Raw genomic sequence first — 115885 nt, 5'->3', positions numbered from 1 at the left:
TTTGATTCTCTCTTGCCACTAAAAATGGCAGCTGCACATTCTTTTCTTTATTTAGAATCAATCAAAGTCGATCAATCGATTTCCACTCAAGGCACCACTCCTGGAATGGGCTTCCATGTTTGAGGAGGATTACATTTCTGAAATAACTCCTGCCAGTGGAAGCCCACCTTCTTGACAATAACCAGTAGTCCAGGAGTTAATTCTGCCTCTGCTCCATCCGGAGTTGTGACAAAACACACAGATTCAATTTCAATTCAATTTTCTAACTTTAAAATATTTTCATAACAGAAAACACCACAATATTAGGAGTCAGAGACACAGATTCACTTTTTTGTTTCATTCAGTCGAGTCATTCACTCAGAAGAGAATATTGACTCGATGATGAGACTCTACCGATGAGTTTCTCACATATTTATTAAACAAGAATCCAGACACCAAACTATTCTCTCAGTATCTTCTAGGGCACTGATTCTGTGAGCACCTCCGAAAGGGCTGCAAAAAGTTTCTTGTTTCACACCTCTGGGCCTGAGGGCCGAGTGACGCTCAGTTTTAATACATTTGACACCTACAGTGGCCGTAGTGTCATTGAATTGACAGCAAATTTGTGATGGTTACCAACTATGGGGAAGTTCTTGAAAATGGAAAATGATGAAGAAAGTAATGCCGCCACCCCCAGCAGTAACAATTGACACTTGTTTTCTTCAAAGTTTATTTTGAAAATTATCTGATGATATTTAGACATAGTTATATTACATTTATTTTATACAGATTTTTTTTTATGACAATTTTCTCAACAGTTTGCATCAAGTGTATTTTTCCTTAATTGAAAAAGTTAAGAACCCTTGTTCTAGAGAACAGGATGCAAGAGACACTGTGGCCACATACATCGTGTGGTCGCTCATGCTGCATGTCGCAGCAGAGCAGAGCTATATATGGCTGCAAAAACTCAATTCGAATCAGAAATCATAAAACACATATAAAAGCCACGCGTAGAGGCAGAGACATCAGAATTGACAAACAGGAGAAGCTCTTTCTGTGGTTTCAAGGAAGAATGAGTTAGAAACGGTGCTCTGTGGTAACCTGACGGTCTTCTTCCAGTCCAGGACTTTCAGCCACTTTGGTCATTTCACCTGCAGCATCTGGAGGGTAAAATTACAATTATCAAAGTTTTTATCAAGTATCAATGGTTGGCATGTCAACCATTTTGGTTTCCTGTTAAACTGCAAAACAAAAAGTGTTTCAGGGGCCAAAAACCACAGGGCCAAAAAAGGCAGTTTCGGTTTATTCTGTATTGTGCAATTCAATTTTACTTTATTCCCAGGTAATTTTACATTCATTTTCACAGTCCATGTTTACATCTCATTCTTGACAACTATTGTCCAGACTGTCAAAAGTGAAGCTCAGTTACTGTGGGTACAATTCTTTTCCCAGACCAGCTGAGGGAACTGCAAGATGCTCCCAGGCCAGAGTACATATGTTGACTGTCTGATGTCCAAATCTTAAATGTGTCCAAACAGCCATGCCCAGGTTCAGTATGTTAAAGTATATATCGGCAGTGTGTTGAACTGTACATCAGCACTTCAGCTCAATTTGGCAGAACATGCAGCTTATCAGGGAGGCTGGCGTATTGATCAAACTTACCTTTAAGACTTTTTTGACATAACATCCCCATGAGGACAGTCGATAAGATGAAGGGGCAGATCACCACCAGGTGGCACAATAACCTTAACACTGTTGGCTGTGGAGTGGAGGGGGTCGAGGATGGTACAGGAGAGGAAGGAGGGGTCGGCGTCGGGGTTGGGGGTGCGACTTTACCTAGAAACAGAACCTGATCAGGACCACGGCGCCGTTGATATTGACAATAACAAGAGCAGAATACCTTCGACAGTCAGCCATCTGGGAGCAGACTCCCGTTCTTGAACGCTGCACCAGTACATGCCTTCATCAGACTTGGATACGTTATAGATCTGAAACTCACCATCCTCCTCTGTCCCAATGCAGCTACCGTTTTTAAAGAAGCTCATTGGAACCATTAAGCCATTCAAAGCAGCTCGACAGCGCAGAGTAGCCGTGTCTCCCTCCATCACTGGATGAATTGGACTCTGCAGAACCACAAACCCTGAAAGAATCAAACACAAAATATAGGGCTTAACTGACAACGGCTATGAGTTCAACCAGTTTGACATTTTTCATGCGTAATAAAACCACAGGAATCTCATTGCAAGTGTGATCTTTCTTACTGGAGACGGTGATGCTGACGGTTTCGCTGGTGGCCCCATCACTGGACTCGCACCAGTAAACGCCGCTGTCAGAGGGCAGCGCAAGACTGACCAAACATGAGGAGCCACTTATCCTGCCCCACTCCACTCCGCAGGTACTTTGGATTCCACCGGTCGTGTTTCTCATGACCTTCCATCCATCTAGTGCCGAACCGTGGCTATACACCCAGAGTACACAATAAAACAAACACATTTAAGACTATTATAAATCTAATCACTTAAAATTGTTCATACATTTGTAATTACAAAGTTATCTGACAGTTTTTTGAAGGATTTTTTTGTCATGTTAGGTTCAAAGGTGGGACTTTCTTTCCCAGTGTAGTCCCCTCGTCATCCAGTTAGTCAATCAGCATCACTGGCCTTTCCAGTATTTATTGTAGCTATTTTGCGTGACAAGAAGAGTTGTGTAACAGACTGAGGAGTTTTTAAGACTGGCTTTTATCAAATGTGCAGAAATAACATAATATCGCTGCGCCAACCGAAACACCAAGCTGGGGCAACTGTTGAGCTGAGGTTAGGGAGAAGTGAATACTGCACCTGGTGGGTGACAAGAGACTTCCGTTCTCACCACACGTCACCGTGAAGAAGTCTTCTATCAGCATATGGGAGCTGTCAGGATGAACAACTGGAAATAATGCTGAAAAAAGTTGACAGAAGACTGACTCTGTGTCCATATTCATGATGAAGACCCGATCAGCATCGGTTTTGCGACTCACCTTGAACAGCAGAGAGGCACAACAGGGATGAAAGCACTGAACAAAGATGACACTGAGGTTAGTCAGAAAATTCACACTCATTCACTCAATTCACATATTCAAAAAAGTGCCTCTAGATTGGGTCTAGTTCCAGTGAACATCTCCTGTATTGCCTCTTTTTTCCACCTCCTGTTACGTTTAAACTATTTTCTGTCACCCACTTCTACTGCCCTTCTCACACAGCTCCCTAATCTGTGTGAAAACTAGTCCCATTACACCTGACTGACAACAACAAAATCACATAAGTCTCAAGAGTGAGTAGCTCCAACAGAGTGGACTTACACAGAAGCAACTGAGAATGAACCTCCATCCTTGTTTGGTGGAGCTCAAGCTGTTGACTGTGTGAACATCACACTTACGCTTCCTGTTGGGCGGAAGTTCCGCTCTCATGAATTAATTTTCGTTTCCGAAAAAGGTGGTAATATGTATTTTTCCGGTAGTACAGATTGAGGGTATGTGTACTATTTTGATATAAAAGAGAAATATACTGCTAGCATGGTGGTGTAAATAAAACATATACAAAGAATGCAAATGACATGTTTGTTAACACATTTTTATATGTTTTAAGATATATGACCTGGGTTTTGATGCTGATCTGAAAAGTTTATTTTGAAACATACTTTCAGTGTGGTTATGTTTCAGTGTATTTGTTTTCAATGTGTATTTTAGTTACTTTAACCACAGCCGAGTTCTGATGCCTTATGTTGCCCTTTTTTGTTGGCATGTGAAAAGTCATCGAAGAAATATACGTTTTTGTTTTTTAACTGTAAATGACAGTTACTCAAGTTTCCATACCATTTGTGTTCCACAGTAAACCGATCAAACATACCTTTTATTTAATCCTGATTTGACCCTTAAAAAAACTGGCAACAGTTTCAGTGTGTAGTTACATAAATGAAATTGCTCTAATTTAAAATGATACCCAAATCTATTGGTACTAATTGACCAGTTTCTCTTCCTTTTTTCTCCATTGATAATAGATAACAGAATCGGAAAGGAACCGCATTATTAAGCATCATCAATAACGGAATCTGAATCATTGGAATCTTATCAAGTCCCATCCCTACTGACTAAGCGCGTTGGTGGTACATGAGCAAAAGTGTCATCTACAATGATGCATTTCCTTTGTTGGGTTTTATTACAATTTTTGTGACCTATTTCAATCTTTATTCTGGTTTCAATGCCCCATATTGAATGGAAAAAAAATTACTAAACTGAAACTAAGCACTTTTCAAAAAGTGAAACTAAAACTAACAAACCCACGCTATAAACTTTAATTAAAACTAATAGAATGTGAAAGACAACTCAAAACAATCCAAAACTATTATCACCCTGGCACATAAAACAAGAGTTGGGGGCATTGTTTGATGACACAATAACAAGTCAACAGTTTTCCTGTTCTTGGTCTTTATTGGAAAGTGAAAAATCAGATTCTTGCTAATAACTGATACATTGGTCCTTCCTGCTGAGACACAAACACACAGATACCTGCACACGCTCGCACACAAGCAGACAAGGGTGTTCTTTCCTGTCAAAAAGTAGAAACTAATCACAGAGAGATGAAACACATCATGACAGCAGAGGAGTTAAAATAGGTTTTTAAAATGTGTTTTTTTTTTACTAAGTTTAAAAGAAGTCAAGGTCGTCCGGTGCGTCCAGGTCTCTGTACTCGATGATGGAGCGAGGGTCGCCTCTCATGCCCCTGGAGGAGAACACACACATGAACACCACAAACTTTTAGACCTGTGACATAGTCACAAAAAAGGATCTTCTCAAAAGCAGGCTGACACAAAGAGCCAGCATCAGAGCTTCGGGAAAACATGTTCCTACGTCATGTAGTAGTTTAATTTTTATTAATGGCTTTCTGTTGGGACAGATCAGGCCATGTGACCTGTACAACAGTGATCCCGTACCAACAGGACATTACTCATGGTACACAGCCCACGGTCTGACATTTGTACCTGCTGTTGCGCTGCTTCCCGTGAAAACCTCCTTCATGAGGACCCCTGAAATTGTCGTAGTTTCCCCGACCAGCACCAAACTGGTTGGGAGGGAAGTGTGGTCCACCGCCTGAGGATAAATATGATTTGGGGTAAGTTTAACAAAATGTGTTGACCCATTAATGTGAGTGGGCTTGAGCTAATGCCGCACCAGGATAGCCAGGCATGGGTGGCCTGACGCCAGGTGGATATCCCAGAAGGCTTTGCTGTTGTGGAGATTGACCAGGAAATCCTGGAACAGCAGAGGACGCCGGGGGAGCTACAAAATAGGCACCATTAGCCACGGCACAGCCCATCTTAATACAATACTTTGTGTAGGGTTCAGTGAAGCAGACCAAGTTGGACTCTCATTCAAAGATTAGAAACAACAACCAGGTTGACAACAAAAAAAAAACTTCTAACCTGGTGCAGGTGGGGGTGGGGGCTTGTTCTCGGGCAGGGAGGGTCTCTTGGCATCCAGTAAGAAATTATTAAAGAACTCCACTTCCTGTTTGACAGCAGACACCTTCTCGCCATGTTTGTTCAGAATGTGTTTGCGTACAAATTCTGGTGCCTGCATGAGAGACAATAGGCGTTGCATGTTAACTCCAGCCGCATGCGCACACCATAAAAACCAAACTCACCTTGAATTTCTTCCCACTTAAGGGGCACAGCCACTTGTCTTTGCTGAGCTCCTGAGTGTTGGCTGCCAGAAACTTCTCCACCTGGACCAGTGAAAAGGCGCAGAGGTGCACAGACGTTTAACTGACGGACAGTTAAAAGAGTCATGGTATTTATCAACAGATGGAGTTGGGGTCTCACTTCTTGGTCCGGCTCTTTCTTGCCAAGTCTGCTGGCTTCTTCCTCATTCAGCGTTTCTGCAGGACACATCAGCGGTGCCAAGCGTTCCTCACACATCCTCTGGTGTTCGCTCACTGCACAACAATCATTTAAGAGTTCAGATAACAATCGTTTCACAAATAACCAACAGTAATGGAAGGCATGATTGATCCTGCATCTTTATACCTTCAGTGGCAGTGATCTTTCCCACAGGCAGAGGCCCTCGTACATGAAGCAAGCCACAGCGATGAGGCATCTCATCCTCAGCAGGATACTCACAAAAATTATAATAGTCAACGGAGTGCACCAGACGCAGGTAGAGCAAGAGTCTATCCAGGACCTACACACACACACACACCACTAAAGTCAACGATTCATTTAAACACCTAGGAAGTGCTTCTTACCTTCAGGAGGTTCTCATCCGTTTCCACTGTAACCTCTGAGGAGGCGGAGTCTTTAGCATCCCCTATGTCCACAGCGTTGCCTCCAGATGCCCCCATTAGCTCCTCCTCCTCAGCGCTTACTTCTTCAATCAGGTAATCTGTGATGTTCTTCAGGACAGGGTTGGTGTCCATCTGGAACACAGTTGACCTTTCAAAATTCAAGAACTTTGAATTTTTCCATACCAAACTGTCCAGTTGAAAACCATTGAAAACCATGAACCAGCACACTGGCTCATTAATGCATCTTACCTGGCCAAGCCACAGTTCTCCCTTCTGGTCCAGACTGTGAACGAGGCGGGCAGACAGCCGGATGTCATTCCGCACGACGGGTTTGTGATGAGTCAGTCCGTTGACACTGCGAACGCGTCGACACAAATCTCTGTTGACCACTGGAGCCAGTTCACAGTCTCTAAGCTGCACATAGGGGGGAATTGGTCGATATCCATGTTAGTGCAAAATATAAAGGTTTAGCACCTACAAAACGACTGTGAGAAGCTGTATATTTACCCGGATGTTTTGCAGGTTCCAGCAAGTCTCCTTGATGTTCACACTGCGGTCAAACGTTACCCAGCATCTTCTGAAAAATCTGAGCGAACACTTTCTTGAGCCAGGAGGATTTATCATCAGACTATCATTGCTAGCTGATGGCGCTCACCTTCTCTCTGGCTGAGGGTCAGACAGCGCCACCCGCAGGAATCCAGGGTACCTGCGACACAACTGCAAAGCACTGGTGTTAGTGTCAGCACGAGGAGTATATGAGTATGTGTGCAGATCTTACTGCGGTGATTTCATCCTTGGACACCTCTGGTGGGATGCTCCTGATGAACAGAGAAGTGGTGAGGTGAAGGGGCCGAGGCTTTGCAGGCTGCTGCTTCTCTCGTTTCTTCCCTCTGTCTTTGCGACGTTCTAGTGCAAAAAATTAAAAACTGATTTATACGTTTTCCTTTATGCACATAACCGCAGAATGTGATCATTAATACAATGTTAGCTAATTCTGGAATGCTTCGATTAGAAAAGCATTACCATTATCCCTGTCCTCCTCCTCTTCCTCCTTCTCTTCATCGTCATCCTTGTCACCTTCAGAACGGGAGGAGTCTGAATCCGAGGCGCTACCCTCGCCACTGTCAGCTGAAAGGCTGCGCTTCCTTTTCCGACTCTAAGAGAAAGAAGATGGGGTTAGCCACCGGAGCAGCTTCGATTCAGAACAAAACGCTCACTTTTTCAGCCCGTTCTTCCTCTTCATCATCATTTTTCTCTTCATCGTTGTCATCTTCATCGTCGTCATCTTTTTTGTTCTTGCCATTCTGCTTGGATTCGTCAGAGGTCTGAACATGGAAATTGAGGTTTTAAAAAAAGAGCAAAAAAACAGCCAATAGCACTGACATGGAAAGTTTCAAGGCGCATGTGTAATAAGATGGATATCTCGCAGGTCACAAACCTTCTTTGAGTCTTGGTCTGGCTGAACTGGCTCTTCTCGACTCGGATTCTGGTCAGCTTGACTCCCTGAACTCTGTGCACTTGTCTGACCACTTGTGTTTCCTTCACCAGAATCTGCTTGACTGTTGTCAGAGGCCGCTTTGTCACCTGCCTCTCCGGAGACTGAAGGCCGAGCCTCCAAAACCTGCAGATCCAAGTCTGTGCCTCCCTCCATCTTTATAACAGCTAATTAAATAAACAAAAGAGACGGTGAGGACAGATACTCACAATACCGGCTGTGCTGGACTATCATCACCCGCTCCATACCTGCATCCAACAGTTTGATAATGGCAGGAGAGTGATCCATGTCCAGTGACACATTATCCAGCCAGTTGTTATCCAGGAGAAAGAGGAACACGCTCAATCGTGTCTTGAGGGCAGCCAGTGACTTTTCCTTATTGGCAGTGATGTCATCAGGGTGGTACTTTGACCGGAACCACTCTTGTTCTTTGTGTTGAAGGAAGAAGTCCTGCAACTGCTGGCGCCTAAAGTCCAGTTTATACTGATTATAGCGCTTGACTGCTTCTGTCTCATCTACACTGTCCTCCATGCTTAATAGGAACTCCTGCAAATTTAACAAAATTAATGTTAACATTCACACGACACCAACCAAACTGATAGGGGCATTATTCAAAGTATGAAAAATTATCTTACTTTGAAACTCCTCATGGTGGGTGGACCTGAGGGAGGGAGGTCTGGATCCACCATCCCTAACCTGCGAGTGTTAAAGTCAAATGAAACGGGTTTCAAGGAAAATCCAGTGGAATATAAACATAAAACAAGAAAACATAAGAGTAAAATAGGCTTTTACAATGAACTCTATTGAGCAGCAGGCTGACATAAATGCAGTGTTTTCCTTGATAATGGATACATCTGGTGTTAAACAATGTGACAATCTTTTTAGGGAGTGTTTAATTATTTCATATTTCCCATATAACTCACCGTCCCTGCAGGGGGTGGCCAACGTGATGAGGGTGCATATGTGGGAGGTCTGGATGCCATCCCTGGGGGCCAACACCTGGAAATGGAGCCCCACCGCCACCATAGGGCAAATCATACCGATATGGCTCCCCTCGGTGGTCGTCCCTGAAAAAGCCTGATATTAACTCGAGTACGAGGGCAAGATGTGTGAGAAAGGAATAAAAGCACCCACCAGTCCCGCCTCATGCGTTTGTGCTGAGGGCTCATGTGTCTTGGAGGAGAAAATCTCTCTCTGCGGCCACGATCATAGTCCCGCCTCCTCTCTCTGCCCCTTTCCCACTCCCTGAACATGGATAATAAAAAGCTAAAGTAAACACAACCATGCTCATGTGCACTGTTGTTTTTTTCTAGTACCTGTCAGGCCAATCATCACGTCTGCGCTCTTCTCTTTCTCTGGACCGCTCCATGTCACTCCTCTCTCTTCTGAACTTGTCTCGCCTCCTCCTGTCAAATTCATCATCGCTGTCTCCCATGGTCTGCTTAGGGCATAAAAGCAATGGACTTCATTTCTTTATAGAGAGTAGTCCCAGACGAAACATTGACTTTCAAGATTATGTTGTGGCAAGAGCAGCATAAGCGGCCTGGAGCAGGTCAGTCTTCACGCCGCATGAGTGCAATGACGCCTTGGCCAACAGCTACCTGGTTAAGGGTTAGCCTAATTTCCTTGGCCCCTTGCGTTAACTAAAATACAATATTGACCCATGAGACCATGATATATTAAGAGATGCTACAATAATTTCAAAAGTTCAATGAAAACCGTTGAGACGGAAGACGAGTGACATAACATAAATTCCAAACCGAGTGCCAGATAAATGTAAAACAAAAGGTCGAGGCAGGCAGACCTGATGAACAATTGACAATTTCACTTGCATCAATTCTAACAACATGTAACACACGCGTTTTATTGAAGCACAGTGAAACATATCGTTAAATAAAACCCTTTAGTGGTAACAATGAAGTTAAAAGAGCCATGCTAACAACTAGCTCCGTGCGGCTATGTGGTAGGAGAATGGCAAAGCACGCGAAAACAAACGTCCTCCCGTTGACTGACTGTGAGCTTTGACTGACGAAATAACCGTCGAAGGTGAATGGGCGAGTCATTGTTCATTTTACCTGAAAATCGAGCAGAAAACCAAAAAATGAAGCCGCACAAAACAGCACAACCGTCCCGCCGTACGTGCGAGATCTCGAACAATCAACGAGATTTCCGACCAACGACACGTCAATGGAGATTCGACCTACTGCCTCTTGTGGTCAGGAGGGGAATGATGGCGAATAATCGATGTTTTCGTTTTAACTACTTGTAGACCGCGAATGTGTCGTAAAATCTCACTCCAGGCGGCGGACATCCACTAAAAACTACGCAGGAAAGCTATTAGATGAGTATATCTCCCGTGAAAGAATAAAATTAATCATTAAAATAAAAACATACAATTCGACACTAGATGGCGATGCGCAATTTAGAGTCGTTGCTGTTATCTTGTAGAAGAAGACGTTGCCAAGCTACAAGGCGGTCGCTTTCCTCGATGGAAACGCTTGAGAGATTGGACTGCGTCTGAATTGAATTCAAATTTCGAACACGGTATTTCCCAATGGATCGAGTTAGCCGTGCCAAAGGCACCAGAATCCTCAGGAACCAACCGTACGACGAGAGTCTGGAGGTCGTCGACTCCGAGGAAGTCGCGAGTGTGTACAGCCCGACTCCCCACAGCCAGCGCCAGGTAGTCACCAGCATAGTAACTGTCATGTGTATTTACTACGGTTTCGGTTTGAAAATGCATCCACGACTCCATAAGTGCCGGGTCACTTGAACAAAAACAGAGGTTTACGTAGTACGTAACATCACATAAGGATTATGGATGCGCATAGATGTCAAGAGCTATTGAACTGTGGTCCAAACAAGAGGTGAGAATATATATTTGTGGTCTGATATGGATGTGTGTCAGTCTGATTCCAGGAGGACCAGAAATGGGCGCGGGCTGATGTCGGCCAACAGCAGCAGTGATGAAGCTGAAGACAACCAGCATCAAAGGAACAAAGAGCCAGGAAACCTGCAGCGTGGGGTGACCCCCGACGAGGATGAAGACGAAGAGGAGGATTCCGATGATGATGACACTGATGACGATGATGACGACGACGATGATGCCGATGGCTGTGATCCTCCTGAAGGGGCATACGATCCTGCTGACTATGCAAATTTGCCTGTCAGCACTGAGATTAAAGAACTGTTCCAGTACATCACTAGGTCTGAACAAATTCTGTCCAACTCTTGTTATCTAATCTTTTGTTTCATAAGTAAGATTTCTTGGCAATTGTATTCAGAAAAGTCACTGTTGATATTAAACAGCACCGATCTGCTCTTCCCCCAGATATACTCCTCAGTCAGTCGAATTGGAACACAGTTTAAAACCGTTCATTCCAGACTTCATTCCAGCAGTGGGAGACATAGACGCCTTCCTGAAGGTTTTTGTTTCTTTGTTAACTCAGACTCAGATGATGAAACATCTAACTCTTTTTCCTGCCAAAACAGGTGCCAAGACCTGATGGTAAATCAGATGGTTTGGGTCTGCTGGTTCTTGATGAACCCAGTGTGAAACAGTCTGACCCCACGGTGATGTCACTTTGGCTGTCAGAGGAAACCAAACAACATGGTGCCGCTGAGGTACACAGAGCACAACATCACAACAAAATCATGTATATTTCACACTTCTCAGTAAGCATACCCTAATTTCTGTTTGTCTACTGTCCTTTAGATGAAAAAGGTGACGAGTGTCTCCGCACCTCTGTCCAACCCTCGTCAAATTGACAACTGGGTTGACAGCATTGCTGCGCTCCATCGTTCTAAGCCCCCAGCAAGTGTCCAGTACGTGCGCCCAATGCCTGACATTGACAGCCTGATGCAGGAGTGGCCTGCCGAGCTGGAGGAGCTTTTAGGACAGGTGGCGCTCCCACCAGCCCGTCTCAATTGCAGCTTGACTGAGTACTCTGACATTGTGTGTGGCCTCCTGGACATCCCAGTACACGGCAGCAGGATCCAAGCACTGCACTTACTCTTCAGCCTCTACCTGGAGTTCAGGGACTCGCAGCACTTCACACGGAGGGCACAGTGACATCTAATCTAATTTTTCCATTATTAATCGACCAGCATTTATTAAATATGTTTAACCAATAATGTACCCTTTGTGTATTTTCTAAAAGGGCTGCTAATGTTTTCTCTAGTGTAGTTGCAAAATGATTATTGGTAGCATCTTTACATTTTCAAATAAAAAAGCTACTCAGTTTATTTTGTATTCTAATATCCACAGTCAATGCAGCATTGAATCTACCTGGATATTTTAGAGCACTTGCTTGGTTTGGTTGACTTCATGGAGATGCTGATTCTAGTTTAGTGTTCATGCTGTTGTTTCTGTACCCACTCTCCTGCAAACTTGCCAGGCCCGAGCCCCATCGAGAATCTTTAGAATAGTCTAGAGACAGACGACCTTAAAGCCGCATTCAAAGCAACCTGGGCTTTGATTCCACCTGAGCAGTGCCATTGATTAAATTAGATTGCCTTTATTCTGAAATAATTCATGCAAAAGAAGGCCCAACTGAATACATGGAGCATAGAAATGATTATAAGTTCCAGAAGCCTTTCATTTCTGGTTTAAAAAAAAAAAAAAAAAAAAAAAAAAAACTTAAATGGTTTTTATGTGACAAAAGAGATTTTTGCTGTTAGTCATAATCACCGTTTCTTGAAAAAAAGTCTTTCAATGTTTCACTCTGTGTTGGACAGATTTTTGTAAAACAAGGGTCTCACATTCTGAAACGAAAATATAGATTTCTAATATTCCGTTTCTTTAAAGTGTACCTCTGTATAATTTAACTGCGCGATTACAGAATCGCAGAAGAAGAATACATTTCCCATAATGCCGCGTAATGTTGTTGCGTTTTCCAACATGGCGGCTTCAGGATGCGTCTTCCGGAGAACCTTCGGTCGATCGAGACCCGGTTCGGTCCAGGTCATCGCCTTGATTTCTATCTATTAGTGGTCGTTTGTGTTTATCAGGAATTTAATACAAAGACAGTGTTTGAGATCAGTCTGCTGAGTTAATTCGTCCACAATAATTAAGTCAGCACTCGCAGATCATATGAATAAGATCAGATAAATAATTCCACTGTTGCTTTAAAAGTGAATGATCCCGCTGTTGTTCATATAATTTGAATCGACAGCATGACTGGGATCTGTCTGTGTCAGTGAGTTTTCATTTATCATTTTACCGTGTGGCGCTATGCTACTAAGTCATCTCTGCTCGCTATTTTGTTCCTCATGATATAAAATAACCTGATTTGATATGAAATTTGTTATTACAAGTTATTCATATAAAGACTTAACAGAAAGTGCTTTGCACAGGGAGTTGACACAACACCTTGTTGGTTTGTGTTTCAGGCTTCCTCTCCTGCGGTTTGTCGAGAGACTCTTTATGTGTTGGAGCTGCAGCGCTACAGTCGAGACCAGTGCTCAGCTATCTACTTCCCTCAAACAGTCTTTTGTAGTGAGTCCGAAAACATGTCACCATCACACATGAATCACATTGCAAGAAGGAGGCTCTCAAATTTGCAAGCAACTCAAGAATAATGTTTAAGAAATAAATAAATAATCTTAAATGAGCTTACAGCATGCGCAGATCCAGGTCTCATATTGATGCCTCGCTGTTTTACAGATGACTACCTGTATGACATCACATTGTCAGATGGGGACTGTCGGCTCCGTGTGACTCTGGATCCGTCTATAAACCAGCTGGTGGAGCAAAACGTCATTCACGCTGGTTCTGCTCTGAAACGTACCTCCTTCTGTCCCGCCATAACTGCACCCGTCCCAGCATGCCCTGGTGCATCCGCAGACAGGTGAGGAACGAGAGTCGTATGGTGTCACATTGAGCATTTACATGAGATGTTCGTGCAGGTACAGGCTAGTGAGTGTGGAGGTCAGAAGTCAAGTTATTCACGAAGACGAGGGGTTGGTTAATGTGGAATGGCACAACCTGCCCTGGTATGGGTCCTCAGAGGAAGCAGGTAGGTTATAAAATCACATCCAAGATGCACCCAAATAGATACAGCGATGCACATGCTGTGTGACCCCCACAGGACCTTTGACTCCTTTGAGAGCCAAGCGGAACCTTTTCCTGCCCATGTGGAACAACGTGGACTACTATGGTGATTCATGGTTGGACTCTCCACTTGCAGAGGGAGATTCAGATGAAGACGAAGTTGAAGGTTGCATTCCTAATATCTCTGCCACCATGCAATGTAATGCAATACAGTATACCACCGTGCCGTAACTCGGTCCACTCTGTGCTGACCAGCTTGAATCCACTCTTGTGCCCAGTAATGATAATAGTAGGAATAACAACAACAACAGCAATAATACATATCTATTTATATAGCGATTTTAGAATGCTGTTGACAAAGTGCTTCAGTATTAAGGCCTACTTTATGCAGTAAAACTACGTGCTACAAATAGACTTCAATGTAATGATTTTGATCTTTTTTTTAATGAATAAATGTAGTGTGTTGTTTGCATATCAACAGAGCAACTACCTGCTGTCACTGTGACTCAGCTGCGTGAGAGATTCTTCTCCAGAGGTCGAGGCTTGAGTAACGGGAGGACTCTGATCGTACGCATCACCAACAAATCCCACCTGTTGTATTACGGCCGGACGGAGCAAAATTGCGAGTGTCCATACAAGGTAAATACATTCTTCTGCCGTAGTGTGTAAGTGCGGTGAAAAACATGTTGTGCTGGGTAAATTTTGCAGTCTACAACACTGTGCCCCTCTATAACTGTTGAAAGTAACCTTTGTTTTGCTCTAACAGGCCATTTTAGATGTGTGTGACCCGACTGGAAGTGTCAGTGTAGTCATGTGGAACAGTTTGTGTGTCAGATGGTATCGCTGTTTGAGGCCTGGTGATGTCATCAGTCTGAAAAACTACAAAGTGAAAAAGAGTTTTGAGGCAGACGGTGACGACATTGGTAAGCATCATGGTATCTTTTATTAAAACGCTTGCTTATTATTATTATTGTATTAAACGTGACCAAGTGTGATTCTTGATATCGACTCTCCATTTGGTCCCAGAAATCAGTTTGAACAGCCGAAATCCTACCGCACACATCAGGATCCTTCCAGACTCCCTTGTATCACCAGAGTTTCTGCCGCCGCTGCCAACATACAACTTCTCCAACAGGTATAAATGAAATCACTTTGTCAAACTTAACTAATTTCAATTTTAATTATTTATTTTTAATTATTGGCGCTGTCTTTAGCTGAAAGTTGTAAGGTTAAGACTTCAAAACCACAGAGGCAAAAACTTCCAAAGCATTTTTCTCACTGTGGAAATATTGCGTTATATTGTGTTAGTCAGCAAATCCTGAATCGTCCAGCCGGAACCATCTGTGATGTCATCGGTCTGCTGATGTTCTCAGGTCGTCCAGAGCGAATGCGAAATTCAGGTGACAAAAAAAAATCTACTGATGTCATTGTCCCCTACCAAAGTAACGAGTCCCCTCACTGGTAGATGGCCGAAGGACAGAGTTGTTGGAGTACCGCTGGTTACAACTAGAGGACGGAAGCAGTGATAAGCCAATAATGGTCAAGCTCTTCTCCACATCTCAGCCTGACATCCATTGCAAGCTGTTTCCATGTGAGATATAGATTTGATCATTTACGTCTTGTGCGGTTAAAAAAAACCAAAAAACATAATTTAAAAATGTCTTTTCCTGCTGATTCATCTTGAAATTTCAGGACACAAAGTGAATGAAAGTGAAACCTGTCTTCTCCCCTCACAGTGTCTGTCATTGTTTGTACTCGGGTGAAGGTGATCAAACCTCCTGCCTTTGGTAGTGGCTGCTGCTACTTGACGAACACCACATACACACAGGTGTACTGCACAGGTAAGAAAGTAAGGATCATTTTGAAGTTCAGCGGCAGCAAACTACCATCAACATGTGTATACGTTGGACAGTTGTTTCCCACTTGTTTCCTGCACCAGGCCTGCAGTGATGCTCATCTTCGCTGGCCTTCTTTGACACATTACTTCATTGATGCTATCTGATGTAGCAGATTACACTGCACCAAAATTACATCAGACCAACATTCAGACATGAGCATATGAGCCAGTCTGTTAGACGTCCAACTTTTATTATGTAGGTTCATGTTCATTATGCCCATCATGGATTATAATATGGCAAATCATTCATTCAACAGTCCATTAAATCCTGTTGCTCCCCGGAGGCACCGGTGCCTGCGATGCTAAGCTTAAATGAAAACATATTTGTTGTTATTTTAGCGTCTGCTCTGTGCTGTACTTAAAGAGAAACATGACTTGACATGACTTTAATGGCTGCATGCTGATTCCTCATTGTCTGTTTTGCGAGCAGGTCAGGGTCATCACTCTAAAATGAGTTATCGCACGCTACAGCCGGTGAAACAGTTCATCCATTGGCTAAACACCCTGGATGAGGTACAGGTGAAAAGCCGGGCACTGTTTGGCGGATACTTCATTTACCCACCTCCCTCCACCTCCTTGGATGCCTTCGTCAAGGCGACTCAAGGTCAGCTGTTTTGTCAGTATAGTTCATGTTTACATGATGAAATATGTCAGAATTTGTATGTGTGTGTCTCAGGGAACCTCGATTTCCTTCAAGGGGCGGAGCTTCATCGGGAGATGGGTAGACTTCACTATCGAGAACGCCGCAGGTTTTGCTTTCAGGCCGTCGTCGTGATGGTTGCTTACTGTAACCGAGGGCAGGTGATTTGTCCACGACTTACACAAACTAAATAGTTGAGTGTAAACGTTAACACCATTTTGTGTTTCAGGAACACCATAGTCTGTTTTGGATGGACAGATCATTCCAGTTGTCCCCTGCCGCCACTCAGCTCTCTTCACTCTTCTCTCCTCATTCATCTCGACCTCCTCCGTCCTCCCCCTCTTCCTCCTCAGTCGCTCTGTCTTCAGTTGTCGGTCAGGTGACGCCACGACTTCAACGGCAGCTAGCAAGGCGAGAATCAAACTCATACACACTCCTTTATGTGATCTCATTTGAAATGAAGTGAGCTGTGTTAATGAGGTGTTGTGTATGAACAGAAAGAGACGTTTGTCCCTGCAAACTCCAACACCAAGTAAGAGGTGAATATCCTCCCACACATACAAACACAATCCAGTGAGGGTTTAAAAATGACTGAAGATCAGCTCAAGTCCACACTTCTCTGATTGTTTCTGTTCACTAGATGTCCTCAGGTGGCGTTACAACCAGAGCCTCACAACAAAACAGGCAAGTGTTGTGTCTACATGCGTTTGAGTGTGCAACACATTGACCCATCTCTCTTGTGTAGACCTTCTTTTTGGAGCATCCATTGAATTTCTGGACAATATCCAGTCGGATGAAGAAGCCAATGATGTTGATGAGGCGCCATCTTCTATGAACACACTTCAAACTCCTCCGTCGTTTTCTCATGTTGCCATCGAGACGCTAACAATGCGCTTTGACCATGAGCTCAGGGAAGAGCAGATGCACTCCATAGCGATGGGAGGTAGACCAAGAGATGGTTGGGTCTTTGACTCAGAGGACTACTACGCACTGAGGCTGAGAGGTAAACAACTTTGAAACAACAACAAACGTTGATTTAACTGTCCATGGATGTGAAGACCTGGCATGTGACTGAATGTTTGCGATGTGAAAGAAGTGGTGAGAGGATGAAATGTCATGATGGGTTCATGGTTTACAAGTACATATAAGAAGAACAAACCCGTCAGGGATAAATGAAAATCCATTATTGGATGTGCTGATGTTTAAAGAAGCCAACAGGTGTCACTAGCGTGTTGCAGATCGCTGTTATCGTCATACGAGTTGTTAAAGCCAGTCGAACCTTGTGGGAGACGTTTTATAAAATCTGTATAGTTGACCTGGAGACTGTAAACAATAACATAAGTAAAGGCTGGTTGTGCATCTCTGGCAGTATGGAGATGGCATCCGAGTGTTTCGATCTGGGAAAAATAAGTGCGTTTTCTTCTGAGATTGTGAGATAGATTTCCTTATTCTGAATGAAAACAAACTTGTTGCTGCGTATATAAAAACTGTGAACTTTTTAGTATTGATTATATACTGGACTTTGGAATTTGGATAAGTGACCCTGGCTACCTGGGAAATGAGTCTTACTATTATTCTTGTTGTTGAAGCTTTTATCTCCTCTCTTCTTCCCGTAGCTTTATCGGATGGTGCATTGATTGACGCTATCTTCCGTCCATCTTCTGAAACTCCAACTATCCATCAAGCACATTCTAACACCTGGGTGTCCATCTTGTCTCACGGAGCCTTCTCCTCACACACACCCCCACCGTCACCAAGTAGGTCTTCCAAACAGGAAGTCGTAATGATTGCGATGCGGCTGTTGAAGCTCATCTCCTCTGTCACTAGGTGACCTCATCGGAATGGCTGGTCAGCTGACCAATCAGAGGTTGGTCTGTGTGCTAGAAGTGTGCCACCTGGGCGGAACCAGCACAGAAGCGATCCTGAGCCGAGCCTTCCAGCTGACAGACTGACGCTTATTTACAAAATCCAGTGCAGAGGCGCATGTCCAGACATTTGCTGTGTTCCAGAACTGTAACGTTGTTGGAGAATACTAGGGGTGGGATTCGATAAAAAAAAAAATAAATCTAAAAATTAATCTCAATTAATCGCAGTTTAATGGTATAAGAATATTTGTCACAAGAAGCCACATTTTTGAATTTGAATGAATTTGGGATATTACTGAATCAAATGATGGACCCGTACATACATTTAAACGACAAAATATTGTTTATTTTGCATCAGTTTGACAATAGCACACTAAATCACGATGGTGGCTATATTCAAGTTTTTATATCACCTTATTTAAACTAAAGCTCTTTTAATGTCTTTCAATTTCAATTTTATAAGAATTTCAAATATATCGACTTCTAACTTTTTTTCCTCTAAAGCTTGTGAATGCATAGCATTGTTTGATGCTTATATAGAAGTGTTTCTCTATTGTAATTTTATGTCATACTGTGTATAGCTAATAGTGGCTATTGCTAGCCAGATGGATGCCTGCCACGCCATTTATGCTTCGGTTACTGAAACGCACTGTACCCGGCTGTGATGCCATTCACAGCTCTGACTTTCTATTTATAAGATAACTGGAAGGCAGCAATAGTGTCAGGAGGGATAAAATGCTTTTTCATGAAGGTTTTTCGTGCCCCATATTTCAGGAAAAAAGAAAGATGTTTTTAAAGAGATGTTTTCAAAAACCTGGTGTTTCCCGCCAACTTTCAGGTCTTAATCATTGTGTTCAAATGGACAGCTTGGGTTTCTGTGATACTATAAGAAGCTTGTTGTGCAGATATGCCATGCATATTGAGTGTGCATTGTTCATTTAAATTGAGTCTATTCTGCTTGTTCCCAACTGGAGTATCGCGGGTCTGAAGCCTCTCCCTGAACAGCTCACCAGCCTGACAAAGGGCACATATAAACAAACATTCACACCTATGGACAATTATGTTTTGGAACTGTGGGAGGAAACTGGAGTGCCAGCAGGAAACCCACACATTGTCAAGCCCTCTACAAAGGAGCACACAAATGGACTCACAAAAATGTTCCCCCTAAAATTGTTTTTGAATATTTTATTCCAGCACATATAACTGCCATTATAGATGGTAACTGTATATGTTGTGTGTACAAAGTGTATTTTGTCTTTTTATTAATAAAGTCATAGCCTTTTTAAAGAAAATATACTGGCTTGGATGATTTATGTTTGTCTGAACATGTCCACAGTTGTGTAAAACAAGGTTTTAGTCAAAGATTGATGCAGCGATGAAGCCTCTCCCTGGGAAAGGGCAGTCACCCACACGTCACATGTCCACAAACAGGCCATAATATCTCACTGTCCTTCCTTACCAATACACATCCAAGTGCCATGTATTAATCACATAAGGGCAAAGGTTCCCATGACAACTAGATTCTGGGTGCAATTGACTTAACTCGTACAATATTTTGCCTGAGTGTGTGGCCATGTCCTTTGGTCATTGTAAAGGAAAAAAGGTGGTTGGATCGAGGCTTAACTTCGTATGCCGTGTTTCTGACAAATATAACGCAGCTTTTGGGAACAGTGGAGGTCATTGAGACGTCCATCATAATGGATATGAGCGCAGTCTTCATCTCCAGGACCAAGTCCATGATTGGTCCAGGCATCTGGCTGACCAGGCATCCAGCGACTGTGGACCACAAACACTGTTAGAGCACAGCTGAAGTGTCTATGTTGGAAGAATAACATTCTATTGCCGCATCCCTAACCATGCCATTATCTTTAAAAACCATCTTTGACATGAACAGTAAAGTAAACGGTACCTTCGGTTCATGATGTAAGGCGTCAGGTTAACCCACTCCCATTTTCCCGTCCTCTCATCGGTGAGGCCGATCCAGTGGAAGAGTCCAGCGGCTCGAGATATTACAAACCTCTGGACCATGAGGACACAGATGGGGACAGAAATCATCTCCTATTAATAATCAATTTTGCACTAGGAATGATATAAACAAATGATAGAGTGCTGTGCGTGGTGCCTCACCCATTCCTTCTCAGTCTGGAGTATGACCAGGTGAGAGTCATGTCCATTGCACCAGTCCCGGGCCTTGTCCCACGACAAAGAGTTGCTTGCAAAGTAATAGCAACTTGTTTCAAAATTTTCCCAGCCGGCTGGGCAGCAGGTGTTTCCTGCCGTACCTGACATTGACGGAAGAAGAAAGGAAGAGTAGCTTGACCTATTTTGGAGGCATGTAAAACAATAGATCGGGCAATGGCTGCGCTGACTATATTAACGGCTGCAACTCTTTTACAATCAACGCATTTTAAGTCGAAACATTCAGCTGGAAGATGTCGCCTTAATAAAACGTTGTGGAAGTTGTGGAATTTCCCCACTGTGGGACAAATAAAGGATATCTAATCTAAAAGCTAGACTTACCATTGTTTGTGAGGCGCTCAAGGGAGCACTTGAGCTTGTTGACGCTGCGACTGATGGAGTCCAGTGTTGAAAGCTGCTTCAGTGCCTCTGATACTAAAACACAGCATGTGTTATCAGTGCTAGTGTCTCAAACCGGACACCTGTCTGGGGTCTCACCTGAGCCCAGCTGATCCTTGTTGTTCTCCACAGAGAACTTCAGCCTCTGAACATCTTTGGATGCGTCTGTGGAGAGAAACCAGCTTTAAATACACATCAGGACTGAACAGTTTGTCAGTGGCGTCATAGTACCCTGAGCCAGTTTCTGAGCCGTGATCAGAGCTTCAGTCAGGTTGGAAACTTTATTCTCCACTGTCCACAGGCGATTCGTTGTGCTTCCACCTGCAATTGAAAACAGCAACAAACGTTCACTGTCGTTACATGTGTTGAGTCAAACTGTGGCTTCATTCACTCATTCAAAACATTACATTAACCCTATTGTACACTTGGTTAGCAGGACACTACTGCAACTTTTTAATGGCTTCTGGTTATTTATGACAAAATGGGCGGACACTCACAAATTCCATCACCCAACTACAAAGACAATAAACTTTGTAAGCGATACAAAAAATGTGGTGTAAATGCGGCCAATATTGTTGTATAATTGTCTAATACGCTTTTTATATTCTGCCCAGAAAAAGAGATCTGATTGTTTTCTCATGTTTTGAGTATATGAATCATTTCCTCACCGATGGCTCCGATTATTATGAGCAGAAGGAGGGTGAAGGCCGCGGCGAGTCCGGGAAACAACCAACGTCTGGACACAGAGGCACCAGAGATAGAGACTGGTCGCTGATCTATGGGACAGAGGAACACTACATGACATCTCATCTGATACAGAATAAATGAAAAGGTTCAGGCACCTTTGGTCCAGAAGGAGTTGCTGTCATCTTCTGCATCATCGTGGTATTCTGTTGTCATTTTGACTAGTTTTTTTCCCCGTACATACAGATGAATGTTTCTGAGAGAGAGTGTCTGGCCTACACCGAGGGGTCGATGACCCACATTCGGACTTTGAGCAGGACATCAGAGCCAGTTTGTTTGCTTATGTAGGATACAAAGTATTTTACAATAAATCAGTTGTGCACTGCAAGGACAAATAATGTCACCAATATTTTGCTAGACCACCTTTAGCTCTGATTATGACCGGCGTTGGTTGTGGAATCTATTTGCGTGGATGATGGGAGAGTGAGATGTAAGGGTATGGCAAATTTCACATATTGTTCGCGTAGCTACTACTCAGGTTACACATTGTTTAGGTACATTGCAGCGTTTATGGGAAGCCCACCCTGAGGTTCCACACCAGAAACAGACAACCAGACTTCCTCTTCAAGATAACATCCCGAGGAAGAGGTGTAAGAAGTCCCACCCTTGAGAAGAGGTGTCCCACACTGGAGGAGTCCTACTCAGGAGAACGGAAGTCCCACCGGGAGATGAGGAATCCTGACCTAGAGAACGGAAGTACCACCTCTGAGTGGAAGAGGAACAAGAACTCATCATTGAGGTTCTGTCCTGGATAGGAGTCCATCCCAAAAGAACCAACGGAAGAGAGCTATGTGTAAACTAAATAAAATAAAATAAAATCTGACGGCCGAGGGGAAGAAGCTGTTCCTGTGATGGGAGGTTCTGGTCTAGATCGACCGTCGCCTCCTGCCAGAGGGAAATGGAACAAACAGTCCATGACCAAGGTGAGAATGGTCGGCTCTGATCTGACCTGCACGTCTGTGGGTCCTGGAGACATACAGGTCATGAAGAGGTGGCAGTCTGCAACCCATCACGTTCTTAGCAGAACGCACGATGCTTTGCAGTCTGCCCTTGTCCCTGGTGGTGGTGCTGCTGTACCAGACGGTCATAGAGGAGGTGAGGATGGACTCGATGATGCTTTGCTTGGTTCAAGTAGTGGTGTCTCTTTCTTCGGTAAGGCACTGTAAGTCAACTTTTCATTTGAGTTTTACTCATTTTAGCACATTTCTGGAATCGTCCTCAACATATGCAAAGCAGGAGGTGAATTTCTCAAACTAATTTTACCAACAGCAAAATCCCATGGGTGACTTGCAAAAGCCAGTTTCTTGAGCACATTCATTAGTTCGTCTCTCAGAAGTAAATATCTGTCGATGATTCTGTCATCAGAATGACAAGTGAACAAGACAAGTCAGGATAACAGGAAACTGCAGGATGTTCAGATGTGACCTTTGGTTTTGATGATAGTTATTGTAGGTTGTGTGTCACACTTAGGTGTATGTGGAACATTACATGTCACAGAACAAGAGTCGCAATTGACGCTTTTACAGTTTGTACAGTAATGTTGGAAATACTTCACCAGTTCAGGTGTGACGAGGGGCTGCCTCACCTCTGTGCATTCGCCTTAAATGTGAAGAATGTGGTCATGCAAAGCATGAAAGTAGACAACACAGTGTATCATTGTATAAAATGTACTTCCTGTATGTAAACACCAATGGAACACTGTTACATGTATGAAGCATCCACTGTCTTTATGAAGCCATGATCGAGAACATGGTGTGGTTCTTACCTCAACAAGAATGTATTTTTGTCCTAGTTTTCCTCCCACGTCATCCACAAATCAATTTCAACGCCTCTTCCTATTGTTCCCTCAATATAAAGAGAGAAGAGGAGGGAAAGTCTTGATGACGGATTTTGAGGAACTCCTGATTTTCTATTGAGTCAAAGTGGACTAAAAACATCCCAAAATAACAGTGCAAACATAATTTTTATTTTGCTTTTCTGTTTACATTGCAAGAGGATGTGAATAGAAGTCAAATCTTGATTTCAATGAACACTTAAATACTTCCAGCAAAGATCGACAATGCAGGCCATAGAGGTCCATAGAGAATTTCAACTTTTCACACAGACAATTGACGAGATCTTACTCAGGTGTTTTCCTTTGTACTTAGTGGTAAAAATGGTTTTATCATCTTGCACATCTACAATAATAAAGAAAGCTGAGAAGGAAACCTAGAAAATAAAATCAATGGTTCTTAATTCACTTCTGTGACTCGTGGACAGCATGGAGACTGAAAATGTTTGAACTCACAATGTCACAATGACCTCACACAAGATAGACATGAAAGGTCTGTTCTGAATCCAATGTATACACACAATCCTGATGTACAGCATGTTGTTCACAATTTACGGCTTTTCCTCTCACACACAAATTTCATCATGATGTAGCAGTGCATGTCGTTGAGGCGCCCGGTGTTGTGCAGGTGAGCACAGTCCTCTGTGCCCTTGTTAGGGTGGCCACCGTCCCAGTTGTCAGGCTGTCCAGGAACCCACCGTCTGTAGACAACCATCAGATACGTCCCTTGTGAATAACAAACTCCCAGTGACGTCTTTAAGTGTAGGCGAACTTTTCTAGTACCGTCTCTGTACGGTGTATGGAGTCTGGTCCACCCACTCCCACTGTCCAGTCCTGCCATCACTGAGTCCAATCCAGTAGAACTGAGGAACAGTGTTGCTTGTCACAAAGTCCTAGAAACACGAACAACAACCGACAACAGTAAGAAGAATGACACAACAAGGTCTGTCGATAGACAGACAGACAGACAGACAGACAGACAGACAGATAGATAGATAGATAGATAGATAGATAGATAGATAGATAGATAGATAGATAGATAGATAGATAGATAGATGGACAGACAGATAGATGCCTCTCACCCACTCCTGATCGGTTTGGATGATCACCAGGTGACTCGCTTGTTGTTGACACCAGTCTCTCGATTGGTTCCAGGTCAGGGGAAGTCTACTAAAGAAGTAACAACTGGAACCAAACAATTCCCAACGTGGTGGGCAGGCATCATCTATCATGGAGTCTGAGGCAGAAAAACGGTGGCCCTCATCACTGCATACTTGGATTTACTCCATCAACTTCTCAAATATGTATGTTTTCCATACTATTCATGATGCCTTCTACGGTCCATTTGAGTGCAGTCACACTCTTGCTGAGAGCCTCGAGGCCAGCCAGCTGCTTCAAGGCCTCAGATGCTACAGTCAGAAACAGAGACATCATGAGCGGCAGATGGTCATCACACACAAGTATTATGAATGAAGGGAGTCAACAATGACAGAGTTGAAATAGCATAAATGAATGAACAAAGACAGGACATCAGTTGATAACTGACAACTAGCTCATGACTAGCTCATTGACCTGAGCTGAGCTGGGTCTTGTGCTCTTGAACTTCAGCCTGCAGTTGCTTCACCTGCTGGTTCATTCCTGACGATAATAATGGCACATCATGGACAACTTTAGTGAGGAGTGTGTGCAGACGTGGGAGACATGGCCTTTCTCACCTTGCAGCATTGATGAGTTCAGGGACTGGACGCCACTGGCCAGCTTTGCAACACTGTTCTCCACAGAAGACATGCGCTTGGATGACTGTGCATCTGACCAGACAAGTTCCCATCAGATATGCCTGTCTTCCGTCCTCCACGTGTCTCTGCATGTTAGGACTTACTGATGACTCCCAGTGAAACGATGAGAAGCAGAAGGACCAAAGCTATGAGAAGAGGAAACCACCAGTGTCTGATCCGGGAGCGAAATGATGATGACGCTGGATGACGATCTAACGGACAGTGAGAGAAACAGAGGGACTGAGAGGCAACAGCTAGGGATGATCAAAGTAGATTCTGTCCACATGTATCAAAAAACAAAACAACAAAACTAAAACTAAGGTCTCAGTGGGCTTCAAACTCCTGGCAATTCAGCGGCCAGCCACTATTGTTACAAATTTAAAGGAGACCTTCAATCCTGCAATGCATGCTGGAGCTTCTCATGACAAGAACATTGAACACAACACAACTTGGAATTCAAATCTGGAAACATGAGTGTGATGCACATTTTCTGGGGGGCGGCATGTTATCATGAAAAACATGGTATTTAAGGTCAGCTTCGAGTCACATATCTGGTCCAGGTCATCTTTTTGATGTGGTCCTGTTTATTGATCTTCCCCTGTTCATGGCTTTAACATGCTTAAGAACAAAGGAGCAAAATGGCCAAAGATGGGTGGTGAAAACCACAGGATCCCTCACTCCCTTGGTCTGCGGTTCAGCGGTTGAGTTTGAGATCCTTGATTTAACAACAGCAACCTCTCTTTATGACAAACAGGCTTGAAAGGACAAGGAAAATGGAAAGGAGAAGTGTGCGAAAAACCTGGTCTTACCTGGAATCCAGAGCCTGTTGACATCTGTTTCTTTGTCCTCAATAAAATCCCCTGTCATGGCGGTCATTCAAGAGGGAGATCTGACAGAAAAAAAAGATTCCAATTGCAGGTTGTTTAGATTTCAAGCACTACTATTGTATTCTTGGCTTAACATGTTTCAACCCTGCCAATGAATTAAATGGAATCTGGTCAAAAGCCCCCTTTGGTGGTGACCTGAAGAATGTGCAGATATTTGTGACAATAATAAAATATTCACCCAGCAGCATGGATACTACTCATTTCCTTTGTTTTGAAATATTTTCCCCTTTTTTATTGTTGGGAAACAGATTGCGTGCGGTTTCTGACAAATAGGTGCAAAAAAAGGAAGTTAAAATTAAAAAAAAAAAAAAAAAGCTGACTATAATAATTTCGCAACTGAATCAGCAAAATGTGTCATAATGCTTCATGTTACAAGTGACTCTGGTGATTATGTAAGAGATAAAAATGACTTGAAACAGTGGTCTTGCATTTCTTGGTGCATTTCCAATATGACCACAATTTATGCAAACCTTTGCACATGATACTAAAGATACAATTAGATAAGAAAATATGTTATTATTATTATTATTCATACAAAATGAAAAGTTTACTTTGCACAAACATCATACAAAAAGGCAGGTGACGGCATAAGAACAATATGCCTCGCTAAGTAATATGTTAGGCCAGGTTGTAATGGCTGAATGGAAAACTTAGATTTTAAAAATCGGAAAAAATGTTGTTCCATGCACTTAATGCATCACTGAGGCACCGCCACCTGATGTTAAACCTAATTTGAGTATTATGGTATCAATAATTATAATGTAATATGAGGTTTAACTATTTTTTTCAATGGAGTTCAGTCAATTTACTGATTTACTGATCTGATATTACTCTATTGCTGCAGGTACTAATGGGTCTTATATAATAAGAGATTTGATAGATAGACACGACACAAAAATTAGGGTTTAACTGTGAAAAGCTGTGAACCTGGGAACAACAGAGAAGAACATCAAATACAGAAATGTAAAAGACTAAATATCTCTGTACATGGACCAAACAGAATAAACAACAAACAGTCAAACACATTTTAGAAAAAGAAACATTTCCATCATGACCACAGCAATGAAGTCCAGGCGCGGAGGAGAGGTTCCTCAACATGGGCCAAATCTGCCCAAACAGTATAGAAGCAAAGCCTGGCTCAAAAAGATCAGGATTCATTCGAGCTTTTCAACACGTGGGCTCCACCTCTCATCCAGCCTCATGCTTTTAACCGGGTCACCTCCGTTTTTGCAGGTGATGTGGAGATGTAGTCCTACAGGTTATGCACAGCATCAATTGATGCTCGCCTCCTATGATTCAGCAGGAAAAGCACCACGACCTTGGCGCCTTTCAGTACTTTTCAGTACATTTATACGTATTCATTTGCACCCCCAGCCCCAATATTTGTACAGTTAATGTATAGAAGACTCTGTTTATTAGCAGTGAAGCACCAATAGTAACGCAAGGAATTTTATTTACATTTTTACTCTACTGTTTTTCAAATGTAAATGTTTCCTTCAGAAATAGTTAAGAAGACATGTAGAGATGCTCTCACCTTCCAGCCACAAGGAGATAGACTCGGTTGATGTCTGTCCAGCGGGACGTACCAAATTCTGGACCGGATTAAATCTTTCATAGGATGGCACCAGCCTTAAATGACCCTGACAACTTCCCTTTAATTTAGGGAAAGGCAGTGAAACTGATGCTTAGTCACCACAAAATTATGGGCGTTGGAAAACAACCTCAGCGTTAACTTTAGTTTAATGAATGCGCTGGGGACATTAAAAAACATTTTGGCAAGCAGTTTTCTCTGAGGCCCAGAGTTCAGTTTGTGCAACTGTTTTGGGGTTATTTGTGTTTAAATCTGTTTATCGTTTATTGGGGTTTCCCCACTATAAGAGGAAGAAAGAGTCATCCGAGGAACATGCCGACTCCACACAAAATCATCCAGAGAAGGAACTTATTATGATTGCTGATATTAAAAGTGAAGGTGGAAAAAAAGAATTGAAAGTCTGCTCTCCAACTTTCTTCTCTTAAATCGGGTTTATAAAATGTCATTTTTGCTTACAGCATACCACGCTCAATATGGAAGCCGATAATGCGACCCCAGAAGGCATTTAATGGTATAAAGGCACTGATGTGGATGTATTCTTTTTAGCAGACAATATCCTTTGTAACATTTCTACCTGACTAGATGTCCTGTCTTTAAATAAAATAACATACATGTTTCACCAAACCCAGGCTTTAAGTAGCCTGCAATATTTCTAATAATTTATAATTTTCATCTCATCATTTCTTTTCAGATAATATTTTACAATGTATTTTCACACAATACATTAAATAGTACAATTGATTTTCTTTTCATAAGACTTTACAATAACAATATTTTTTGCACGCACAACAAATATTTCATATATTGTATTGCAATATTATACCCAAAAATGCATTCCATTACAAGATGCACCTCCTGGCAATATCTTAGATCAAAGAACAAAATATGACCCACGACATCCTCGCCAGTCCTCTGTAGTAGATTCACTGACAGTTGCACAAGTTAAGCTCTTCACTGTTTTTCGCGCTTTGCTTGCTCAAGCATTCATCATGGGATATTATCTCCATTATTGTGCATTACAACTTTGTCTTTGCTGTTTTTTTCCTCCTGTCATTTCAACTAAAACTGTAGTCCTGACTCGAGTTTCTCTCCTTGTGACATGCTGGTTTCTCAGGATGCTTTTATTTCTGTGCCTTAACATCAGCAAATTTCAATGTGTTTCTAACGGATGCTGTGATGAAGAGTTCATTTAATATTTATTATCTCATTAATTTTGGTTGTGCACCCAGCGAAAACATGTGAATCCATTCATTGGCTGGAGCTGCATCGTAACTAAGAACATGGTAGCATTGGTCAGACAGGTGGGCTGTTGGTTTTATGATCTGTGATGTGTGATGCCATATTAACTACAGGAGTTACAGTGGGTATAGAGGCTTACAATTATGTAACCTCTGCAAGGCTGTGCATTGAATTTGAGCATGTGAATTCATATTAGCAGCTATGTCTACAATAGATGAATAAAAAAGTGAATAGGTGTAAACAGTTCATAAAAACATCAACAGGAACTACAACAAAAAAAATGAGTCATGAGGTCCTGTGCAGCAACTATTTCTCATCAAAGAAACTGTTTAGCAGTAGGGTTAACGTGTGCTTCCACTGAATTTTCAACAGCAGGTCATAGTTCATCCCTCCGTCAGATCGTCATTGAAGTACAGCAGAATGGCAGGGGTGAAGAGGTCCCGGTCCAAGCGCAGCTGCTCCAGCTCCATGTCTTGGTCTGGGATATTGTTTTCACAGAGCGTCCTGCTCATGTCCAGACACGTGCCCTCAAACTTCCATGTGTAGCTGCTGGCATGTGAGTTGTAGAGTAGGTAACGCTTCAAAATCTCCTCCATTGTTTCCTCAGTGCACACCTGTGAGAGTCAGAGAGAGGAAGCCATGAAGCTGGTGGTGAGGCATAGTATTCAATAAGGAATGCTGTTAACCTCAAGCCGCTGTTCCTGGGATGTCAGGGTGTTTATGACCCGGATCCACCTCGTCTTCACCGTCAGCCGCCCGACCACATATCGCTCATCTTTCCACCACGGCGGGCTGACATCCGTGGCCCAGTCAGAGCGAGGGCCAGCTGGAGGGACGTGCAGAAAGCGCCCTCTGGGTGTGTAGTAACTCACACAATTTGTCAGAGGGTGAATATAAGTCTGCAACTGCTCAGCAAAAGTCAGGAGGTAAATCAACCTGGAGCTCACATGGTGGTCAGACAGGTCACCAATACTCACATCTTTGGTCTCCACATCAAACCAGCTGCTGATATCTTTGCCTGCAAACTCCAAAATGGGCACCAACAATGGGTCATCTATGAATAAGTGATACTTATAAGTGATGGTGCCTTTTTTCAGTCTTTTATTATTATTATTAACAATTGGAAGGCATGTGTTTCCCCCATGGCGAGGGAGGTATACCTTCATGTTGCATTGCCAAAGGCGTGAGATCGCACACTTTGCCCAGGTAGGACACCCACAGGTCAGTTGTGGTGTTATGAGCCGCTACCTGAGTGGGCGTGAAGAAGTTTGGCCTCTTCTCTTTCTCACCATCCTTGACAGCACCCTAAACACAAGGTTGCACACTTAGATGGAGGTGGAGAGCAGGAACACTGGTCTGTATACTATTTTGTATTCTGTAGTGATGAAGGCAACACAGTGACGTTTTAAATAAAAGTCACCGTCAGGGAATAATCATGGATTTGCTTGAGAATGCTTTCCTCACCACACTTTTATCTACTGATCTAATATCCAAAGTGATAAACGTTAAATGATTTTCTTACCTTCAAAACTCACCATTTCATTAAGCCGTTATCCTCCCCCAGTGGTGCTAAAATGGAAGAGTCAGTCGCGACACATGCGAATATAGTTCACGTATTAGACGGCGCACTGATTCGTGTAACTATCATTTATTGGTTTCAAACTTTATTCTTGGCGGTTGCCTTTAGTCTTTAGATGTTGTCACTCTTTGAAGAGAAAAAATTACCGACGAAGACTTATAAACCCACCAGAACCTTAAATGCCTGCGGACACCTAGTAACATGAAATGACCATTGATCTCAGTTGGGAGACGTCGTGTGATCTCGGACTTTTATTACCAGCTTCAAATTCCCTGTTTAATTGGATGGCGGCTGGTTGTCATGGCATCGCAAAACACAACAGAACGCATCCATTCTTGAATTGAATTGAGATGTTTGATAACAGACGGTCGGGAATGAAAACAAGAAAATATCCCATTAACATTTCCATGAACTAATAAGCCGAGACATTGGCTGCAGGAGTGTGGCTTCGCCAATACATCAAGAGGTGAAATGAGGATTTTGAAATGTCCGCCCTACCCTCACTTCCTGCCCTGTGGAATGCATCAGACGTGGCAAACTTTCGTCTTTTCAAGAACTTTCTATAGCTCGGGGCCACTAATATTCAGCAGCAACTCTGCGGCGTTATATCCAAATGTCGTCTTGTGATTGGCTGTTTGGTGAACCTTATGCCTCGCCGATTTGTTCCTGTGTCTGTCAATCAAGACAAAGTGAGCGTTTATTGGTTGCTATGATGTCGGCGATTGAGCCTGTCTTACTTGTGTTGATATCCTTCTTTCCATGCCAGGACGCGTTGTCTCGCGATACTTCCCAACGTTCTCACCGTGAGGAAATCGGATGGAGAGAAGGGTCAGTCGAGTGCAAGCCAAACTTTAGAGTTTTAACGGGAGGTCTGTCGCGAAGTGAACTCGAGCATGTCTCCGTGCGGTCTTCTCTGCCCGCTGACCCTCGCCATTCTTCTGAGCTGTGCTTCGGCAGAGCAGCGGAAGCTCTCTCCAGGTAAGGCCGCTTCAGAGGGTCTCCCTCCCGGCCCGGCGGACCACCCTGTCCCGCTGGAGCTTCCGGGCTCCGATTCTCTTTTCTCCTTTCTGAAGTCCTAGTTCATTTCACAGGCTCCAACCCCTGAGACCGAGCTTTATATTGTGGCTTGGGTGGTTCTGAAGTTGTGTCGTCTATTCTGTACGTTGTGTTGTGCGTTACATCCTGGATAATCTTATTAAAAATGCCAAACGAGGTTAGTGAAATCTTTCACTGGATTCATGTTCAGCGTGCTCCTGGCTACCATCCCTCTGAATTTGGAGAGTTTTCACTGAGGAATTTAGAGAGTAAAAATGAAAATGACTCATTCCAGCGAATAGCAAGTTGTGTTTTTGTGTTTATAGCTCATTTTAATTGTAAGCAAGAAAAAAGTCGAGCAGTCCAAAAACATGCATTGGATTCAATAACTGAAGACATAGAAAATAACTAACTAACCAACCAAATAAATAAAGTTACCAATTAAGTAATTCATCTTCAGAATTCCAAAGTGAAAACAAATTCACAGGGATTATAGCCATGATCACCCTGAACAAGATTCCAATGAAAGATTTCACTAACCTCTTTTGGTATTTTTAAGAAACATGTTATTACAAAACATACTGGCTGTTTACTTCAAAATTCATCAGTGAAAACGCACAGGAATGGTAGTCAAGAGCACTTTGAACATGAATCCAGTGAAAGATTTCACTAACCTCGTTTGGTATTTTTAAAACGATTTTTTAAATAAACATGTATGAATGTATTTCAAAGTTCATCCGTGAAAACTTTCCAAATTCACAGGGATGGTAGCCAAGAGCAGTCCGAGCATGAATCCAGTGACAGATTTCACTAACTGCTTTTGGCATTTTTATTACGATTTTTCTAAATATCCATGACATAAGGTGTATTTATTTGTAAAAACACATACATGCTTACAGTACATAACTTCTATTTATGAACACAATACATTGTTATCAGTCATCTCAGTAACATACAACGACCGTAGCAACACTTCACTGTAGCTTTTGGTGCCGCTTCGATAACTGCCCAAATGCATTTTTTTTTTTTTGTGGGATGGCGAGATGAGTATATGTAGATTGTGGGCTAGCGTGATGCCAGTCCATGAATCTTACTATAAGGATGTCAGCATATGTGTGTATTCATTTAAAAACAAATACCTTTGTTTAGGCATTTCAAACTACATTACATGGATGATAGTAAACCAAATTAATTTGATTATGGTACATTACTGTGAGAAGAGATTACCTTTTATTCCATGCCTCAATCTGACGGTTAAACAAGTAAACCAAAGGGAAAACAGAATATAATTTATATTTAAATTTACCGTTGCGGAATATATTAAATGTGCAAGATGATACTAATACAACAGTTGTAGAGGATAAGACGATGAAACAAGGTTTATAAAGATCAGTGGATTGTGAAAGTCTTCAGGCAAACACTGTGGTAGACAAGCAGAAAATGTACACAATCCTTTTGTAAACGTAATCTGAGATTTGTCTCCTGTCTGTGACAAATTTGCGACCTTCAGTTTGATTTAAAATGTATGTAAACAAGTTTGTTTCTCCACTTGGTTTCAAGATAAGGGGCACAGCAATTCATTCTCACTAATTGTGAAAAGAATAAAGGCAGTCACATCTAATCCAATTAATGACCTCCCATTATTTCTTACATGTTGAGTGGGTGTGTGTTTAGACAGCTGTGTTTGACTGTGTGCAAGCCTATGCTTCACACCAAGGGTGCACAGGGGGGTTTTAATGTATGTGTGTTTGTGTCCTTTTTTGGTTGTCACTTGATGGTGCTATAGTATGAGTCAAGTCTTAGTTAGTGGAGCGATTTTAAGACACAGCAGTTTTAACTTAACCTGTATTACTTTTCAGTTTTATACAGTGAGACTGGACATGTCTTCTAAAAACCTAAGAATTCAGCAGATCAAACCATAACAAGGGGAGACTCTATCAAATTACCATGCTGGACTGCAAAAGTACTGAAAAACAACAGCCAACCATTACAGGGATGACTGAATGAACTGACTAGACTTGTGTACAGCCAAAATAAAGGGTATTGCGCAATCACATATCCACCAGTGATAGAAATTATTTACCAGATGTGCGTTGTTGAGTCACTTCTTCAAAGACAGAGATGATGGGGACCGCCAGCATTGAAGAGCCTTTTCCTGTTGCTATGCCTCTGGTAAAAAAAAGGTGATACTTGAAGTAAATAAGTCAGTTAAATACTTCCCACTAGAAGCTTCTCAGGCCTTAACAGTGAGTAAAAGAAGGCACGTCAAGTTTTACACATCTGCTGGCCAGGGGGAAACAAATGAGTCCCACTGAGCTTGTTTGAGCTTGTAGGCTTTTATCTGTCCAGTCTAAAAAATCCTCCCACACCAGTTGTCCATCGTCACTCCATCGAGTCAGATGAAGTAAGGCGTAAGACCTTATGGATTTCCTTGTTAGGTGGGGTTGGCTGCTCTTTGTTGGTGTTTCCTTAAGACGGGCATTTAATTCTGGCTAAAAATCAAAACATATATATATATATATAGACAAATACAATGCTTACAGTTTCTGATGTGTACCTGAGTAGGCTGCAATAAATGTGACTTGCTTTTTCCACATTCCCTCCCCCCTTCAACCCCAGTGACCCCTCTTTGGAATTCTCCAGGAATTCTACTCACCAAATTTCCTTGACATCCTCCTGGCAGACTGCTGTGTACTGCTGAGTTGGCGTTTCGCCATGTCATTGATATCAAATCTCAACGGACGGAACCCCGATTAAATATTTTCAACATTTCTGGGTATATTTAAAATTCTTCGGCCCAGCTGTGAGTCAGAGTCAGTGCTGCCAGTTTGGTCTCCTATTGTTTTTCCTCATGGCCTCGGTGCAGATCAAGGTTTTCATGGGTGGTATTTAGCTCATAGCCTCTGGTGGGTGGCCCCTATCTGAATGTCCCAGGTCGTGATGTGTCACAATGCGCCGTGTGTCACATTTGTCTTGATGATCAGTTCGATCTGTTTTAAATGTTAATGTCATTTAGTAGTGCTAAGAGTCATGCTTCAATTAACTGCCCCAAAAATAAACACCCAGTTTGGAATTAAACTGCAACTATGCAATCTATACTGTCTCCTGAAAGTACTAGATTATCTGTATCACGTATAAACTATTTAAAATTCATAATAGGACAACACTGTCTTTTGTTTGCAGAAAACCTGTTGGTGATCACCGCGGCCACAGAGGAGACGGATGGTTTCAAGCGGTTCATGAGGACAGCCAAGGAGTTCAATTACACTGTGAAGGTGACTGTTCTCTCACCAAACACGCAGGTCACCTCTGGCTTCAATGTGGGTTTGAGATGATAACGGTGGTGTGTGCAGGTCCTGGGTCTGGGTGAGGACTGGAAAGGAGGTGATATCGCTCGGACGGTGGGGGGAGGTCAGAAAGTCAGGTGGCTGAAGAAGGAGCTGCTGAAACATGCTGACAAAGAGGACCTGCTCATTCTGTTCGTGGACAGGTAAAATCTGGCAAGTCCTCTTCTGCTTTGTGATCACATTGCTTATCACAATGCCTCACCCCAGTCTTTCAATGCTTCCTTGTTGTCTGTCCCTGAAAAGAAGTGCAAGTTTCTCGTCCTACATAGGTCCTATTTCAAAGCTCAAACCACAAAACTAAGACGCTGTGAAAGAGGTTATTGTGCTCTATAATCGCACATACACACATGTGCGGGTGCACACGCTCACACGTTTGTATTTCTATCCTTGTGGGGACATGGTGAGGTTTTTCAGTGACTTTCATGCTTTCCCCAGCCTCTCACCCTAAACCTAACCATCCAAAACAAATGGCTAACCGTAACCAGGACTCTGAATCAAACTTACACCCGATTACAATGACACAGTTATTAAGTCTTCATCCTGAAATTGAGGCTTACCCTCGTGGGGTCCGGCCAATTGTCCCCACACAGTCATGCAGTCCTCACAAGGATAGTGTTTTGTCAAGAATTGGTCTCTACAAAGTAGGATGAACAAGCGCGCACACACACACACACACACACACACACACACACACACACACACACACACACACAAATACTACCTACTACTTGACTCACTCTTCAGAAACTCCCTGATGAATTTCAACTTGTAAGTCGTCCAGTTTGGATGAGAAAGAATGGCTGAGCGTACCACTTCAATCGGGAACACACTTGGCTCTCTGTCTTTCAGCTACGATGTGATTTTTGCGTCGGGTCCTGGGGAGCTGCTGCACAAGTTCTCTCGTCTGGGTCACAGAGTGGTCTTCTCAGCAGAAGGTTTTTGCTGGCCTGACCAGAGACTAGCCTCCAAATACCCCCAAGTGAATTCAGGGAAACGCTACCTCAACTCTGGAGGTTAGAGGCCGGTGGCACAATCGTTTACAAATGTGTTCTAAGTGCATGCTGGGACAGTGTTTTCATGTTGAATACTGAGATAGCCTCAGTTCACCAATCATAACACTTTTCCAGGGTTCATTGGCTATGCTCCTGAACTCAGCAACATGGTCCAACAGTGGAAGTTCAAGGACAACGATGACGACCAGCTCTTTTACACCAAAATCTACCTGGACAAGGCGCAGCGGGTAAACACACCTGAGGGTTCATGATTCAATTATGTACCAGAACAGTGGGAGCTTTACACCCTCTGCAGACTTCGTCCAACACCCACGCAGGTCTGTGCAGCTGCTCACAGTCAAGTTCGGGAACAAGTCCCAGCATTCCTGATGTTCATCCAACTCATGTGAAAAAAAATCTGTCTTTAACCTAATGGTTCAGTGTTGTGGCACTGAACGTTGCTGCTTAAATATTTAGGGCTTTTATTTGTTGTTTTGCAGCTCAGGTTTAGTGGCACTTCACTCCGTCCAATTCATTCCTGGGGTCGTGGGGTGAAAGGCACTCACCCGAAACACTCTAAATATTGTTTCTGATGAAACAAAGCCTGTCATACCCAATGATATCTGCCAGGAAGCTGAACATTTAGTTTTAGTATGGGTGAACCAGGCAAACAACCAGGCAGTTGACTTGATGGACAGGTATGAGCTAGGTTCATGTGCTAGTTTGTCTGGATGGGTGTGTGTAGTGTGTGATATGAGGTCATTTACAATTCCCAAAGGGTTGTGTGCTGCTCGGCCTGCCTCTGACAAATATTAGCATATGAATCATGAGGTCTCACCAAGTCAGGGACACTTGTTCTGGGTTACCTGAGAGCCCCTTGCTCATGAACTGATCGATGTAGATGAGAACAGATAGGTGGAACACGTTTAATGCTGATGGGAGTCGTGGTCCTAAGACTTGCACGCTCAACACGATTTACATGGCTTAGTTCCACGTTTCACTTTGCCATTCCCTAAACTAAATGGCATGGCATGTGTTTCACCTATTATTCATTGTTGATCGTCATGAAATCTGTTTGTGTCGCTCACACACAGACCAGGGCCATGTTATTGGTGGCATGAGCCACATAAAAGAATATAGAAGTAAAAACTAAATGTCGCACACATGATCACGGTAAAATGCACAAATTTAAAAGATGCATGCACAAAGACATACACCGGACGCGAACCAGTAACCTTGTGACACACAGGGATGTGCTTTAACCACTATACTGCCGCTAAGTCACATGACCAGCTGTTCAGATGAGCCTTACAGCCTTACATATTTGTAGAATGTGGCTCTTTTCAGCAACACTGTAAAACAATGTGGCTCTTAGCCTCTGACTGGTTGGCCACTCCTGCTATATATCCTTAAAGAGCATAATGCAACGCACATAACATTGTGGTCATACGAGGGCGAGCATAAGCTACAAACTGACACCGACTGACGCCGACCAGAAGACACCTGGTCGTTGTTCAAGTAGCGCGGAGGATGATTGCATGATCTCAGGTGTGTGTGTATGTGACACCTGTATGGCGGAAGAAGACCCTCAATCCTGGTAGAGAGTAGGAGAGAAAGGCGGGAGCAGGAAGCAGTCCAAAACAATATGACTAGATGGAGGGGGTTTGTGACAAAATCGTTCTTTGTACTGCTGAAGTCATCTTCAACTGTGAAAGTGAACGGCCTGTGAGCTCCATTAACAATTCTTGATCCGTCTCATCAGACCAAGTTCAACATGACCTTGGATCATCGCTCCAGAATCTTCCAGAACCTTAATGGAGCAGTTGGTGAGACTCATTCTTTATGTTTACAGCATCATCACATATGTGGGTGCAGGTTGAAGGTCACTTGATGGTGAACTGAGTACAACTTTATGTCTCTCTTTAGATGAAGTGGTGCTGAAGTTTGAGAGGGCGAGAGTCAGGACCAGGAATGTGGCGTATGACACGCTGCCTGTCATCATCCATGGCAATGGGCCGACCAAGGTGCCACACCCGCGACATCTTCACTGTCTATTGAAAGCCAAAGTCAGATGCAAAATGAATTGTGTGTTTGCGTGTGTGTTTCCAGCTGCAGCTCAACTACCTGAGTAACTACGTCCCGACGGCGTGGACCTATGAGAACGGTTGTGGGAACTGTGATGAAGACCTGCTGCTCTTGACCGACACGCCCGTTCGTTGGTTTCCGCGTGTTGGTTTGTGCTGCCCGGTCAAGGTTGTTGACGTGTTTTTGTTTAGGATGAAGAAATGCCTCTGGTTCACGTGGCCGTGTTCATTGAGCATCCCACGCCCTTCATGGAGGACTTCCTGGAGCGACTGTCCACGCTCAACTACCCTGTAGACAGGATTCATCTCTTCATCCACAATAATGTAGGGACAACTTCCTGTCCCAGTTTTACTGCGACCTCTTCCTCTCTGATGTGGCCTCTGTTTTTCAGGTTGTGTATCATGAGCAGCACATTCAGAGGTTCTGGGAGAAGTACCGGGCTTTGTTCCCTGATGCAGTGCTGGTTGGACCGGAGGAGAATCTGAGCGAGGACAAAGCCAGGAATATGGCAGTGTGAGTGGAGCCTCTCTGGCCAGCGACGCCACATGTTGCTGCGCTGCGAGGCATATTTTACAGTCTCTAATGAGAGACTTGTGTTGTGGCTGCATGGACCTGGTGGAAAACATGTCTGTTTACTCCAGGCACGACTCGAGTTTGAAAGCAAGTCTATAGTTTTCCTGTGTGTCATGTTTGCAGGGAGGCGTGTAAGAAAGACCCACAGTGTGATTACTACTTCAGCATGGACTCTGATGTCGCCCTGACAAACCCTGACACTCTCAGGATTCTTATTGAGGAGAACAAGTAAGGGTTTGGTGCTGCATTTGCTTCTAAGTGACATGTCCTGGCTCATGGTAATGTGAACTGCTGTGCTCCGTCTCAGGTCCGTCATCGCTCCAATGCTGTCCAAACATGGGAAGCTGTGGAGTAACTTTTGGGGCGCTCTGAGCCCTGAAGGCTACTACTCCCGCTCGGAAGACTACATCGAGATCGTCCAGGGCAAGAGGGTGTAAGTGTTCACGCCGTCCGATGGTGTTGGTCATGTGACCGCAGGCCAACGGGTGAATGTCTGTTGGCAGAGGCCTGTGGAATGTCCCCTACATCAGCCAGGCCTACCTGGTGAAGGGCAGCGTGCTGCGGTCCAAACTGGCGGCGGTCAGCATGTACGTGAGCGACGGGATGGACGCCGATATGGTGTTCTGCCGGCAAGTCAGAGACCAGGTGAGCTCCGCCATCACAGCCACATGTCGGCACCAACACTAATCCCCGCTATGTCTGTTCTCAGGGGATCTTCATGTTTGTCTCCAACCGCGACGAGTTTGGTCGCCTGGTGTCTTCAGCTAACTTCAACACATCTCGACTGCACCCCGACATGTGGCAGATATTCGACAACCCAGTGGTAGGCCTTTGTTCAGATCTCGCCAATAGCTGATGAGTCTGGCGTCTGAACCACGTACTGTGTGCTTTTGTGCAGGACTGGAGGGAGAAGTACATCCATGAAAACTACTCCAAGATCTTTGAAGATGAGAAGAACTTTGTGGAGCAGGTAATAGATGAGTGGAGATTGGTGTTTAATGCCTGGTATTTCATTTATTTTTTTTGTGCATTTGTTCTAAAGCCCTGTCCAGACGTCTACTGGTTCCCAGCCTTTTCAGAGAAGATGTGCGACCACCTGGTGGAGACCATGGAGGACTATGGTACCTGGTCGGGGGGCAACCACAAGGTAGTGTTAGTCCCTCTTTTGCTGTGTTTGTGAGCCATTCAGGGGCCGTAAACATGTTTTGTCTTCAGGACGAGCGACTGGCTGGCGGCTACGAGAACGTTCCGACCGTGGACATCCACATGAATCAGATCAGCTTTGAAAAAGAGTGGCTCAAGTTCCTCAAGGATTACATCACCCCAGTCACTGAGAAACTCTATCCCGGCTACTACCCCAAGGTACTGCTGACAAGTACTGAACATCAACCAGGGAACTGATGGAGTTACTGAATTAGGTGACATGACAGTGATAAGTTTAACAGTGATAAGTGCTGCTGCTCTGTCAAGTTACAACTGTGATCCTCCCGAATCTCCTGCCTCCACTGGGTCGGTGTTTGTCTCGCAGTAAAGGTGGCGTGTGTATCAGCAGATCAGATGACTGCGTCTGTATTTCTGAAGTACTGATGTTATCTGACCAATAATGACATACATTTTCAGGTTTATCTCCTGCATCAATTGTGTTGATCAGATGTGTTCAATATTTTGTCTTTTCTGTATTCTCCTCATTCAGGCTCAAGCCATCATGAACTTCGTGGTGCGTTATCGTCCAGATGAGCAGCCATCTTTACGGCCTCATCACGACTCCTCCACCTTCACCATCAACATCGCCCTCAACAGCAAACATGTGGACTATGAGGTAACACCATGACTTTATCGTGACATAAACGGTGTTGGTCCCACAACAGTGTTTGGTTTGGTTCTCACCTCGTTGCGTTTGTCTGTGTATGAAACAGGGTGGAGGCTGCAGGTTTCTTCGCTACGACTGTAAAGTTGAGTCTCCCAGGAAGGGCTGGTCCTTCATGCATCCGGGCCGCCTGACCCACTACCACGAGGGCCTTCCAACAACGAGAGGGACCAGGTACATCATGGTGTCCTTTGTAGACCCGTAGGATCATCTGGGAGCTGAGAGACTGAGAGGGAGGACATGAGAGGACGCTTCTTACACAGACCGGATGCATAGGGATGGACTGCGTTGCTCTGAACTGCTCCGTGGCCATATGTTCTATGGCCACCTGGTGGCAGCACTCGCCTTTCAATGAGCGAGTCTAGATCGCAGGTCTCAAACTGAATCCCAAAAGGTCTGTTTGGGTGAAGATTTTCAGACCAACCGATCCAGAACAGACAGTTAAACAAATCTGATCTTTGAGTGTCCGTCTGCACCCATACGGCCCTTTTGGGATTGAGCCTGGCACCCCCTTGTTTTAGACACAATTTGGCCATTCTTTTCAACCAAGTTTCTTTGAATGTCTTTGGGCAGAATTTATGTGAGACTATGAAAAAAAATAGAGGTTTGATGGGTGGAAAGCCTTTTAAAATGCAGTAATCATTGTAATCACACGGTTGCCTTTTACTATTTGGATTTCTCGATCTATGCAGCAGAACAATGTTGGACATGCATGTTTGTCTGTGTCTATGGACGTCTTAAATGTGTGATTCACTTCTTCCTACACTCCAGATCTAAGGATGTTGCCATAGATATGAAGAGTGGAAGTAAACCAGGTATTCTGTCTCGCTGAAATGTTCCGAGACAGATCAAATAAAATAGTTTTGTATGAAAATGTAGCTTGTATTTTGACATGGACACATCTAACTGATGGAAGTGTGTCACTTGAGGCTTCACACATTTCTGACAGACTGTTTTCTATTTTCCTAGTGTTTTATTCTTTTAAAAAAATGTTTTACTATTTATATTTAAATGGAAATATGTTGTGCGGAAACTGTAAATGTTCGGTTTCCAACTTTTATGTGCCTGTTTGACGACTCTTTGGAAATGTTTAACTGCATTAAATTATTTGTTCAAGATGGAGTGAATAATAAAGTTTTTTGATCTGTACTCGTATTTTTGTTTGTTTTAATATACTTACTAATATACTTTTTTTGACAGTTGCTGTGAATAATGATGGCAGTGGAGAGTTCAGTGAGTGGATGCCATTCAGTGAGGATAGTGAAGATGTAAACAAATCAAAAATTACACTTTAGCATGTTTATTTCGAAATCCACATCGCTGTTCGAGTGATTATATCGCAGTGAAGATATATAAAACAGAACAAAGTTTATTTATTATGTTTAATTTGTACATTTTATGTTCTGTTTAGTGTTGAATATCATTTGGGGACTGCATTTGTACATTGGTTTTTGATATATTGTATTAATTTCTTCAATATGAATTCTATCGACTTCAGTATTTGAGGCATTAATATACGTAAAGTATGTGTGTTTTGCATTAAGATGTGATAAAATACAGGAACTTGGTAGAGGCTAACCCAAACAACAGAACTCATACATGAGGAAGTTGAAGTCAAATTTATTTGGGTTCTGACACATGAGAGAATTAAAGGAAATGAGAGATCAGATAAACGGGTTTAAGTTGCTCTAAATAAAGACATGGTTGATATGATACTGCCGGAAGGGAAACTGCAAGCAAAATGTATAATTTGGTAAAAAAAAAAAAAAAGTTGAAATGTGGCAAAAAAGCAGTGAAAAGACAGGAATACACTTGTGCAGAAAGTATAAAAGTCGCTACAAGGGGAAGTACTTGACAAAAAGAGGAAATTGTGCTCACAAGAATGAGATTAGTCACCATAGCACTGAACAAAACACTGAGAATAAATGAATTTAAGGAATAGGAATCATGAGGACAGCGATATAAAACACGGAGGGTTGTAATACAAAAGAGAATTAGGGGAATACAAATAATGTTAAATATAATACACATGAAGTAAAGGAAAATACCAAGCAAAAATTTCAATATTGGGATTTTTAAGGATTGCGGGATGGTTATATCGAATATAATGCCAGTGGATGAACCAGAAATTTGTGTTTATTAGGAATATCTAGGGCAAGTCATTTTTTAAAGAGATGCTGCGAAACAGTAGGGGGCGATAATGCATGAAATGCCAACCGCCGTTAAGCAAGCAGAAGAAGAAGAGCCGGTTATGTCCACACGTCGGCTTCCGTACACGATAGTGACGTCACATACAAAAACCCAAGATGGTGTTGGAGAAGAAGATCGCCGGTGAGTCAAAAACAAAAACCTAAACACGTAGCGTTCTATGTCAGCATGCTGTTATAACGTGGGTGCCTTTTGGTTAGTTCGGGGGGACACGGCCCAGCGGCGGGTTCTGGACGAGGCCACCCGACTGCGGCGGCTGAGTCGCCAGCTGGAGGCGCTGGAGAAGGATAACTTCCAGGTGGGTAAGAACGGGCCGCTTGGCGCCGTCCATCCCTCGGTCTGACCCGAAGCCTCCGGTCCTCATTGCTCACTGACCGGTCAAAGAATTTTGACTCAAAATCACCATGTTTGATTCGAGCATCTCACGTGTGCTCATCCAACTGACAGGAATGGATGAGACACACAAGCGTATTCTTGTCTTTAGTTTCTATTGTTCCATTGATCTGATGAATATGTCCAGCATCCACCACTGATCCTTTGATCTTCTGCAGGACGACCCCTTGTCCTCCCTGCCTCCACCTGGACCTACCGCCCGCCTCCCAGCCTTCAGCGAGACGGAAGAACCAGGTAGACTGATGTACTTGAACTGGTGTCTGACTGTAACATGGTGTGAGTGAAGCGCCTGTTTCCATCCAGAGAAGAAGAAGAGAAAGACGAGAGGCGACCACTTTAAGCAGCGTTTCAGGAAGAACTTCACCACTCTGCTGGAGGAAGAGGTGAGCCTTCTCCTTTTAAGGTATTGAAGACCAAGATGCAGACTTGTATTCTGCTCTATGTATCTCTTTATTTCTCAACTGATCAGTTATTCCTCTCTATAGAACCTGTCTGAGCGAGCGGAGCCAAACTACCTGACGGCCGTGGCTCCGCCCTCTTCGCTGCCGCCCCGTCACTTCTGCTGCGTCTGCGGCTTTCCCTCACACTACACGTGCACCACCTGTGGAGGGCGCTACTGCAGCAGCAAGTGTCTGTGCACACACAGAGAGACCAGGTGAGCCACATCCATTTGTTCAGTCCGGAGACGAGCACAGATTTCCTCACACCCTTCCTATTTGCAGGTGTCTGAAGTGGACACTGTGACAGATGGTTCCTGATGAGCTGAGATGACAGAGTGCCACCTGCTGGTGCAAGTTCACCGGACGATGATCTGTTGACCATAGACATGGTCTCAAAGTCTGGTGTCTGGATGTCCTCATTATGGCGCCAGCAGTCCCTGCCCTGGACTCTGAGGACTTGGTGTAACATGATGTTTATTTTAATAAAAACATTTTTTATAAATATGTACAACTAAAATGTGTTGTCTTGTGTTGGACTGAATTCCAGCAATGAGTGTCAATAGACAGCTGATCTTCTACTCAGTCTCTCAGGCCCTGACCAGCTGTCAAGAAGAATGGCAGTCTTTGGTTGGTTGGTTGGTTGGATAGGGAGGAGCTTAACTATCCATCCGAGACTCAGCATGAAGCTTCTGGGACGAGTTGGCGGAACCCTCTTAGCCACACCGGGATCATGTCCCCGTGGTCTCAGAACTCACGATCAGCTGTGCTCCATGGCATCCAAACAAGCATCAGCGCTCTGGGATGAAGGTCCAGTAGGTCACCATGACGACTGCACCATAAATAGTTGTTGATTAACGCGGACTTTAGAGTCGTGTATTCAGCAGGAATCAATCGTTTGTTTGTGGGACACAGACTCGTCTGGTTCTCCCTCTGAAGGAGCCCTGACGCCGCCGACCACAGGTGGGTTGCTCCCATTGTTTTTGCTTCTGACTTAGTCCTATTGTTGTGGAGGTTTGGGTGGGAGTCTCATCTCCGGGTCCACAGCAAAGAGGTCCAGGCCCAGTCCAGATCAAGGCTGCAGCTTTAATGTGGTTATGTCACACTGATGTTGTTTATGACTGGCTGATTTGCAGCTGTCCTGCAAAGAAATGGACAAAAATATTCATGGGTTTGAACTTTTCGTACCTGAATTCTGTAGAGAATCATTAAACTGGTGTAGGAGTTGAAATTCCCTTTCCTCTTTGCATTACATACTGAGTGACCTTCTGGCTGGTGGGTTGTGAGTTTGTCGTCAAATTAGTTTTTAAGGTTTTGTTCTGGCAAAATATGTCACAGTGACCGTGAGTGATCAGAACCACCACGGCTGTTATGCTGGGGTGGAACACGCCGCTTGTTGGCCCACATCTCTGGAAAAGAGGCACCAGCCACCCTCTCCTCTCTCACTACTGAGCCCTGTCAAATGTATGAAATCAAATCCTCTCATTCTTGGTCACTCTGCCTTTCCTGTCGCCACAGCTAACAGTCTCCTCCACCGTAACCTGCCACGCACATGTTGCCCTAGTTACACCTGTCATCTTCATGGCCTCCTTTATCTCAGCCATGAACCTGTGTGGTAGCCAGCTGGCTGTAGATGACCGTCTGCCACTTCTAGCAGTCTTTGTCCAACATGTTACAGTGTCTCTCCTCTCCCTGTATCCAAACTCCTCTGGAGAAAGAACAAAAGAAATAACCAGCTGTGATGTGGCTTCCAGAAACAGGACTTGTGAACAAAACAACAGCTCACTTTTGACCACAGCGAATGAAGCGAATGATACCTACTGTTTGATGGGGCAGACCTTTGTCCAGACCTCCAACACTCGATTCTCGGACTCCTATTTGTGCATCAGTTTGCAATGGTTTCTTTAAAGACTAAATGTGTCAAATGACAAAGCTCATCTTCTCTTTCCTTCTGCAGAGCTTCATCATGGAGTCCTCCTCATCCTCCTCCTCCTCTGTGACAGAGCTCCACATGTCCTCCCCATCCCTGTCTCCTCGTCTGTCTCTGCAGAGTCCACAGCTGCAGGCCGAGTTCCTGAGAGGTAACAGTTCAGGCCAACATCCCTGAAGAACCTCCCTCACTGTTGCACCTGTGTCTCAGAGTGTCAGAACAAGTTGCGGCTTCACAGTGACGAAAGCGACGGCGGCATCCTCTCCCCAGTGACAGCGCCCTCCACTCCAACCACCCCAAAGCCCTGTTTCCGGGACAGTAGACTCGGTGAGATCAGACAGCACCAGCATTCTCCTCCTCCACCTCGCTGTAAAAATGTCTGTTGTAGCTCGTCTGTCGCTCACCAGTCCTGAGCTGCTGTTGGAGCTCAGAGAGTCGCGGAGCCGCTCACTTCGCCACGTGGCCCCCCGTACAGGAATGACCACCGTCTTCTCTGGGCGAGGACGACATGTGAGCCCGAATTGACAGGTGGTCATGTGACCCGTAAATGACCCTCCCACTCACGCAGAATTTGCACTCGACCTCTCCACATCAGCCAATCAGATGACAGCAGGACGACGATGTCTCTAGATCAAAGTCACTCCCAGAAACACCCAACGTAGGAAAACAACTTACACTATGAACAATAAACCAAATATCAACACATTTCTCATTACTGTTAATAGTCATGTTCAGTCTGGCTCATGGGCCATTTGTTCTCTCATTTGATGTGTTATTTGCGGCTAAGCTGTATAATATTAAAACATTTGAGTGTGAGGTCAAAACCACTTTCAGACAAATCTGCCTGTTTTGAGCTTCATACATGTCTTATTGTGAAGAAAAGGATGAATGATTTCTAAAACCTATGGAAGAAAATGTAAGAGCAGCTGAGTGAACGATGGCGCTCGGGACGTCAAAATGAACAGCAGACAGACGAGAAACCAACAGCTTTATTTGTCCAACTGGCAGAAGTTTTGGGTGTTTGATAGAATCTCAACAATGAAGCACAAACTCATGCAAACTTCACAGCAAAAGCGGAACTAACGGTCGATTGATCGGCTGGGACTGAAACAGAAGAAAACTGGTAGAAAGTCATGCTGATACTTGACAGCAGTGGTGGCCACCCACGGAACTACACGGCAGCCAACAAGTGATAGAGAAACGGAGGGGAAGGTTTTGTCATTCACTGAATTGGTCACAGTTAAATCATCAAGTAGTAAATCTCTCTCCAATCGGCAGCGGCCTGTCTCTTCATACGTCTGGCCAGAATGCGCGACTTGAGCCATTTTGAGATTTTTATGTGAATAATACGCCATGTTTTATTTGTTACCAGTGTGCTTTGATGTGTCCACTTCATTTTAATACGTTCGATCGCGTGAGTTCATCTTCAAAAAGAGATCATTTTACCGATGTTGTGGATAACTCTCAGTAGTCATAGTATGTATAGTGATTATCTGATATGGGACCGAAACTGCCACAGAAAGAGGATTCCATAATTACTAAAGTACGATAATTTTAGACGTGAGATCATCAAACAAACTGTATTCAACTGTGAATGGAGGGCGCGCACATCAGCTGTGCGGAGTCATGGACGTCAGTCATGTCTGAATGTCACACGAGGAGCAGAGAAGCAGACAAAAACAAGAGCTACAGACACAAAAGTGCTCATCAGCCTTCTGGAGCAATATTAAGAAACAGGAGTGTTTTCAGCATATAAGCTACTCAGAGGCCTGAAACCTCCCCAGAGGTCAGACTGTCATTCGCCATTGAAACCACAGCAGCATCCAACAGCTTCACACTGCTTCAGTCGTCTTTCTGCTTGTACTAACACTAACCAGTAAACGTCTCGCGGACCATTAAGATTGTGTTGTCTGAGCACTGGGGTTCAGGGGTCAGAGGACACCAGTGACCCACCAGAGGCTGGACTTCATTAAGACTTGGCCTTACAGTCTGGCGGCACACGTACATGCACACACACACACACACACACACTCGTACACACACGCTCACGCACAACGGCTCATGCGTTAATAAATAAAAAACATCGAAAGCATCTATAAAGTTTCACTTTAGAATATATATATGTATATATATATTTATATATAGATTTATGTAAATGAGTGATTGTGTTTAAATATAGTTTAAGTAGATTTGTCACCATCCTGTACATCATTAAAGTAGACGGTGTAGACAACCGCATTGCCTCTAAAAGAGAAGGATTGGGAGCAACTCGCAATCCTTCTCAGAAAATAAGAAAAGCAGTTTGGACTTTGCTGCCGGCAAGAGTCCACTGAGTGGAAAACCCGGTGTGATGTGTTTCAATGGAGCTCTGAAAGCTGCAGTCAAGCAGCTACATTCAACCAGAAGGGGGAGTCGCAGACAAGATAAGGTACAAGAGGAGGTCTGTCCTTAGAAAATATGAGGAAAGAAAGAGGAGCGCTGCGGAGTAAGGCAAGACTCCTTCCTCCACCTCATCAGTCAGTGCATTTCTGGCTTGTCAGAGTAAACCTTCACATTCCTGAACCTGAAGAGGTTTAGGTGGTCAGTCCTCGCCTCTCCAGCTCTTTCATCTGCTTCAGCTCCTTGATCCTGCAAACATGAGTTTGGGTCAGCCCTCAGGAGCGCGCCAGTAAAGATCTCATATCCACAAAAGAAAGTTAAAGAATTTTTAAAAAAATAAAAAAAATAGGGTGGTACATTAGCAAGTTGTCTCAATATTATTGCCGCTGCTGTGAGGGGATATATGTAGTAATGTATTTCAGAATGAAAAAGTTAAGAATACAAATGTTTGTTTTGTAAAATGGAGATACATCCACAGTAGATATGAAATATTAAAGTAAATAGACATCTATAGACAAGACATCTATTTAAGCTTTTATGCTAGTACTCGATTTAAAATGTACAAAGCAGGAAAGAGAAGACATGGGGTCTGTCGAGCAGAACACGTTCTGCATGCTGAAACGGAAAAAGCTTCAAGTCAAGTGAATCTCAAGTGTGTACCTGTGTCTGCAGCGTCTTAAGAACCTCATGATTTTTCGCGCGGCTTGGTCCTGTTTCTTCGTCAAGAACGACCCCCTGATGGTGACATATTTTACTTGTTATTTACTTGGACAAACCTACATTAAGACATAAAGAACAGAGCACAAGTGATTTTCACACACATGCTGGCAGCTTTTTGTTTGGACAACATGCAGCGCATGTCCCCTCCAGAAGGGACACTTTTCATTTTTCCTTTTGTACTGTCACTATTGTTATTCATTCAATGAATCATTACAGCCTTCTACACCTTTGTAAGCCCAGACATCAGTCAGCAATGAACCCTGGATCAAGGTGGGACATTGAAAACAAGTGTGTAGCAAATGCAGCTCCAGATGGAAGTAAAATATTTTACTTGATTTTGGGATTGTGGGTGGCAGCAGCTCGCGGCGTCTGCTTCAGCCTCTCGTACTCCTTGTAGCTGCGATAGTACTGTTGGATGAGTACTGCGGCCCGTCGGCTCTGCTGGAAGCGTTTCTGCTCGTAGTATGAGCGGAACTTGGACTGGATCAGGATGGCTGCTTGGGTCATCTTCTTGTAGAGGGCGTACTGAGGGAGAGCAGAGGTGACCAGTCACATGACCGGAAGGGTCGAACGGTACAAGAACAGAGAAGAAAGATGGCTGAGAATCACTAAGACGATTCAATGGTCGAAATTACCTGGATCAGCAGTGACTTAAATAACACCTGAACGGACAAAGCACCTCTATCTGGCTTTCAAACTTATTTCTGGTGTTACAAGTTAAGTACACTTTTTTTACAGCCACAAGTAATACGCATGTATCTTTACATTTTATAACATTAGTGCTTTATTTTTTTACATTTCTCTTAAACTATTCAGTCAGTTTAGATTTTTTTTCTTCAGTACTCAAATCTCACATAGTAATAGAGCATCTCTGCATCACGATAAAATGTTTTCAATTTCACAGTTTTATCAAGTTAAAGTTTGCAAAATGGCTACCTCCCTCAGAACCCTGTTTACATTGAATGACAAGGACCACACAGGACTACAAACGTGGGTGATGCGGCATGCTCTCGAGTCTGTTCCAAATTCAACTGAACAAAGCTTTTCAGAACCACTTAAATGGACCAGAACAAATAGACTCACATCGTCTTGGCAAGCTGCATTTCAACACGTCAGTGAAACAGCAAAACCACGTGACGTCATACTCCCAACAGACACTGGCATGAGGAGCTACGTCCATATGATGCTTTCTTCCCTTATTTTAATACCTTTGTCCTCAGTTTTATCTATTTCAAAGCTGTATCAGAATGTGGCTAAAACACGTATCGAGTTCCCCAACAGCCGCTACGGAAAAGATCAATGTCTTAGGAAAAAAAGACGTCCGTGATTAAGCATGAGTGGTTTTCTACAAAACCTGTCTCCCTCAAGATCTGCCAAAGTGAGGAGACCACATGGATCATCTCTGTGTCATTCTATAAACTATAGATCTATACTGACACGCCGCCTTGTTGGTTAAGGACGCTCTTCATCCCAATGTTGGAGTGTGAAATTTAACTGAAAGTCTGACGTCATAGCAATGAACTTGTTTTCATGCACATAAATATTGTACTGTATTATCTGATTTTCTGACCATTAAAATGATGGTTCTTATTACAATATATTTTTTCATTTTCAATCTCATTGTTTCAAATTCAAGCTGCTGTAGAAGCTGACCATAAAAGACTGCAGTAAACATGAAAACAGCACTTGATTGCACATATAAATATTCACAACCATTACGGTGGCTCGCACAAAGCGAAGGCCAGTTGCTGGTCTCAAGAGCTAAAATCCAGTTTTTTGATGGTCACTTGGGGATGCAAGATCAAGTGAGCACTAAAATCCATGTTTAGTGAGCCAGAAATAAACATTATACACATACAACATACAACCAAGTTTTCCGCCTGCTGGAATGACTAAGATGGACCACAAACAATACACAATGGATCGTCTCCTATATGGAACAACACCAGACAGCAACATGATCTCTACTTCACAAACAAAGACACACACAAACATCTACAACTACTGGTCACCAGATTACCTTCAGAGCTATCCATGTTAGCTAGTTAAAAAGAGAGAGGTGAAGACACACAGCAGGTTAATTCAGTGTTAGTACAGCTGGATCACAGATAGAACACAATCTCACAAACACACCTGCTTGTATTTGCGGTAGCATCTCTGTATGACGGCTGCGGCCATGTCCTGCTGCTCCTTTAACCTCCGACCCTGTCGACAAACAGCAACGTAAGTCTGAATGTGACTTCATGGCAACAGTGTCTATGAAGAAAGTGACCTTGTATCTTCTGAAGGCATTTTGGATTATTCTGGCCGCTTCGTAAAGTTCCCTCTGCTCGCCATCAGTCAGGGTCAGTAGGGCAAAGTCTCGCTCCATCTTTCCATTGGCTGATGCATTGAGGAACTCTGCCCAGGCTGCAGAGGACGGAGGACGCAGCCTTTGTAGGGCCAATGCACTGAGAGGAGAGGGAGGGCACAACCGCCTGAAAAGACACCAGGTTAACACCAGATAACAAACCTTTGTCAACAGCAAGAGTGACATACCTGGGAGGGGACTGTGTGTGAGTGTCCACTGTGTCCAAATAAGTGGCCAACCACGGGTCATGTATGGCCGGATTGTCCCGTCTCTCTCGCAGTGGTGACTCTGCACCTCTGGAAAAGTTCTCCTGCTTGATCCGGTCAGGAGTCGCCTCTATGATTTGCTCCGCTAGTGTGGCCATATCCACCTGGCACCAGAGGGAGGACGTAACCATGGAGATATGGAGAAATATTAATGCCAGTGAGAACAAAAAGTTAAATGACTTGAAGCTCATCAGCTTGTCAAAATCATGAAACAAAGCACATTTAAAGATGCAAATAAGGCCAACAAACAATCACTCATAGAAGTAAACAGGAAGTGAGAGCAGATGTTAGATAGAGAAGCTCATTTTTAGCATTAGATGTTATTGATTATGGAGTGAGACAAATTCAATAGATTTTTTGTTATTTAAGCGAAAGTTCTGCCCAATCCTCTACTATTAACAGCTCCGACTCGTGAGGGGGCACACACCTGCAGCACCTCCTCCTCCAAGTACTCATCCTCATTCTCTGCATTCTCACTGTAACTGAGCAGCTGCTCCTCCAGTGTTGCAGCCACATGAGAGCGTCGACCTCCAGACAAGTGACTTGAGGAGGAGGGACATGTGTTCTCATAGTCCATGAGGTAAAGGTGAGAGTCTCTGGATGCCCCAGGATTCAAACCTGCGAACAAAGTAGGTATAATAAAACCCCCTTGTGGCATTAAAGTGCACGGCGAATGAAGTTACCTGCACTGAGCCCAGAGTTTGACTCCTCGCCCCACATGGATGACATGGGGAGGGATGAGGGGGATGGAGGAGAGACAGGTAAAGAAGAAGAAGAAGAGGAAGGAGAAGAGGGTGAGGAAGGGGAGGTGTCCATAGGGGCAGGGCCACTGGAGTAGGCGGAGCTTGGAGAGGGAGAGGAAGGATCACTGGGAGAAAGCAAGCTGCTGGAGGAGCTTAAACCTGGAGGAGTGAATGACAGTCAAAGTCAGCCACAGAACAGACGTGAAGATCTTTATAAAAGCATAGACGTTACCTGTGTCTGGACTGGTGGACAGAGGGGACAGTGGGAGTTGAGGCTGAGGGGTCACTGGTGTAGTCGTGTCAGATGGCGGTGAGCCTGTGTCTCTTGACATCATATGTGTTTGTGTGTGTAGCTCCTCCAGAGCTGTGGCCAGACGTGTGTGTCCTCTGGAACGAGCCACAGCCAGTGGCAGACGACCCAACGAATCGGGGATGCCGAGCGCCAAACTGTTCCAGCTGTACAGGAGCTCTGCTGCGCTTTGGTGACCAAGGGCACACGCCCACATCTGGAAATAAGAAAACACATTTGATGTTGTGACTCGTAATGTAATTATTTGTACTATAATTGTTATGGATATATCATAAATATTCAGCAGGGTACTAGTACTGAATAAACATTGTTGCTCCATTAAGAGAAGGCAGAGATTTCATATCTTTGAGTCAGGACATTTCACCTTCAACTGGCTGCTGGAAAACTGAAAAAAAATGACTTCCACAGTTCTCAAAAGGTATGATGCGGAAGCAGCTGTCTGAAGAGGGATGGTAAATTTCAAACAGACTGCAGACTGTCTTTAGTGGTTTAAAGCTTCTTCTCAACATAATGGCACAAAAAATAAACAGCAGCGTGATTATATACAGCTGCTACGATACCAAACAATTATTATTACTTGTTATTATTCTCTTCCATCTGGACAGAAGTCACTCACACAAGAGGTAAAGGTTTAAGGGTTTACCAGCGGTGTGCAGGAGAAGTGGTCAACGTTGAGAGGATCGACTTCCTGCTCCAGGTCCAAACTGTCACTGCTCAATCGCCTTAAACACAAACAAACAGCTGGTGAAATGTGTGTCTTGTAATAGTGTCTGAAGGACTAAATCACATTAGTGTATTGTGTCTATGTGTGTGAGGGATGTATATCTACACCAGTGTGCGCCGTTCAATATGAATCCTGTTACACTGCCCCCAGCCAATTGGACAACTGGTCCTGGTGGTGCAGAACCAATGGGTGGGGCTGCACCAGGTCCAATCCCAAACCCAGGTTCAATCCCAATCAACAGCTACACTTAAAATTTGAACCGGGAACATAACTGCAACCGCCGCAACGCTTTCAATTTCTGCCAAACACTAAGCCAAGCGAGCATGGCTGGATCACAAGATACTTGGTGCATAACCCCATCATCGGATGAGCTTACTCCAGTAAATCAGAGATCCATTTGTCCACATATCTTTGGGGCTACAGTTGGCTCACCATACAATGGTTGTTCACTATTTATCACAAACTGGAATGAACGAATGTCAGCAGCAACAGCGTCATGTAAATGTGATGAGGCAAGTACTTCATTGACTTTACAGAGATCTATTTTGAACGATAAAATATGTGACACAATTTAGTTGTGTGAAACGCAGAACTAACAAACTTGTGTTGATGAAATCAAGTTTCTATCGGGAGGAAAATCTGTAAAAAAAATCAACAAATCATCTACTATTGGCACATGTTCTATGCTGCATTAGCCATTTCTTGCCAAAACGTCACTGAATGTTGTGTCTGAAATGGCTGAGGTTTCTGAGATTTCTCTGGGGATATCAACCAGTGTATGTGTCCGAGAAGTAGGCTGCGCTCCAGCACTTGTTCAGAGGGAGCATGTGTTGCAGAGTGTCTGGTGCTCTAGTTGAATCAGAAGGAAAGAAGACAGAGCAGCTGCAGAATAATCCACTTCTTTTTAAGTTCATCTCTGTCTTAAATTGTCATAGACTAATTTATCATTTAGATACTTCTTGGTTCATTGAACAGTTCCCCAGTAAAATTGATCTAAATGAGGTCCATGATTGACCATTTACAGCTTGCTCTGGTGAACGAATGTGACACTCAGAAAAATGGCAGAGCAAGAAAAATCAGCGTAGCAATGAATTATACCGATAGAAACGAGAACCCTAATTGTATTCGGTTCACAGTCTCTGTGGGTTTGTGTGCGATAAAAAGAGAAATCACCTCCAGTGAATCAGTGTGTGTATCAGGTGTGTGTATCCTTGTGCTGCAGCCAGGTGAAGCAGCGTCATCCCACGGTGACGGACGGAGTGATGAAGTCTTTCTTCGCCACCCCCACTCCATCTCCCGCCTCTCATCATCCGCTCACACACTCCAACTATTCTTCTCTCGAACCACTGTGATGACTGAAACACACAAATGCAAACTTGAACTTGGTGTCGAAAGGCTTCAAAGACAGGTGGAGTGTTTTTATCGCAAATGTGTTTTCCAAGGGACTGTGGTTATAAGGACTGCAATGTCAATGTGAAACAAGCTGATAGGCAGCAAGAAAACAAGGAAATTGAAAGGTATTTTATCATCACATCAGTCAACATCAACGTCGTGAAAAACAGAATGTATAATCCCCCACCAAAGACACAGAGCTGTGTTTAGGGACGGAGGAATTTTGACTGATGGAGGTGAAAAAAGGAACCAAAGAAGGTTCCGCAGATTTTTAAACACAAATAAATAAACAAGATGTGCAGAGTAACCATGTTTCCATCAGGAGAGGAAGATGTATGCGTGCATGTAGGAGTGCTGATTGTTTAGGTGAGGTCAAGTCTCTCTCACATCCAGGCTATTTTAACTCCTCTACTCAGTCTGCCAAATTCCCCATGACATCAGAGGGAGAGCAGCACCAGGGTTCAGTAGAGGTCAGTCCTCTTGTTAAACAGGATTTTCCATAACCCACTTCCATGCCGTTTCAATTCATGACAAAATTGACTCTTAGTTAAGGAGTCAAATGTTAATGTTATCCTACAGAGATTAACTTTTGAAGTCCTTGATCATTATTCAGAAGTTGAAATGAAAAACAAGGCGTTAAAAATGAAACATTTGTAATAATGACCTGAAAGAGATTTGTACTAGCGCATTCGTGTTTCAGTTTCCCTAAAAAGGTATAAGAGAGGGCGAGTCTGTTATCATGAATGCCAATGTGCGTGTGGATGCTGTAAAAATAGGGTTATGTAATGCAATTTCTTATCCTCTGTGGTTGTTTTATGATCTCACCTGTGCCTGGTCGTCAGGTAAGGGTGGAGGAGGAGGCGTGGCAAGCTGGTTGCCATGATGCGGATAAGAATGCTGCTGTTGATGATTGTCGCCGCGTGCAGCCATCTCTGCCATTCTGCGCTCCATCTGCTCCAATCGCTCCAGGATGGACATCCTGAACTGATTGTCTGTAGAGTCACAGAGTGAGACATCTTCAGTTGCGTCAGCATTATTGGACTGTGTGTGCCAAAGAGGGTTTAGGTTCAGCCCCTTGAGATGAAAGACGCGCGTCACGTTTGCATTGATTCTATGGAATAAACAGAAGAAGTTGCATGGTAAAATAAAGAAAGAAAAAAAGAAAACATTTGTTTAGTACGGCTCTACTGATCACAACTGCAGATCAAACACGACTAAAAGAGTCAGAATCCTCAAGCCTAGTGAACCGTCTTGAAATCTCCTGCACTGGAAACACGTCATTGATCTGCCTTGAAACTGAATTGACTGTATCACAGCTGCTTCACTAAATCAGTGAAATCACTTCTCCTACCCCTTTTTCTCCTTTGGAAATGATCGATTTGCTTGACTTTACCCTTCACACGATGGGAACTCATTTAGAAGCCCTATTCTGAATATTTGGATAAGACGGGATAAAAACATATATAAGTAAACAAATAAAACATGCCATGCAGAAGCTATTTGAAGTGCATTATTTCAGTCTGTTAAAATTTCAGCACATCATGATCACCACGTCATTTCTCTTTAAACCAAGTTAACAAGAAACTTAAATTAATGAGAACAAGTATTTTAAAAAAATCCAGCGCACATGACCAATGTTTCACGGTTACTGAGTTCACTGTCTGCTGTTTCCTCCATTTTTATCTGTACATGACTTGCTTTTTAATAATAGAGTCAACATCAAGGAGGTGAATGAGTCATGAGCAACGTGTTTATGGGAGATCAAGTTCGACAAAACATCTCTCTTGTTGACAATTTAGGGTAATCCCTGATCTCCGTTATTTCCATTCATCTCAAAGGAGAGAAGAGTCCAAAAGTATAATGTTAACTATAATTACATCTAGAACAGTGTGAATGTACATGAACCAGTTCCATCATTAAGGAAGCTGACGACAGACAGACACGCAGACCCAACCATCACATAACCTTTCATCCGTTCTGTCCAAATTGGGTTAATTCAAATTAGACTTAATGTCCGATACGTCTGTGATGTACTGACAACAAATGCCAATATGCACACAAGGTTTCCCCCAATGTCAACTGCAACAAGCTCCGGTCCACATCAGGTGCAGGGAAAAGCCTGAGTTTTTGGACATTAGTGTCATCTAACTGTGAATAACCCAACTGAGCAAAGAAGATGGACAGTTTGCGGGAAAGCCTCTGGCCGCACCCACAGTTTGATCCCGAACACTGAGACCATGAAGCGTCTGGATATGTGAGACAAGACAAGCTGGCGGCAGACACACAGATGTCTGATTTGAGGCCAACTACAATTCAGCTTTCTGTCACAATGCCTTGTGAATCCTGATGACATCACCGTGACTGCCAGCAGCTGCCAATCAATCCTGGCACTGACCTAAACCTCAGAACGTTCTGCAAGGTCGGTGTGTTGACAGCTCGAAGCAGGAGTCAATGGAAACTATCTGCAGACTTCAATCATCCTGCCGCCACACATGACGCTGCCAGGCAGTGAGTGAGGACTCCCGAATATAGCCCCCACACAAACCCACACCGGCTCCCACACACACACGCACGCACGCACACACACCTCTGTATAAGCTCCTACAACCTTAATTTACAGCCACACTACTTAATAAGATAAGAATGATAGAGCAGAACACAATAAGTAGATTAGAAATGAGGTCGCGGGCACTTTTAAACTTTGACATCATAATCTTTTCTCTCTAAGAAATCGCCACTAATCACTTCATGGAAGTAAAAATTTCATTATCTATTTGGTAGAATTGAATCTAAAACACCAAATTTGAGCATTTACGATGATGATGAATAATGAATACCAATTTGTACAGAAAAAAATAGTCATACAATACAGGAAATACATTTTAAATAAACAAATAAGTAGTAACAGAACTATCAGCCAAGGAGGATCGGTTTTAAAGGGAAACAAATCTATTTTAAAATGTTGATTCCTTTTACGTACTAAAGTTCAAGATTCCAGGAATAAAATGAACAGGGCATCAAGATTACATGAGCTGGGTTTATAACAACATTAACATTAACATATGTTTAACTGCTTTTTTATTGTTGACTTACACTAAAGAAATCAATGACAATTCAAACGCAATATCTTGGAATTGCAGGAACATTAAAAACAACTATGCTTAAGTGAAAATGAAAATGAACATGTTCAACCCCTTCTCACGTATTTCTTTAACCGACATCCTGAACTAAGAGTTGTTTTAAAATCCAGACTGCATTGCCTAATGTCGCCACAGAGACCACTGAAATGTAACAATATGCGTGTAAACACATTCAGCCCTACCCGTAATGTTGTTCTGTCTTTTATCCATCTTATAAATCTTGGTGCAAAAGACCTTCCTCCAGTGAATTCAGGCATGTCCAGGTCAGGTACGAACTGCAAGCAGTACAGGTAAGGAGCATTCTAGGTCGTTGTATGATGTCACAGGGTGAGAAAGTGTCCAGTCTAGAAACGTGCTCAGCTGACCCGAATGTCACACAGCAAGGGATCCAACTCAGTGGCAGAGGAAGAATCAACAAGCTAAAAGACTGAAAGAGGCATGCTGGGACGCAGAGAGGGAGGAGGTAGGAGACGGGGAGGGGTTTGTATCTCATCTGACATTTTTGGCTGGTAGCCTAAGTCCCCCAACAGATAAGCTTCCTCATTCAGACTGGATTCATTTGAGCAAAATCCAATCTCATTACTCACTTCCAGTTAAAGTAAACCACTGTCACACCAATTAATGATTTAAGGACAGGGTTTTATGAAATGTGCTGCACGAATAAAAAAGACAACTTTGGAGCTGTTCACATCAGGATCCACAAAACCAACTCTAATGACAATGCAGTGTGCATTTCTAAGTTAAAATGAGTCCTTGTCACAGAGAAGCAGATTGACAACAGCAGATAACATTTATCTGCACTTTTTAAGTGACTTGACAGACCCGCATCAGAGACTCTACAACTAGCCGCAGCTTTATTTTGAAGGAACATGTCAGTTGAGCAGGTTCGGGAAATTTAGAGGCTGTTCACCTGCAAATGGTGATCTTCCAATGAGGACAGGTGGGTATGAGTATGATGGTATACAGTAAAAGCAACCATGGGTTTGAGGAATCCAAAAACTCCTGATTCGCATCTTTGGCTCTCTTTCAATTTAACAGGAACCTATGAAACTATAGTGTTCTTTAGAGAGTAGAAACTGCCTAAAACTGACAGAATTTTAGAGCATTATCTTCCTTTACCCATTTCAATCCACATTATTTCAGTTTGAAAAGGAGTAGTAGCTTTACAGATAGTCATGGAGTTTCTGCATAATACCAATATATTAATATTATAATATTAACATTAATATTATCCATTAATATAATGTATTATATTATAATATATTAATATTAATATTAAACTATTGGTGCTGCTAGAGATTTTCTATTTTACTCTTAAGCGAAAGCAGTGTTCAATTTGTTGTTTCCATGTTAGTGTCAGTGTCTACGCTTGTGTTTTCATAAGCGCATGTCTGATAAAAATATACACATGCAAGAGGTCCAAATAAAATCCCATCTAGTCACGGAAAAAGTTCTCACCTCGTACAGATCCCAGTTTATTCACCCTACTATTAATTCACTGTAGAGTCAGTCAGCAGAGTAAAAACCTGTATGCGCATGTGTGGCTTTTCAACTGTTAACAATTGTTAGTTTTGTTACTGGCTACAAAAATATACAGTAGCTGTAGTGATTTTTAAGATACAGTACTTCAGGCGTTGTCTCTATTTAATCAGTTCAATCTATCATAGTTTCGCATGAATCATTTAGTACTGTTAAGTATGATCTATATAACCACCAACAAGCAAGAAAGTATTCTTGTCCAAACTTGTTCTCTTTCCTCTCATGAGATGAAATAGTTTAAGAGCTCCAAAATTTTAAACTGACAATTCATAGATGATATAGCTGATCCAAGTACTAAATATCAACTGCTCACACCGCCCTCGTTGTTAACAGGGAATAAAGAATAATAATAAAAAAATATTTAAAAGTTGATTAAACATGGTTCATGGTAAGAAATATTTTAAAAGAGAAATATTTCAAGCATTCCTTAGAGTATGCTGGGACCTCTGTACTAAAACAGGGCAGTCATTACAACAAGCTTTTATGTTAGATGGTCTGAGTAGGATTAAAGAATCAAGACAAGTGTTACCGTCCAGTGACAGCCAATCCAGTTGAGAACTGGGCAGTGAGCTGGCATTCCTTGCTCTGTACTCAAACAAAACGGAGGAAGAGATGGACGTCCCAGACTCCAGAACCTGGAGACACACAAGGCCGGCTTCATGGGCTGCAAAGAAAAGGAAAGAATTAAAGCAGATGTTCAAACACACAACTGTAAGACTGCACGTGTGAGTGTGTTCATACCAGGGCAGTAGCAACGGAGGACACCAGGCTGGATAAGTGATGCTGGGACTGTGCTCTGATCAAACACACATGAATACCGACCAAACAGCTCGCTCCAAGGTCCTGTTATCAAAACTTTCACTCCACCCTGTACACAAACACAAGGCAGGAAAAACGGCACACAACGAGGCATCAGAGATTATTTCATTTAAATTACAGTTACAACAGTATTTAGTAATGCTTCACAAACATATTTCAATAGTAAACGTCATGTACAGAACATTTAAGATGCCGTGCATAAGTGATTGAGCAGATGGAGGGAAAAGGACAAAACAACAGTTAAGTTTGAATGAAGAACATAGTGACCATTGTCAACTGCATCTAATTTTCAAGAATCAAACCTAAGTGCATCAGGAAGCAGAAGTGCGGAAGAATGTAAACCAAAGGCAAACTGAAAGACCAAACATTCTTTTCAAACCTGCTTTCATTCATGCTGGACTGAAACAAAATATGGCACAACTCACTGTGAGCTTACAAGCAGTTGCGAGACACTGACTGTATTGATCACAGACATCATGTGGAGTCTACATGGAACAAGTCTACAACAAGCATATTATACGTGAATGATTACCTCTGGATAGGACCACTCAGGAGAGAAGTCTGTGATGGTGGCGAGGCGAGAAGAAGATGATGAAGCCGTTGTTGGGTGAGGAAAGGGAAGGAAAGAAGAGGAGGGTAAGGGCTGCGGGGGCACCATGTAGCGAATCCCTGCTGGAAACACAGTGGGGTTCGGGGCAGGCGGAGGAGCCACCACAGTGTTGACATCCTCTGTCATGAGGTCAGATATGAGGTCAGGAAACTGGCTATCAAAGGAGATCTCTAGTTCATCTCCTCCACGATCACAGGGCTCTGCCTCCAGGTGGGTATCCATGGCTGTGTCATCATTGTCAAAGCTCCGCCCTCCCTCCTCCTTCACCTGGATCAGGGGTACTGCAGGGTCTGTGGTTGCAATGGGGACAGCAAAATGTCCAGGGTTGGTGTCTGGATTCTCCAGGCTCAAGGATGTCATGTTTGATTTAGAAAACGACTGATTTGGGGACATAATGAGTGGTGAGTGGGATAGTGCAGAAGAGGCTGGGGCTTCAGGTGCAGACATGAGAGAGTAGCTAGGTCCAAGAAGGATTGGTAAGTCCTCATCAGAATGGTGCTGCTGAGTCTCAGTGATTTGTTGAGAAGGCTGGTTCGAGTCTTGACAGGTCAGCAGCAGTGGATTGGGGTGACTTCCTGTCTGTTGTCGTGATGATGGCTGGGAGGCGTTATCATTTGACTGAGAGAGAAGCAGGATGAATATGTGTAAGCTACATCAAGGAAACGCAGACAATTCACTGGTAACAGCTGAATAAACACATTTATGTAACCACAACATGATGTATTCAGCAGGCAAAAGATATGAAAAGTAATGAATGACACCCGATCATATACTGTAACACAGAGTGCGACATGTATCTCACTCAAGAAACCTTATAAACCAATTCACATTTTCAGATCAAGATGACTCCTGTTTGCCTCCACTAACCAGAGCATGTCAACATTAAACTGTGACAATAACCCTTTACAAATTGGCTTTATTTTTAAAAATTTGAATATACAAGTAATACTAACCTGCAGCAGAGCCAGCTTGGTGGGCGGAGCACTTCCTTCATCATCGTCATCTTCATTATCAGGCCTGTCTTTTAATTCCTCTCCATCACCCGGGGTATCGCTTGCGCCATCTAGTTCTCCCAGAGCTTCTAGCTCCAGACAGAGAGGAACTAAATGTGGAGTCACGGAGGATGTAGGTGAAAGGGGGAGGCCATGGGTGGGAGGTAGCGAAGGTAAAGGAGGAGAGGAAGAGGAACTGGAGGACGAGGAGTTTCTCCTCTCAGCTTCACAGGAAGATGAAGACAGAGAGGAGAGCGAGGATGGAGGTGACACAGAAGATGTGGCAACTGAAGTGTCGGAGAGGGAAAGTGGTAGGGAAGGTGAACAGTGAGTTGAGGGGGAGCAGAGGGTGGGAGAAGGAGATGAGGATGATGTAAGGATTGGACCACCATATGTCTGACCTTGCTTTGGAGAGTTCAGAAAAGAGTCAGGATCAAAAGGAGGAGTGACAGATGAGGATGACAAAGGTGGAGAAGGTGAGGAAGAAGGAGATGGTGGGGAAACTGCCGTTGGTGGAGGTGGGTGAGAGCAGAGTGGTGTAGAGGGGGTAGGGGTGAGAAGTAGGCTTCCAATTACAGGGGATGACAGGAGTGTGAGGGAGACAGTGGTGACCCCTGGTGTTGGAGCAGTAGGTGGAAAAGACTGGGGAGAAGAAGAGGGAGGAGGTGGAGAAGAAGCTGGCTTTACAGCGGTTGTAGGTTCAGCTGTAGGGAGAGCAGGAGAAAGCAACATCTGACGGGAGTGACCAAGTGACAAGCTCCTTCTTGGACCTGCGTGCTCATGATTGGCGACGCCCACTCCACCCTGCCTACCACCTCCCTGTGGCAGAGTGGAAGTAGTTGCCATAACAATGACAGCATTCTGGGGTAGGGCCACTGTCGCTAGGTTGCCACTGTGTTTGCTGTAGAAGCCATTGCCATGGTTAGCTAAAGTGATTGCTGCTCTGTGAGGCTGCGGGGGCGATGACGCGGCGCTGAAAAGCAAGATAAATGTGATAAGCAGAAACCTTTTAAAACATCTGTGAACAAGCTGCTGAAATCAGTTTCCTCGTGTATTTTATAGAGCCAATAATATATGAAACTAAGTAGGAATAACTTACGTGGAAGAGGGGCAGGGAGAGGAGCTGGGGCTGCATTGTGCCTTAAAGTGAGGCAGTTTAGCCTCCACTCCACCTCCACCTGCGTCGCCAACTTCAGAACATCGCGGGGTCGTGGGGGGAATACAAGGTGAAATGGGCAGTTTTGGAGAGATTATTCGGTGCTTGGTGCTGTTGCAGCGGTGAGGAATGTTCATTCCTGATGTCACTGTAGACCCAAATTACAGTAGAAGTAATTTAGTAGAACAAGAAGATAATGAGATGAGAGATGAGAGACACAGTCAAGCGTTACCCTGGGCGGTGTTACAGAGGCAGGTGTGTGTGCGGGGCTGTGGTTTGGTTCTCTGCCGGTCCAGGATATTCTGTACTAACTCCTCTATGCTGAAATCTCCTGAGTCAAGCGAACACTTCATACTATGAACTAAGCAAACACAAAAGGCACATTAATATTGGGACAACTGAAAAGGAAAAGAGCTAGCCGGACGCGTGTGATTGTTACACATCGGCTTGAGCTGGTTCAGAAGGTCATCTCGGCTCCAACGCACACCGTCATGGCGACTGGCACACAGAAGTGGACTGCTCTTCCCAGAATCCTCAAGGGATGGCACATTCAGATAGTGGACCAAGACGATGTCAGGGTTCTGTTTCAGGGCAAACAAAATGTACTTTCTTAATCATCAGAAATAAAATATGCAAGGCCTCAGGCATGCCAGAATGAGGTTGCAAATGCATGAACAGTACGTGCGATAAAAAATGTACGTATTTAAAAGAGATGAATGCTACACATTGGTCTAATGCATTACACCGTTATTGACACCCTCAAAAGTTACCTGTAGAAGCCAGTAGCAGCGTCTGTGGAATGTTGGCACAATGGAGGAATGGACATAGTTTCCATACAGGCACTGTTAACAAACAAAATCATTACAAATTCATGACTAAAACATCAGTCACTTATTATGGAATAGTTCAAGAAGAAAATCCTTCACACCTCCATGCCCTGGACCTTAAGCTTCATGTGGTCTTCTCTCGTATCTTTCCCATCCTTCCGTTTCTTCCAACAATAACCATCCTTCCTATACTTGACCTTTTTCCTGTTGTAAAGAATGATGCTTCCATTCTTTGGCCTGCAGAGGCAAAGAAGTTATTTAACAACGCTAAACGACGAGTCCTCAGCCAGCCGAGAACAAATACCTTGTCTTTAGTGTACAGGAGAGCCACTCGTCATGTCTGTCAAATGATACTAGATAAGAGGCAATCTCCTGCAGACAGAAGCGGATTCACGATTCAAATCCTCAAAACAAGAAACCAAACAAACTGAGATAAAAAAAAAAAAACAGCTCTGACTTGGGATGTTTGCACAACGCTGTAGTAACATTTGGAGACAGGATATTAACGCTTTCATCCAAGTGGAAGAACCAGTCTGAAACTGCTTCGATATCTATACACTTGATTGTGCTAACACACTGAAACTAGTCATTGCAAAGAACTGTAAACTGAATGTCAGTTTATGTGTGGTTATATGACAGAAAAGAAGACCTAAACATACACAAACACTCAAAATTAAAATGCATGTTCTATTCATGTTACAGATTGTCGACTGATATGACACCAGTCCCAGGGAAACACCAACCTCATTAGTGTTCCATCTAAGTCGCTCATTAGGCAGACTGGATGAGCGAGGAAGACACTCCAGCAACTTGTTGGGGAGGAACACTTTTCTCTGAGCTTTATTCTCTGCAGAGAAAAACCGTGTCACTGTTCCCTTCAACACCGATTTAGGCAAGCTGGACGACATGACACCTGCACATTGTGATCAGCAGCTCTGAACACGAAAGAAAGTTAATTCTTCAACCAAGGGCAGGATTAGTTCGACAACATAATTGTAGTTTGTTGTGTATAATAAATGCCACAATCACATCGCTCTCTATTAGGAACTACCTTTTTTGTAAACATGAAAATTGGGTTATTTTGTGGAGACAGAAGCTTAACGTAAAGAATAGATAAATATCTGAAGTCCAAACCACAAACAACACTTAAACATGAGAACTTAAAAGAATGACAATATAATCCCTACAAACTACCAGAACAATGAAAACTTTGCATCAAACAACCTCCTAGGTGGCATCTTCACACCAGCTTGGGGTAACCATAGCAACACAGTTGAAGGTGTTGATTGTTACTGTAGAGGAGGGATCCAGCTCACCTGTCTCCGTGGAAACCATCGCCTTGTTGCTCATGGTGATGGATCCATGCAAGATGGGTTTTTACACAACACAAGGCAGCCCACACTGTCTGCAGCACCCTGAAACATATGGAGAATTACTGGACTGACTGAAAACAAAGCTGAAACAAAACACCAACAACTAACAACACAAGCCACACAAGCACGTACACACGCATAAAGCTGAAAGGAGCATACTAGCTGCCCACACATGCACGCTCATGAAGAGACGGAACCTTGTTGCCTAGCAACATCTCAATAGGAACTTATCAGTGGTGACATATCTCATACTTCTTGTTATCAATGTGAGATGTGTGTGTCTTCGTTTGCCGTAGACGGTGATTTTATTATCTGTTTTACGACGAACGAGTTTGTTTTGGAATCGCACATCATACATGCATAAGGCATTACGTAACAATGCATGTTAATCAGTTTCCAAGCCCCTTTCTAACTCTGAGCTGCTTCCAACTAAACTGACAACACATTATTGAACGGCCGGGGAGCGACAGGCCAACGCTATCGTGCACTTCCAGGAGGCCTCTAAACAGCTCCCGAGACCTCGCCTTGTTGTCTTTCGGGACGGCAACACGTCTATTCCGGTCAGTGGCGTTCGGCTTCCCCGGCCTGCTCATAAGGCTAACTTCCAGGCTAGGCTCTTTTACGTTAACAGCCCCGCAACAACCATTTTCAGCATTCACAACTCTACTTACAAACCCACGTATTCGACCTAAATACTGTCGTAAATGAATTACAACAGTAGATTAACATGTGGAGACGATTGTTCGAGCAAAATGAAGTTGTTAATCTACTCTGATTTACGTCTCCAAGCAGTGACGCTCCGTCAAGAATTGACTCGTGTACATGTTGTCTTTAGACCAAGACCAAAGTTCAGCACTGTCAAACAATGTACAACAAGCTGGAGCGTTCACGCCAGACGGCATGAATAATATAGAGAAACAGTCTTAAAGCCACTTTACCTTCCGCCTTCAACACAACCGCCATCTTCTTTCCCTCTGACGTCACTGCGCTGGGACGGAGGAGGTGGGCGGACCTTGAAAATTATTCATCTAGAGCTACTGATCAGTTTAATTCTACAGTATGCTCATACATCACGATCGTGTTTGCACCTTAAATGAGGGGGTGCTAACACTTCATAAATGTGTAGAACGCAAGATTTAAAAAAAACCAAACTCAAATTGCATAACAATAATATACTACGCCTACATTGACATAAAAACACGCAAGGTAAGAGGTGTTTGCAAGTCTGAATGTCAGCTTCAACATGGATTATTAGAATGAGAATTTCACAAGTGAAATTGCATTACGAGGACCATGTAGCCCGTGTGCCACCTTACATGAGGAATGTACGCCATACATATTGTTGGACACTTAAAAAAAACATGGATGAGTAAATAGAGAAAATATCTGAGTTTATTGTATTTAGAAAAGCGAGAGGCTGCAAGTTCTTCACATTTTAACAAACACCCAGAGAAGATGCACTTGAACATCAATGTTTCATCACAGCTCAGATAAATTCCATCAGACAGAGCATAAATACAGAAACCTAAGCATCGTGAGATGACACAGGAAGCCAGCTGGGCCGTTTTGATAAGAAACAGGGTTGATCACTATCAGCAGGAAGTAAACTTGAGTTCCTGTTAATTGGAGCATCACAGAACCACAAATATTTCAAGTTATCGTCGCAGGGTACCCACAGTTTCTGTTCCACATTTTTGACCTGAAATTCACAGAATGTTAAAATCACACTTGCTTTTTAGCCCTAACATTTATTAGTCTCAGCTCTTCTTTGAGGCTTGACGTCAAAAAATAATGTGGGTTTAAAAAAGTGAGCCACAGAATCGAGGCACCATCCACTTGAACCACCAACAGTTATTATTGCATCTATGGGTAAATATAATTGACAATGTGTTTCGCTACAGATGATTTAAGACTGTTTCAGACAGAAGACCTAACACCAGCACAGAATACTGTTGGTAAAAATGATCTTGTCCACGTAGTATAGTTCTTGAAAACAGATTAAAAAAAACTTGTGCATCAATTTGCCCTATTGTTCAGTTAGTGATTCTTTAAATTCACACAAAACATTTTTTGTTGTTATCACTTCATAATTAAAAAAAGGAGCTCTAATTGCTTAAAGTGTGTCAAAACATTCAACTACAAATTCAACCAAAATTGACAGCACTTCACTATACAAATCAAACATTTAATAACCTGAAAATTGCGAATCAATATTTATACGAATTAAAATCACAGAAGTGACAAGCGTTATATTATAAATAATAACTCCATTATCATCTGCAGCATATTCAAGTTCATTTGATGGAGCTTAACTTATATTTTTTAACCTAAATCACAGCTTTTGTTTCAACCTTCAAACATTAAGAAATAAGTGGTAACATTTAGCTTGTGAGTTACTTCAGCTGGTTCTTGACGTCTGTGCCTCTTCAATCCAAGCTTAAATTAAATGTGAATGATATTCACCATTTGTCTGTTGGTGGCGTGAGTGACAACATTTTACTGTTAAAAGCAGTGGCCTGTTCCTATGAGGACAAAAGGAACTTGAACAAAGCCACTTTCAACAGCAACAAAAATAAAGACAAATCGACTGATTCAACAATCAATAGCAGATATCTGACTGGAATCAACAGTAAAGAAAGTCCAAAATAACAATAATGACAAATGATTTACTGCAGACAGTGGGAGTATGTTTGTGTGTGCGTGAGTATTTGTGTGCATGTCTCCTGGGCACAATGGTCAGGTGACCACCCAATATGTATTCCATGGGAGGGTCTTGGCTGCAGGTTCATCACATGCCCTGTCTGATGCTTTGGATGATTTGGAAGATGGCTGCAAGACAGAAACCAATTAGATTTACAAAAACAAAAACTATGACACAGTATTTCAGGGGAGACTACGACACGACAGACTCTGTCTTGGGTCAAAGTCCGTTTAGCCCCAAAGTCCTGCATGTGAACACAAGAGAACCTGGATAATGCAGTTAATAGCTGGATTAAGACGACACAAGCACTTGCCTTTGTATGGCTACTCTGCATGAAACATGGTCAACATCAAAGCCCCCAAGGGCCCAAAAAATTAGAACATGTGGAATGCTTTTTTCCCCACATTGTCTCCTCTTTATACACATTACCAATGTATAGTTTTGTGTTGAACGAACAACAAATTTGTTTATTTTTTTTAAACAAAGCTGCTGCCAATAGCTTTCGGCTGTGTGTCTGTTTGCAAGGTCCACTCCTTATGTGCGTACGTATACCCGTCACTCAAATCCAAACAAATAGAAACATGGCAGACATGAAAGATGACAAGGAGCTCATTTCAAAGGAAAAAAAAAGAACAAACAGATCTATGATGAGGTGATATTTGGATTCAAATTTACAGATGAAGGGCAGAAATTGAATTAGTATTCTCTTCACTTAGAAATGTATTTGAAATATTCCCAATTCAAATTTTTAGATCTTTTCTATTCTGTACGAACAAAACAACAATTGGAACGAGGTCTAGAATATTTGAGATATATACACACACACCTATTTTAACTCTTCATGTTGTCTTTTTTGTTTGAAGCCCTCAGTGAACACCACATCGAGCGCAAACCACAAATGTTATGAAATCCAAAAGAAAACGCTGTTAATAAATCGGTGAACTCACCAGATCCACAAACGACAAAGACAAAAAGAGCCAGCAGCCATGGGCCCACTGGAGACTTGTCCTCATTGACAGGTCGCTGAAACATACAAATGGGATTAATCCAGATTTGTAACGTGACATGCGACAAATGATGTGCAAAAAAGTAATGAAAGGAAGCTATTCGGTGCTCTGATTTTTACTAACCAAAATGTCCGTGTTACTAAACTTCCCATCAAAACGTTTGCTTACATTTAGAAAAATATGTTAATTGGAAAAGGCAGAGGTTGGCTCAACCCTACGTTTGCTGAGTCAAATGAGCGGCAAATAAATCTAACTGCACAAAGCATGCACATTTAAACTACATTGTGTGTTTTTTAATGGAGAAATGTTCTATTTATAGTTCTGTTACCCAAATATGTTCAGAACTTTTTGAGTCGTTTCACACTGACCAGACAAGCTTCACCTCTTTGCCAAGGCAGAGGTAATTACTGGTTTTCACTATTAAAACCTGACATGTAATCATTAGGGTCTAATGGTCAAATTAGCATAGTCCTTGTGCAGAAATTAAACCTGAAACAGTATTTCTAAGGGCTAACACATCATTCTGAATTTTTGTCCGAGAAGACTTGTGATCATTTTACACTACAGCAAGAAGGACCAGAGCGATCACACTGATCAGATCACTGGTATTGAACCTGGCCTCCAGCAACACACTCAAAAATTATTTGCATAAAGTGACTTGCAATGTGAATTTATTTTATTATAAGAAAAACAAATACATGTGATTTATTTAAATTCTGCTAACATAAAAATAAGAAGATTGCAGTTTCCACATTTTATACCAAAACTAATAATCTGCAACACAATATGTCAATATAAATGACTTTTTTCTCCTGATTTGCAATGTCGTATGAAATTTACTTAACTCTTACCCAACCATAATCCTACTCAACACCTCATAGAAACAGGTGCAATGACTTTTAACTGATAATTGGAATGATTATTTAGTATTATAACCGGAAAGGACTCCAATCAAATGTGTGCGAACGCTTAACTCCCATTTCGGTCAATAATAATTCCAATAATATCCAATTTTTTTCAAGGCAGAGAAAGAAAGAGAGAAAGAGAGAGGTTTTATCTTTTATGTGCTTAAGCTTCGTTCTCAAAAACAAACGTCACACGCCTGAATATTTGAAATAAAAACTGCTTGGTAGCGAGATTGGGACAAGCCGCTAGCGTTAGCACTGTTAGCATTGGGCTGACACCGACACGTACTAGACTCAAGAACCGGTAAATAGTCACAGTTATTTTCTTCATTCTACAATAAAACCATCAGCGTGTACAACCTATATGGCGTAAGAAAACCAAGCCTTTAGCCTGACGACGTTTACCGATGTCTTCTGGACGTGCCCCCGTTGTGTGATGGTCTTGCTGTGTCGCTCGTTTGCCACTTTCATGCGTTGCACCGCCGACATGGCTCGGTTATGGCCGGTCCAACCCGGGAGGACGGAGAGGAAACCAGTAGGTGAAGCAGGAACGGAGAGCGTGCTGGCCGGCCGGCGACTCTCGGTCGTTCTCGTCTCTGCCCGGTGTACGACGTGTATCAACTAGGCACTAGCCCGGGGAGCTAACGTATTTGTCACGTGACGAAGGGACGTTCCAAACCACTGTAGACAGGCTCGCGATCGCTCTCTAGTGGAGATAGTTGGGGACTGCGCTGTCATGTGACCAACATTTTAAAGCGCCACTTCAGCATTATGATGACAATTTCAGGGAGAAGTGTCCACCCTGCATGTCATCGTGAATATATTGACAGCGTGCATATTATTTTGAGCCCAAATGCATAATTAATGACATGTTTTTTCATAATTAAAATAGCTTCGAAACCGTCCTTTATAATTCAGTTTTACCATTGAGTAAAGACATTCTTAATGGGCCTAGAAATGCTGTTACCAGACACATCATCCTCACACTGCAGTTGTGTTAGAATTACTTAACGGTTTTAGTTAAATTAATGAATGTGCATTTTGAGTCGGAGTAAAGTGTACACTGTCTGTTTTCAGGCAACCCACTGTTAAATCTCTGTCTGCCAGTTATGTGACACCAATGTCTTGCAGCCAGTCAAATGTATTTGCATGACAATGACAAAGAAGGCCGAGATTTACCTGTTAAATAAAAAATGGAGAACACATTAATGGTTTCTTTTATTTTCATTGGCATTCAAACTGCTGCCTGCACTCAATACATGTTATGAACATGTTGTTACACTCAGGCCCCCACAAACGCGCGTACACTCTTACATGTTTTAAAAACACGTTTGTTGCAAATTGTTTAAAACTTATTCTCACCACATACTCGCACCAGCTTCATCGGTTTCTCCTGCATGTTATAAAAACATGGTCGTCCACAAAAAAAGAGAAGCACATTGCACGTACATTGTCTTGCACACAAACTTCTGACTGTGAGGTAGCCAGGCGTCAAAGGTCATTCATTAGCTTTTACAAGCCATGATCATTAGTTAAATTCCTACATGAAAAGTCTGGCAGGGAGACAGGATTCCCCGAGTCAGAGGTCATGTGGGTCACGTTCTGAACAGTCTAGGCCAGTGACATGACATTGTTAGGGAAAAGGAAGCAAAAAATCATCTTCTTCATGGTGATCTCAGGAACGTGCTTTCAGCAGGACAGCAGTTATCCTGAGAACCTATGATCTAGTTCCAGTTTCTCATGGATACCCTCTTTAACAACCAAGACCACTGACTGAACCGATCCGGTCCATCTTCATCCCGAAGCATCCTCTGCCACCAACCATTGACTTTCGATTCCTTCTCCCCATCTTAGACTGTTGCTTCAGTAAGTCGAAAAAAAACTTTGGAACCTTCTCATGTCTACCATTCCGACCCAGTCCAGCTTCTTGGACTGGGACCAGTGCTTCAAAGACTGGAGCCCGTTGAGCAGAACCCTCTGTGATGTCATCCGATGGGGGCAGGGCCTCAATTAGAGAAGCGAGGTGACTGCCGAACATGGAGTTGAGGATCTTAAGAGAGAGTGTTAGAATATTAAACTTTGTTTCCATTTGTTTTTACCATGATTTCTCACGTAAAGTGGCTTACAGACCTTCATATCTTCTCTTTTGGGTGGTGGTCTTGACTCAACAGTAACAAGCAATACGAAGAGTAGAAAGGCAGCAAGAAGGGATGAGGCAGCCATCTCAAGAGGGAGAAAATATCTTATTAACTGTATTATAATGGACACTAGTAAATGCTGAGGTGAGCTACATATGAGCATGAAATATCTTTCTGTGATTCTTTGATTAAACCCTAACAGATTGTAAATGACAGCAACTCTGGAAAACATTTTTGACTGGAAGAGTTCAGTCATTTTCTTTCAATCTGATAGGAGTAGGAAATGCACAAAAAGTACAAAAAAATTACCAAGTCTGATAAAGTTTCTGCAGAATCTTAGATTAATTAAAATCAAATTAAATTAGTTTATTTTATTTATTTACTAAATAACTGTTGATCGTAATTTTATATCTTTATCTTTTTGAGAAAGAGGCATATAGATAGATAGATAGATATACGTGATCATGTAGTAAATATTAATATATTAACGTATTATACTGTGACACAAATCAGTTGAAGCGATTCAAAAAAGATAAACTTGTAAAATGTAAAACTTACTGTTGAAAACTTTCCAAATAACAAATCACAAATGTTCCCAGCCGCTTTCCAGATATCCTGGTCGTTTGTCTTGGACAATAATCCGATTGTATCTATCAATAATTTGTCTTTATAATTATTGGAGTCAGGAATTGTTGAAGTCCTCAGAGTTGGGACGCGTCTGTGGCCTGAAGACAAGACAAGACTTTTATATGTCTCATCACTGTGATGTCACACATTCTTACTTCTGTTACCCCCAACAACGGTCACACACACACGGGCACACACTCACACATGCACGTAGACAATAACACTGACGGATCTGATTTTAGCATCAGCATCGGCTCAGTATGTACGTACTACATGTTTGTGTTCATTTTAGGATCATTGAAAGTACTTCACTGTAAGTGAAGCTCAACAAGAGGCGGGAGCAAGCAAGGTTATTGACAATTTCTTAATACTTTTAGTTTGTGTTTCGTTATTATTACTTGAAGTTTAAAATGCTCATCATCTTCAGCTTGGGAACCATTAACTGTCTAACTCAGGCCAATATTTGCATTTGAAATTTTGAAATTATTATTTATTTTCCTAGTTATTTTCTAGTTTCACTGGCACAAATGACTGGTGCTATGGTTTTCTATAATATTTCAACACTACTTGTTTTGATTTTGTGTTCATGTGATTCTTTCTTCTTCATACCTTTTTCTAAAAAAAACTTCAATATATTCAATATGGTTTCTTCTGTATAATGCCATGAGGAGTGATATTGTTTTGTTTTCATGCTATTGCTAGCTTGTTTTTGCATTACAACTATTACCTTTATACTTTAATCTCAACAGAATTTTACGATTCTAATCCTGGAAGAACCACATCAGTCAAAGCCCTTGCTGCGAAACTTTTAGATAAACAAAAAGCCAATTTACTTCAGCCATGATTTCACTTGTCCTGAAAAGTTGCAGCACTGTAAATCAGGTATTAAAATGTTAATTTGCTGTACCATTGTTGACAATTTCCTGTGCTTTTGCCTCTTGGTAAAATAACATATCTGTCACCCAGATATGATGATAGCATGGCTTTCTCCCTCTGATGATCGGCGCTCATGACCCCTGACCGTTTTCATCCCACCCCCTCATAAAGTGTCTCCACCGCTACGGCATGGTTGTTAGCAACTATTTCCTGTGAAAGGAGGCGGGACAACTGATTCACATAGTGCTGTGGAAAGGTGAGTGTGTGTGGGTCAGTTTAATGACCCCCCCACTGCCTTTGTCCCACACAGACAAAACCCCGCCTCCCATTGAGAGGGCCATCGCTGACGTCATTAGACACATATAAAACACACACACACACGCTCACGTTGGGATTGGGACTTTCTTTCCCTGTTATAAGTTGATTGATGAGCCATTCTTACTGGGCGTCTCTGCTGGTGTGTGTCATGACGCACACACACCCTGCGTTGCTGCCCTCCTGTCGCAAGATGTCGACCCTCTTAATTTGATCTGCCAAAATTGCTCGTGAATGATGGTGTATTTTGGATTCTGCCAGTATGAACAAGCTCGCCAACACTAAGGAAAGCCTGAAGATAAAATCCTCACTCTCTTGTTCTCTTGTTTTGACATGTGTCTGAAGCGACTATCAAAACTCAACAGCCACAAAGGTTCCTCAGCCAGCGTGTCGATGTGACATCTCCTTGAGCGTTGCGGTCTCCTCCCACATGGCCAAGTTACAATCTCTACACCAACCTGGCTACACTTGTTGGAAACAATTGATTGGTCCTTGAATAAGAATACAGAGCTCCCTTTCTCACAAGCGTTGTGTTTGACATGCTCGAATGCTAGAGGAAAGCTAGCCTTTACTTTTCTTTTGGTCTGCAGTAGAAGCATCACCATAACACCAGGCTGACTATGAACTAAAAAAAACGTTTCATCATGCATTCATCTTTATAGTGTCCCTTCTTGCCGTGTCAGCCATCACTCTGACAGCATAAAATTAAACAGGTCTTTTGCAAAATGATTTGGTGCTTCCTGCAGGCAGTTGAGCACAAACCCCACTTTCCTCAATGTCATCTGGATTTATACGATTTCCCTTTGCCGTCAATAAATCTCTGACCTAATCCGTGTCTCCTTTTGTGTTCAGGGTCAGATTCCAAAAGAGCTTTTTGTCCCAACATAGTAAAACAACTTGTCATCCTCATTTGTTAAAAAGAAATCCTAAATTATTTGGGGGCATTAAATCAAATGCTGCCCGACCTGCATCTGTTCACTCTGTTGGATCAGATCAGAACTGTGAACAATATGGAACACAAGTGATTAAACGTATCTCAAGTGAATTGTCGCAAAGTGATGTCACTAAAATAGAACACAGCTGAATAATAACATTGTATCTGTTAATGTTTTCGCACAATATAGTAATTTAGTGTCTGTGGACTCTATGTCCAGATATCATGTAACAACGATCATCTCAATACCTAAACTAGTGGCAAGTATTTAAGCCATAGATTTCTTTTGGGTAATTGAACTGCTGCAATGTCGAGGAGGGTGTTGCAGTGCCTTCAGCTGGACAGTGAGGTTTCACACGGCTGCTGGTCATCGCCAGGCAACAAGCTTCCTTCATCCCAAGCTCCCTCAACCAGTCAGCATTGACGTCACAGCAGCAAGTGTGTGTGCCGGCATGAGAAACAGCCTCCAGTCATGGTGCGTGGCAAATCCAGTCTCACGTTCATCGTAGTTTTGAGTCCAACATAAATGCAACTTTAAACACTTTGCATTGTATTAGACGTGCCTTTCAAACATTTTTGTAACTTTTTAATCACATGTTATCTGTACAGTGCAGTAGTTGAATTGCATGCTGGACCGTGCGACGACTGCAGAGATTATTGAACAAGTTTGTGCATGCATACACATACACACACACACACACACACACACACACACACACACACACACATATATATATATACATTTTATATATATATATATATATATATATACACACACATTTTGTATAAAATGATACGCATCCATTGCAGCACTGAGTTGTGCACCACAAAATGGCTTTCATCAGTCTTAAAGAAGTCAAGAGATCAGATTCTTGTTTTAGTTTAGAACCTTTATTGCATCTTTGTGTTTGCATAGAAAACAATGGAATTACATCTAGGAAGAGGCAGCGTCAAACCACCCTGACCCAGACCTCTCATCCAAGGTGTTCAGGATTAGCAGTTGTCAGTCGGTCGGGTTCAGGTACCAGATGGGCTCGAGGATGTTTTAGTTGACCTTGGGGTGGCGGTAGTCCTTGCCGGCAAACTTGGCATTGTCTCCCAGCTCCTCTTCAATCCTACAGGTCACAGTTCAGCAAGTTAACTAACAACAGTCTCCATAAAAAACTCAAGACAGAACGTCTTACCTCATAAGCTGGTTGTATTTGGCCAAACGTTCAGATCTGCAGGGGGCGCCAGTTTTAATCTGTGCGTGACAAAGACAAAAACAAGCGGCTATTAAAAGAGGGGTGGAGCGCTTGAGGTGTGGGCGAGTAGAGGAGTGAGTCAGGTGGTAACAGAGAAGTCCGAGCCTTTGTACCTGTCCGGTGCAGAGTCCAACAACCAAGTCAGAGATGAAGGTGTCTTCAGTCTCTCCAGAACGATGGCTAACCATCACACCCCAGCCGCTGCTCTGAGCCAGCTTGCACCTGAGAGGCAGAGGGGTAAGTACAAAGAGAGAGACAGGAAGACAGATGGATGTCTTACGCCTTGATGGACTCGGTCACTGAGCCGATCTGATTGACCTTGAGCAGCAGGCAGTTGCAGGCCTTCTTGTCAACCGCCTGCTGGATCCTCTTGGGGTTGGTGACGGTCAGATCGTCGCCCACAATCTGATATCAAACACATAGCTTCAACTCACATGTGCTTCTTTAATAAAACAAATTAAAATAATCCCCAAACTGACCTGGATGTGCCCCTCAACTGAGGCAGTGAACTTAGACCACTGCTCCCAGTCATCCTGGTCAAATGGATCCTCAATAGACTGGACTTGAGAAGGGAGAAAAAGAGGACTTAAACAAAAGCACTTTGAAGCAGCCCATGGACCTGATTCTGTTCTGGGGCAACAAAAATAGTGCCATTACCTGGGTAGTTCTTGATGAAGGTGCGGTACAAGTCTCCCAGCTGTTCACCACTGATGTGTCTGGATGGGTCATCGGGAGACTTAAAGTCCAGATCGTACTTTCCACTGCGGAAGAACTCGGATGCAGCCACATCCATCCCAATGATTATCTTGTCAGGGTATCCGGCCTTCTCGATGGCAGTCTTCAACAACTCGAGAGCTGCACAGATTGGAGAATGGACTTAGGAACTGTAAAGATACTCTTTTATCGTAAGTGAAAAACTGCAACTGAATTACCTTCATTGTTCTCCAGGATGTTGGGTGCAAATCCACCCTCATCGCCCACATTGGTGGCATCCTTGCCGTACTTGGCCTTGATCACGTTCTTCAGGTTGTGGTAAATCTGTAATCACACCGTCATTTGTCAAAAATGTTTGTCCACAAATTTGACACTCAAATACACAAGACATGACTTATTTTTAACAGAAGCAGAAAAATAACTCTTAAAACAATAGAAGATAAAGGTGAAAATGCAGCCCCATTTTTAAAATGAGGCTCCATTTACTCAGTGAGGAAACGCATCATACAACCTAAGATCAGGATGACCCACTTAGAAACACACTAAACCGGCTGGTCTTGGCTGCACTCCTGACACTCTTCTGTGACTGTGTAAATATGTTGTGATGACTACCTGTATGATGACTACCTGTTTGCACTGACAACCAAAGAGCTCCTGTAAGGGTGAATTTGTCCTTTGTGAGATCAATAAAGTCTTATCTTAATTTGGCTTAACCATACAACAAGGAAGTTTGATCATCACATGTCCTAGTTGTGACATGCACAGCAAGTCAAATGCTCTGAATTAGAATTGTTTAATAGGCAAGTTGAACTTGTGTAGCGCACCCAGCAGCAGATGTTAAATATAGAAACACAAAATCTCCGACACCTCAGCTCCGATCCTCATGGCTTCGTGGAAGTTGGCAGCTCCGACAGGGAGGATCATGAACTCCTGCATGGCCAGTTTATTTCCAGCATGGCTTCCTCCATTGATCACATTGAAGGCCTGCAGAATAGACCAAAAATATTTATTAAAACAGTCCCATCACACACAAGTGTCAAATTTGGTCATGAATACTTTTCAAAGCGCTTATTCACTGATATAAACTGTTGAGTCCAAGATGGCCAATACTTTGCTTTCCTACTGCTATCCTATCTTATGTTATGTACTGACCACCGCAAATTCAGACTGACCTTTTTCTAATACTGGCATCACTATCATGCTTTTAAAAAAATGTTGATCATAGATAATAGAATAAAGGTTATGTTATCATTAATAAATATGACACTGATTTATACAGCGATTGGGCAGAAATGCTTAAAGGTAATCTGGTTTATATGTTCACTAACAAGTACATGTTGACCTGCTAGAGGAGGTTGCCTCAGTAACTCCAGCCATGGCGGCATCTAAGAAAACCTCCTTCGATCACTTACAGGAACAGGAAGGATGACATTCTTGTTTCCAGCCAGATCTGCAATATGGCGGTAGAGAGGCACCCCTTTCTCAGCTGCTCCAGCCTTGCAGACGGCCATCGACACACCCAGGATGGCATTGGCACCAAACTGAGCTGAAAGCACAAGAGCCGGCATCATATTCCTGGACTCAATGAAGATGTTGATGGGAAAGACACGCAATTATCAAAGCATGCTCACATTTGTTTTCAGTGCCATCCAACTCCAGCATGAAGTTGTCGATCTTCTCTTGTTCAACAACGCTGAAGTTCTAGATGGATGGATGGATGGTCAGAGTTTTACATTTGTTTGGATGATTACAGGACAGTGCTTCATAACGCACTGCAAATTAATTTTCCAAATGACACTTGTGCAACACGATTTTATATATTGATGTAATTTGTAATAGCTGGTATTCAACAATCGGTACCTTCTCAATCAGCTTAGGAGCGATGTCCTTGTTCACATGATCCACAGCCTTGGTCGTACCTGAAGGACAAAATCAAGTGTGAAGCAGAGGAAGGAACTTTCCAGGTAGCAGTTTTATTTGAACTCTTTGAAGCACATACCTTTGCCCAGGTAGCGGCTTTTATCTCCATCACGGAGCTCCAGAGCCTCATGGATACCTGTTGATGCGCCGCTAGGAACTGCTGCCCTAAAGAGGCCTGGACCAGAGAAGTGACCACAGGTAAGGAAACTAAAATGCTCTCTCATTTTAAAAAAGTAACTCAATTTCTAAACGTGACGTCCAATACGAACCCTTAGCGGTCCACAGGTCCACCTCAACTGTGGGGTTTCCTCGGGAGTCCAAGATCTCCCGAGCGTGAATCCTTGTGATCGACATCCTGACTGAAAAGACAGTTAGAGTTTGTGTTTACTGTAAATACAGGCTCTGTAGGAAATATCTGTGAGGACATAGTGACAAAGTCAACCAGCAGATAAAGACTTCAGTTATAGGTGGTGACCTCAGGTTTGGCCTGATCTAAGAAACTCTCAAATGTATATAATACACAGCTTAAACATACTGTACATACAAGTGTTGAAATTCATCAGGACAAAGTCATTAGTAACTTACCAAAAGGTGCCTCAGAAAGTTAAGGACTTGTGGCTGATGCTCTTTAATGTCTGTGCATGAGTGTGTGCGTGTGTGTGTGAGTGTGAGTGTGTCCCGGACCTGCTGCTGCAGTAATCCTATGCATCGACATGGTGCTTCCTCCATGACAGAAGGCGGCAGGATCTGAGCCTTGCCGGACAATACCAGCCCATGACACTCACAGCCAATCAGTAAACTTCTCTTCAAAAGGGCACTTCAAGTAGCCAATGGGAGCAACAGAGGAAGGGTCAGAATGAGGAAGAGAGTTTTGTCCTCTAGGGCTATTAATACTCTAGTCTGTGTGAGTATGTGAGGCTTCTTATAACCTTTAGTGTGACTTTTTTTCGACGAGGTCATGGCATTGGGCTTGCAGTTATAAAATTACACAAGTCAGACACGTGCAGACTTGACATTTGTGGTGGTATTTGGTACTGTGAAGTGATATCAGCCACCTCAGACAGTGATAACTGAAGCGCAAACTAAAGCATGTTCCTCACATGACTTGCGCCTGAAACTGTATGAGCTGATAAAACAAGCCGTTTAAGTCCTTTATTGCTCTGTCTTCAATAAGTGCCCAGTTAAACGATGACATTATTCAGGTGAGTAAAGTTCTGACTTGAAAATAACAACTTTCCCTCCATGTGAGAGGAGATTTTGTGCAAACTGAGGAACTTTGACCACCGGAGATAAGACATTAACCAATAGATTGGCAGCTACAGTGCTGACCTCCAAGTCCATATAGGACGGCAGTTCTTCTATAGATCCTCCCTCAACAAATCTCTCTTTCAGAATAGGTGTCAGCTGGTGGGCGAACCACTGCGTAGATCAATGTAAGCTGCCAGCTAAAACTCAAATTTTCTTGAAATTGAAAACAATATTAGAACTTCAAACTGACACAGTGACTGTGAAACACGACAGATTGTCCACTTTGTCTATTTTCATTTGTTCAGTCACGTCTCGTGATATTAATATGACTCCACAATAGGTTGTGCCATCACAAACAGTGGAGACAATTTAAATGCTCCACAAAAATCTATGTTCTATTCTATATGTAAAAACAAACTCTTGAGTAACAACAAAATCAGAAGTCAGATTTATCAGTCTTTATATATTCATCTGGGGCTATATCATGACTCTTGATAATGACAGGACGAGAAGAACAGCTGAGCATTCTAAAACACATCCAACACCGCACTTGGCCTTTACAAAGACTCACATACACGCATGCGTACACACACTATTCGACCAGTAGTATGGTTCGAAGCTCCTGTTCAGACATGAGGTCCTTGGTTGATATGTCAGGATAGAGGACACATTCCAAACCTAAGGGGTTGTTCCACACCCACTCTGAGCATTGTAACACGGAGGAGAGCTGCAACACCTTCCAATTTTGGAACGTCACTTGTGCACTTTTTTCCTCAACGCAACTGATGTCATGTTTGGCATCGACATATATGAGACAACTGAACAATGACAGGAAAACACTTTGATGTTTAATAAGTATTTTGCATTTCTGGGTCCTGATTTTGACCAAATGAACGTTCTCACCAGTCGCACATCTCCTCTTCCAGATGTGCACAGGCTGGACACCCGTTTCAAAACCCATTCATAAGGTGGATGGGCCTTTATACACTGTAGAAAATACATGCATGTTCTGTTTCACATTCTTCAAATTCATATAGAGTTACTTTAGCCGTATAATAAACATTAGTAATAGTGATCCGTCAAACAGTCATTTTTACTTTGCTAAATATTATCACAAGATATTGTGTTTTGACTATGATTCCACCTGCATGGAACAGGGAGACATATTTCAATATTGTATTCTGGCTTCACCGCACATATCACCTTGGGGGCTCTTCAGTGAAACCTACTTCAGGCCGATGAAGTGTCTATAGTCCACTCATGATCTCTTCTGGTGTCTTGTCGTTCCTGCACACAACCTGTCCGATTCACCTTCTCTGACCTTGTGAAGGTCAAACAACGTTTGAGCACGTTGAGTCAGATGGAAGCACATAGGCTGAGGTTTCAAGCAGAACTATTTCGGTCGAGTGTTTTTAAAAACCCTCGGGTCATGAACGCAACCCGCGCGGTCTTGGTGAAATGAAGTCTTCAAAGTAAAAGCCGGAAGTTGAGCACCCAGTTCGAACCGGTTTGAAGCGAAGACAAAACTTTTCGCACCGAGTCAGGCCTACCTTTAACTGAGCGAAGTGAAGTGGGCGTAGTCTCTGGCCTACTGTCCGTCCGTCTGACCGTCCGACTGACGTGGAAAGTGTCTGTCCCGCTCCCAAGTCTTTATAGACGTCCGCAGAAGGAGGAGTGAAGCCTGGTGAGCAGGGAGCGTCGGGGTGTGCCAGCGTGCAGTGAAGCCGAAAAACCTACTGCCGACTTCTGACGAAGAAAAAGTGGTTCTCCCCAGCCTTTGTTAATGAACTGGCAGTGATATATAAAACTAGGACAGAAATGACCGTGGTGTGTTAGCAAACAGTGTCGCTGATACGTTTTCCCTTGCACACTCTATTAAGCCTGAGCATATTCAGATAAAGTTTTGAGTTTTGGATATGGCCCAAAAAACCAACGAGACCGTTGAACATGTAAGACGTTATTTAGCATTTAAAAGTCTGTAAAATATTCCTAAGTTTAATATCACATTCAGCTTTGCAGTCTTAAAATATATATATATATATATATATATATATATATATATATATATATATATATATATATATATATATATATATATATATATATATATATATATATATATATATATATATATATATAATATTTATTTTTATATTTTTTTAATATTTATATTTATTACATTTAATGAGCTGTATTAATCATCTGCTGCACAGCCGCATAAGCGTTTTATTAGCAGAGCAAATATAGATTTGGCAGTTCAGCTTTTAAAATGTAAAAATATTGATTCTCAATCAACTAGAATTATGAGGGTTCCTTCCACGTAAGTAATTGCTGTCAGTTTGATGCAATATTTGACTATCACAGGACAATTGTTGAATGTGTTGTTGTTTGTTTTAATTTGAAAACAAAAATGTATTAATACATCGGTGTGGAATGTTTATAAATAAATAAATAAAAATAGTATTTATTCTGATATACTGATACATTAGGAAGTGTGAAGGTATTTACTTGGCCAAATGTTCAAGTGCCAAGAACATAACTATGTCTGTGCTGTGAAACATCAGTTTTGACTAAAATGGACTCAAAATGTGAAACCCTACAGTATTTGAATGTTGAGCTAATTATTTTGTATCATATAATTTTATATTATTTGTATAATAAAATATTTTCGCCTACACCTTCAGCAATGAACAATATTGACGGTCCCCAGCTTTGACAGAGAAGGTCAAAGTTCATCTAAAGGGGAAACATGAGAGCTCCAGCCTTCACAGCACAGGGCATTAACCTCAAAACACACACACATGCACACGCTTACCCTTTAGACTCACCTTTAACTGTACAGCAGCAACACCAAGTGGCTTTTGGTCCTTGTCCTTCTGCCTCACCGATAAATATATCTGCACAAGATTCTCTCCAGCAGCCTTGTAACCTTACAGCCACATGGGAAGTTAGCAATACTTTTCATTCTGACTACAACAAGGTTATATATCCTATATTTCATGTAGATGAACTATAGCCTGCAATGGAGTTCCAATTGTATAAATTTGATGCAGTTTATCCTGCCTGATCTTCAACCACTGACACCACGCCGTCACCTTCGTCTATAATGCTCATCTTCACTCACATCCCCTTCATTCCATTCATGAACTTCACTGGTTGTGTTCCTCTGGTTGTCAGCCATCACAACGAACTTCCCAGGATAAAACAAACACCCTGTGTTGAATTTGCGTCACGTGGATTGGATTATTATTTGTAGAACGTGTTTACCAAAATACATTGAATCCAAATGTATTTTCACATTTTCTCTTGCTTAAAACTATTTCATGATTCCTGGAGCAAGCTGAATCAGTATTACTACAGTGATGTGAATCGGCCCGTGTGAGGGAGACCTTTGTTCATAATAATAAATAATAAGGAATATTATAGGCTGTATGAACAACACCAATGCTCGCTCAACATGGAGCAAAATTGTAGTTGTAGCTTCTCATCCACAAGGTGAATCTCATGCTCTGTCATTGTTTTGCTATTCTGTGAGCCTTGATAAACACTCTTAGCTTATAACACGGGGCTCAAAGTGTGCCAAAAAATAACCTCCACGCCATTACACCAGCGCCTAAAAAAGGGTGGACGGGTCCATGCGTTTGTGTGAGCGACTCCAAATTCAGGCAAGGCTTTTTTTTTTAATGACGCACAAATCTGTGGCCTGGCTTTGAAAGTGATATTTGATATTGTGATATAATAATAACAACAATGATAATAATAATAATTGTTTTCAAGCACATCTGTAGCATTGCAGCTCGCGCTTCCACATTAATCCAAAGTGCAGTAAACTGCCGGGTGAGTTACCTTATGATAAGTCGCTGAAATTGGGAAAAAAATGTGAATTTATTGCATTGTGACCCACAAACAAGAGGCAAGTATTGGTGCTTACTGCATTTCAGGTACATCAATCATTTCCTCTGAAGGAATCAAGCAACGTTCTTTCAGGAACTTTTATTTTCAGGCATAAGGAATTTGCTAATATCTGATTGAACATCTCATAACATAATACATTTTGGAGGATACCAGTTATGGTAGCATTTGTGAATACATGGTGGGAACTCTTCACAAATGATGGCTTTCTTGTTTTGAGATCCTGACTGGGGCGAAGAAGTCTGTCCTGCGGTTGCTGACTGTAGAGCCGACGGTTCTTAGTAGCCACATTTTTCCAAGTGTGCAATGATGCTGAACAACCTATCAGAAAGGGCTCCTGGCTGTGCATCTTTAGTCCCTTTGATGTACAGAAGAGCTGAGGGAGGGAAGCAGAGGAGAAATAAATGCAAATTAACCTGTTTATTCAGTTGATTTGATTTTCTGAATCACTATTCTGAACAAAATATAACATTAGAAACAACCTTGTGGTGGCATAATTTTGGTTCTGATTTTAGGTTCTTGTGAAGACACAATATTTTTTATAGTTGGGTAAACTTTGGAAAACACAAATATTTTAAGGCATAAGTTTCATTCATTCATTCATTCATTCATCGTGAGTTAACCACCGCTTAGTCCTGTTCAGGGTTGCAGTGGATAAATAATATTCCCCTAAAATACCTGTCTCATTGCTGAGTTTTCACAATAATTACTGATGGTGAAACAGAAAAAAAGGAATCACAAAATCATGTATAGTTATTACATGATTTTTTGTTTGTTTGTTTTTATTGGACCGTGGGCTACTTGTTCTCTGGCGGCGCCCTGTTGCAAACGTGCACCATCTTGGTGACACCTGGTGCAACGCATCTGTTCATCAGTGCATGTTTACCTTGAGGGCCAAAGGGGGCAGTGTTGTAAGTAGACTAATGCGTTAAAGACGGTAAATTTCCAATGACTTTATAATCATGAAGAAGTTGAAGTTGGTGTGAAACAGGCAAAGCTTTTACCAAAGTACAGTAGTAACACACAGTAAAAGACAGTTGGAGACTACTAGCTGTCCATGTTGAGCTCTTACCTTTTTTGGACTTGCCAATACACACAGGGTAGCAACAGCCGGAACAGTCGGCTACAGTTTTTAACCTCATTGTCATTACTTGGGGATCGTCCATTTCGTCTCGTAGCAATCGACACTTCACTCCTGCGACATAGGGGCCGCTCTGAGAAAAACCCGACCTGTCACCAACCAGCTTCGCGATTTCCTCATTCTGAAAAAAAGACATGAAAATACAATGGCAGGACTGCAAATGCACCACGAGGAGAATCTCATATGTTGATTCATTTCATCGCCATTTCATTCACATGTTAAAAAGACACGTATTGATGGAAATCATCAAGAAAATAATGCTTTTAGTGGGCCTTGACGTAGAATCAGTCTTTGAGAGAAATCCGTTCATGTGTATTCTATCATGCATTTTGTCTGTGTGTGCGTGTGTGTGCATACGTGTGTTGTGTAACCGCAGACCCTCCTCTGCAGCCTTAGAAATGAGAACTGATCATCTCCACTTCCTGCTTGCCGCCTATTCAGCATTATGTCCTTATAAGGAAGTCAATCATACATTTTGGGTGCAGCCCCACAGAAATTACAAGGACAAGCACATAAAATAAGTACTTTGAATTCTTGTCCCTGAGGAGGACCTTCCAAGTCTTTTCGACCATGTGTTCCTCGGAAGGTCTGTGGAACTTCCCCGCAACATATTGCAAGTGCGAAGCTGACGAGGATCCTTCTAGTTTCCTGTTGACGTTTCACCACTCACACAAAGAAAAGGAGTCGGACTTGTTCGGCATGTTAAACGCAGACTCTGCAAACATCAGCTGATTGCCTGTAACGCAGACGCGTAAACATTTCTTCTCACAATCCCTCGTAACGGACAGCAGAGTGAAGTAAAAAGTGACAAAAATAAGCTCAATTGATTTTACGTTCATAAAGAACACAAATATGTGCTGTCCAGCCCGCGTAAGAAACAATTGGCCAATCAGGTGGCAGCCTGCCTGCTTCCCCCGGGGGCCGCACTTGTCTCTGCTGGTGCATCAGCACGTCGAAACATGTCACGAAGCCACATTTTTTCAGAACAGACAAGACCAACACCTCCAGATCTGCTGCCTCCTGAATGCCTTTGGCTGTGAAAGGCCATTCAAGAAATCTGACCAATAAACCAACCAATAGCACTGTGCATCGAACTGTACATTGAAATAAAATAATGTACAGCACATTTAGGTGCAGGAGCAGGGAGCGATGTTCTTCATACAGTTGACTGATGGTAGTGTTCCCATGCTTACCTTGATTTCACACTCAGCAGAGCTGGCCCAGATGGAACAATCGCATATTCCACAGATGGCAGCTTCTGTAACAATGACTGTGCCTTCCGGTGTAGGAGCCATCAGGTTTCTAACGTAGTCTTGCCACGACATCCTGCTGAAAAACCAGCAGTGACACATCATGAGCACACACATGAACCAGAGCCTGTACCTTTATTTTCATCCCAATGGAGTGGTGGGCCTGTGTGTGTGAGCGGGAGCCTACCTGGGGCGTAGATTCTTGGGTGCGAAGAAGACTGGCAACTCAAGTCAAATGCAGAAGGAGGAAGACCGGCCTTCTTTTATAGGTTGGACACACCCAGCCTGCAGGCGGCGGCCTCTCTCGCTCCATCTCTCCATGCAGCTCTCTCACCTGGGAAGTTGAAAACAGGAAGTTGGACTTATTCTACATCATCACAGTTTCAAGTGTCCCCAGTGTCAGAAGAGCCCATTGAATTGAGGCATTGTCCTTTTTTGACCAACACAAAAACACAAGAAGCATCATTTGAAACTGACAATTTTCATTTTTAGTTCATGTACGGGTAAAAGAAAACACAAAATATTTCAGGTCAAAAACCCCTGAGGCTCAAGCCTCAACCTTCCTCCCCTTTTACCCTGCGCTACATCAGTTCTGACTAAACATTTAGACACTGCAAAACCCTTCTGGGGACTTTTTTTTTGTTTGATAAAACTTAATGGCTGCTTCCTTGTTTCAGAGCAACACAGAATGTTCTCACAAGTGTGGTATTAAATCCATCAGGACACACACATACCTGCGCAAGTTGAGACCAGACCCCTTTCTGCTGGAAGATAGTGGTCCAGCTACGTGTTCAGACAGCGCTGACCTTCTTTTCCTCATGCTTCTGCTGCTGTGGATGTTTAAGCATTTCTCAGACTTTATGTTTCATGTGCTGATGCAGCGACTTGAAATGATCACCTACTGAAATGTAAAAAGAAAAATTATAATAAATTCACAGCAAATTGTTTTGAAATTTAAAAATAAATCTAGCCATACGGCTAACATTAAGTGAATAGGGAAGTGGTAAGCGTACCACTACAAAGAGAAATATAAAACACATAACAACAAGATTAAACATTAAAGTCATTTTGGTTATATCGAAGTAATGAACCAGTGAGGGAACCCATTTCTGGGCAGAGCAGGTCTTAGTAGGTCTCTCTGCTACATTTTAAGTTCAGCTTTTCTGCTGATGATACTAACAGGATGTGGTGCTTTTGTGTTCTCAACTTGCTGTTGAAACAAAAGGTCAAGTGTTCCTGTGCAGTATACACTGTAGTGAACATGGAAAACGCGTAAAAATGAAAAACATTTCTACAGAGACAACAGCCCAAAGAAAGACCTAAACAATACTTAAATTAAAAGTTCATATTTTTGACAATGGCATTGCACTGAAGAGGCAACACGGCATGAAAAGTTAGACAGATTCAGTGTGTGTCAGATTGTTCTCAGCACCACATCATGGCAGCCGTTATGGTGCAAGACGTTACGATAACAGCTGGTTACTACTACCAGCATCTCTTTATGTGGGCAGGACCTGACAAAACTGTCTTGTTAACTGCTTTTGCACAACAAAAGGTTTTTTTTTTTCAAATTACTGTAATTTAAACAATAATCATGGAGAGACATTAACCACAGGACCACTTCCTGACTCTACTTCCTGTTCACATGATCACAAACTCTAGGGAAACACAACTGTCATGGGCGTTGCTGTGCTGCACACAGGCTGCATTTAATAGTATTATTCACCAGTACCTCAGTTTGACAAAGTTAAAAGATGAAAACTAAAACTACAGACATCTTTTTTTTGTTTCATAGGTTATGTTCCCAGCATGCTCCAGCACCAGTGAGATGTGCAAAGAAGTAACCGCAGAGTTCACTTCCCTTTGGTTCACTGCCTTCTTCATTATGTGAACATATGAAGCAACATTGTGTCTCAGCCACTAAGATCCTCACCTCAGTTAGCGCTGCCATCCAGCACTAACTGTAGAATCAAGAGGAAAGATGTAAAGTGCAGTCTGATGGACCTGCTTGGGGGTCACATGTTTCTGCCTGGTGTACCTGAAAAACCACAGATAGATACTCCAAAATGCCTTCTTTTCTCTGCTAACATTTGCTTTCACAATTGTAGTCACAATCAAAATTACTGAAATAGTCAAAAAAATACCAGTCACAGGAATGAACATGACACCGGGGTCAAACGGAGCAAGACAGGACAGAGAGGGTCAACAGAACGGCTGAGCTCAGGTCAGAGCAAGACTAGTCAGGGAGTCGAACGCAGTACAACAGGTTCTGACAAAGCAAAACATGTGATCAACAACAGCACAGGAGAAGCCAAAAGGTCAAACATACTTTGTCATTAAATCGCCAGCAGTGTGAAGGACAGTTTTTGACATTTCATACATTGCTAATATCAGTGGTGACTGGGTGGACTAACATGACATGAGATTCTTATGAACTGACTTGAAGGCCAACTTCCTGTGTCAGGCTGAAGTTATACAGTACAGTTCGTCCCATCGGTCCTCACTGCTGCCCCCTTGTGCTCGAAGGCAAAACTCTTTCAACCACTGGCGATTTCCAATCGACGGCTTTTATTTTTGTGAGTTTGTGAATTGTGGGAGGAGAACTTCCTGAGAATCCTCAAATATCTTACAATGCCTCAGCATAACAAAATGAAGACTATTCAAATTATCAGTACATGACCCATAAGCAGATTTGTATGAAGTGTAAAACCTGATACTCTTGATGCAAAAAAAAAATCACATTTCTGGTGACGTTTTACAGCTTTTTAAACACCACTTCTGGGGATACCTCTCTACCTTCACCTGTAAAAACCCATCCTTGGTCTTAAGTTCCATCATCGCAGGCATGTAATGTTTTCTCATAACAGAACATCTAAGCGTTTTAATCCTCTTTATATCATTGGTGTTATAAAAACTTTGGTGTATTTTGCTAAAAACCTTTCACTTCCTTCGGCCATCTTATATTCCTACCAATATATTTTTTTAACCTTTTAATATATATACAACAGCTGCGTTTTTCTGAATTTTTTTGATGAAATTTATGAAAGCAACATTACTATCATCTGTAAATCATGGAAAACTTCAAGACTTTAACACATGCACTTCTTTTTTGCTAGTAGTGGCAAACCCAGGATGTAAATGCTGAATAAATAATTCATTATTAGCATGAGCCTATAGCTTATAGTAGAAATGAACACCAAACGGAAAAAAATAGGTGTTGTGTTTGACGAACAGGAAGGAATAAATGTAACTCCAAAATACCACTATCTAATGTCAAAAGAAGCTCCGGTTTTCAACCTGCTGCTGAAGCAAAGGTGTTCAATGTGTTGTTTGTATTTTACCACTCCCCTGAAGGCACCACGTTAATTACAGAAACTAATTTCCTGTTGGTTCACTTTTCCGTATTAGAAATTGACTACCCAACTAGTTACTACAAATTCTCCTCATGCAAACGAAGACTCACAAAGTTGTCAGACAGGAATCAAAAACAAGATTAAGACCTTTTATTTCATCTGAATTGTCCATCAGCAGCTGTAACCATGGTTACCTCATCTTGCAAAGGGTATGTGCTCAAAACTAAGAATAAAATTTACCATAGGAATTTGTTTCCACTACAATTATCTTACATTCTTTTGTACAAAAGAATCGTGTGTGTGTGTCTGTTGACTGTACCAGGTCAGGGCAGCGTAAGATGCTGGCACAATCGAAATACTGACGCAAGGTTTATTTTCCCTAAAAGGGTGTAAGGTGAGCTTCAGCGGTCCAAGACGTAAGTCTTGTACAGCCGGTTCATCTGTTCCAGGAAGATGAAGGTGAGGACAGTATGTGGGCCCAGCCGAGCGTAGTATGGAGTGAAACCTTTCCAGAGAGAGAAGAAGCCCTCCTTCTGTATGACCCGGGCGAGCACCTCCTGAGACAGACACAGACAAAGAGACACACAGTCAAAGGGAGTGTGACAAAAAGTTAAAAATAAAGGAAACAAAACACAAAATATGCCAAGTTTGACTCATTAGAAAGAGGAAAAAGAATGAGGGACAAAGTGAGAGATATTGATAAGAGATGAACACATGAAACTGGGAATAGAAGACAAATCTAGGATCTGCAAGCTCGAGACACATGAAAACTGAAAATAATGAGTCACTCAGCTATTTTTGATGACGCCACCACTTAGGTTTGGACACTTATAAAAAAACATGCAGATTCTCATAACCCACTGCTTCCGTTCCACTCTAGCTCCTTCCTCACTGTCATGGCGACCCTGACAGGGGGAATCCAAAACAACAGAAAGGCCTCCTTGTCCCAATGATGCTGTGTGCTCAGTGAATAACTAGAAACAGGAGATTATCACCAAGCACACACATGCTAAGATACTCATCGTTGCGAGCGATCATCTGGTAATGAACGGAGGCTGCTCAGGCACTGTTTGTGTTGCTTCAACAGCATATACTGGATCCTATTTAATAACACCAATACTGTGAGACCATCTGCTCGGATGTTTGGCTGAACTCCATAGATGCTGTAGAACTCCATGTCTGTCTGTCTCTTTATTCTGCATGACTCATCAGCGTTTAGTCACATGAGCAGCCTGTCAGTATCAAGCAGTGCACACATGAGGAGGGTAAAGGCACAAACTCAGTTTGATGACCTCTGAACCTCTGATACTCTTATAAAACAGTTCAAAATCAGACAACAACACTGACGTCTGGGACGTTGACCAGTAGGATAAGGTTGAGCTTTCACAGCATAGAGGGCCATGGTGGTACAGACAAATATCCATATGTGGAAAAGTCATCCTGTGTAAAAGATCATGTAAATTACTGAGCATTGAGGGGTTTGAGTCAAAGAGGGTGAGATACAGGGTCAAAAAGGGAGAAAAAAAATGTGAGACAGATAGTCACCCAGGAGAAGGCAGGTGAGTGAGAGAGGTATGTAAGAAAGACTAACCAGGCCGTTCTTGTACTCTGGCTTCCCATCGATCATCCTCATGTTTTGGATTCTGACAGACAAAGAACAATGTGTCAGCAGCCGCCAAGGCTTCAGTACTGAATATTGGCAGCAGAACAAATATCGCTCACCTGGTCTTGACAATGTCAACTGGCATGGATGCAGCTGTGGTAACCAGACCACTGATCATGCTGGCGCAGAAGTGACACAGGATGTCATCGCCAAAGTACCCTAAGAAAACAGAACAATTACACTTTTTATGTGCAGTTCTCGGGATGATTTGGTGTCACATTGCTGCAGAGGTGTTTAATGTGTGGGCGTGTTCAAACATGTGTGAATGTGGGTGGAAGACTTGTGTGCTTAGGGTGTGCTTGATGTACTCACCTGAGTCTAGTAGTGCTTGTTTGGACTGCGAGTAGGAGGCCAACTGAGCTGCGTTCACCACAACCGCCCGAGCCATGGTGGGAATACACCCCTAAAACGCGCACGCACACACGCGTATGTTAGACATCTAAGACCTAGAGCCAGACAGAAGCTTGAACAGAAGTTAGCTCACCCTCCAAAGTGTAGTGAGACCTTCTTCTCTAGTGATCCGAGCTAGTGCGTTGAACACGTTTGTGTAGCCTCTCCTCTGGTCAACTGGAAGACTGAGAGTGAGAGAGAGACAGAGAGAATGTTAATCATAAATCTAAGGTCCATCTGAGAATAAAAAGCAATTGTAGAGAAGTCATGCAATACTTATGGTCATACAATACACGTAATACAAATGGTCCAGAATTCACAGAAGAGTTCATATAATCTGGTGCTGCAACGACTAGTCATGGCATCACTATTTTTTCATTAGTTAGCTTAATTTGCAGTGAGAGAAATAGCACCAGCTCCAGGACCATCGTGACCCAAAATGACCCAAACATATCTCGTAAACCACGTTTTGAGCAATTAGAATTTATATCAACTTTTAGTTCTATTGAAGTGTTTGTGTATATGTTTTGCAGTCCTAATGTGATCTGAATTTCGCATGCATTTTTGCTTTGTGTGTTCTAACAGGAATCAGCCGCAGCTCCAGCCTCACCGGCCATCAGCAGTCATCCTGATGAGGGCCACCTCAGCTGGGGTCCCAACAAAAGCTCCAGTTGCTCCAGCTGTCATTCCAATAAGAGCCTTGAGGAGGAGAAAAACATTGGCTCAACAAAACCTAGAACACTGACCAACTACTGCAAACTGTCAAAAGATTTGTTCTAGTCCAGTGTGCTGCTTCCACCTTCATGAAAAAGTTGGGTGGTCGACCGTCAGATCCGGTCATCTTCTCAAAGAGGATGGTGTAGATTCCCAGACGTGTCGTGGTGTAGGTGGCCTGGCGGAGCAGACCTGCAGAAAGACTGACCAAAACAATTACATCATGATTCGAACAGATCACAGTCTCCATCTAAAGTTCGGCATATGGACACCGTCTCCCACTAATAAGGACCCAGATGGGATGAATAAAGCAGCTGTCTATAACAGCCAAAGTGTCAATGAACAGGTGTGAACGTGAGTGACGTGACATGTCATATGCAGCACAAGTGAACAGATAAGTACCCTGTATAGATGCCACCAACACCCTCGTTCTTCAGGATGGAGGCGAGAGCATGGAAGCTCGTCTTGTATTCCCGAGCTTTGGTGCCCTGGCCACTGAGCTGCATTCTGTTCTTCACCAAATCCAATGGCTGCACAAACACAGTGGCCCCCATCCTGCACAGACACAAAGACCTTCAGAATGGCACGGTCCACTATCTGTCTTACATCATACATTTATCTCTGCAAGACTGTCAAGAAAAAAAATGACCACGCTGATAACTAAAGGCAAGTGTGCAAAGTTTACACAACATATTCAAACATTGCAGGAGTTCCGTTTTTGGTCTTCCCCTGAAAACTGACAATATTTTATTCGGTGAACCTGTATGTTCGAAGGGAGAGCAAGTGAAGCAGTTAATCATCCTATCACGGTCAGTAATCTGACACACACAGATGTGTGACAGCAGCAGCTGCAGGTCACAGGCCTCTGTGGTCGCTCCTTGGAGGCGTGCACACTCCCGAGATGCCTCAGGGTTCATTCACTTTCAAAAAGAGTGGGAGCAAGAGTGGTTGTTTAAATGTCAGCATTGGTAAAGACCTCCCCTGGCTTAAACCAGGTTGACAGGCACGGTATACTTGGATCAGTCTCTATCAAGCCTCTTTGGCCTATCCAGTACTGTAACTGATCAAAAGCATGTCTTAAGTTGAGTTTTTTTTTTTTACCCTGTTTTGAACATTGGACCTTAAACATGACCTGTTCATACAGCCAACACATCAGAACTTACATCATCATATTCTACGTTTAACTGGCAAGGAGTCCGTACTGAAAACCAGATGTTTGAGACTGCTTCCACCGCCAGAAATATGTCAAATCACAGCTGTAATTCTTCACACAGTTTCACATGATAGAATCAGAATGCATGACCCGACCATGCAGCAAAGAAAAGGAGTTTGTGAAAATATAAGTTAAATAACAACATAACATTCACTATGAGTGTAAGCTACTAACAACACCACATGACATCCAGTCCTGTAGAGGATGGTTCAATTATGAGCAGTTTCTTTTCTATTTACAAAATGTCAAAATTAAGAAATAATACACAGCCTGAAACAGAGATACATTTTGAAGTAAAAAAAAAAAACACATTTACTTTACAACCTTGGCTGCTTCAGGGGCAAATAACTAAATTCCAAGCATAGTAATCACTAAATCTACTAGTCCGCATATGGAATGTCTCAAGCGAAACATTCAGCTTCACTCACTAAGCTTTTAAAACATTGTGTAAGGGGGTGTTGGTCTAGGAATATCAATAATGGGTCATCTAAAGAATATCAATATTCAAAAATAAAGAAAATGGCTGACGCAAAGCTTTCCATTAATAAAATCAACCTTAAATCTACTAAAAACTGTTGCTACACTGCTAAACTGTGGAACACGGAGGTGATCACGTTCTGTAACCTTTGACCTCTCTAGGTACAGAGAGAGTTCTTGGTACAATGTAAACGCAGGACAACAGCTGGCCACAGCAAACACAATAAACCTCAATTTGAGACCAACATGAAGAAAGAGGATGTTTTGGGGTCAAAATATTACATTCCGCAGCTTGCCTTATTACAACAATCACAATTGTACACTCTAACAAAAGACAAATGAACAAATCATATCCTCTACACTCGGTATGATTAAAAAAAAACATTTACCACCGTTGTGCACTACTCCAGAATCACCGTAAAAAGAAGTGCCAGAGAATTGATAGCTGAATGAACGTCACATTCACGGACTCCGGCGGTCCACCCGCTCATCCCAGTAGCACAGGTACAGTCAATATTGACTGACTTGTCCATTTTCCACGATAAAGCCAGTCTACCCAAAATGGGGGAAAACAAACTTATGAATGCGGCCTTTACAAATTACTCGAAATGTAATTGTGGACAATTTGTTTTGTTTATTCGCCTAACATAATTGGTTTAATTATCGGAAGTAGATCGATTTATTTGATCGCCTCTTGACCTTGTGTGACAAGACTTTTGGTTAAGCTCTAACAATAACTTGAAAAAAATGGAGTGGGTTAAGTGGGGAAACTGCAAAGTCACAAGAATGAATGACAGTGGCTGTCTGTTAGCATCTTATGGCACAAATGGCATTGTGTTTAGCAAGTTAGCTTCGCAGCTAGCAGTGCCCCCTACCCAGCCAAGCCTCCGAAAAGGAACTTGATTGCCTTCGGTGAGGTCTTCGGTTTTGCATCTGCCATGTTGGATCGGTGGTCGCGCAGCTTCTGGTCCGATTTCCACCGCCTGTCTGTGCGCCTGAGGGCTGGACAGTCCACCTGCACTGGGACCAGAGTGGCACAGCGGCCAGAGCAAGGTGACTCTCGGCAGCAGCACGTCCGGAGACACGAAGAGCAGAGAGCCAATCACAGCGGGCTCACGACCATCAACGAAGAATGCCGACGTGCTGTGCTGCCTTCAGGGCCCGAGAGAACGTCGCAAATCTGAAACTTTTGGTTTGCCGTGGACAAAAAGGCTTTCTTTTTTTTTTTACAATGTAAAAAATTGCCTTTTAAACATCTCGTATATAGTTTAAATTGCAAAAAAAAAAAACCACATATCTCCAAACCCGTGCCACCGGCATTTACAATAAAATAAAGCAAGAAAGTCATGGGCTCCATTGCGCCGGAGACTGACGGAATGAACAATGTTATAGTATACATCAGACATGTAACGATACATAGATTGTGGTTTCCAATAATAAAACGAATTGAGTTTAAATTCCAAGAACACCTGTTTCATTTGGTAATTAATCTTATTTAGAAGTTTACCCTGCGTCATGCCGTTTACCCCTGTGCTGCGTTCGTTGGTTGTGGTGCTCCATGGGGGGCGGGGCTTGTCCGAGGCAACAGCTTACTGAGGAAGTTGATGCGGTAAGTCGAAATATAAATGTAAGCGGCACAATGTAAGCGCAAGTATCGTTCAGCGATGCACAGATTCCACGCCTCTGTGACGATTGCGTGCATTTCGACCGCCTGGTGTGCTTTCGCGTCCATTTTATCTTTGCATCGTGTTGCAACCCGGTGTTAGCAGCAGCACCTTGCTAGGCTGTTTGTGTGTTCCGCCCGTAAACTGCACTCCTGACGTCATATAGATGGTCCCGGGTTTGTTGTCGCGTAAACATTTAGTATCGGACAAACACATCGAGACAACACCTAGTGTAGTATTTATAAGAGGTGAGACGTCACTTATTACTAAATAAACGGATGTAGCGATGTTTTCACATGCAAAGACATGATGAAATGATTGGACGGGCCGTTGCAGTTTGTAGGTTTGTTATTCGTGGTCACAGGGAGCGCTATTGTATTGACTTCGAGTCAGTTTATTGGAACCTGTGCGGGTAAGATGGATGGAATTAGTCCCTGACAATATATATACCAGCGGTAGAGCACCAAATGAGTCAACTTAGAATCAAGTTTTATTTTTTTGTAATCGTGTGGCCACAACTAATTATGATAAGTAGTATGATCATAATTTCAAAGTGCGATTGACGCTAGTACTTAAAAAAAGTGATAGTGCAAGTGAAGATGGCTTTTAATATCATCTATATCTTATACCTTTACTGATTATCTTTTTATTTTGACAGTTATGCCGTATATGGGTTAATTCTACACCCATCATTCCCGTCCTAATACAATTAAGCTTCAACTGGTTTCATCTACAATTTTATGTTGATACGTTGTCTACTTCCCTGTGGGACTAATTTCCCCAGCAGGTGGTGATGCTGTGCCATCACACCTCCATCGCCTCCAATGTCAGAACTGGAATCATGGGTGAGGAGGAGACCTTGCGCTGGTTGGACCAATGAAACCGCAGGATAACCATGAGGCACAGAGCCGGATGGAAAGAGCAAGAATGTTGGCTGACGCTGTGAGGCGGTCAAAGAAAGGAGAGACGTCTGGAAAGTCCTCGCTGCCTGTCTTTGTCTTTCCTTCGGAGTTGGTGTTCCACTCGCAACACCGGAACTCTCATAGGAGAGTGCTGACCTTGTACAACCCCTATACCTTCACCATCAGCTTCAAGAGTGAGAACCTTACTGCCTGCTGCTCTGTCTTGTTTGTTGGTTCACTGTGTCGGTTCATGTGGAAATGTTGTTTATAATGTTGATGTTTATTCCTATGCTGAGATGGACGATAATAGATGCCAATCAATTACAGCTTCATAAACACAGCGTGAATCTATTTCTTACTTATCTCTCACTTCTAACTCTGTCTCCAGTCTTGTGCACAGCTCCATCCCTGTACAAGGTGGTGGAAGCCGAGGGACACGTCCGGGCGAAATCTTGTGTTGACTTGTAAGTCCATTGCGATCCCTGTTACCATGAGCAACTGCCTTACATGTGTGGTTCCATCTCCACTTCTTTCTGCACAGAGTGGTCCGTCACCTTGATGTGTCCCATCGCAACTGGGGCCGCAGAGACCGGTTCCGTTTGGAGATTAAAGGAGGTGGCCTGGAGGGAGATCGAGAGATCTGGGCAGAGTTGAGGGCAGGAGAGCAGGAGAGAGGAGGTGGTGACGGAGAGCAGGAGGGGAGAAAGAAAACAGGCCAGCAGCAGAGATCGTTCTCAGCTCTAGCACCTTTGTCACCTCTGCTCGTGCCCACAAATACTGGTCTGCCGTTGCCTGTCTGCACAGGTGAGAGGAAGAACGCTACAACTCATCTGAGTGGTGATGTAGATCAGAAGTTGCTGTGAAGGATGTGACATCTTTATCGCTCTAAAACTCAACCATGCACCGTGTTTATAACTACTCTGCTTGTGCCTACAGCCGTCCGTAGCGTTTCTCAGTGGGTGGTGTGCACATTCTTAGCCCTGCTGTGTGTGACCGTTCTGATGCTCCCTCACCATTCCGAGACCAACTCCTCAGTCCCGCAGTGCCTCCACGTCTCCACCAATCAGAAACTGGTCTGCGCTTACACACTCGGTAAGAAGAACGCATGTTTTTGGAGCACAGCAGAAGTGAAGTTACAGAGATACTGATGCTTTCATATTTGGCTTTTCCTGTAGGTCTGCTCACAATGGTGTTTTTAAGGTAGTCTCAACAAAGTGTTGTTCCTCATCGAGTCGTCACGTGACCCGACTGGTTCTGGTTCTTGCACCATGACTTCTGGAAGGGTCTGTTTGCTCACGAGTGGACTGGTGATCATCCGTCGCTGAAGTTATTTACGTGTTTAGTTCGGTCTCATTTCGCCTTGATGATCTGTGACTTCATTTGCCTGCTACAGAAACCTAACATAGCAACCTCAGAGTCTAAAGCAGCTAACCATTCCTCAGAATTAAACTGGAAACAATAAAAAATGTAATCAATCATCATGATATAATTGACTGCTGTCTTCTTTGGGTCCATGTTTTGCGCTATTGATGACCATTCCTCCTGACATTCCCACATTTTCCCTCATCATTCCGAAGAAATCTATGTCTCTAATATAGTTATTCCCGCAAATGATCTTATTTACCAACCATTTTTATTTTTGACTGCTGTTTTTTTAAGCTGTTTATAATACATCAATGTCATGGCTTTCAGCATTTCCTTTCGTGAAATTCAAAATGGGTGGAGAGGCAATTTTGCAGGGCAGCACAGTTTTTAAACCGGTACAACTTGACTGTCAAGTCAGCTGAGGAGAGTTGCAAGAAGTGCATTGTGGGGTATTATTCCGGAAGAAGTGCTTTTTAGTAGCTCTTAATAACATAATCTATCCATTTATATTACATAAACTAACTCCCACACCGCTAGTTGTGAATGAGTAGCAAAGTGTTTCATTGTTTGTGTAGCCTGGAACTGCCAAATTCCCAAATGTTGCCTGATGTCCAGATTACACATCTCACTTTAATATTGCAAAAGTGGATGAGTGCGATTCTAAAAGACAGTTTTTTGTTGTTGTTTTAGTCACTGTTGTTTTGTAACCGCAGCAGACTCTTGAAACAGTTTCACATAATTCTAAGAACGGAAACATCTGCCTGAAGAAGGCTCTGATGACATCAGCAAGGTCTTTGTCTGTTGAACTGCTGAGTTGAAGATTTGAAATTGATTTCAGCTCTAAGTCTTCCTCTCACTCTGGGACTGTCCCGTCAGTGATCCAAACCCATGAATGTGAAGTGAACATCTTCAGTAACAAGTTTTTAGGAAGTTGTTTAAATCTATGCTCAGAGAAACATATGGTTCACTGGTAGAGCTCAAGTCTTGGCATCATGGGTTCGAGCCAACTCAGTTTTGGTCACATTATATGTCTGTTAAAAAGGTGAATGTTGTGTGAGTCATTCGTGATAGTAAAAGTGTAGCTATCTCACATAGATTTTTATGTTTGTAACTCTCGGGGAATCTTCTTGCTGCTTGTTGCTATTCCTGCGTGAACATATTCATCTCTGCTTTTATTTTGTGTGGCGAGCCACAGAAATTCACGTTTTTAGTTCCTTATAAACATTATGTATAACAATATTGAAGTAAAATATGATCTTTATCCATTAATCAACTCAAGACTCTGTTTGAATCGTTTTATTAGCATTCTCTGTGTTAGCTTCTGCAGATGGAGGATTAGGACATGCTTCATCCACCTATTGCTGTGGTCACAAGGTTTAGTCGGAGGTAGACATCACGGACGTCATGTTCCAGATTAACGTCTCAACTGAATATGAATGTAATTAACTTTAGAATAAAATGATTGAATTCCATAGATCATCTAAACATCTTGGATTGTTTTGGGACTCAGAAGTGCGTTTTGTGTTTATTGCATACATAGTAAGTGATCAATATGATCATGGATGTCACAAAAATGACTAACAACACACCCGAAACATTCAGCGCTTTGCTAAACTTGACATTGAGATCCTCAACAAACAAAAAGTGAACAACAAAATAAATTAGTTTTTTAAATATTTCCAACGCTGATTTGTTTATTTAGCCAAAATATTATTGGATGGTTATTAACACAGACATATTCATTCACACAACTCTAGTTGAACTGTTGCTCGTAGTCACGACCCGTCACTGAGTTGATTATAGTCAAAATACTGTCTAAAGTCTACAGGAGTCTCCTCTACATTCATAAAATAAAGATTCATATGTATATTAAATATGCGGAGGGATACAGGAGCATTCAGACTTGAGTTCAGTGTGATGGCAACTGTTGTCATAGCGATCAACCTCATTCTAGGGATGGGGAAGCCAGAAGGAATTCAAAATTTAGATTTAGCATGACAGCAGCTGCACCATCTGACACAAGATTAAAACCTAGAATAACTACAAGAATAAATATTTCCGTGTCTCCCAGATAGCAGGTACAAGGGTGAGGTCATCCCCAACCGAGAGACTGGAAACTCTGGAAGGTGTTTTCCTGATCTGCGACATGGTCCACTCCACATTTGTCCCACCAACGAATGATCCATGTTCGTGTAAAATACCAAATTCAGCTTCTGGTTTCCTTCTTGCCACTGCGCGGTTTGTTGCCCAGCAAAGCGTCCATTTCAGCGATGAGAGGTGGAGTCAACTGCGTCAGCACCTGTGGGGGACTCGGGCGATCAGCTCCACCACAGAAGCTCAGTAAGCCATGCATGATTGAGTTACCCTGATGGAACCAATGTTCTCCAGCAGCTGTTCTGTGTTAGACACGCCAAGCAGAACTGAGCTGACCCCTTCGCTGCGGAGACACCAAGCTAGAGACCACCAAGAGAGACAAGAGAGACAGATTACAACAGCCCACCACACACTCCTCCTCGAACGTGGCTTCAAGACACGTGGTGCGCCTCAAATATCAGGACTCAGTTTGGAAGAACGGAAGACAATTGTTTGCAAAGCACTGAGATTAACTGTTTATTTTTGGTCCTAAAATGGTGTTTTAATTTTTCTTTGATCTGTTTCAATTTGAATTTCAAATGACTTTGAATTTTTCAATATCAAAATTGTGATTTTAAGTCGGACACAGATTTTAAAGAGACAAACAGATTCATCTTGTGGTGCAAGTTGGGAATTCATGAAGCAAAAATGGGGTCCCGAAAAATAATTTCATTTAGAAAAAAAGCGTTACTGACGCCTGTAGGAGCGTGTGCTGCGATGAACAGTCTCATTTTATTGTTTTGACTCTGGTTATGATGGCTTTTGTGTGACGAACCTATTGCTAGTTGAGCTGCTGTGCAGTTCAGTCTATCAGCCAGCAGGTGGAGATCTTTGATTTTAGTCAACTGCTTCTTCCCTTCGTCGCTGAACAGTCGCTCCTTGAGCCAGGCATAGCCCTACACCCGGAGGGAGAAAGAGACATTATTATTGATGTTGTTGTTGCCATTAGTATACAATGTTATTGAACAATACAGTACTGCAAGCCCTCCTCCTCCTACAACTGCTACTAGTCATAATAATAATAACAATAACAATAATAATAATAATAATAATAATAATAATAATAATAATAATAATAATAATAATAATAATAATAATAATAAACATACTCAAAATTCTACTGCCCAACCTAGTAAACTGCCTTCCCCATTCCAGAAATCAACACCTAACCAGTGAGTTAGTGAACGCTAGGCGCTGGTCTTGCATCACCTTCATTGCTGCTCTCGAGCTTTCAGGAACTCCTTCGTTGTATTTTCCCGTCAGCAAGCCGCAGGCCAGCGGTGACCAGGTCATCGCTCCCACTCCTGAAAGACAAGGTGGGAAGTGTCAGTTATATTTGGACGGACACCTTCGTGCAGCTGCCGTCCTTTGACACCTCTGCCATCCAAGAATTTACACCTGCACGTCCTAAAGCGTGACTGAGGTCAGCGGTGGTATGAGTTTGGTACCTATTTTGTGGTAGAGTTCCGGTAGGTGAAGCTCCACTTTGTCTCTTTGGAAGTAGTGATACTCCGCCTGCTCACAAACAGGGGGCACCAGGTTGAACTGACGAGCTATTGAATACGCCTCCTGTCACACAGGTGGGAGACAGACGGGTGAGACAGTGCCGAAGAAGGCGCTGACTAAACAGAGCAAAAGGCTGAGATGGTCACCATGATCTCCATGGCACTCCAACGTGATGTTCCCCAATACATCGCCATTCCCTGATCAATCACAAAGGTCATGGCTCTGACAACCTCTGGAAAAAAACACAGATGCGTGCATAAAGCAAAAATCACTCTGTCCTTGTTTGGATTGAACAAGTTGAACGCAGATGAAAAGCTTCTCACTTTTGGGGTTCATTATTTCATTTTCATTTCAGCTCAATTTGACACTTGTGAAGGATATAAATTAAGAGTAGGATAAATTCAAACAAGGCCACCTTTTTCCTGAATATTGACTCAAATACATTCCAAGTAACCAAACTGAATGAAGCTTCATTGGATTTTCTGAAACAATGCTTAATCCAAATATTTTGCTGGTTGACTAAGGCAGGAGTTTCAGCTGTTGCACTGCATTATGGGACTTCCACAAGTGGCGGAAGTGTTTTTACAGACTGGTCATTCATAATGAAAATTATGTTGCATTTTGTCTGTATTGAATTAGATAATGGGGGGATGTGCTCCCCCGGTTATGACTTTGACATGCCAGTCTCAGAGCCAATATTTGTACATGTTAATTTTTTTCAGTTACTCAATATTTGATCAATGATTTTGTGATTCAAAATGGTCTTATTTACATCCTAACGGGACAGAGCGCTGATTGTTTTCTGCGTGGTGTTTCTGACCTTCCATCGGTGCATTGATATCAGTTCTGTTGGCGAAGACGATATCCACATAATCCAACTGCAATCTGGCGAGAGATCCCCGCAGTCCTGCGCCACCAAATGCATGCAAGCATGAGCAGACACATACAAATCAGCTGTATTAGAGCCAACGCATCTGGTTGTTTGGACAGCCCTCCGAAAGTAATGTTCTTAAAAAATGTTTGCTTATGTCATCACCATAATCTATCATTTTGTACAGGACAGGTTTCAGTACAAAATGCCTTTTTTCAAACAGAGTGACAAAGTGATGTCCATGAAATCTCCTGCTGAACCCAGTAAAACCGCAGAATCCATGCAGAATTGACTGTTACAATTTTGCAGGCCTTTTGTAGCTCTAATGTCTGACGTGAGTTTCATCTGAAGCTATTCATTGCGATGCTCTGGCACACGGTCGCAGGTCCAACTTCTGGAATAGCGGCGGATTCAACCGAGTGGTGCCAGAGTTTTATGCAACGATGAGGTGTGTCAGACATGTCTGCCAGTGGATCTTTAGGACAAATCTCCTGAATCCCAGGGGGCTTTGCATCTGTGTCATTTTATAAAAATTTTCCACTCACCTCTGCCAGAGTATGTGGTATTGAGTCTCCATCATTTTTATCATACGGTCTACACAGAGGGAGGCTTAGTTATTCAATACATGATTTAAACTCAGTACACTAGCAAGTTCTGTGATGCATTTCTGAGCTTATCATGGCCAGCTTCAGCTTCAGGTAGCTTCTGACATTCACATACGTTTTTTTATATTTAATCAGAAAATATTATGTGATACTCTCTGTCAACCACAGCTATCATCCTTTCGATGACTTAGTCATTATATTAGGCATAAAATAAGCAACGATGCCGCTCTTGCCAGAATCAGAATGTTTAGACAGCCTGCTTTCCTCAAAGGAGAACTATTTTCTGATGACAGAAAATCCCAAACCGACTTTTGAATATTCTAAACATCCATTGCATTGAATTTGCAACAACCAGGGGCACATTCCTTCACCTCCTATAGAAATGGGTATTGATGTTGTGGTAAATCTGACTTAACCTGTAGCCAAAGCAATTTACAGTGAGAAACCTATTCACACACACAGTCAGTCTGCGACACAGCGACTGTCCGCTGTGGTATGTGAACCACCAGGAGCAAACTCAGGAACACAATGACATCTGGAGCAATGTTCGAACCAGCAAAGGAAAAATATATTTTTCATATTTGTGAAATACACACAAAAAAGTGGTCATTAGTGTCAGCGAAACATGACTTCAACACGAGCTAACACATAACATCATGATGTGACATGATTTTAAAATTGGTGAACCCACAGAGCATGTCACAAAGTTGAGCTAGATGCAATGGTGATGCTGATTAATAAATACAGAAATGTATTTTGTATTAAAGTAAGTCATAAAGAACACTAGAGAATAGTGTTGTTGAGAATATTTCATCATTGAAGCAGTATGAACCTGTCTCGTGTAAGTGATTACTCGTCGGTTTTTGCTGCCGCTGTGTCACGCTGTATTTTGGTGATCAACCTGTCAAATTCACACTTTGTTGCTGAAGCTTTACTGTTAAATTCTGCTGCCTTTGTTCCTGAAGCTAAATATAGTTTGTTGTGCGACGGAGGATTTGAGGTTGCAGCGTTCTTGTTGGGCTGAAACACAACTTGATGACAGCTGCTGTCGATGGGAAGTCTGTTTGACACAGTCAAGGACACACACTGGAGTGTGAATCTGTCAGACATCAAGGGTTGAAACCAAACACCAATAAGAGTGGAGCTGTCCATTCTATGGACTTTCTAGTCAAGTTGGTTTTGGACTGGAGCAAGCGTCTGAGGAGAGTGACCACAGCAGTGTCGTCTCTCCAGGACAGCAGCAGCAGATGTGGAAAGGCACCAAACTCTGGGCTGATAACTGTATGGATGGTGGTGCACGTGTGTGTGTTACACTCCTAATCCAGTCTTGGTGTGACTGAGCCTCTTAGAGCCCCATCACCTCTGACAGCTGTGTGTATGGGTTGCAGTGTCTTTGTGTCAGTGTTTATCTCCATCCTATAATTAAAATGTGTAAAAGCTGGAGTGATATAATACATCATGCAAGATCGAAGGGGTCATTCACCTTCAATGATATGTTTCCTTGACAGGCCACGTTCTGTCTCTGCCCTTAAAAAAAGACACAAACACACGTGATAAATATTCCCATACAATTGGTTGTGGAGTAAAATACTGAGGGACTTACTGTCCTCCCCAGTAGATCTTAGTGGTGACCACATAACTGGACCTCCTGCCACACAAACACACAGCGACACAAGAGTTTAGCCTTTGTAGAGAGGCACTGCTCACTTAAAATCCCACTCTTTGTTACCTCCACCCTTTCTTTTTTAGAATATTCCCCAGAGTGGTCTCGGCTCTAAAAGGCAGTCAGAGGAATTACGAGGTCAGAGAGACAAACGTCGAACACACAGAGGATGATGCAGACGGACTGGCGGTCCAGTTTACCTTCCAGAGGCATAAACCTCTGCTGTGTCGAACAAGTTCACCCCGCTGTCATAAGCCAACGTCATCACATTCTCTGCCATCTAAACACAAAAAAAGCTCCCATTAAGCCCCAGGACATTGACCCTGGCGAGGACATCTATTCACACGGCACATCCAAGTCAATTCATAGGGATTAAACAAGTTCTAAAGATCCCAGCTCAACCAGAAATCAACTTTTCTACCAGTCACACTAAATGTGAGCTTAAGCACTGTAGAACACCAAACCTAATCCCAGTTAAAGGTTGACCTAGAAAAGCCTGCTGAGTGAATGTTCTCTTAGAAATGAAATGTGCTCACGATACAGGTTAAATGATGCCCGGGTCCTGGGAATGTCAGTCAAACAAGACTACGCACACACACATACATATACTTAGAATAGTGTGCGCAGGAACCACAGAGCACTTTTTTTTTACATAAGAGTGTGCTCATGCAGCGAGCTTGCACAGTCACTACTCAGACACACACAGGACATGCGGCCTACCTCATCTGAGATCTGAGACCCGAATGTCACCCACGTACCTGCGAACACATCATCAACAACATCATCAGCACATGCATGTGTGTGTTAGTGCGCGTGTTGCCGTCCAACTCACCGAGTCCAAGGCAGGACACTCGGAGTCCTGATTTTCCAAGATTCCTGGCAATAGAAATCAATGGGATGATCAATGAACTGTTCATGTACATGACTGAACTGCAGTTTGCCATAAAGATACATTTATGTTGGATTGAAATGACTGCTGAGCATTGCAAAATGACGTAATGGATAAAAACATCACTATTATAAATAACAATTCAAAATATAGTGGATTGTGCTTAGCTGAATGAAGGACAAGAACAGCTGGAGTAAGACTGCTACGGGCTGTGGCCCGGAGAAGACCAGGGTTTTGACTGACTGCCAACATGCTGCATTTATGCGTAAGGTTTCCACCGATTTCCCCTGAGAGAGCGCTAAGGAAGTAACGGTGGTCGTTATTATTTTACATTGCTCCTTTTTTATTTTTGTTTTCTTGTATTATTTGTTTATCATTTGTAAATAGTATTTAAATTTAAAAATGTAATTTGATTTAGTTTGTTGTTCAGCGGTCACGTGAGTTCTCGCGTGACGGCACAGATTACGAGGCAAAATTTGCATTTGCGGGCAACACTGGTGTCAAGTCGAGTGTTTTTCCAAAGCAAGGGTTCCGGTAACAAGAAGGCCAAGGAGAGACTTTTGTAGATTCCCTCAAGTAGTGTGCAGCCAATGAGGTATTTGTCCAAAGTTCTTTTGTCTTAAAACTTTTCACATACTGTGTATGTATTTGTTTCGTATTTGCGTTGTTTGTGTTGACTTTTCTGTTTAGTTTTCACAGTGAATTTGGAGAATAAGCTTCAAATAAAACCACTTGTGTCACCGTTTACAACGAGGGAGTTACAGAAGATACAACTCCCATGTGGCTTCTCACCATCGAAGAGGATGCCAGCCTGATCAGCAACAGCATTGACTGAGTAATGCGTGTGCCGTTGCAAGACAGAACTCAGACTTATGTTTCAGCAGAATATATGAACATCTGCCTGTGGTTGTGCTTCAATAATAGTCTCCCCACTTCAACAAGCATGACTATATTCTGCAGTAAGTAGGGTAGTAACAGTGTGTAGTCCGCCAAAGCACCTAAATGACAGAGGAGGAACATGTGCTTTAACTTAACACCAATGGAGCGCTGGCCGGACCCTTCCAGCGCCCGCTTTAATTGTCCCAACTGGGACGTACTTGTATATAACATAGTTCACACACGATAGCTGTGTATAAGCTTCCGAACTTTATTAGCGTGCATGAGTCGTTTCAGTTCATCCAGCGTGCAGGGCTACAGCCGGGCACTTGGGTTGCACTTAGATGGCCGACTGAGCACGTCCAGGCTTCTGGTGTCAGACAGGCCTTTGCTCGACACTGCAAGCATGAGGGCACCTTCGATGTGTGTCTCAGCTGGAGTTCAACGCATCGATGCCATGATCCATCAGAGCATGTCTTCCATGGACACTTCACTTTTTTTTTATCTGCATTTGAATCCCTTTATGCTTCTGCAGTGTCTTCCAAAGTTGCACCAATCAGAGGATCGATCAACAGTGACATCACCGTCATGGCCACCAATCATCCGTCAGTCAATGAGCAAACCTCTGCTTTTAATTATTGCTCACATACCGACACTTGCTAAAGCATCTCATCAGGACTTCTCACTGGATCGTTAAGCCTAGGTCAAAGGTTAGACATCCCGATTAACACACAATAAGGCACAGATGGTCGACCTGGAATCCATTTAAAGCACATTGTCTCTAGAGAGTCACCAAAGTCAAAAATGAAAGGAAAAAAAGAGGAGCTAAATATATCCAGCGACAGGATAAAAGTGTAAAAAGACAGACTCCTTTGAAAAGGCTCCATCTTGGTTTCTGCTATCCATGAGGCAGCTTTTCTTTTTTTGCACCTCAAATGAAAAGTTGCTGACAATCTTTATTTTTTCTTCTGCTTCATTACTGCTGACACTATAGATAGAATGAAAGGGCTTTTCATCTATATTTACTAACTAAAGAGGCCAGTAACTCCCTGGTCAGATGAAGGTAAGAAAGAAATGCGCGTCTGTCTGGCGGGACACTGGCCCTACCTCGCCCAGGGCTTTGGTGCCACATGAGATTCCGCTTCCAACCATTCACATGTTTTATTAACTTAGCCTCATAAGAACATTCCAGGCATCAATTCAGTCCCATGTGGTTCACCTGATCTGGCCGACACAAAGACAAAAGACTTCTCCCTACGCCAATCCCCCATAATGACGCCAGCTACGTATTTTTTTAAGAATCCACCTGGCTGTGACAATAGGAGGGTGCAGCTTGTTCCCCAGAACATAGGGACCACTGTGGGGATTCCTTCACCAAGCAACTTCATAATACTTGCTGCTGTTGGCAAAATTAACAGGAAAATAATAAAAAAAATCAGCTCTACTTAGTTCCTCTGTATCTCTGTGAACTGCGTCTTCATGAAATCCTCACCTAACTGGCCACCTGCCTGATCTATCTTTGATCAATGCACGATCAATAGCCCGTGCTGAAAATGAGTGTTAGCCACACAAACACACTCTCACTCAAACAACCACGCTCATGTCGCTCCTCTCCCTTGCTCACCTGTATTTCATGTTGCTATGACGACCGGTCGCTTCCTTCATGTGGGCATGGCCCAACAAGGTGTGCCTACCTGAAGGCTCCGCCCGGGCCTTGGACAGGAAGGTGGGTGGCTGGCTGGTGTTGGCCTGCCTTCTCTCCTTCAGCGGGTGCTCGCTGCCCCCACCGCCGCCACCACCACCAACATTACAGGCTATGGACACCTGCATCCTGATCACCACGGGAACAACAGCTGGCTTTGCCTGAATACAGCAGGTCAACTAAAGTCTCTGGCCAAAAAGATGGCGATGCAGCCAAGGTCGCCGGTTGCTATGGCGACGATGAGAAGAACTCATGAGGGATATGTCAACTTTGAGTCGTTGAATCAATCAGATGATCGAGGTCTCCACGCTTCATTCTGAAGTTGTTGAAAAAAAGTTGAGGTCCAAGACATCCTGCAGCCTGTCAAACAAACTGAGGGCCAACAACGCTCTCCTCTTCCACGGGAGACCAGGAGAGTGAGACAGAGAGGCGCAAAAGAAAAATCCCCCTCAGAGAATCAACCGTCAGTCCTCTGCTGCTGGTGGAGAGACGTAGGCCCCTCCCCCCTCCCCATTCCCTCTCAGCTGGTCCGCTGATCACTGGGCGAACAAATATCTCACCGAGTGAGAGAGAAAGAGAGAGAGATGGAGTCTTCCAAGTGACCAACATTTTAGTGCACAGCAGGAAAATAGTCTGGAATTATGGTGACAAAATAACAGATAGAATAGTAATACAGTTTAACTATTTAACAAGAAGAAAAACACTGCCAATGTATATCAAACTTTTATACATGGAGCAGTCTTCAAAGCAGCAAGCATAACTACCACATCTTTAAAAGAAAAAATCCTTCATCCTTTGGCAGCTTTTGCACAAAGATGCAAGAGTCGAAATATGACCTCTTATGAGGATTAGCAGGCAGGAGAAATAAACTGGGTATGCGGCACGGTGTCAGGTGAAAAAGACTAAAAAAAGCTTTTTTATTTAATCCAGTCCATGTGAAACTAAAGGCGTGGTTTCATAATGCACCCAGATCACTAGAGGTCCATGATGCACTGCAACAATTCAATTCACAAGCTTTTTAATCAAGTTAGTGCTTGGACGCAGTACTTTTAAAAAAAATCTAAATTAGTGGTCATTCAGGCATCAATGAATGATTTCTTTTATTAGTGGTGGGACTTAGTTAGTGAAGTTAATAATTACGATTAATTAATTGCAACATTATTGCGATTAATTAATTCCGACAAAAAATGTAATTTAATTTTGCTCTCAGTTTGCTCTCCAGACAACAGGGAACCTTTGTAAGTGCAGGAGTTCCTGGTCCACTGATCACACTGATGCACAAGACACGTGGCAGCTAGGATGAGAACAACAACAACAAACATGGAGGAATCCCTGAACAAAAGCAAACTAAAGCATCTGTTTGCTTTTGTTCAGGGATGTTTTTCTCTACACAATGACCAGGGTTTCCACTACTCTGAATGTACTTGAAATTCTTATAACATTGAAATTCTTATTCAAACATTTTCAAGACACTAAAAGAGCTTTAGTTTAAATAAGGTGATATAAAAACTTGAATATAGCCACCATTGTGATTTATTGCGCTTTTGTCAAACTGATGCGAAATAAACTATATTTAGTTGTTTAAATGTATGTATGGGTCCATTATTTGATAAAGTAATATACCAAATACCTTCACATTGAAAAATGTGGCTTTTTGTGGAAGATATTCTTATACCATTAAACCGCGATTAATTGAGATTAAATAATCACAAATTCTCTCATTAACTGGATCAATTTTTTTAATCGAATCCCACCCCTAATTTTTACATATCAGAAATTGATTTTACTTTTTTGTCTGTGCTCATCTGCCATCACAGTTGCTTTGATTATTCTCACTTTTCCACCAAATATACGCAAACTCTCTGCTCTGGTTTATTTCTATCATGCACAAGTTGAGAACCATTTCCAAAGCCGCTGAACGGGTTGCCAAATCCCATGAATCTAAAATTAGTGAAGATACTTGGAGGATCACAATATTTGTGTCCAGCAGTCTGTTGGAGATGAAAGGGGTTTCAAAGGATGGGAGCAGCTGACGCATCCTCATTCGTAGCAATGAAGAGTGTGTGTCTAAAGTGATCTGTTTCAGTGGGTTGAACGGCCAGGAATTTCCTGCTGATCCCAGGCCAGTCGGAACAGTGGGCACTTCCCCCTCACCACGCATGTTATGATTGCAAGTCGACGCGCACGCAGTTGTGACGCCGGAGGCCAAAGGTGCAGTGTCACTAATGTGAATTAGTGCCATCACTGCACTGCCACTTCTTCACTGCTACTTGTTCTGCAGTGGGACACAGTTGGGATCGCACATCCTTTAAAATCCACTGCAGACAGAATCGCATCTGATATGGAAGGATCGGGTTACATAAATGTTTAATTAGACAATTGAGAACTCAGCATGTCTGAGTATCCAGGAGAGACATGAGAGATATTGTTGATGTCATGATTTTAGCGATTGCTTTTACTTTAATTTGTGTTTAAATGCAGTATATTCACTGATATGTCACCTTCATTAGGTGCATTTGCACGGACTAAAGCTTGATCAGGCAGTTGTTATAAATATTCCTGTTTTACTTTGTATTATCTTGCTTAAGATGTGTGTACTTTGACTGTAAAATTTAAAATTTAAATGTGTATTTCCTAAAGTTGGGTTAAATCAATACATTGTGAATTGATAAGGAAATTTGGCCAAAATAAGGCAAAAAGCCTTGTAAGAACATTCTAAATGATGTTGCTCACAGTACTACTTCAACTACAGTACGACTGTTCCATATAGGAATATATAAGTCATGGAAATCCTATTGTTGAAATCTCGAAAAAGACGGAGAGCAGCTGCTCCCTGCCTTGTTAGACCAAGATGGTTTCCTGTCTGAAGTCCATTGTGACTGTGAGGAATCAATTAATTGTGATAGGATCAATACATGCTGAAAAGAGAACATCGAGTTTGCTTGTTGAAGCATCACTCAGAATCGACATATTGATAAAGTATTGATTTCAGATGCTGCCAAGCAACATGCGCACACATGCACGGCCACACAAACAGGATCATGAATAAACAATCAGGCCGGCCCTTACACAAGACTGACTCAGCCGGGAAACACATTTCAGTGGGGCTGTTAAAATGACTGCTCTCACTCAGTTCGGGACCTGATCTCTTCTGTCACCTGCCTCCACTGGACAAGACGCTAGGACTGATCTTTCATAACAACATCACCCCTGAGCAACTCCAGTGTTGCTGCCCAAGACAAGCTGATATACTGTTTAGTGTAACAGCGCCCTCTGCTGCTCTGCATGGGCAACTGCAGGACTCTCCTCCTGCAGGGTGGTACCCACTAACAGCCAGTGGCCTCTCACCTGTATGGCATGCTGCTTTGCTCCATGATGACATCACACTCCCTCAGGTAGATCTCCAGCCGTCGGCGCTCCATCAGCCTCCTTGCCGCTTCCAGTATCTGAGTTTCCAGTACTGACTCTTCCTTCTCCTTGGGGTCCTTCTTCTCTGGTTTTCCTGACGCCCCTCTGTTTTTCTTCAGCTTATGGTTGAACCCATAGAGCTCCTCCACGGAAAACTTCCCCTTCGCCGCGGCTGGAGCCACAGTTGTCGTTGCACGGCCTGCAAACATGGCTGACCCCACAAAGAGTGCTATCGTGAGTAGAGTCGGGTATTTATTTTTCGCTGACTCCACTCTTCTAAAGCCAGTTTCGCTCATGATTCTATGCTGATTTACCAGTAGCACTGCAGCAGCAGAAGCTAACCGCAGACGTCATGAGCTAATGAGCCATGACAATTACTGTAACACCATGAACAAAAGACAGTTTTGTTATAAATGGCATCTGCTTTGAGTCACCTGTGAGTGAGACAGCTGTTTGAGTAAATTAAAAGTTTGTTTCTGACGGGTTTTTTATGTACTGAGTCGTTGTATAGGAACGATTCTTTGTTCGGGCGAGAGTATCCGAATAATGAGAGAAACCCAGCTGTTCACCAGAGGACTCCACTAAAGGACCACAGAGGATTTACAGCCCTCATTTTGTTCAGATGAGGGAAAAAAAAATCAAATCACTTCAAATCATTCCGCATCTCAAATCTCCCCTCTGACCACAAACAATCCCCTAGGGCCGTAAACACCGCTGAGAGTCGGAGGACCTACCTGCTAAAAGTGGTCGGTCCGGTCCTCTTCACCTGTCTGGCACCGTCTGCCTCATCTCTATGTCCCTCTGTCTTTGTTAATTTAATCCTGCGGGTCTCATCCCACCCACCGGAGCTCTGAGAGCAGGTCCAGATCACCCGATGATAGACCATCGGGATTAAAGCCACAACCAGCAGAATACCAAACTCTGTGTACAGATGTCAAAAATGGCCTTGAGCCCAGCTCCTGAATTTGCAGCTCTAATCTGTCCTTCAAACACACACAAGTCCATGTGAGCGCACACACACACACACACACACACACACGCACAAAGACAATGTGGTGTTTGCATAACTTCTGAAGACGTCTCGGCGACTACAGGCAGCATTATCTCTACGTAGAGGATGTTCACCTCAAATTACTGGTGACCGAAGATCTGTGTGTGTGTGTGTGTGTGATCAGGCATTTTAATCTCTAAAGGGTCCAGATTATCTGACAAATCTATGTTGTTGTTGTTCCGCGTCACAACAAAAACAAAATGGTGTGTGCTTGTGTGTGTGCGGCAGCTGTTACTAATCATGTTTTTTAGTGAGATTGGAGATTTTCTTACTTCCGGGATTATTAAACCTCTGCACCCACGTACAAATGGAAGATTAACACACACACACACACACACACACAAACACAACATTTCTTAAATGGGAGGATTTGCCAACACATGCACACCTACCGCACTGATCATTGTTAACGCCGATGCTCAAAAAAAACATTTTACACGGTTGTATCCTGGCAGCGGGTCATGAATAGAACTGAAATCCCACAATATCAAACACCACTCAGGTGCACCTGTGAAGGTGAACTCACACGTGATCAAATCGAGGGACAATTTAAGCCCAGAATAGGGGTCTAAACCCTCAGGTGACCCCGGTATCCATTGTGTTGGCTCACATATCTGTGAAGGACAGTTAATGCCATGTGACCAAGTGTTTGCCAGATTCCACATTCCCATGCAGCTGCTGTCCAGTTAATCTGACAGTCAGCGGGTCAGTTCATCCTCAATCTTCACCAGCGTCACAGTCCTGCACCTGACGTCACCTCAACACGGTGGGCCGTGATTAAACAGCACCAATCTACCCTTCCCTGCGTGTCCTTCTCTCCTTATTTCCATATTCTTCGAGACATGTTCCTCCCGTCTAGTTCTGTCCTTGCAAGTTTCTAAATCCTCCTTCATGACTTTGGAATATTCTAATCTCCACTTCCTCATTTGTTCATTCCAGGTCACTTCTCAAGGATAAGTTGTGGCGGGACACTGGAGATGTGGTGGGAGGATTCTTCAGTTCAGACCGCCAATCTCTGTCCATCGATCCCGCTGTTTTCTTGGAGCTTAAAGATGCTAACCTGGCAAACAAGATAAATCGACATGAGTCAAAAATTCATCCTTAGCAAAGTGAGGAACTATGTTTTCAAGGCACACACAGGATTCTAGGATAGAACCAGAACCGTTGGATCACTTTGCACATTTATTTTCCCTCATCTTCAAGCAATTGCTCTTTTCTCTGCGATGGTCACATGACTGGCTTGGTCCAGGTTAATCTCAATGCCAGTCACAAGAGGTCAATATGCATCGAAGGTTAAATTCAGTCGGCTCTGGCACCACACAGTCCTGGTTCAGCCTGTTCATTGTCGCCTGTCCCAGATGAAGGCAACCACATCTGACATCAGTCATGGTGCAGATAAAAAAACAAGAAAAGCTTTTGAAAGAGTTAAGGACAACCTTTTATCTAATGGCAATTAGAGACGACTACTGTTGGTTTACATTAGACAGAAGATGCTCAGTGATGAAACTGGGCCCTCCAAGACACAATGAAGTGAATAGTTCCGAATTGTTCTTATTTCTCTTTTGAGGAAATCCGTTTGTCACAAGCAGGTATGAGTCTCTTCCATGGGTTATACAAACCGTTCATCTCAAGTATTTACCCACTGTTGCACGTTGTTCCAAAGCACTTTCCTAGTTGGTGGGATCCTGACTGACCTTTCCTGACCAGAACCTCCTGTCACAGGAAGAGCTTTTCCCCCTCGACCGTCAGATTGATATTTTATTTTATTTTATTTTATTTTATTTGACTTTCAGCACCAAGTGCCTCCTGCGGGATTATGCTTATCCACTAGGGGGCAGTGAGTCAATGCATACTGCGACATCGTCCGCTGCGGTCCGACACGTAGACTAATAATTAATTCACATGTTAATGATTGATCTATCCTACATAATTAGATTAATCATTACGATGCTTTGGTGTATTGTAAAGCTTCAGATCTCTTGATCTCAAGAAACAATTTCGTCGCGCGGAGCAGCTCAGTTGTTATCTGAATCTTCTGTTCTTATTTTCCCATCAGGATGATTTAGTGTTTCTCCATCCCACGTGGATCCAGTGGGGTTTTCACTCTTTCAGAGAGAGCAGTCAGGTCAACTGTACATTCTGAGCCCATAAATTCTGAGCGTAACTGCGTGTGGGTATGTGTGTGTCTGTGTGTACAGGTGCTATACTTGTGAGGACACATTCTTAGAAACACACCTACTTGTGAGGATTTAATTTGTGGATGAAGATTTCATAGTAACTAGGTTATTATTATTATTATGGTTAGTTTAGCCATGTGTTTTGGATGGTTAGGTTTAAGGTGAGAGGCCGAGGTCTGCATTTTATCAATGAGCCTCCTAACATTGATATGAATATGAGCTTGAGCATGTGTGTGTTCTAACTTCCAGTTAGATTTGGCTTTTCATCATCCACCTCTTGACTTTCTATGCACACTGTGTCACTGAAATGGCAGCCTTGACATTTATGTCGCTGGTCCTGATCTGCACTTGATCCTGACTGGTGTCGGGCCTCACCCCCCGCTGTACCTCAATGGTTCCTTCAGAACCAGCATGTGGACCTTCACAGCTCTCTGAGTCCTCTGCTAAGATCGGGCCTCGCTCCCCACCTGCGGCCCATGACCTCCACATCAGCGTGGTGTCCACATTAAAGTGGTGGAATGCGGAAGGCGTGGTCAGGCAGCGTGATTGACAAGTGCAGGTCACTCGGGATCAAGTATTCACGGCTCAGGTTGTGTTTTATGTTGAAGGTGACACAAGTTCAACTTGTCATAATTATTTACACGTCCATCTGGTGCTGTCTATCTGTGTGTGTGTGTGTGTCACGTGTCCCTGATTATGTGTGAAATCGACAGCAGCTAAATTGAATTGGACACACTCACATTCAGAAATCTTTCAAACAGATGTGCACATTTGTGCGTCTACCCTCTTCTTCTTCCCTCCTTCAAATAGAATCACGGTTGCGTTTCAAATCGACTTAAAACAACTTTTCAGCTGCTGTTTTAAGCTGAGCCCCATATTTTCAGCACGGACCGTAACGTTATTGTTTCCCCACTAGAGGGCAGTAAATAAAGTGGCAGTATTACGTTCACAGGTGCGTTACATTTCTATTTAGTTACGTGAGACTTTATTATTATCGGTCATTATCCACTGTGCCGATAAAAAATGATATGTGGGGTTCCCATGATCTCAAGTCGGCCGTCTGTTTATTCATTTATATCTGTTATCTACTTTAACTGCACCCTGAAAGCAAGTCATTAATGTATGTGCTGGTTTCGATTTCCAAATGAAATTCCTCTGTTGTCCTCATTAGGATGGTGTGTGCGTGTGTGAATGCGTGTCCTCAAGAGCCCAGAGGATTCTTCTCAAATTGTAGCATCATCATACTCACAAGAGTCGGGGTAATTCAGCTCTTGGCAGTAGCCAATCCAAATGTTTCAAATGAAATGTGATCCAGATGGATACCTGTGTGTGTGTGTGTGTGTGTGTGCGTGAACGTGCGTGTGAGCGCGCGTCGGCCAGCGGTTTAAAATAATATTAGGCTTAACCAGCCTCACACACTCATTTCATGGATGATTAAAAATAATGTTGAGAGAACAGAAGTGGAGAGGAAAAGAAAAGAAGTGGCCGTTCAAAAGGAATTTCAGAAACTATTGCGGCAGATAACAATTATCCCAATAATTGCTCAATCAGCGAATATCTCATTGACAAATTGCTCCATTTGTATTGATGAATGTGCTTCATTTAACAGCCTCTGCTCTAATAAGATATGATAACATCGACTAATAAAGATACAAA

At 42.8% G+C, this 115885-nt stretch overlaps 16 protein-coding genes across 30 annotated transcripts; 5 read left to right on the top strand and 11 right to left on the bottom strand.

Moving 5' to 3' along the window:
• Positions 1-775: 775 nt before the first annotated feature.
• LOC128756322 (sialoadhesin-like) lies at positions 776-3377 on the bottom strand. Its single transcript, XM_053860727.1, has 7 exons — positions 3317-3377; positions 2996-3031; positions 2817-2916; positions 2241-2437; positions 1880-2119; positions 1642-1815; positions 776-1139 (listed from the first exon to the last, which is right to left on the bottom strand). Exons 1-7 carry the CDS (start codon positions 3342-3344, stop codon positions 1057-1059), a joined length of 858 nt encoding a protein of 285 aa, XP_053716702.1. The 5' UTR covers positions 3345-3377; the 3' UTR covers positions 776-1056.
• Positions 3378-4430: 1053 nt separating this feature from the next.
• LOC128755676 (serrate RNA effector molecule homolog) lies at positions 4431-12094 on the bottom strand. Of its 5 annotated transcripts, none has more exons than XM_053859583.1 (21): positions 12080-12094; positions 9108-9232; positions 8926-9036; positions 8715-8858; positions 8427-8487; positions 8040-8337; positions 7735-7958; positions 7514-7621; positions 7320-7452; positions 7075-7202; positions 6952-7013; positions 6804-6882; positions 6546-6710; positions 6258-6428; positions 6040-6193; positions 5836-5948; positions 5658-5738; positions 5437-5587; positions 5186-5293; positions 4996-5104; positions 4431-4736 (listed from the first exon to the last, which is right to left on the bottom strand). In XM_053859583.1, exons 2-21 carry the CDS (start codon positions 9224-9226, stop codon positions 4661-4663), a joined length of 2595 nt encoding a protein of 864 aa, XP_053715558.1. In that variant the 5' UTR covers positions 9227-9232; positions 12080-12094; the 3' UTR covers positions 4431-4660. The 5 variants fall into 5 exon arrangements, with proteins under 5 accessions (XP_053715558.1, XP_053715556.1, XP_053715557.1 ...); XM_053859581.1 differs by lacking the exon at positions 12080-12094 and adding an exon at positions 10805-10912 and having other exon boundaries at positions 9108-9229; XM_053859582.1 differs by lacking the exon at positions 12080-12094 and adding an exon at positions 10805-10819.
• Positions 10086-11994, top strand: ift46 (intraflagellar transport 46 homolog (Chlamydomonas)). The gene is made up of 5 exons (XM_053859585.1): positions 10086-10474; positions 10700-10998; positions 11123-11216; positions 11284-11415; positions 11507-11994. The coding sequence occupies exons 1-5, from the start codon at positions 10346-10348 to the stop codon at positions 11861-11863; spliced, it is 1011 nt and encodes a 336-aa protein (XP_053715560.1). The 5' UTR covers positions 10086-10345; the 3' UTR covers positions 11864-11994.
• Positions 12095-12482: 388 nt separating the features above from the next.
• si:ch73-71d17.2 (RPA-related protein RADX) lies at positions 12483-19520 on the top strand. Its single transcript, XM_053859584.1, has 19 exons — positions 12483-12754; positions 13183-13288; positions 13457-13640; positions 13699-13808; positions 13881-14009; positions 14325-14482; positions 14610-14766; positions 14870-14978; positions 15152-15243; positions 15309-15434; positions 15580-15684; positions 16171-16344; positions 16417-16541; positions 16610-16791; positions 16878-16919; positions 17021-17064; positions 17126-17383; positions 17997-18137; positions 18208-19520. The coding sequence occupies exons 1-19, from the start codon at positions 12662-12664 to the stop codon at positions 18330-18332; spliced, it is 2460 nt and encodes an 819-aa protein (XP_053715559.1). The 5' UTR covers positions 12483-12661; the 3' UTR covers positions 18333-19520.
• LOC128755679 (C-type lectin domain family 10 member A-like) lies at positions 19416-21798 on the bottom strand. The gene is made up of 8 exons (XM_053859586.1): positions 21665-21798; positions 21491-21598; positions 21054-21143; positions 20922-20987; positions 20766-20858; positions 20373-20527; positions 20155-20264; positions 19416-20021 (listed from the first exon to the last, which is right to left on the bottom strand). Exons 1-8 carry the CDS (start codon positions 21720-21722, stop codon positions 19865-19867), a joined length of 837 nt encoding a protein of 278 aa, XP_053715561.1. The 5' UTR covers positions 21723-21798; the 3' UTR covers positions 19416-19864.
• Positions 21799-23510: 1712 nt separating this feature from the next.
• LOC128755906 (asialoglycoprotein receptor 2-like) lies at positions 23511-25102 on the bottom strand. Its single transcript, XM_053860015.1, has 5 exons — positions 24970-25102; positions 24717-24806; positions 24480-24634; positions 24181-24290; positions 23511-24098 (listed from the first exon to the last, which is right to left on the bottom strand). The coding sequence occupies exons 1-5, from the start codon at positions 25031-25033 to the stop codon at positions 23942-23944; spliced, it is 576 nt and encodes a 191-aa protein (XP_053715990.1). The 5' UTR covers positions 25034-25102; the 3' UTR covers positions 23511-23941.
• Positions 25103-25276: 174 nt separating this feature from the next.
• LOC128755905 (cytochrome b5 domain-containing protein 1) lies at positions 25277-31305 on the bottom strand. 2 transcript variants are annotated; one of them, XM_053860013.1, is made up of 8 exons: positions 31206-31305; positions 30967-31140; positions 30050-30194; positions 29867-29943; positions 29576-29794; positions 27594-29503; positions 25982-26061; positions 25277-25384 (listed from the first exon to the last, which is right to left on the bottom strand). In XM_053860013.1, exons 2-6 carry the CDS (start codon positions 30991-30993, stop codon positions 29273-29275), a joined length of 699 nt encoding a protein of 232 aa, XP_053715988.1. In that variant the 5' UTR covers positions 30994-31140; positions 31206-31305; the 3' UTR covers positions 25277-25384; positions 25982-26061; positions 27594-29272. The 2 variants fall into 2 exon arrangements, with proteins under 2 accessions (XP_053715988.1, XP_053715989.1); XM_053860014.1 differs by having other exon boundaries at positions 30425-31140; positions 31206-31304.
• Positions 30660-41516, top strand: plod3 (procollagen-lysine, 2-oxoglutarate 5-dioxygenase 3). The gene is made up of 20 exons (XM_053860011.1): positions 30660-31157; positions 31235-31446; positions 34687-34778; positions 34857-34993; positions 35700-35863; positions 35978-36090; positions 37605-37668; positions 37769-37866; positions 37952-38053; positions 38119-38250; positions 38319-38440; positions 38624-38728; positions 38808-38933; positions 39004-39145; positions 39210-39323; positions 39399-39470; positions 39543-39647; positions 39716-39862; positions 40194-40319; positions 40417-41516. Exons 2-20 carry the CDS (start codon positions 31362-31364, stop codon positions 40570-40572), a joined length of 2202 nt encoding a protein of 733 aa, XP_053715986.1. The 5' UTR covers positions 30660-31157; positions 31235-31361; the 3' UTR covers positions 40573-41516.
• Positions 41517-42620: 1104 nt separating this feature from the next.
• On the top strand, positions 42621-43925 carry znhit1 (zinc finger, HIT-type containing 1). The gene is made up of 6 exons (XM_053860631.1): positions 42621-42698; positions 42776-42873; positions 43127-43202; positions 43272-43351; positions 43454-43623; positions 43691-43925. Exons 1-6 carry the CDS (start codon positions 42674-42676, stop codon positions 43710-43712), a joined length of 471 nt encoding a protein of 156 aa, XP_053716606.1. The 5' UTR covers positions 42621-42673; the 3' UTR covers positions 43713-43925.
• A 2384-nt stretch (positions 43926-46309) lies between these two features.
• On the bottom strand, positions 46310-65683 carry camta2 (calmodulin binding transcription activator 2). 2 transcript variants are annotated; one of them, XM_053859017.1, is made up of 26 exons: positions 65614-65683; positions 64619-64717; positions 64046-64149; positions 63607-63674; positions 63404-63539; positions 63246-63317; positions 62915-63056; positions 62708-62836; positions 62419-62623; positions 61281-62292; positions 60250-60945; positions 59640-59766; positions 59428-59562; positions 55045-55211; positions 54001-54182; positions 52747-52825; positions 52026-52299; positions 51734-51952; positions 51478-51668; positions 50973-51154; positions 50707-50911; positions 50568-50639; positions 50455-50475; positions 48766-48959; positions 48375-48449; positions 46310-47963 (listed from the first exon to the last, which is right to left on the bottom strand). In XM_053859017.1, exons 2-26 carry the CDS (start codon positions 64650-64652, stop codon positions 47909-47911), a joined length of 4776 nt encoding a protein of 1591 aa, XP_053714992.1. In that variant the 5' UTR covers positions 64653-64717; positions 65614-65683; the 3' UTR covers positions 46310-47908. The 2 variants fall into 2 exon arrangements, with proteins under 2 accessions (XP_053714992.1, XP_053714993.1); XM_053859018.1 differs by lacking the exon at positions 50455-50475.
• Positions 65684-66049: 366 nt separating this feature from the next.
• Positions 66050-69965, bottom strand: zgc:85858 (uncharacterized protein LOC405879 homolog). Its single transcript, XM_053859659.1, has 3 exons — positions 69694-69965; positions 68324-68399; positions 66050-67504 (listed from the first exon to the last, which is right to left on the bottom strand). The coding sequence occupies exons 1-3, from the start codon at positions 69775-69777 to the stop codon at positions 67464-67466; spliced, it is 201 nt and encodes a 66-aa protein (XP_053715634.1). The 5' UTR covers positions 69778-69965; the 3' UTR covers positions 66050-67463.
• Positions 69966-75047: 5082 nt separating this feature from the next.
• eno3 (enolase 3, (beta, muscle)) lies at positions 75048-81017 on the bottom strand. Of its 3 annotated transcripts, none has more exons than XM_053858937.1 (14): positions 80855-81017; positions 78326-78415; positions 78136-78231; positions 77997-78055; positions 77768-77837; positions 77549-77682; positions 77004-77120; positions 76355-76460; positions 76080-76277; positions 75902-75984; positions 75703-75827; positions 75536-75644; positions 75363-75421; positions 75048-75293 (listed from the first exon to the last, which is right to left on the bottom strand). In XM_053858937.1, exons 2-14 carry the CDS (start codon positions 78408-78410, stop codon positions 75224-75226), a joined length of 1311 nt encoding a protein of 436 aa, XP_053714912.1. In that variant the 5' UTR covers positions 78411-78415; positions 80855-81017; the 3' UTR covers positions 75048-75223. The 3 variants fall into 3 exon arrangements, with proteins under 3 accessions (XP_053714912.1, XP_053714915.1, XP_053714913.1); XM_053858940.1 differs by lacking the exon at positions 80855-81017 and adding an exon at positions 80534-80755; XM_053858938.1 differs by lacking the exon at positions 80855-81017 and adding an exon at positions 78642-78774.
• Positions 81018-83282: 2265 nt separating this feature from the next.
• On the bottom strand, positions 83283-85941 carry LOC128756087 (profilin-2-like). The gene is made up of 4 exons (XM_053860281.1): positions 85795-85941; positions 85551-85686; positions 84289-84478; positions 83283-83592 (listed from the first exon to the last, which is right to left on the bottom strand). The coding sequence occupies exons 2-4, from the start codon at positions 85680-85682 to the stop codon at positions 83495-83497; spliced, it is 420 nt and encodes a 139-aa protein (XP_053716256.1). The 5' UTR covers positions 85683-85686; positions 85795-85941; the 3' UTR covers positions 83283-83494.
• Positions 85942-89095: 3154 nt separating this feature from the next.
• Positions 89096-95062, bottom strand: slc25a11 (solute carrier family 25 member 11). Of its 2 annotated transcripts, none has more exons than XM_053859207.1 (9): positions 94925-95062; positions 92130-92282; positions 91813-91930; positions 91624-91712; positions 91108-91198; positions 90936-91026; positions 90683-90782; positions 90552-90603; positions 89096-89517 (listed from the first exon to the last, which is right to left on the bottom strand). In XM_053859207.1, the coding sequence occupies exons 1-9, from the start codon at positions 94975-94977 to the stop codon at positions 89362-89364; spliced, it is 903 nt and encodes a 300-aa protein (XP_053715182.1). In that variant the 5' UTR covers positions 94978-95062; the 3' UTR covers positions 89096-89361. The 2 variants fall into 2 exon arrangements, with proteins under 2 accessions (XP_053715182.1, XP_053715181.1); XM_053859206.1 differs by lacking the exon at positions 94925-95062 and adding an exon at positions 94293-94476.
• LOC128755531 (motile sperm domain-containing protein 1-like) lies at positions 94982-97556 on the top strand. 5 transcript variants are annotated; one of them, XM_053859211.1, is made up of 6 exons: positions 94982-95026; positions 95869-96177; positions 96372-96447; positions 96525-96787; positions 96920-97075; positions 97159-97556. In XM_053859211.1, the coding sequence occupies exons 2-6, from the start codon at positions 95958-95960 to the stop codon at positions 97185-97187; spliced, it is 744 nt and encodes a 247-aa protein (XP_053715186.1). In that variant the 5' UTR covers positions 94982-95026; positions 95869-95957; the 3' UTR covers positions 97188-97556. The 5 variants fall into 5 exon arrangements, with proteins under 5 accessions (XP_053715186.1, XP_053715183.1, XP_053715187.1 ...); XM_053859208.1 differs by having other exon boundaries at positions 94984-95026; positions 95866-96177; XM_053859212.1 differs by lacking the exon at positions 94982-95026 and adding an exon at positions 95094-95329.
• An 829-nt stretch (positions 97557-98385) lies between these two features.
• Positions 98386-111983, bottom strand: LOC128755528 (voltage-gated potassium channel subunit beta-3-like). 2 transcript variants are annotated; one of them, XM_053859204.1, is made up of 15 exons: positions 111736-111983; positions 110942-111212; positions 104959-105002; positions 104847-104884; positions 104327-104406; positions 104193-104237; positions 104067-104111; positions 103947-103990; positions 101808-101894; positions 101134-101219; positions 100930-101050; positions 100691-100785; positions 100257-100377; positions 99713-99801; positions 98389-99647 (listed from the first exon to the last, which is right to left on the bottom strand). In XM_053859204.1, exons 2-15 carry the CDS (start codon positions 111208-111210, stop codon positions 99555-99557), a joined length of 1257 nt encoding a protein of 418 aa, XP_053715179.1. In that variant the 5' UTR covers positions 111211-111212; positions 111736-111983; the 3' UTR covers positions 98389-99554. The 2 variants fall into 2 exon arrangements, with proteins under 2 accessions (XP_053715180.1, XP_053715179.1); XM_053859205.1 differs by lacking the exons at positions 110942-111212; positions 111736-111983 and adding an exon at positions 107516-108054 and having other exon boundaries at positions 98386-99647.
• Positions 111984-115885: the final 3902 nt, after the last annotated feature.

The sequence above is a fragment of the Synchiropus splendidus genome, chromosome 3 (genome assembly GCF_027744825.2).
Source record: "Synchiropus splendidus isolate RoL2022-P1 chromosome 3, RoL_Sspl_1.0, whole genome shotgun sequence".
In the NCBI taxonomy this organism is placed as follows: Eukaryota; Metazoa; Chordata; class Actinopteri; order Syngnathiformes; family Callionymidae; genus Synchiropus; species Synchiropus splendidus.
Note: the sequence above shows the minus strand (reverse complement) of the source record. Positions and strands in the feature narration are given on the sequence as shown.

Bases quoted from the DNA above. Each gene is read 5' to 3' on its own strand.
- eno3 (XM_053858937.1), bottom strand. From the start codon at position 78,410: ATGTCGATCACAAGGATTCACGCTCGGGAGATCTTGGACTCCCGAGGA. The intron at 78,056-78,135 runs GTATGTGCTTCA...TTTGTCCTTCAG, and splicing joins AAGCCGCTACCTGGGCAAAG to GTACGACCAAGGCTGTGGAT. The intron at 75,294-75,362 runs GTAAGACGTTCT...TGTGACCTGTAG, and splicing joins AAATACAACCAGCTTATGAG to GATTGAAGAGGAGCTGGGAG.
- LOC128755906 (XM_053860015.1), bottom strand. From the start codon at position 25,033: ATGAACCAGCAGGTGAAGCAACTGCAGGCTGAAGTTCAAGAGCACAAG. The intron at 24,807-24,969 runs GTCAATGAGCTA...TTCTGACTGTAG, and splicing joins CAAGACCCAGCTCAGCTCAG to CATCTGAGGCCTTGAAGCAG. The intron at 24,635-24,716 runs GTATGGAAAACA...TTTCTGCCTCAG, and splicing joins CGTAGAAGGCATCATGAATA to ACTCCATGATAGATGATGCC.
- LOC128756087 (XM_053860281.1), bottom strand. From the start codon at position 85,682: ATGTCGTGGCAAGACTACGTTAGAAACCTGATGGCTCCTACACCGGAA. The intron at 84,479-85,550 runs GTAAGCATGGGA...TCTTTTTTTCAG, and splicing joins CTGCTGAGTGTGAAATCAAG to AATGAGGAAATCGCGAAGCT. The intron at 83,593-84,288 runs GTAAGAGCTCAA...TCCCTCCCTCAG, and splicing joins TATTGGCAAGTCCAAAAAAG to CTCTTCTGTACATCAAAGGG.
- ift46 (XM_053859585.1), top strand. From the start codon at position 10,346: ATGGATCGAGTTAGCCGTGCCAAAGGCACCAGAATCCTCAGGAACCAA. The intron at 10,999-11,122 runs GTCTGAACAAAT...CTCTTCCCCCAG, and splicing joins CTGTTCCAGTACATCACTAG to ATATACTCCTCAGTCAGTCG. The intron at 11,217-11,283 runs GTTTTTGTTTCT...CTGCCAAAACAG, and splicing joins ACATAGACGCCTTCCTGAAG to GTGCCAAGACCTGATGGTAA.
- LOC128756322 (XM_053860727.1), bottom strand. From the start codon at position 3,344: ATGGAGGTTCATTCTCAGTTGCTTCTGT. The intron at 2,438-2,816 runs GTGCAGTATTCA...CTGGGTGTATAG, and splicing joins AGTCTCTTGTCACCCACCAG to CCACGGTTCGGCACTAGATG. The intron at 1,816-1,879 runs GTATTCTGCTCT...TTCTGTTTCTAG, and splicing joins CAGATGGCTGACTGTCGAAG to GTAAAGTCGCACCCCCAACC.
- slc25a11 (XM_053859206.1), bottom strand. From the start codon at position 94,357: ATGGCAGATGCAAAACCGAAGACCTCACCGAAGGCAATCAAGTTCCTT. The intron at 92,283-94,292 runs GTAGGGGGCACT...GTGTCTGTGCAG, and splicing joins CTTTTCGGAGGCTTGGCTGG to GATGGGGGCCACTGTGTTTG. The intron at 91,199-91,623 runs GTGAGGCTGGAG...TCTCACTCTCAG, and splicing joins AGGATGACTGCTGATGGCCG to TCTTCCAGTTGACCAGAGGA.
- LOC128755905 (XM_053860013.1), bottom strand. From the start codon at position 30,993: ATGCATTCCACAGGGCAGGAAGTGAGG. The intron at 30,195-30,966 runs GTAGGGCGGACA...CCTTGTGTTTAG, and splicing joins CCACAGGGCAGGAAGTGAGG to GGTGCTGTCAAGGATGGTGA. The intron at 29,504-29,575 runs GTTAACAGCATT...TGACTCTCACAG, and splicing joins CCCAGGAACAGCGGCTTGAG to GTGTGCACTGAGGAAACAAT.
- plod3 (XM_053860011.1), top strand. From the start codon at position 31,362: ATGTCTCCGTGCGGTCTTCTCTGCCCGCTGACCCTCGCCATTCTTCTG. The intron at 39,324-39,398 runs GTAGGCCTTTGT...GCTTTTGTGCAG, and splicing joins AGATATTCGACAACCCAGTG to GACTGGAGGGAGAAGTACAT. The intron at 39,648-39,715 runs GTAGTGTTAGTC...TTTTGTCTTCAG, and splicing joins GGTCGGGGGGCAACCACAAG to GACGAGCGACTGGCTGGCGG.
- si:ch73-71d17.2 (XM_053859584.1), top strand. From the start codon at position 12,662: ATGCCGCGTAATGTTGTTGCGTTTTCCAACATGGCGGCTTCAGGATGC. The intron at 13,641-13,698 runs GTGAGGAACGAG...ATGTTCGTGCAG, and splicing joins CCTGGTGCATCCGCAGACAG to GTACAGGCTAGTGAGTGTGG. The intron at 15,435-15,579 runs GTGAGATATAGA...CTCCCCTCACAG, and splicing joins CCATTGCAAGCTGTTTCCAT to TGTCTGTCATTGTTTGTACT.
- znhit1 (XM_053860631.1), top strand. From the start codon at position 42,674: ATGGTGTTGGAGAAGAAGATCGCCG. The intron at 42,699-42,775 runs GTGAGTCAAAAA...CCTTTTGGTTAG, and splicing joins GTTGGAGAAGAAGATCGCCG to TTCGGGGGGACACGGCCCAG. The intron at 43,352-43,453 runs GTGAGCCTTCTC...TCCTCTCTATAG, and splicing joins CCACTCTGCTGGAGGAAGAG to AACCTGTCTGAGCGAGCGGA.
- LOC128755528 (XM_053859204.1), bottom strand. From the start codon at position 111,210: ATGTTTGCAGGCCGTGCAACGACAACTGTGGCTCCAGCCGCGGCGAAG. The intron at 104,885-104,958 runs GTGAGTTGGACG...ATGTGTTCGCAG, and splicing joins AGTGTCCTGCCTTGGACTCG to GTACGTGGGTGACATTCGGG. The intron at 104,407-104,846 runs GTAGGCCGCATG...TTTTGTGTTTAG, and splicing joins GGTCTCAGATCTCAGATGAG to ATGGCAGAGAATGTGATGAC.
- camta2 (XM_053859017.1), bottom strand. From the start codon at position 64,652: ATGAGCAACAAGGCGATGGTTTCCACGGAGACAG. The intron at 63,675-64,045 runs GTTGGTGTTTCC...TTCTGTCTGCAG, and splicing joins TTAGATGGAACACTAATGAG to GAGATTGCCTCTTATCTAGT. The intron at 59,767-60,249 runs GTAATCATTCAC...GTTTGTGTACAG, and splicing joins CTGAGTGGTCCTATCCAGAG to GGTGGAGTGAAAGTTTTGAT.
- LOC128755679 (XM_053859586.1), bottom strand. From the start codon at position 21,722: ATGACAACAGAATACCACGATGATGCAGAAGATGACAGCAACTCCTTC. The intron at 21,144-21,490 runs GTGAGGAAATGA...TTTCAATTGCAG, and splicing joins CATAATAATCGGAGCCATCG to GTGGAAGCACAACGAATCGC. The intron at 20,265-20,372 runs GTGAGGCACCAC...CTCATGGTCCAG, and splicing joins TCCAGACTGAGAAGGAATGG to AGGTTTGTAATATCTCGAGC.
- zgc:85858 (XM_053859659.1), bottom strand. From the start codon at position 69,777: ATGTCGGCGGTGCAACGCATGAAAGTGGCAAACGAGCGACACAGCAAG. The intron at 68,400-69,693 runs GTAAACGTCGTC...TGTATGTTTCAG, and splicing joins GGCACGTCCAGAAGACATCG to CGACCTGTCAATGAGGACAA. The intron at 67,505-68,323 runs GTGAGTTCACCG...TCTGTCTTGCAG, and splicing joins CTTTGTCGTTTGTGGATCTG to CCATCTTCCAAATCATCCAA.
- LOC128755531 (XM_053859211.1), top strand. From the start codon at position 95,958: ATGAAACCGCAGGATAACCATGAGGCACAGAGCCGGATGGAAAGAGCA. The intron at 96,178-96,371 runs GTGAGAACCTTA...CTCTGTCTCCAG, and splicing joins CTTCACCATCAGCTTCAAGA to TCTTGTGCACAGCTCCATCC. The intron at 97,076-97,158 runs GTAAGAAGAACG...CTTTTCCTGTAG, and splicing joins GGTCTGCGCTTACACACTCG to GTCTGCTCACAATGGTGTTT.
- LOC128755676 (XM_053859583.1), bottom strand. From the start codon at position 9,226: ATGGGAGACAGCGATGATGAATTTGACAGGAGGAGGCGAGACAAGTTC. The intron at 7,622-7,734 runs GTTTGTGACCTG...TTCCATGTTCAG, and splicing joins CAGACCAAGACTCAAAGAAG to ACCTCTGACGAATCCAAGCA. The intron at 5,105-5,185 runs GTGCGGCATTAG...ATTTATCCTCAG, and splicing joins ACCCATGCCTGGCTATCCTG to GCGGTGGACCACACTTCCCT.